The sequence below is a fragment of the Culex pipiens genome, chromosome 1 (assembly GCF_016801865.2).
Source record: "Culex pipiens pallens isolate TS chromosome 1, TS_CPP_V2, whole genome shotgun sequence".
NCBI lineage: Eukaryota > Metazoa > Arthropoda > Insecta > Diptera > Culicidae > Culex > Culex pipiens.
Genome location: NC_068937.1, coordinates 138635820 through 138779998, shown reverse-complemented (window position 1 = coordinate 138779998; position 144179 = coordinate 138635820). Strand labels below are relative to the sequence as shown.

Below are 144179 nucleotides of genomic sequence, written 5' to 3'. Positions count from 1 at the left end.
GTCGTTTCCATATCTCTTTCCCTTCGGCACAAGATGGCCGTTTGCGAAAAAAAAATCGAACACACTCACAAACTCACATTTATTCTCACAGCATGAAGAAGTGGAGCCTTATCTTGGCACTTTAATCTTCCCCACTGGCTGTGGTTGTGGCTGCGAGGCCTTAATTAACAAAGTTTTGTGTGCGGCTTTTGCTGTTAAAGGAAGAAGGCCTCGTCCAGTCTGGTTGGATCAAAATGGCGATCCAATTTATGGCCGGCGTTGAAGGCAACGCTGTGTGGCTTGACTTTAGCGATTTTAATTACAGAACTCTTCTAAGGTGACATTGAGTTTGCTTGTGACTCTTTGCAATGATTGCACATATTTTCATTATAATTAACAACATTAAACTTGAATGTTCATGATTTAAAAATGCAAAGATCGTGTAAAACAAAAATTTGTAAACAACTTAACAATTAAGCAGATTCCATAAAAAAAAAATCAGATTTTACATGTTTTCTTCTGAATTGATATCTTCTGAGCAAATGTCTATGTGTGTCTAATATGATCAAAGAAAAGATTAGTAAAATTGTACTTTTGTTTTGAACGTTTACCAAAATGATAAGATGTTATGAAATTTCATTTACTTGTTAAAGATTAGATTCAAAAATAACTAAATTAACTATTTTACTCTCTGTTTTCACTACATTACATTGATACTTAAAAATCAAATTACTAACCTTAAAACTGGACCGACGTATAAAACAGCTATCTTTAAACTAAAATCTATCACATAAAGTTCAGTTTTGTACGTCGAAATGACCTTGTTATAAAAAATCGTTTGTCAAGGAACAGCTTTTTTAACCTTACCTTCTTCACAAAATCCTAAAAAGAAACACTAATTGCACCTTCAGTGACCTGGCTCTTTTGGTCCTGTCACGAACGCAAGGTGTTTTACCAGGGGGTGACCTTTACGGTGCTCATAAAGTCCCATTAAAGTTATGATCAACTTGCAAAATAAAATATGAATTTGAAGGCCAACATCAGGACACATCGAAAGATTTTATTGCACTGCTATCTGTTTTTTTTTTTGTTTTCGACAGGTAGATCTGCAAGTGCAACGTGGAGGTCTTAAAAAAGTTGGGAGAAATGCCTTTTTATCGCTCAAGGTTGTTTTGTGACAGTTAAAAAACGTTCAAAACAGTTTTCCGAACTCGGTGACATTGAAGACTTGTTAAAATTAAAAACCGTTCAAGGTCTGCCAACTTGCCGTTATCGGGCCCTGTTTGCTTTATGCAAGAAACGGATCGTTGGTGACGATAAGCAAGTACCGAAACTAAAAAGTTTTCCACTTTAATTAAACCACTTCTCGAGGGCTGGGCCGGCACGCCGGCTCGATATCACCAGCGAGTAATTAATTAAGACAACGAATTGCTTTTGATTTAAGCCGTCGTCAAGACGGAAGCCGCCTTCTGGGCAAGTCTGTTTACACAGAGTGGTCCTGACAAGATAAGCCCACCGCCCGACAAAGGAATGGGGAATTAAATTGAACGCGTTAAATAAATTACCAATTATGATAATTGAAACTGCGTGGATAGTACTGTTTTTTGTAGGGATAAACGGTCTAAGCCGTGGGTTTAATGATTAAAATGGCAGTTTTTGGAGAGAGAAACTCCCCATGATCAATTAAAAAACTAAATTAATTAAAATTCGGTGTGAAGCATTACGGCCATATGCCACTTCAAAGAGAGCGGTTCCGTTAATTTCAATTGCGAGAAGAAAAAGGATTTTCTCCTCCGTTTGACGGAAGCGGACCCTTGACTTTTCAAGTACTTGAGATAAGAACCGATAAAAAGTATCATAATCGACGTCTTTTAAAATGCTTTCGCTCGGGGAAAATTGTCTCGAGGAAAAAATCGAGCAGCTGAAGGTCCAACCGAGTGCGCCTGAGCCAAACACTTCCCCTCCATGGAAAGGACAGACTTTTTTTTCAAAAATGGATTAGTGGAATGATAAAGACACCATAAATGGAACAATATAAACGATTCCAGAGTCTAAACAAGTTATTGTTGAAACTGGTCGTTATTGGTCGTTAGCAGTTTCAACGGCACGAAACATCTTCCGAGCTGTTGGAGAGGGGACCTGGCGAGGGAGGACCGTTGCTTCCTTCTTATCAAGAAAAAGGCAGAACTCGCGCCGAGGACGACTCTCTATATACACAATCGCAGCACCGCTCGTTTCGCGCAGTCCGCCAGAGAAAGAAGTTTTTGCATAATAAAACTGCTGCCATTTCGCTCTCGTTCACTGCGGAGGATGGTCTTTTTCTCACATCTTAAGGAGAGCCACCGCCGAAGAAGGGGAGCATCACGATCTGCATGCCGGGCCACGAAGTGTATATACGTCACTTTTATGTACCGAATTCCTTGGGAATGAAAAGCATTAAAAACGAAAAACGAGCTTTTCGAGGGATTTTTCTCTTTCCCTGGCTGCTGGGTGGTGGAGGGAGGGTTGTGTGGGAGGGATGGAAAAGAACCATTTCGCGAGAAAAGTTATACCGAGAAAGAAAAAGGAGAACCTTCTTATTTCCATATACACCAGGGCTGCTGACTCTAGAATCCTGAGGAGTGGGGGAAAAAGGGCCAGGCGGCGAATTCCCCCAGGGACAGATGCCACAATTTCTCTTTTTATGGGCTTTGGTTCTGAAAAATATCGCAATTTCAATTCCTCTGCTTTATTGATTGCAATAATTCAGGATTTTTCTTTTTCGGTTGGAATCGGGGATACGCATTGAATAATGCAAAAGTTTCGAGTTTCAATTGTATCGCGTTTTAAGGATATTGAATTCGATTTGCATTTTGAGTGAATTTGGTTTAAAGTTACGGCGATTTACTCTGCAACAGATGTTATTAATTTAATATGAATGATAAAGGTAATTGATACAGCCAAAATTGTTTCCAAAATTAAAAAAAAACAAACTTAGAAAAGATAATAAAAAAATCAAAAAAAAGTTTTCAAACAGCTATATTAACAAAAGTCTTATTCTGTGTTTAAGTTTAAAAAAATACAAATCTTTTTAACTTTTCCAAAGATAATTGTGTAACTTATTTGTTTCGCTGGTTTAACTTGTTTTTGTGAACAGAAACATATTTTCTAAGAAATTTTGAATACAGACATTGCGAAATTTTTCTATTGGAATTAAGAGAACTAAAAGGACGTGAAGTAATTCCAAGCATTTTTGGTGATGAATAATGATCAAAAATCACAAATTAGATTTGTTCAAATCAAGCTTGATTTTTTTCAAAACAAACTCTAGTTACAGTGGTGTACAGCTCCGAAGAAATATTTTTTCCCGAAAAACGAGTTTTTCCTAATCCTATGTTAGTTTTTCAATAGTTAACCAAATTGTATCCATGTGCAGGATGAGGATTGAAACCATAAAAAAATAAAAGAAGGACGATGATGGACACTTTTTACGAATTGGAAATTTACAAACGTTTTGATACAATAACCTGCAATTTTATAATACTCTGGAGAATTTTCTCAAAAATTTAATAAAATTGCTCTTTGATAACTTTAAAAAACTTTTAAAAATACTCTGTGATTAAAGCCTTCAAGTTTTTATTTGATTATGCCAGAATGCTTGCAAAAAAACATATGAATACATGTTTTAAAAATATAGTTTCTAAATATATCACAAGGATTGAAAGTCAAGATGATGATCTACGACTGGGAAATCAATTATTTAGGAGGAGAGGGGGTAATATGCACCCCCTAAGGGAAAACTGTGATTTCTCAACCATTACAGCATTACTGTGGAAGAATTTTGTTCTAAAACAACTATTATTCTTCGTCATCCTTGTAAAAAAAGTCTTAAAAAACCTCAAAATTGTTTGAAAATATCGAATTTTTAAAAACATTTTTGATTCATTTCAAACAACCATGCGGGCAATATGCACCGCAACATTGGGGCAAAATGCACTACAACAACGGGGCAAAATGCACCACAACATGGGGCAAAATGCACCGGGTAAAAGCAGTTTTCACTAGTCACCACTAGATGACACCGCTGTTTTTATAAAGGAGCTTCACAGCGGTGCATTTTACCCCGACCACGCTTTTTGCAGAAAATTTAATTAAAAATGTATTTTTTTATGTTTTTGGACTCATCTATCTACAGAATAGTGAAGATTATGGCAAAAACTATATATCTCAATACTTACAATAACAATAAATGCTTTTTATATTGTCCAAAAATCATAATGAAAGTTCAATGAAAATTAGATGAAAACATAACATTTTAAAGTTTTGCAAATAACTTAAGCTGTTTTTATACTACGATGCTGAAATTTTTCCAGCATGGTTTATTAATGTTAAGCTTCCAATTTCTATGAGTTTTTCCCCGGAAAATTCTTCCAAATACCGAGAAAAGCAGGGGGTGCATTTGGCCCCGGGGGTGCATATTACCCCCTCTCCCCTAATGGGGCCGCCGACTGAAAAACTATATAAAAATCAACAAAACAAATTAATGCATCCACCAAAATTGTACGATTGCAAAACTATTGAACAATTATACTAAACATTACCATATTCATTTCCAAGCCATTGGTCCCGAAACAGGACTGACTATAAAAAATCCGGACATTTGCCTAGAATTTGAATCTCTGTCGATATAATACAAACGTGAAGAAAAGTTTTAAAGAAATATATTAGGAGTTAATTTTTCACGTGATTACAAATCTGGATTATTTGGAAATTCTGAATTGGATATTTAGGGAGCAGCTGTGGCTGAATGGTTACAGTGTTTGCTTTGTAAGCGAATGGTTCTGGGTTCGATTCCCATCTGCTCTTATCGAGAAAGTTAAGGACATAGAAATACTTGAAATGCTGAATATAAACGAAAAATCAAAGTCGCCGAAGGCGGGGTTCGAACCCCCGTCCTTTGGATTGGTAAGCAAAAATGCTAACCACTAGGCCATGGCGACTTGGTGAGCCTAGACTGAAATTAGGAATACTGTTACAACCAACCCGCAACGCCTTTCGAGGTGTATCCTAGGGTTCTACCTCTCCTACTAACATTGAGTCCAAAACCTCCCTACAAACATCTATACCACTAAGGTGACGTAGGGGTCCTTGCGCACTTTAGATAGGTGTTTACTAACGATCCTTCATATCCCTGAGGATAGCTTGGACCCGGCCTGGACCCCCTTATGCCCTGGGCTGTATTACACACTCATCAAAAGATGAAGACATGGTATCTCCCGTGTTGGATTATTGTTCCGGATGAGGGTCTAACACAACCAGACCAAACAGAGGGATAAGCGTTGTGGAGCCTTCCGGTGGTGGGGCGTCCTCCAAATGCTAATGCTAATGCTAATGCTAATTCTGAATTGGATATTTAAAATACATTACAAAAAATACTTTAAAAAAATCATAATCTTGGCAAATCAAAAGTTGGCAAATCTAGCCATACAACTTTGCCAAAGGAACCAAGTTGATCAGAAAATTCCATTGTTAATATTTTCCAAATTATTTTTTGTATGAAGAATTGTACTAAGAAAATTATTAAATATCGTCTAACCAGTTTGAATAATTGAACAAAGTTTCAAAGAATAAAAAAAATGAAAATCAATTTGTGAAATCATAAGGAATTATTCAAACCCCACTTCCTCCTTCAGGGCCTCAAGCCTTTGCAAACTTTTATCTTTTAAAAAATAGTTTCGTTGAAAATTTGTAATTTAAAAAATAGATAAGTTTTTGTATTTTCACTAATTTCAGCTTAAATGAGAGCAAATTGCATTAATTACTTAAAATATACATAAGTATGGTTTTTGTAAAGTTACACTTGAAATTTTTACAATTAATCGTTTGTTCAGAAAAGTTAATTATTTTTTAACAAAATTTAATGTGAATTTGAGATTAGGTAAATGATAAGTTCCATATTTGATCAAAATAAATTGAATTTTGACCTTAAACTTTGTTATATTTTTGCTTACTCTCAATTTTCTTGTTAACCTTTTAACAATACTGCTCTGAAAATTTTTGTTCTGGAAATATTTCAATCTAAATTTCGTAATAATTTAGCTTAGCATTTGTGACTTTATAAAGTTAAGCATTTGAAATTTAACTTGAACTTATTGTACCCGGAGCGGGAAGTCATCTTTGAGTCAGTACAGGGCATCTTCCTGGTTGAATTCAGCTGGTTTTGTTCCAGTTGGTAAAAAGATACAAAATACACAATTTCGAGGTAATATTACACATTTTCTGACACAAAATCTGTTAACTTTCCCCGTTGCACAGCAAATAAAGTAGTAATCCAGCTGCATGTAAAAGGCCTGGGTGTATATATTTCATTATTTTATGCAATTTTATGTGATTTTACACTCTGAAATATGTAGCCCATCAGTATGGGAAACCTACTTGACTGAAATGTCAAGCGCATATATGTGTTTATCCTTTCCATTCTTCATCGGTCTAATGGCCGAGTGGTCTAAGGCGCCAGCCCTTACTGTTGGTGCTGGGTTTGAATCCCATCGGTTGCAACTTTTTTTTTGTGTTTGCAAAAATTGTACATGCAGTGTGTAACATTAAGTGTTTATTTTGACGAAGGTGATGTGCATGCTTTTGCATGCGATTTTACCATCGGATTTTTAGCTGTGTGTAATATAATGTAATCATTATTGTTTTTTATGTAAAGTTTTGCTGTTAATATTTGAAAAATAAAAAATAGAATTTGTTAAATCTTTTGCAGCGTACACAGAAAAAAATGATGGTAATATTCATCAGGAAATGGTGACAGATTTTGTGCCAAAAAAATGATTAATTTTACCCCAAAAAATGATGAATTTTCATCAGATTTTGATGAATATTCATCAGGTTCACATTTTTACACATTTTTTATGTAATATTACTCAAAAAAGAGGTAATATTCAACCTACCAAATTTCCAACATTCCAAAATTCAACTTTTTTTTCTGTGTAATGTAAGTTCTAATCGATAGAAAATACTTCTTTGGTAATTCAATCGTTGTTAATTCATATTGCGTTTTAATTAAATGGCACCGCAAACATTACGCACTGCAATGCTGTTAATAACGCATTCCAACCCACTCCCGCGGATACTTTCTTTCGAAAAATGCACCAATAATCGTAAATAAGACCGCATATGTGCGCCCAATACCGCACACATTACACACACCACTCCCTTCTTCTTCTAATATACTATACCTACTATCCCACTAATTAAACAGCCACAATATTGCCCATGCAAACGTGACTCATCTCCTTCGCTTCGCGGCAACGACAAACTCGGAATGTCGCACGCTCGCGCAAGTATGCTTAATTAACAACGCGCACCCCGCTCTTGGCACATTTTGGCCCTCCGCTTGATGACGTCATAAAAATTCCACAGTTTATCCGACAAGGATCAGCTTGGCGGTGGAATCTAATTCCAATAAGAGCCTTCCGTACTCCGCGAGGTTGGAATTTTTCGGACTGCCATTAGCAACATTCCTCGGCCACACCCCTTCCTTCCCTTCCATGGGGTGGTATGATGATCCATCCCCTAAGGACCCTCTGCTTTTGACCACCGGTCAGCAAAAGGTATGGAAATCATTTGGTCCCTTGTGGTGTGGTGTGCTGAACTGCACATATTCATACACTCGTTCAAGTGACTTTTATGGTCCTTTTGCAAATGTTATATTATCGTCCGCATTCCGTCCCTTTATCGCTTCGAAAGAGTGTGTGTCTGTGTCCTGTTTGTCCTTTTGGGTTGTGACCCAGAAGGGAGAGAGAGCAAAAAAAAGGACTCGACTCCACCTTTTTCCAATTGCTTTCTCTCTGTCTACCTCACACACACATAAGGTCCACAAGGTCCTCGTCGTTGCATCACCAGCAGAACATACTGACTGCACATTTTTGCCCGGTAGTTTTTGGGCAAACGTTGCAGTAATACCGTCACCATCATCATCGCTTCGCTCCGGGATGTGTTTGCCAGCCCGGAAGCGGACATCCAGCACACCGAAGTTTTGCTGCAGCGCAGTGCGAAAAATAAACACCCCCTTGCACTGCAGCCACTTTTACGATGATCCATGGACTCCAAGACCGCATCGTGGACGTCGTCTTTTTCCAGAGAGCTGCCCCATCGGAATGACAACTACGACTACGACGCCACAGTTGGCCACGGGAAAAGGCACGACAGTTAGAGAGGTAATTTATTTACAACATGCTATTATTACCTTTTAACAATTTTAATGATTTTAGTATTCATGGCGCGCGAGTGAATGAGTTGAGGTTGAGTTTGAGGATGGCCAGAAGCGCAACGCAAACTTCGAACGCAACGTGGAAATTCGTCGTCGTGGGAGGAATGAGCAGCAATGGGATTGCCGTTCATTCATATTCACATTTAGTGCGCATAGTTGTTTATGCAAATGGTTGTTTAGCCTGGACAGCACAGCTAAGCAGACAATGGCCGTTTAGAACCGTCGTCCCGACTTGGTTCTTACGCACGCACACACATGTGTGCGGATGGTCATTCAGTCACACTTGGCAAATGGTCTTAATAATTACTCAACAATTTGTTGATAGACTTTTATGGGCATAAAATGGCCACACACAACCCTCGGTCGCTGGTTTCGGTGGTCGTGGGAGGGCGAACGGTCAGAATTGGTCGTTAGATTTATTTTTATCATCGTCTTCTTTGAAATCCACATTCAATAGCTTGAGATTTTCATCTCAGCTTAGAGATACTGAGCAGGCGAAAAGTGTCTGCCTGGAGAAGAATACTTCATTCGGAAGTGCGATAAAATTGTTTTATATTTTTACAACCCCTCGTTTCTGAGGTCGTAACGGCTCGGTTGATTTTTTTACCCCCGGGCTCTTTCTTGAATGTATGGAAATTTTCTATAGCTGCCATGTTTGCATAGCATTGAAGGGACCGTAAAATTGTGTTATATTGAGACTGCTTCTTGACATGTTTGGTTAGTTAAGTCATTGTAAGAATCTAATAACTTGATGTACATTAGCAACATTTTACAAATTAGGAAAATTTTACCTGAAACTGTTTTTTTATTTCCACAAAATTAAATCCTTTTTTCGTGATTTTGATTTGACATTATTCCATAAAAAGAAAATAAATGTTTAAACCACTTGTTTTCTTGAAGAGAAAAAAAATACATTTTGTTTTTTGAGAAGGCTAAACCCAAATACAAAAACTTATGTGAGGAAATAAGAAGAAATGTTTAGAAAAATATGTTTTCTGTTACACAGTAAAAAAAATCATGAAAAAAATACATCTAAAAAGGGGTACATCTTTTAAGTAAATGTATGTAAGTTTACACTTTATTAGAGGTAAAATAAAAGCTTATTTAAATGTAATTTAACCATGATTTGATTTGATTGTTATTGCTATTCTTAGATATTTTTTCAGTAAACTGAAATAGTAAATTTTTAATATCCTGTGTATACACCATTTTTATTAAATCCTTTAAATATGTTCTTTAAATGTGTTTTTTATGGAAAATTGTCCACATGTGGGAACAGGGGGAGGCACCTTAAATGTCTAAAAAAGTGATCACGTGATTTAAGTCCCTAAACAAAATTAAAAAAAATCATTTTTAGATGCAAAACTAAGGCCGTTGCAAATATTTTTCGGAGTTTTCCTTCAAAATCGGTTCAAAAAATCAGGGACGAAAAATATGTTTTTCAAAAGACTTCAAAATTTTAATGGAAATAGAAATCTTATCAACTGAAAACAAATTGAGATGCAATTTCCTGCGTTTAAAATAATATTTGGCATGTCTGGTGGGTCTCGTGGCGCAGGGGTAGCGGCTTCGGCTGCCGATCCCGATGATGGTATGAGACGCGGGTTCGATTCCCGCCTTATCCACTGAGCTTCTATCGGATGGTGAAGTAAAACGTCGGTCCCGGTTTCTCCTGTCTCGTCAGAGGCGCTGGAGCAGAAATCCCACGTTAGAGGAAGGCCATGCCCCGGGGTGCGTAGTGCCAATAGTTTCGTTTTTCATGTCTGGGATCGATCAAAAATATTTTGATTTTTTTGCTGAAAAAGAAAACTTCGACAATACTTTAATATTTTGAATACTAATGATTGCAATGCAAAAACATGAAAAATGCATTTTAAAACTAATTTTTCATTAAAATGTTAATACCATGGCTTGTTGTTTCAATTTTTATATTTTTTTCTTTTTTGTCCACCCCCCTCTCGACCCCGCCCAGAGTCGAGGGACAAAAACTTCGAAAAATATTTGCATCGGCTTTAAATTATTTAAAAAAAATTGAATCAAGAAAACCTTTTGAGTGGACTAAAAAACTCTTATTTTTGAACAATTTCAAAAAGTGGGCCAGATTTCGAAAATTTCAAAACAGCAAAAAAAAAACATTAAAAAAATATTTTAATGTTGTTTGACAAGATGTTGGAATTTTTTTTACAAATTTCATTTTTTTTATCAAAAATGTTCAACTTGAGAACAAAATTTGCTCCAAGTTAAAAATCGAAAATATAAAAATATTTATTTTGGGAAATTGTGTTTTAATATTGAAAAGCTAAATATAAAAATCTGGATTTATTTTCCTCCATGTACCAATGTTTTCTAAAAAGCCCTAATCATAACCTAAAACATTGCCGAAAACATCAGCACGATCAGAAAATCTCTTCTCTATTATGTTTGCTAATGTGTAATGTTAAAAAGTCTGTTTCAATTCTTTATGGAAAGATGATCCTTCAACAAACCAACAAAGGGCATTTTGCTGGTAGATTTCTGCTGTCTTTGGCATTTATTTTGAAGTTTCATCAACATTTTGCACTGTGACTGGATCTTTTTTTTAATTTTTGCTGTTAAGCTATAAATTTACTGTTTTTTTGTGATAATCTCTGGTTGTGAAAAAACAGACTTCTTTTGGCAAACATCAGCTAGATTAATTTATTGAAAGTTTGAAGAGATACAATCTTTTCTATACAGTTCAATTTCCTCCATGGAAACTTGCAAGCAACTTATTTTTATTATGTCTCTTTTTGAACAAGCAACAATTTTGGAATGTTAAGATAATTTACTATAAGATGATGCTATTTTTAAGATTCGGTTTCTGATTCAAATTATCTCAAAATGCGAAAGTTTCTGTTGGTGAGTGAATAAGGTTTATTGAAAATTCGATTTTTAACACCTACTTTTAAGCTAAAGAAATGTATCTTTATTTCGATAAAGACTATTTTTTAGAACAAATGCAATAATAAACATCGGATAAAATTTGACTGGTTTAGAATGTTTTTAAGATTTATTTAGAAAAATGAGAGATTCCGGATTTGTAACCAGCATTTTTTATTGTTTTTCTGTGGAAATATAGAAAATAAAAATTTTGATTTAAGTTTTTATCAAAAAAGTAAAACTTAATGCAAAAGTTCTGCAGAAGAAATTTTATGTTACTAAAAACGGATTTCTACTGTAACAAACATCTATTCCAAATTGACTCCCTTGCACAGTGAATCCTAACTGTATTGGTTACAAAAGGGCAAAGTTTTCCACAAAGAAACAGTCGCCGATGGCGCTCTCTTTTCTTCCGCAGTGATTCCACCTCCAACGTGCATTGAATGAACTGGAAATGGACAGTTTTCCCGGGCTTCTAGGTTGATTTTTCTTGTTGCTTTTCTTACCAGCACAGGAAAGGAGGGCCATCCCGCACAAAGAAAGCAAATACATCCCGAAATCGCGCAAACGTAGCAGAAAACTAAGACCAAGAAGATGAACTTTTTGCGAGATAAGTTTTCCCGGCGTCGCAAAAACGAAGAGCAAAAAGACCGGAAAGAAAACTTTTTTTTTTCTTTTCAACCAACTGTTCCCTGCTGCTTTTTCCGGGGGAGTTTTTCTTTTGTGGCGAGCTGATCTCCCGGTGCTCGCGTAACTTCCTGCCGACGAGGGGTGGGTGGGATGAGTCACAATTTATGCTTGTAATCCTAGGGAGGGGTGGTTCGCTGCGCGCTGCGAGCGAACGAGTTTGTTTAGCATGGTGTCAGCCACCCACTGCCAAGCTGCCAAGAATCCAACAAAGACGCCTTCCCTTGGTCGGAATGTTTGTGTAACATAATGAAGCAGAATTCCTTCCTTCGACGGGGTTTTTTCGCCATGGCACGTCCTGAAGATGCTCATCCCTCCGGCCGGGGTGTGTGCACCCTGCTGAATAATAAAGTTTATTTTTGCTCCAAGGAAATTGCTATTATAAATCTTTTAAATGGAGAAGTCTTTTAATGAGGATAAATATTTCAGCTTCCATCGCCCGCGGGGGTGGTGTTTCAGCGTACGTGGCATGCCGATATGGTGCGTTAATGGGATTTCTGGAAGCTCCTTCGGTAGCTCTTCTGGAGGGGTAGGAGGAGGATGGAGATCACGTCCACGAGGAGTTGGAGCCAGGAAAGGTGGAGAAACGGGGCTGAGCACATATTGCGGCAATCCAATATTGGCGAAAGACAGATTCGTTTGCGGCTGCTGGGAAAATGGCTCGAGATAAGGCACATTTGGTTGATTTTAATCGTGTGATTGGGATTAGGGAAATGGCTGTAATAAATTACGACTAAGGATATGATTCAGAAGGATCTTGAGAGCAAGTAACTAACATCATACTATTTTTGTCAACCATTTGACCAAAAAAATCACTGACTTTCCTAAATTTAGCAATCAATTTATAAAATATCATTAAGCAATCAATGCGATGCGAAAACTCAATCAAATTGTTTTTTTTTTTTGTAAATTTATATATTAATATTATTTTTTAAATCTATGTTACGAAGTCATATAAGTAAAATACAATCTGAAAGGTTAGATTAGGTTAGGTAAAAACCGTGATGAAAAAGTAATATTCTTTAACCAAATAAGCAAAAAGTCAGATTTTAATTTATTTTCATGATTTTTCAACTTTATCATTGGCACTGATTGTCCACAATCCATTTCCATTTTGCACAACTACTTTTTCTATTAAATTTAAGGGGCTGCTTCTAATTCTGATCAATTTTGAGGCCAAATTTGAGCTATTTCTTAGGGATAGTTAAACGAAAGGTTACAATGTTAGAAAAAGAAACAAATTGTTGGAAATTCATATCTTTCCAGCTTACTTTTTCTCACAAAATATGTTTTGCTTCACACCACAGGGATACGATTTTTTGGGATAATAGTGTCTTTTCTGGTAAATATTGAAAATCAGGCCATTAATTCTAAAGTCAAAATTAAGAGGCAAAGTCAAATTCTTCTTAAAAACGTTACTTAATCCACCCTTAGGTGGTTGGCGCCTTCCTCACATTTGAAGGGTGCTATCTAAAAATGCAAAAAGTGCGTAAATAACACTTAATTAGGTTTTACAGCGTGACGTCACGAGCGCACACGCACACACATTTTTACTGAGACACACGTGCAAAAATGTAAACAGTGCAGCCAAGCTGTCAAATTTTTAACCTCCAAATCGAGTCGGCGTAAAACCTAATTGCATATAACTTTTGATAGGGTTGTCAGATCTTCAATGTTTTGGTCGCGTTGGAAAGGTTTTTTGAATTATAACTTTTGATAGGGTTGTCAGATCTTCAATGTTTTGGACGCGTTGGAAAGGTCTTTTGAATACCTATCCAACGATAGGTCGCATGAGAGATCCGGACAACGTTTTCATGAACATATCTGAGATCCGGCCTCCAAAAAGCGTATAAATAACACTTAAGTGCTTATAACTTTTGATAGATTTGCCAGATCTTCAATGTCTTGGACGCGTTGGAAAGGTCTTTTAAATACCTTTCTGAAAATGTATAGCATGACGGGTTTTCTTACAAAAACCACCCTTTTTACAATCTTCCGGACTTTTGTTAAAATCGTTTTTTAAGCATAACTTTTGAAGTACTTAACTAAACTGCATGATTTTTAATAGCGACTTATGGGACCCCAAGACGGATCGAATGACGCCAAAACGGATAAAATCGGTTCAGCCAATGTCGAGATAATCGAGTGACAATTTTTTGATCAACATCCCACCACACACACAGACATTTGCTCAGAATTTGATTCTGAGTCGATAGGTATACATGAAGGTGGGTCTAGGAGGTCTAATTGAGAAGTTCATTTTTCGAGTGATTTTATAGCCTTTCCTCAGTAACGTGAGGAAGGCAAAAAGGACTTTTTTAATACGGTACATAGTTTAGGGCGGTCTATTGTAAAAATGTTATTTATCAGAATGTATTTTTTTTTAAATAGAGCAATGATATTTTTGTGTTACATTATCTTACACCACCAGTAATTTGATAAATTTGAAAATAATTGCAATTAAAATGATTAAAATAATTAATTCATCTGGACATGGACATGATCATACCAAGCTCTTGCTTTCGCGTGGTAGAAAAAGAAGTCCTTTTTTACAAAATTATTAAATTATCTCTTTTATCATGGTTTCATTATTCAGCGCCATGTTAATTTCGCCTCAAAGCCTTGACTAGACAAATTACTGATCAAGGTATTATGACGACGATGACAAAGTGATATTATTATCCCCTAAAGCATGCAATAAAAGAAATCAATAAACGTGATGAAACTGATCTACCAATTATTTCCGATGACCAAACCTGTCAAAAACTGACCATAAACGCCGGAGGCGTGATTTCCAATAATTGCTCAATCTTATGTTGAATCTGATCAAAAGTGCCACTACACAAGCGTTTTATTACAGCTTGACGATGAGATTCCAAACAACCTGATAACTTTCCCATTGCTTCGGAAGCTACTGCCTCTACCTCAAACGAGACGACTTGGTTAGAACTGTGTGTGACCTTTGAAAGTCATAAAACGGGGCCATTAAATCAAACTTTATTACCCTTATACATCTTCTCAGTTCGTTTGCGACAGTGCGTACAGACGAAAAAAGTTCTATCGCACAAGAACCTACTTTGTGACAGTGTCACAATTTCGGTCTCTTCCCGAAAGGATCGCTGATTCATTCAGATATTTCTTTTTTTTCTGGGTGGACATCATTCGAGCAACTCAGTCTCAGAACCAACGTCGAAAAGCAGCAAAAAAACGACATTTGAACGACAATCAAATTAATTTTAACGACTGTTGTTGTACATATATTTGCCGACTTTATGGCTTTCGCTCTCCCATGCACCAAACGACGAGTAGTTTATTATGGCTTTATAAACGAAGCGCGGCTTTTCTGCTCGGGAGGACCGACTGAATTCCAATTACACGATGCAAGATTTTAATTAAATCTTAAGAAATGCCAACAGTTCGTACACTGCGCTGCATGTCCTTTCCACACTCCTTGTTTAGCAAAATGGAGTCACCGAAGTCATAACTCACGCTACTTTAGTGCCCTCTTGATTTCAACACGCAAAGCTGCTCCTTTTTACCCCACTGAAAGCTCCTTGCGTTGCAACATAAGAACGCAGAGCCACCAAGCGTATGTTGACGGTAAACACAACCGGGAAAAGCACTCTCGAAAGCATGGAAAAGCATCTTTTCTCCGCTCGCTCTCTTTCCAACTCTCTCACACAAAACAGGTCCATTCAAGAAAACAAACCCGGGGGAAAAAGGTGGCACGATCGTTAATTTTTCAAGTGTGTCATAAACAGCTCGTAAAACGAACCCCAATCGCCCTCGAATTGGTGGATTCGAAAATGCCCCGCGCGCGCAATCAAATCTTAAGCAGCTCAATAAAATGAGGTTTTACGAGGACTAGCCACTCTAATCTGGGCGATGTTTTCTTATGTTTTCTCTCACCCTCTCTCAATTGAGAGTTTGCTCTCCCATTCGCGTGGAACGCATTTTTCATTCATGGCTTTTCCGGAACATGGCTGCTACCAGCACAGAGAGAGAGGCTAGGAAAAGTGAGCGAAAAAGTTTTATAGCTTCCGCTAGTGACAAGCAGGTGGCTCGTAAAACGGCGAGGAGATTTATCTTCGCGGAGAGCTTTTTCTTTGATGGTGCAAGCTGGTTGGATGAGTTGCGATGATGAATTTGGATATTTGTTTCCGAAATGTAGTCATAATTGTTTTGCAAGTGACGTTTGGGCAATTTTGAAGAGAATATATTTTATACATTGTTGTCCAGTAGTGCATTTGAGCATTGAGACTCATACTTATCTTTTCCTTTAAATCCAAACAGTCACTTTCATCATAAAATTTGCTAGTTGCATGCAACACTTGATGTGTTTAAAGGGGTCGTTCATAAACTAAATAACACATTTGAATCGGCAAAAGTTTAAAACCAATTTCAAAATATAATTTTTAAAATACTTCTTCCAAAATCAGCTCAAAAAATGAATAACGAAATTAATAACATATTTTTTTGCGTAATTTATGAATGACTCATCATAATTAAAGTAAAACTTTTCCAAGAATGTTGCATGCAATGGTGATTATTAGACAGATTTTTAGCTACACCAAAGAGTCACTTTCTTCACTTTTCAATGTGATTTTTCATATGAAAGATTTAATTTTGAATGTGATTCAATAATTGCAATGTGCTTCAAATGCGTTTTCTTACCTCAAACGCCAAAATTTTTGACCAAATAAGGTCGGCATTGAATGGGAGAGGCGTTAAGCCTTGCTCACATTACAGAGGAAAAGCTATAAAATCACTCGAATTTTTTTTTATAATCTGCTCCGTCGTAGTCTCGTCACGAAAAGAAATGGTCATTACATGATTTAAAAGTTGAGAAATAAAATCAAGGAAATCTCAGTTTATTTGAACGTGACAAACAAGACTTTTTGCTGAAATTCGTACATAATAAGTATTTATTTTTATATGCTTAAATAATATTAATAATTATAATATTTTTCAGTTAGATTCAGATCCGTCAGGACAAAATACCCGGGAATTTTCCAAAACTGCAAATTCCCGAATTCCAGGGATTTTTTAAATATTTTTTTCAGGTTTTTCCCGAATTTGAATCATACTGATATTTTGATTTAAAAATTTAGATTAGATAAATTAAGAAAAAATAGCGAAACAATTGAATCACAATCGTTGATTACTTAGAAATCGATAATAATAAAAATTTTGACAAAAAAAAAATTGTGCCTCTATCAGCATACGCTTGATTTATAACAGACTTTTTTTTCCAAATTTTGGTGTAGATGACAATGTTATATTTTTTATTATTGAATAAAATCTCATATTCACTCATTTTCCCTTAGATACCAGCATGTTGATCCAATGAGAACAGAAGTAAGAAAGAAGTTAAAAGAAGGGGATTATTTGAGAATAAAATAAAATTAAAAATATTAGTTGTACAAAACATCAAATTCTAAAGTTATATGAAATATTACATCTAGCCTAATCTAGACCCCCTCCAAATTAGCCCGAAAAATCATCAAAAAACAAATATTTTTTCAAAAAACTTCGAAATTTCAATGGAACTTCAAGTGCAATCAGCTGAAATCAATTTAAAATGCATTCCACTGCGTTTAGAATCATTTTCAACATGTTTGGGTTTATTCAAACATTTTTTGATTTTTTTAAAATTTTCGAAGTGAAATACCACAAAAAAATTATTCGTTATATTTTTTGTTTTCCTCCAATTTTACATTTTTTGAATAATGATGATTGCAAAACAACTGAACTAGTGTAAAATGCATTTTAAAACACTTTTTTCATTCAAATGTTGAGATTATGGCTTGTAATTTAAATTTGTATTTTTTTATTTTTCATGAAAAAATAAAGTTAAAGTTCTGTAAATTTAAGTCAAAGAACATATCGAAGTTATATTGCCTAATTATTTCAAAAAAATATATTGAAATTTGGGAATCAGCTCTATTTTTCTGAACTCAAAAAACTCAAAAAAAAGTCACAAGATTCCTCACCTTCAGCAAAACAGCTCAGCCAAATCGCCGAAGCAATTGTTTCTGGCGTAAAAACAGTCATGTCAATCCCATTCAAGCTAGAAAACGGCCATGATAAGGGTCTCCCAGCCAAAACGCCAGAAGAAACACCTAATTTCGTATTTCGTCCCATGCCCACGATGTCCTCGTCCAGGTGAAAGTAGCCTCCCTTTCTTCAACCCAGCCCGGGAACGCAGAAGCAGAAGACGCGGCGGCGGCCAACGTTTCCAATAAAGGTAAGCTCCCTGCGGAGCTTCGAGAGGGATTAATGAAATTCCAATAAGATTATCGTAAAACTTTTTCGCACACTGGCGGAACCCCGAAATGGCCAAGGGGAAAATGCTTCTGCTGGCACAAGATGCGATGTTAACAGTCTGGACCCGAAGCCTTATTTTTCTGTTACATTCTTATTGGAATTCCATATAAACTGTAACGGGGATTGCAGGCTCCGGGTCCTGACTATTAAAATGGCACGTATACAGTTCCATTTTTATTCGCCTCTATTGCCAATAAAGGAGCGCTTTTCCTGCATCCTTATGTGCAGCTTTGCGAGGCAATCGTTGCTTTCCCAGCCCTCCCACCCAATGTACAATCCAATAAGAAACAGAACGAAAGCTTATGTACCCGGGAAAAAAGCTTACGCTCTCCAATTTCTCCTCTCATTCAAGAGTACATTTCGGATGCTGCGAGAGGTGTTGGATTTTTAGATGCTCTAGACGCAATATAGACTACGACTTGACATAAACATTTCGGACGGCGGCGCTTCATCGTATCTCTCTTTTTACGGCTCCCAGAATGTTTTGTTTTGGTGCTCTCTCCCTCGCTCACAGCGAAACTCTCTCTCTCTCGATGCACTTTACGCGCCGTTTAGCAGCGAAAGAAACGAGATGGGAAGCTATCGGAGAGCAGGAGAGAGCAAAAGTGCAATCGGTGAGAGAGGCCGTAAAACCGCCCTTTATGGGTGTGATAATAATACGGTTTTATGACGGCCATGTTTTTACGACTATGGTCGGCCATAAACGAGAGCGGGACGGGGCTAGTCGCAGAGTGGAATGCTAGCTGACTCGGTTGCACCGGTTTGGAATGGCAGAGAGGAAACGAAACCGGTCTGCTGCTGGAAAACCGGCTTTCGTCTGGTTTGTCTCATTTTGATTTTCGCTCTCGGTGGGGACAAGCTAAAGACAAGAAGAAGTTTGCTTTCGATGGTGACAATGCCGCCGGATGGGTGAGAGGTTCCGACGGAAAACGGTTTTTTTTTGCGATATCTTTCAAAATAAGGTGCTGTAAATAAGTTTGATATTTGAATAACAATCATTCAAATTATCAAAATTCATGTACAAAATACTCATATTAATTCAAATATTCAAATAATTCCTTGTTTATTAGTGGTATTAAGCATAAAGCATTTTTACATGAGAATAAGTGTAGTGTTATGGAAAGCCTTTCATGTACAACTTCAACATTTTTTGCCTTTCTTACTAAAGAAAGGTATAGGGTTTGCTTTTGGCTCCGACTCCAAATCTAGCTTTTGTTTTATTATGTAAATTGACTCAACTACAGGTTAACAAAAGCAGAACACAAAAAAAATTATGACGAATTATGACATTTTGGTTAAAGTCACCATTGCTTATACACAACAGATGGAAGATGGAAAACAGTCTTGTTAATCTTGATTATGGAAATTACACCAAAATTTTAGAGATGTGTATTTAAAAAAAATATTTGCAAATACAAGCTTAACTAATTCAGTATTTAGTTTGAAGCGCATGTAAAAAGAGGTTAAAAAATAGTTTTACAAAAATTTGAATATGTTAGTCTGCATTAAAATCCAACATTAAAATTTGGAAATTATCTTCAAAATACGCACAAAACTCGCACAGAGTGAAATCGGGATTTTTATGTTTCACGTCATAGTGACACACTGATTTGACTAATACGGATAAAATTCAAATGGCTGACAACATTCACGTGACGCAGTTCAAGTTCAATCATGTTGAAAAATTGCCTTGTTGTCGAGATATTTAATTTTGATGTTGAAAAATTTGTGGTACTCTGGAGTAACCATGGGTTTTAATTATCTGCATATTTTGATAAAAAAATTTTTTTTTATTTTTACTGTCAAATCTTCAAATAAATTCAAAGAATATTTAACCTTTAATTTGTTTCATTTAATCAATGAAAAAATGATCTACATCTGATCTGATTTGTTTTTGTTTTGGAAATTTAGAAACTTTAACATTTTTCAAAGATTTAACCTGATAAGTTTATTTCTGTTTTTTTTGTCCACAGAATTTTACCCTCCTGAAATTTAAATTTTAACAAACAAAGAACCAGAAAATATCTTTGAAAAAATTAATGGCTCCAAGAAAAATTTAATTTCCGTTTTTGTCCCTTAGCTCTGGTCGAGATCAAAGCAAGGTATTTTTTTCATATTCAGTCATATATTTTTTTAAACCATTGGTATCGGATTACATTCTGAAAGTCTTCTTAAAAAAAACAAAATACCGATAAATTAATTACAATATTGTTTTATTTCAAAATATTTTTCAAAGTTTTCGTCTTCAAACCACAGTAACTTTTTCCTCAAAAAATCCTTTAAAGCTTCACTGAAATAAAAAAAATGTACCAAATTCCTAAATTCTAGGAATTCGGTATTTTTTTCTATTTCAGTGTTAGAATTTATGAAAACTAATTATTGCTTTAATTTTTTGTTATTGCTGCAGATAAATTTTCTGAAATCACTAGGTACACTCGGTCAACTTTAAAGAAGTTATTTAACAAAAATAGAACATTTGGCCAGCCTGCCTCAGCTACCGTATGTACCAAAATTTAAAAATAAGCTTTTCATAGATATTTTTTCATTACATTGAATGATGATTTATTCTTGTTTGGTATTTTTTTTCAAACGATGTTTAAAAATTATTGTAAGTTTTTTTTACCAATATGTGGTTACCAAATGAGGAGGGGGCAAAAAAATGAAATTACAAGCCCAGGTTTCAACATTTGGATGAAAAAAATGTTTTAAAATGCATTTTACACGCGTTCAGTTACTTTCCAATAATAAGTTTTCAAAATATCGATGTACTGACGGAATTATTTTTTTTGCGAAAAAAAAAACTTTTCGTGGGACTGTACATTGGTATTTCATAAAAATTTAAAATGTTTTCAAGGGAGTTCAAACATGCTAAATATGATTATTAACGCAGGACAATGCATTTTAACTGGTTTTCGGTTGATTAATCTTTAATTTTTATTAAAATTTTAAAAAATTTTGGAAAAAAAATAATTTTTGCCCCCTGATTATTCTGGCCGATTCTGAAGGGGGGCGACATAAACTTTTAAAAATAACATTTTTGATATTTTTGATGTAAACATAAAACTTATACAGTTTATTACAAACCTATATCAGGTTATTGTTAAAATCAATGCCACCTTTGGATTAAAATAATTTGGTCAAATTTTAATTATTTTTCACAAAATATTGATTCCCGAACAAGTTAACATGTTTGGTTTACCATAACTCAAAAAATAATTCTGATTAGCTTTTGTAAAAATGTTATATACTCAAGTAAATTAAGAAAAATAATTAAGTTTTAGAACACTTTTCATTTGTTGTACCAAAACTAACGTTGCTGAAATCAGTTTAGCATAGCACAGCATAGCATGATGACCACACAATGCTGCTGCTCCGTTTGGTAACGAATCGCGTTGAAGTTGAATAAACAAGAGTAAGAGACAATTTTCGACAAGTTCAAATAAATATCATTTATGTTACTTACAAGCTTCAGAAATAAAAATCGGATGACATCTTCTTACCTGAAAAAAGAAACAGACAAAAAAGGCAACAGTTAGTTTCGCAAAATTTATTTGCTTCATGTCAACGTCCAAACATCAATTAATTTTCGCTTCCAAAAGTCGACAGTTAACCTTCAGGCGCGTCGTCTCCTTCCCAATAACCCATCAATTTCCGTTTCTCCCATTACGTCTAACGGCTTGTTTTGACGATTAACTGTCCTGTTCGCAGTAAAAAAAAAAGTTTCAAGGCAAGCCATGCAAAACCAATGAATATTCCCGCGTCATGCGAGGCGAGAATCCTTGGAACTGCCAAGTCAATAGAAAGTTGCTGGCCAGAAACAAATTACTCATCACGGTATGATGAGTTTTTTTTCCAGCTGAAAAAAGGATATCGTTTTGGCAAAAGTTGGGACGGAAAAGGGTGTAGTGCAGCGAGTGTGTGTGGAGAGAAATTGGCAAAAACAAGTCATAAAATCATAAAAGAGTAGAAAGTTTCATCATCCCTTGGCCGGTCGTTGCCGTTCGTTCTTCGGGGGTAATTTTTTTGAAGAATTTTTTCAGGGTTCGCTTTTTTACGACTTGAAGTTTCCTTCTTTTTATTGGAATCCCTTGAGCAGCGGCATTGAGTTGGAAAGGTTAAACCGAGGGAGGAAAATGTTAAAAACTTTCTAATAGCTGTTGAGGAGACTAGCTTTGGATAGATCGGTGTTTACCTTCTGGGTGTGATCGGTGATCGTCGATGTTTGCGCTTGCACTCAAACACATACACTTTGATATGATGGGCACTAATACAATTGCAACACCACTCATCACGTGGTGACGATTAGAACACTGCAGGGCACTAACACGCTCACACACACTATCACACTTTCAAGGGACTGGCACTTGCCAGTGGGAACACAAGGAACCGTCGAACTTTGGTATTGATTTTTCACCACCCCGTCGTTCCGGGACGCGGCTTCCGAGCAATGATGTTGAACCGGGTTTCACCATCGTGATGAATTTCACTCGCGACGAACCGCACTTTTCCTCGAGGACGATGGTCAGCTGAGTCGCAGTTTTCGTCGGGAACCAGAGGACTTTGGCAAACGCGACGCAGCCACGCGAAATCACCGCGACATCGCCGAGAAAACGCCCGAAGAACTGAAGGACCCGTCTGAACTGAAACGCGCTCTCGAAACTGTCAAAAAATGGCCTGGGAAAAAGGCAAAACAACCAAAGCAAGCAAAGGCTAAGCATGGAAACACAACACAACAGCAGCAGAAGAAACTCCGTTCGCTCGAGAGTTTGGTAGAAGAGAGCTTAGCGTCGTCGTCGTCGTTTTCGTCGTTGGCTGCGGCATCTCTGTGTGGCTCTGCAAAACCAAATGTAAACCACACGACTGCTGTCACGACCCTCACCACCACCACCTCTCACTCTTTACTCGTACTTCCAAGTTGGGCTCCGACCGACCGAGGACCGTGTGGAGAGAGAGCGACTTTACTTTAGAATCTGGCACCGCACACTGCCAACCGGCACACCAACCACCACGCGTCAGAAACCACCACCGGATCGGACAAGCAGGCTGTGCTGCTGCTGCAAGGACGCTGAACTGAGTCTTGACGACGTCGGAAGGGGTGGTGGGAGAGCCGAAAAGCATTAGCCCGGTACTCCTCTCCGCTCTTGGGCAACGCTGAATGTTGCTGGGCTAATGCTGGGTTCGCTTGCTTGCTTTTTTTCGTTTTTGATAAAAAGTCATAATCATTGATATAAATTACAACTTGACGGTGCGCCCCTCGCTCTATCTCTGGTTCTGGACCACCCCCTTTACCGCACCGGCACCTGATATGTACGGCAGGGCCAGGGGTTCGATGCACAGTGGGAGAGTTTCGTGGTCACGAGGCACGATTTTTGCTATAACACAAAGACCAAAATATGTTTTCACAGTAAAGTTTTTCCCGTTGAATCCTAGTCCGAACTTTAGTTTGTTCTAAAAGTTATCATTTCATGCTGAGACATTTTGAAATATTGATATAAAGTGATCGTGATGAAAGTGAATTTTGAACGCGTTCTCTGTGTTCTCTATTCGCACACGAACCTCGCGTTTCAAACCAAACCTTGCACCTCGGGTACAGAACGCCGTACGAGCGACGATGCACAAAAGAGACAAAAATTGTTCCTTCACGCTCTCTCTGCAGCAAAGTATTCCATCCTCTGATACACTCACGCAAGAGCCGTTGCGGCGGAGAGAGTGAGAAGCATTTTTTTCCTCTCTTTGCAGGCTCTTCGCTCGCACGGCGTTGCACCCGAGGTTTTGTACGCCGTGTTTAAACGACGTGTTCGGGAGAACTCGGCCATGTTTGGTTTGAGCCTTTGAGGTTCGCTTGCGTTGAAAACCTTGTACGATGAGTAAACGTGGTGCAAGTCGAGTTGGATCACAAACGCTCTTCGACGTCAACTGACAGCACCAAGAGAAAAAGTGGTGCAAGTTTTGGGAAGAAGAATATATTTTTTACAATATTAATTTAATAATTTCAGAATGTTTTTCTTCACAGCGACAGAAATTTTCTGTTCCTTTCAATTTTTTAAAATATTTAGACAGGGGCGAATGTCCAAAGTTTGTATTAAGTTTAGTTTACATTTTAATGAACTTAGCAATAGTAGTAATATTTTCAAAATTTTCTTCCATGAGCTAACGAAATTAAATAAGCAAAGCAAAAATTGAACATGTTCTAAAACCTTAGAAGCGCAAAAATGTCTAAATAATTTTCCAAATCACGAATAAATCTTATGTCTCAGGATTTACTGATGATATTAAAAATCATATAAATATTCCCAAATTTAAATAAGTTCATCAAACCACAATAGAACTATGAAAAATTATGTCATGGTTTTCATCCCAACATTTTTTCAAAGTATTTAAAAATATTCAACTGGCCGAAATTGGGTCGATACATAAAATTTCGCCTGGTCCAAACAAATCTCTGAAATTTTAACGAAGACGTTTTGTTGGTAACATTTTTAAAGAACAAAAAAATGTTTTTGTAAAAATCGGACACATATTTCCTGTAGCATCGACTATTTTCCAAAATTTTGGTCGCAATAAAAAATTATCCATCAAAACAATTTGTTGTGTTTTTACAGTCCCAATAAAATATTTTGAAGGAAAAATAAAGAATTCGAAAAATAACTAATAAAAGTACGGGTCTATGAAAAATTTTCTTAGTCGATGTAACCACAAACTTGCAGCCCCAGTAAATTATCCTTTCATACATTTTAAGATTCCAAAACATCATCGATTGTCGATTGAGGTAAAAATAAAATTTAAGAGCAGTTTTTTTCATAATGTTTATTCCTTGAGATTTTTTTTAACTTTTTGAAAGTATATTCCAAGGTATCGTGGATAACCTTGAATTTGACATAAGTTCTTAACGTAAGTATCGTACCATGAAATTTGAACACATTATTTGTGGTTCCCAATATCATGAACACTTGTTCTCGATTTTGGGAACTATGTTTTCTCCGAGTACTTTCCGTATAAAGTCTCTAGTTCTGATAGGCATTTGATGTAATTGACGATATTAAACTAGAATGATGTTTCTAGTCAACACATGAGTCAAACAATAAAAGTTTTTTTTTTTTATTTTTTGTCCCTTTTCCCACTTTCTCTCCCACTGTTCACCCTTCGCCCACGGGGCACCTGATCCCTTTCCAACACCCCGTTCCGCGTGCGCTCTCCGGCAATCGGCAAGTTTTGGAAACTTATTCGCCAGAAATTGGTATCGGTTCGTTTGGGGTGGAAATGGCTGTGACTGTCGATCCGGTTCAGTGCTAGAGTGAGTAGGATTACACCTTGCTGGCTTGCTGTCTGTTCCACACACACACACACACACACACTCATTCACCATGGTAACCAGAAGAGGCCCATGTTTCGGAGGGTTCGTCGCGCTTATGTACAGCGAGGCAGTCGTCCTCCCCCGGTTTTTCACCGAAAACGGCTTTTGCACGAAGGCTCACGAGATGTAAATAGCAATTTTCTAGATCAATTTATAGCGCAAACAAATTTCAGGGGATTTTACCGATTCCGATGGGGCGAATCCCTTACGTTCTGGAACAAGATAAATCGCAATCGAGGGGGAGTTTCGCAGGCGAAATTTAAAATTATGCGCCTTTTGTGAGCCTAGTCACACCACCCATCGAAGGAGGATGTTGCCACTGCTTCCGGGGCGCGTGTGAGGGTCGTGTGCTCCCGTGAGTGAAATATGTGACAGATTGTGGGGGTCTTTGTTGGCAAACGGTTAATCTTATCTGGGTGCGAATAAATCTGGCTTTAAACACCTTCGGGGCAAATTCAAATGAATGAATGAATGAATGTAAAAAACTTTGTGCCTCGAGATATCAGTGGGCATTATGACGCTGAGCAGTAGCTCCCCTGGCACCAGAAGTTGGAATGACACTGATTATCTCGGGTCATTTGTGCGCTTAATTAGAGGCGATTGCGTGCGATGGGTTGCAAAGGTCGTTGGAATGAAGTGGGGTAGCCGAGGGGAAATTCAAATGGGACATATTTTACTGGACTCGTAGGATTTGCAATTAATGGATCAATTTGAATTTAAAATGCTTTATTTTGACTCAACAAGGATAAGAGCGAGTAAACAATTAAGTAATTTTAATTTGGTATCTCATTAAAAATCTGTAAATTTAGGGGTTGCATTCATGTGCAATCGACCATACATTTATTTTTACGGATTCTTCTCACTTGCCTCTGAACAGGTGTTTCTACAAATATAAATTTTTCGAGAAGACTGCAGATATTTTATGATTTTAAGAAATTTATGGTATAACATTATGCCTCGTTTAAAGAGAACTAAATGTCTTGCTTACATCAACGGGTGCCACGATATCTCAAGACTAGATAGATCAAATTAACTGATATTTGAAGTGAAGACTTTGAAGATATATCCCGTGTGCAAATGACGTGTGGTTTCCATGACATTAAAATATACAAAATATATTTAAATAAATAACTAAAACAGTAGAATATGCAACAAGTTGCAAAAAGAAGATGTTTTCTGCACTTTTTTCAGTCGTACAACTAATTTTGAAGTTCCGAATTGGATTTTTTCAGTGAAAAGTTTGTTCTTCCGATTAAATTGAATTATCTGTCAAAATAATAATCAATCTCCAAAGCACCTTTTAAGACAAGTGCTTATTTTTTCTCCACTCAAATGGATGTTGAAATAAGATGTAAATTTTAGTATTTCTCATCTTATTTTTAGAAACATTCCTTTAAAATTTCCTCAAATAAATGGTTTTTTTATCTGTTAAAAAAATTGATATGAATTTGATATAATTAAATCAAAATTAAATTAGAATTTATAACATTTGTTTAAATTCATTCATGAGCTGAATAATGTTTTTAAAACAATTTAGCTTGGAAATTCAAATGAAATTTGGTCTTATTTTTATTTTGCATGTTTTGCCATTCGCCTCAATCGAGAATTACGGGACAAATTGGAACCGCGGATTAAGCCAACTTATTTCTTCAATATGGTTAAATGCAGAGGGCATTCACTAAAAAGAGCAAACGAACCATGGTTCAGAAAAATAGCCGCAGTTATTTTTTTAACTCCGATTTTTTTAAAGAACTGTTCCAGGAATAAATGATTTTTAAACCTTTAAAATAAAAAAAATAAAAACCTTTAAATTTTTAACAAGATGTTAAAAAAAAGCTATATTTGTCAAAATTGTCCCACGGTGTACTTTTTAAGTGCTTTAGGATAATGAAAAACGGCAGTTTTTTTAGAGCTGATTTGACATATTTCGTTGGGAGGTCTATTGCAACTTTCTCACCAATATAAATACATTGAAAGACTCTAATTAGCATTTATGCCAATAATTGAACATATCTTGGGTGAGTTTTCAAAAAGCCGTAAGAGCCAACGTGTCCTCTGACACTAATTTTTGTTTTTCTCCAAAATGAAACAACATTTCATTTATTTTTAGTTTGAGGCACTTGAAAGACGTGTGCATGAACAATAGCGTGGTTCACGTTTCTATGAAAAAGACAAAAGTTGTTATTTTGTCTTGCATCAACCGGAATTTCGTTCTTTTATGTCCCCAGAAGCACTCCTGAAAATTTGAGCCCATTTGGTAAGGTCTAGGAGCTCCAGTTTTAATTTGAAATTTATATGGGATTTTGATTTATTTTCCATGGGAAACTATCTTTTTTTACATTGTATTAGGATTTTTTTTTTATAAATCGATGAAATGACTTGATTCTTATAGTAGGAGATAGGTTTTGAACTGGGGAACAACTTTGTAGAACATACCAACATACTAGGAAGTGACCCTTTAAAGATACAGATACTTTTAGATGGTGGCTGGCCCCTTCAAAAGCCACCATCTAAAAGTATCTGTATTTTTAAAGGGTCACTTCCTAGCATGTTGGTATGTTCTACAAAGTTGTTCCCCAGTTCAAAAACTATCTCCTACTATAAGAATCAAGTCATTTCATCGATTTATAAAAAAAATCCTGATACAATGTAAAAAAAGATAGTTTCCCATGGAAAATAAATCAAAATCCCATATAAATTTCAAATTAAAACTGGAGCTCCTAGACCTTACCAAATGGGCTCAAATTTTCAGGAGTGCTTCTGGGGACATAAAAGAACGAAATTCCGGTTGATGCAAGACAAAATAACAACTTTTGTCTTTTTCATAGAAACGTGAACCACGCTAATGAACAAACTCAAGCATTTTTGATATTGGTTTTAAATAACTAGATCGAATACCGATGCAAAAAGGACTTTGTTTACCAATGGCTCTTACGGCTTTTTGAAAACTAATCCGAGATATGTATGAGTTTTAAAAGAGCGAAAGAGCCGTTCAAAAGAGCGGCTCATTATGGTGAGCGAGCGAAAATTAGCGGCTCCCAAAAAAGAGCGATTTTGCCCACCTCTAGTTAAATATGAAAACTTCTTTCCAAATTACAACCTTGCCAGTACTTTTTAAACTTTTGACATAATTCAAACTGTAGTCCTGGTTCGCTCTAGACGACAAAATTGTGTGAACTAAAAATAAGAATGTTCACTATTTATATTCATACAAAGTAAAATGATAAATTCCTCAAAAATATTAGTTCAAATACTAATACTTTTAGTATTTGGCTCATTTTGCCAGGATGGAGCCAAAAAAAAACAAATAGAGGGAAACAAGGTGCATAACGAGTTGCCTCTTGCATATCGAAAAGTTCAAAAACGTTTCGTATTTCAACAATTATGTATAGAAATGTGTTGTCGTATTATTTCTGACGACAGATAAGAATGGTTAGAAATCGATCATCATTTTTTACATCGTTGTATAGGTAATACCCTTCCATTAAGTCCACTTGAGAATCTGGCATCCCTGTCTCAAGTTTCTTTTGTACTTTTGTGAAATTAGATCACACTTTTCCGCATAAACATCATTCGACATATCGTTGATATGACCTTTCAAATAAGTATAAAAGTTTGATGATCTGACAAATTTGCTACTGACTTGTTTTCTAAACAGTTAAAAGTTCAATTAAAATTCTTGTACGTGACCCATTTTTGGTTAGGAGTGAGGAAGGCATCACCCACATAGGTGAATTAAGTTCTTTTTGAGTCATGATTTGTAGTGAAATAAATATAACTAGAGTTTTTTTTTTTATTAAGTCTTATAAACATATGAAAGACAATAGTTTATTGATCCTTTTCAAAAAAAAAAAACTCTGGATATGCAAATTGAAAAAGATTTCATACTTTATCAATAATATTTTTTTTTTTTACTTCTTTTTCTAGAAATAATCATAATTATTCTAATTATTATAATACTTTTCGAGTGATTTTTGTATCTGGAAATTTTAATTTCCGTTACAAAAGCTGCATAATAAATATTGTTTAAAATTAACCAAGTTGATCAGTCCGGTCAACATGGTCAATTGTATGCAAAACCCAACCGTTCGACAGGACAGTAAAACTTCAAAGATGTTTTATTCATTTTTTTTTTGTTTTATTTTCATAATTCATATCAATATGTCATTCTGATTTCACGGACACTATCCGTAGCATTATAATATATGCTTCTGTTTGCTTTTGTTGTGTGTGTGTGAGTGCTTCATTTCTGGTAGGAGTAGGTAATAAATAAATATAGAGTTCACTTCTTCTTTTGTTGTTTTTGCTGTTGTCCAATTTGCCCTTGCACCTATTTGCATATATTGCCCTTTCGCGCCGTTGTCAATTAGCAAGTTCACGTTCGCGGTGCATTTCGACTCGTTAAATAAAATTGTTTTATTTTCTGTTGTTAATTACGTCATTTCCATATGTTTTACACACATTAAATATGTAGGTTCTGGGTTTTCAGATCGGCTATGGCTGGTTTAGTTGTATGCACTCCACTTGCAGTTTCGATAAAAGGTTTTTCCACAACAACATGTACGGCATAATCTCTAGCATCAGGACTATTTAAATTAATATCATTAATATTTTTTGTTATAATTTACAACTTTTATATGAATTACTAGCTTTTTTAAAATGCATCTTTATTATTCACCGATAATTACGTATTTTATGGTTTTAGGTTTTTCTTAAACAACTCTTTCACATTTTGCATCCAAGAGAGGAGTAAAGAAGTGTAGTTTTGGATAATTCTTTTCTGCGGGTTGAGATCAGAACACCAATTCTTTTTTGATTCATTACTATGGCAAGATTTTCGAGTATCAAACAAACTTTTTTTAGACGATGGAATGAACTTTTTTTTTGTTTTATTTTAAATATTGTGTTTTTTTCTTTTCTTTGCTGTGATCTATTCTACCCTGACTATTATTACGTATTTCCTTTTCATTTCAGTGACATAATGGGGTTCAAGCGATATTTACATGTGGTGGTGTGTGTTCCTTGGGAAAAAATGTGACGAAACAAAGTTTTGTTTGTGGCAAAGAAAACTGTTTCGGTTGCTTGTTTTACTTCTTCTTTTTTTTGCATGGAGGTAATGGTATAGCTTATGATTCCTCGAACATGCCACGCGTTTCTCTCGGGAGAAACGCTGGCGGGGGTACGTACAGAGAGAGTAATGATAACACAAATAAACGAACAAAATTGATTTGAGGAACTGCAATCGGGGAAAGGACAACCGAGCAACGAAAGGGGGGAGGGTGATGAACCGAAAGGAGGTCGATTGATATGTGAAATAAAGTTTTTTGAAGTACAAATTTATTGGGGTTTCAATTTGAAGTGGAAGACAAAGGATTCAATTCATAACCGCATTCCTCAAATCGGTAAAAAGCTTAAATAATGAAAAACGAAAGATTTTTACTACAAATTAGAAATTTTATTTAAAGATTTGATCATCTTGCTAACTAAACTTACGCTTTTAGTTCCGTTAATATAAAATAGTAACAAATTTACAGAAGTGAAAATCAACAAAAGAAATAAAAACGCTTCTTCGAGGGGTGTCCGTCAAACGACGAACGCCCCCGGGCTTACTCTTGTGTTGTGTGTGTGTTTTGTATAGTACTTCTACTACGCCCTAGTATTAACTCTAACCACTGGACAGATTTGCGATTATTTCTGCTTTGTTGCTTTTGTTTGTTATTAATTTGATGATTTATTTATACTTTTAATTACGTATTTGATCTCTTCAGAGTCGGCAAAAAGCTGCACACTTTTGACCTTCTTTTTTCTTCCGTCGAATCCTTACAGAACGAAACGCTACTACAGTTGTAATGAGTACGATCATTTTACATAACTAAATTTTACCTAACACAGTTGTTTCTTTTTGTTGCGGTCGCACCTTGAACGAAGGGCGGCGCAGATTTTTTTCTTGCGTTTTTGTTTTTTGTTAAACGGAGGAGTTTAAGTTATCCCTTCTTTTCTTGTTACGTTAATTACGTTATATCATTTGCTCACGGGTTTTGCTTTTTTACTGTTAATGTAAAGTTTTTCTTTTTCTTCTTCAAATATGATTACAAATCATGTTTTTATGGTAGGTTCCATAGAAAAAAAAGGTTTCTCTTAGCACTAGTACGTATATTTGTTATTACTCTTACACTTTCCACTGATCATCATATCATCATCACTTAAAAATCTAGACCGTTGTATCTTAACCGAATTGGATCCACGCCCCCACGCCGTCGCTCCTCGAGAGTCGAGATGTCTTTGCGCCATTTCTGGATGTTACTGCCGCTGCTCCTCACTTCAGTCACGTTCTGCTGCTGCTTTTGTCGTTAATCATCTTGCTCTCGGGGGTTGCTCGCCGTGAGTGCGTTTGATTTTACGTACATCTATGTCTCTGAATCTGTTCTTTTTTTTCTGTTTGTTTGTGTTTCATTACGTATGTCGGTGTGTGTGTGTTGGGTTTGTTTGTGCTGCTTATTTACGTTCTTGGTTAAATTGAACCAACGATGTCTCTAGTACTCAGGTTTGCGCTGTTTTATTGGTGAATCGTCGGTCCAATCGGAAGAAAATAAAAATGGAGAAAAGAAGAAACATAAGAATTAATTGGAAACTTCGTGGGGGGAATCGGGACTGTTGAGGCGGAGGCGGGGTGGTAAATTGATCTTTTTTGTTCGTTTTCTATTTTCCGGAAAGGTGGTGGAGGGATGGTTCTAATCATTCTTTTGTTTTGCAATCCAGTTCAGTCTAAAAGCGTAGTTTTTCAAACAATCTCAACTCATTCCCACCTTTTGTTATGTTGCATCACCTGAAACGTTCATTTGATCGGAAATGGAGGGGAAGAAAAAGAGAACTGTTTAATTTTGAGCTATTTTGGAACTTTTTTGTTTTTCACTCTCAAGCGATCAACTCAATTAGAAAAGGAAAAAGTTTGTTTGTAAAATTATATCTGTTTTTGTGTAATGGACCGATTGTTTAACGAAGAAAGAACAACTTGAATCATGCAGAGCAGTAAATTCGTCAACCGCGCGATAGGGTAGAAGAAAGCAACGATAACACTCATTCTCTCTTGTCTCGTGATAAACACGCAACTGAACTGAACTGTAACGGTGACGACCCGGATAGACAATTGCCATTGGATGACCATATCAGATTATAGAATGAATTGTTTTGTAAACATTCGTGACGAAACGCAAATTTTGAGGTTCAAATTTACCTTTTTTTTTGTTAATTACCAAAATCAATGAGATAACAAATTAATTTATTATGTAAAAAGAAGGAATTTTTACAGGGATCTGAAGTAAAACCATTAATTCTATTGACAGAAAATCATTCAGACAGATTTTATTAACCAACCATAAAACAAACAGTTTTCATTACTGTTTAGAACTTTGATGAGAAGGTTCTAATTCGCCATTTCTCACTTAAAAGTCATCTACTGTTATAAATGGTATTAACGATATGATATAAAGAATGATAACCATACAGTGAATGGTACTCAAATAGTCGTTGTCTATCCGGGGAGAGAATTGAAACAGAAATGTACTCTAATCGCTCTACGAGAACGTCGGACCACGATAAGGTGGCTCGTAAAACGAGTTTCAAATAATGAAACCAAAACAGAAAGGGCAAGAACACGAGAGCGAGAAAGTTTATAATGAAAGTTGAGGGAATCCGAAAAAAATGCAAAAAACTATGCTTTAAGAATGAACGTTACTAACTGCTTTCAGTATATCCTGATTCGTTTTATTATCCAGACCTCCCATCATGCTGAGATTTCCGCCGACGCCGACGCCCATGCTGCCGAGCCCGAGCTTCAGATCGTTCTGGGCCACTATCGACGGGTGGTGCAGGTGGCTGCCGAGGCTGGTGCTGCCCCCACCGCCGCCGCCACTGGTCTGCTGGGAGCCCACGACGGTGTGCTCCTGCTGCTGCTGCTTCTGGCTCTGGTGGTGCTGCTGGGCGGATTTCAACGAGTCGTTCTTCATCTTGTCCTGCTCTTCGCGTTCGCGCCGTGCCTGGAATTAAAAAATCATCAGTTCTTCACGCTTCTCACTTCGGAGTTCGGGGTGAACCCTACCTGCTCGTTGATCTCCTTCACCGCCCGCAGCTCCTTCTTGAGCTTCATCCGGCGGTTCTGGAACCAGATCTTGATCTGCCGCTCCGTCAGACACAGGGCATGGGCGATTTCGATTCGTCGTCGGCGGGTCAGGTAGTGGTTAAAGTGGAACTCCTTCTCCAGCTCGAGCGTCTGGAAGCGGGTGTAAGTCTGTCGGCCTCGTCGGCGGGGACATCCGTTCGGTCCTGGTGGGAAGAAGCAATGAGAAAGTGTTAGGCAAGACAAGAAATGCGTCACTGTGCGTCAGCCAGGTTGAAAGGATCCACAGGACATCGAGAGAAAGTTTGGCGAACAAAGGAGGAGAAAGTTGACCCTTTTCAGAACACTTTCAAAAAGGGGTAATAAAGCAGAGTTGATTCAAGAGTACATTCAAAAGAAACACGTTTCTCTATTGTTACAAAAAATGAAACTTTCTAATGAACACAAAAATTAACAGCACGTAATCTCTCGCGCAAGTTCTCCTCACCCATCTAACGACCAGTTAATTGACTTAAGATGGCCGCTTTCACACCCTTTTTTCCCTCGTGGCCGTCGAAGGGCCGCACAGGGATCATACGTTAGGGGCCATTGATGATAAAATATGGCGCTCGTAAATTCCCGATTCCGCCTGCAGGAGAAAGGAGACTCTACTCGTCGTGTGTTAGATTGCCCTATCTCCTTCCCGGGGGTACGGAGAAATGGTCGTTGCAGGCAGAGCCAGGGAAGAGGGCGAGGGATGATTATTTATGGGCTTCGATATTAAATTCTAGAGCGACGTTTCAGGCTGCCGCGGGCGCGCGAGCAAGGATTCGTAATGAAGCTATTGTCTTGGGCGCGCTGTGTTATGAAACAAAGAATTCCTTGAGGGGGATGAAGTTCTTGGAGTTGGGTGGGGGGACCTCCGGTAATTGACGCCGACGCCGACGAAGAATGTCGTCCATCTTCCCAAACTTCTCCGAGAATCGTTTCAGCCAAGATGAAAATGTGCGTGCTTGAGTGATTTCATCGTTAAAATAATTAAACAAATTAGTAATTTAAGCCCGTGCATCAACAATACGGTGGGTGTTTATTTCCTTGGCTGTTGAATTTCTGTGACTGAGTGGTCGTCGTCGTCTTGGCAAGCAAAGCAGCACCGTGGACGTGGAGAAACTGCCAATGTGGCCACACTCCGATGCCAAGAGTGTATATTTATTATTTGTTGTTATTACGTTGTATGTGTACTTGTAATTAGAGTTACTTTCCTTCCCTCCCCTTCATCGCTTCAGCACAAATCTCCGAGAGGCGAATGCAAATACAAAGTTGTTGTAATAACGACGCTCGAAACGCACATTAAACGCAATAACAATACTAATATCGTGTATGTTAAGGCGGCAACAGTAATGTACCCATGGTCGGTGGGGCAGCAAAACGGCGCTGGCGACGCGCCATCGGCCACGGGTCGTCCCAGATATTAAAACTTGAGCCTGGTTGTGGACAGGACCGGAGGCGATCGGAGGACGACCACTTGGGTCTAATATTAGCTAAACGATGACGCTGATTAATCGTTGCAGAAATATGGTGATGATTCCGTTTTAAAAGTTTATTCGTGCTCAAAAAAAATAATAAAAAAAATCTGTGATTTTTTACACATTGTCTTTTTGAATATTCACAGCAAAAAAAAAGTTGAATTTTGGAATGTTGAAAATTTGTTAGGTTGAATATTACCTCTTTTTTGAGTAATATTACCTAAATAATGTGTAAAAATGTGAACCTGATGAATATTCACCAGAAACTCATGAAAATTCATCATTTTCTGATGTAATATTACACTTTTTTTTGACACAAAATCTGTCACCATTTCCTGATAAATATTACCATCATTTTTTTCTGTGTTCCTAACAGATTATTCCATCATATTTTCTAAAAAAAAGGCAAATGCCTTTCAAAAACGGTAAATTCGAATCACTTTCTGAAAAAAAATCCAAGAAACACTTTTGATTTGGATTTTTTGGTGAAACGTTGGTTTCCCCGCTCTAGGATGGCTTTCGTGTGTGCGGTCAACTAACAAACCAAAATAGTGTCGAAAAATATTACTTTTCGATACAAGATGAGGCCTTAAACTTTTTACAGTGATTTTTTAGAAGTGTTATTTTTTATAATAATAAGTAGGCTATTTCGTCACAATATAATTTTTGGAAACTTCCTTTTTTTCAAAACGGAAATACAAAACAATTGTTTTGTGGATTTTTTTCAGTAGTAAGCTTAGGCTTATGAACCTTTCCAGAAGTTATATAGAAAGTGATTTAAATAATTAAAAAAATGTACTGAAAAACAAAAATGTGCATTCTTTTTGAATCACAAAAACTTGAATCGAGATCCTAGATGAAATTTGTTTTATGCTGCTTGAAAAATTATCCTCAACTTGATTTTTAAAGAACAGTCATTAGAGCACGTGCCGTAATTACGTATCCAGATCGCATTGTATTCAAAAGAAGTATTGATTTAACTGAAATTTTATAATAAATCCTATCAGGTTTTTAGTTTTCCAAAAAAAATCGTCGAATTTTTTTTTTTTTTCTTAACTTATTTTTATTAGGTCCTTTTAGGTGCTGTGACCAGGTTGGGACCGAGGATCAGTAAAACAATATATTACAACAAAAAAAAACTTAAATTCCATACTTGGAGATCATGTAACTGACGAGGGTTACTTGGTCCAAGCGGGTCTTGCATGTCTTGAACCTGCCAATGTACTCGGAGAAAATCCCCCACAGCTCAGCCGAACTGTAGAGTACCTCCCCGGCTTCCTTCTCCGTGGCTCCACCGTCTCGGGGGCCACCTTGGCTGCTTCCTGCGAGTCGAGGGCGATCCTTCAATTTTCCGTCCGGAACTGCGCCCGGCAGCGGCGGGAACTCCGCCGGCGTGAACGCCGGAACTGCTGTACTCTGCTTCTCCGCCTTCCTTGCCGGCGGTTTTGGTTTCAACGCCTGCTGTCGCCGCTGGATGAAATTCGCACGCTTGGGGCAGCTGCGGTCCGTAGCTTCGTGGGCACCAGAGCAGTTGGCACACCGCTTTGGCTGGGCTTCCTGCACTTCGCACTCGTCCGTCTTGTGGGGACCCCCACAGTTGTTGCATCTCCCCTTGAGGTGACAGTTCCTGGTTCCATGACCCAGCTGCAAGCAGTTCCTGCACTGGGTCACGTTCGGTCGCTTGTTCCGGTAGGCCTCCCACCGGATGTGAAATCTTCTCAAGCGCTTGATTTCACTCAGCTGCTTGAGGCTGGTGTACCCCTTGGGGAACGTAACAATGTACGGGGTTTCCTCAGACGAGGCGAACTCTCCCTTTCTCTTGATGGCGTGCACCTCCACAGCATCCAAGTTTTGCGATTCCTTGAGGTTCTTTTTGACGAATTCAGGTGAAGCCGACGGAAGTCCTCGGACGACGACGCGGAGTTGCCGCTCGCTTCGTTTCTCGTAGGTGTAGAACTCCACTTTGTTCGCAATCAAGTGGGCCCGCGCGATCTCAAAACGCTCCTCGGAGGAACACAGCAATTTGATCCCAAACGGAGTTAGCTTGTAACTTGGCTTGGTTGTGCACGGCGACATTACACTCCTCAGCTTGGCGTAGCTCGTATTCTTTACCACCAGAGGTGGAGGTTTCTTGGCCACTGGAACCGGTGGGACGCTTCCTTTCCCGGCTGGGATACCATTGTTGTTGTTGTTCTCCGCCAGCGGGCTGAACTTGTTGTTGTTGAGAAGATTCTCCTCTGGGCCATTCCCGACAACGGCTCCGTCGCTGGTCTTCCTCCGCTTCCCCGTTCCATTTACGGAACGAAACTCGTCCCCGTCGGAGGATTCTTCCACCTCCATCCGTAAGCACTGTGCCGCGCCACGAAAACAGCAGAAAAAACAACCGCTGTCTCCGGCTGTCAGACGTAAACTCCCTGTTCCACCCGATTGCCGTAATGCCGTCGTTCACACGATCGTCGAATTTGATTGCAAAATTATTTTCATATTCCATTAGTTATCGAGACCATTTTAATAAAATTGAAAACAAGTTTAATCCAATTTTTTCACCAATTTCAAAAACAGTCCAATTATAGAAAACTCGAACGCTTCACCCTAGCCCGTCCAGACACCGTCTGGTTTATTTGTTCAACGATCCTCGCAACGATTTGTTAGCTGCTCGTGGCGCGGAAAACAAACTTCATTCACACTTTCCCAACAGGTGAGAAGAAAATTTCCACCCCAGCGGCAGCGCAACCTCTCGGAAGTCTCAGTTTTGGATATTTTCCATATGGTTTGGTAATTTATTGCCTCCTCCTCCCTGAAGAAGAAACCTGCCTTCGGTGAAGGAGATGTGCCCGGCATGCTGACCACCCCCAACGCGCGCTCCGGTTATACCAATTGACTCAAATTGAAACAATTTCTAATCGAGAGTTCGCTCGCTCGCGTGATATAAAAATTGATTGCGATTGCGAGTCAAACGAGGCTGGGTTCGAGTTAAAATGCACTTCTTGGCCACAGCCGCCCCAGCAGTGGCGATGCAATTCCGTGACACAGTCTTGCCAGCACATGTCCCCAAATGAACTAGCTGCGGCGACACCGCACGATATCGCACATGCTGGTTTGGCACACATACACCCACACACACAAACCTCGCTGGAGTGTGTCGTCGTCTATTCATATGGTAACGACGGCCTAGGCCGGCGGGCAGGCAAAATAACAGGGGAAATAATCGGTTTTATTAGCAGTTTTACTAGGCAAGCTGATAATAAAAATACATTGTGAACACACAGTTTTATAGTCGTTTTACCACTTTCTATTTATGGAGATAACTTTTTGCGGTCAGCACACCACACATCTCAATGGTGGTGGCGGCGGGCATTTGGCATGGCTCTGACCATGAATCGCGCGGATCGTCAACGGTACTGTCCCGTAGCTTGGGGAGGTTGTGTGCAACAGCAGCAGCAAGTGCATAATAAATAAAGCTCGTTACGACACATTCCAAGTTGCATCGCGCCAACGAAGAGAGCGTCGGGGAGGGGGTCAAATTTATCATTTTATTATAGCGCTACACTCAATTGAAATGATCGTCCCATGATCATCGCGTGGACCGCAACCACAACCGGCGAAACGGGGGGAATTTTGTTTTCGGTGAAGCGTTTTGTGTGAGCCCTGCATGGGGTAGGTCAGTGACGGAAATGTCGTCGACGCCATCGAGAGCAGAGTGTTATGCGCACAAATAAAAGCTGTCTTTATGAGTTGCCCATGAAGTCGGTAGAGGTACGGAAGAGTTGTGTGCGTAAACGATCGATTTGTTGCGTAATTTTGAGTTGCACCCCTGGTCGATAGACGACGCTAGCTTGCGGGCTAAACTGAAAGGATTAGTGGACTGCGATTTATATTATTTCTTGATTTTGCTTATTTTGCTAAACGGGTAATTAACTTGATCAATTTTATTAACTTTATGTACTAGATAGAGTAAACTCTGAATTATGAGCTTAAAGGGGACTGAACATGATTTCCAAAAGAAATTTGGGAAAACAAGTTTTAAAAATCGATGAAATAATGTTTTGAAAATGATGTTGAAGCAATCCAACTTCAAGTAGAAATTCGATGTCTTGAATAATTTAAATTCCATATCAACAGTGAATGTGTACCCAAAAAGGTTTAGATAAGTCATCGCCTACATTGTTTAGATATGGATTTTTTAGTGAACAAAGTTGATTCGTATCGTATAGTATTTCAAAATCCTGTGAATGAAGTTGCACCAATTTCCAATAATGTTAGGAAACAATTTTCGAGGAATCAGATTTTTTTTTCAAACGCAAGCTTTTTGGTCCAATGACCTCCAAAATAGAATTTTTAGTTTAAGTTTTTTTAGGGCCTCGTGACGCGTGGTTAGCAGCTTCGGCTGCCGATCCCTAAGTTGCTATGGGGCGCGGGTTCGATTCCCGCCTTATTCTCCTGAAGTTTTTCGTTCGATGTTTGTCCCGTTTAATATTAGCATTCAGTCTGCAAAGACGGAGTGATTGTCTTTTAAAAATCGGTTGAAATTTCGGAGAGTTCGTTCGATTTTGGAGCAATTCCAGCTCAAATCAGGAATTTTTCTGGTACTTTTGTACCCGACCCTCTCCGATTTCAATTAAACTTTGTAGACATGTTATCCTAGGCCTATATAAGCCATTTTTGTGTATATGGAGCCAATAGTACTCGAAAATAACATTTGAGGAGGGCGTAAGGTATTTAAATATTTTTGTATTTTGTAATTAAAAAAATACTGTATCTCGAAGCCGTTGCGTCGTATCAAAAAGTGGTCAAAGACAAACTTGTAGGAAATTATACTTGTACACGCCACATCTATGAGATTTTTTGATTTTTAAGACTTAAACTTAAATTTAAAGGTGATGCCACGATTTTTTTTCGTTCAAAATTTTTGAGGAAATAGCCTAAAATGTAAATAAAAGACTGACGAAAAATGCAAGATGATATGTCTCTCCTAAAAAAATACAAAAATCATTTACTAAAACTGTATTTTTTGAAAAGTGGTCTAAACGTCAAAATGTTTAAAAACCAGTAGTGGGAATCGATTCTCCAGACAATTTTACATAAAAGTCTCCATATTGACCATTGTCCTATGTCCAATCCTTGGGAAGATACAGCGGTTTTAAAAATAAAAATGTTGAAAAACGTTTTTTTTGTGGTTTTTGGCAATTTCTATATGAATTTCTATATCAATACAGTAATTTTTTAAATTACAAAATACAAAAATATTTAAATACCTTACGCCCTCCTCAAATGTTATTTTCGAGTACTATTGGCTCCATATACACAAAAATGGCTTATATAGGCCTAGGATAACATGTCTACAAAGTTTCATTGAAATCGGAGAGGGTCGGGTACAAAAGTACCAGAAAAATTCCTGATTTGAGCTGGAATTGCTCTTTGAAGAAAATGGTAATTTTTTAAAAGTTCACCGTCCAAACAAAAAAAAAATACGAGTCTAATAATTTTGAACAAGTAACTCCCAGAAAAAAATGGGCCCGATTTTTTTAATTTTGTCTTTTTCGTGGAAAATCGCTTCTTTGAAAAATACAGATTTGAAAATTAGGTCCAACGATACCTTATCATTATGCAAGAAAATTAGGGAAAAATTGAGATTATGACAAGAATTTTAAAACAAGCTTTTTCATATTAAAAAATTAAGAAATTATAATCGTTTGTTTTATTATTGAATCCTATGTTTGAAATGAAAATCGATAGCATAAATTTATTTTTTTATTTATTTAGAATCTAGTTACTCAGCGTAAAAACCTTCCCTCCAGACATCCATTCGAAAAATGTATTATGCCAATAATTTCACTATTTTACTGATTAAAATAGTGTATGATTGATTTTTTTTAAGATAGATTAGGAACATTTTTTTTATTGCGTTGAAATATTGAGCCAATGTTTAATGATCCTTTAATTACCAACATGCCTAAGTCTATCTTTAAAATGTCAATGAAATGTTAGGTAGGCTATTACATAAACTGAAAGTTACCGTTATTAATTTCATTTGTATTTTAATGATCCTTTAAACATCCCTAAGACTCTTCTGAACAGATTTTGTGGAAAAGGTTACCAGAAATGCCACGCTTATTTCCGCTTATTAGGCTGGCAAATACTAGCCAGTATTGGAAATTTATATTTTTAGGTAGAGCGAATCGAATCAGATGGAAATATTGCTGGAAAACATCCACTAAGATTACATAATTTGATCTTAGAGACAAAATCCTGTTAAACTGTGTTGTTCAAGTATTATAATTATAAATTTTAACTGTACTAGATTATACCTCACAAAATGATTTCAATGGTGATTTGGTACGAATATCCCAGAACTGCCACATTTGCAAATCCTCAACAAAGGAAAAATCCATCAACCAAACCACTTCCCGTCTATATCATGCGACAACCTTTAAGCTCACACCTGCTAACCCAGCAAAGCAAGAGGAGGCACTTTCAAGCATCATCCCCAACATTGCCATTCCGTCGTCACCACGTCGTCATAGTATTTCTCTTCCCCCTGTCAGCCTGCCCGGAACGACCGGAATGAAGTGAGTGGAATTTTATTTAATCGCATGCGCATAAAATGCAATCAATAAAACTCCATCCCCTCAGCCTTTGGGCTGGCAAAGTTTCTGCTCTGCTCCCGAGATTCCTTGCCTTGACGACGACGACGGCGATTTCTGCTCTCGTTGTGATTCTTCTTTTCCCGGAATCTTTGTAGTGTGTGTGTGTTGGTGTGATGACGGAGTAAACCAACACACAAAAACATACAGGTTCGAGGTCTATGTGGCAGAGCATAATCCCTCGCAGCATGGCAAGATAGATAGGGAGCATTTCTGTGTGTGTGCATGATGCCATCCGCACGCTATAATAATAACACATAAAACGAGAACGCAGCCATCGTAAATGGCACCATAAGGGGCTTCTCGTTCGTCTTTTTGCCTCCCAGATCTCAAGGGGGTGGAGGTGGGAGGAGGAGGTCGGAAAAGCCGGAGAATTCATCTTCAAGCCCCCCAGAGCCAGAGAGATTGAGGAATGCGTGGGGAATTGCCCATTCAGCCCAGAGTAATTATTCCCTCCGCACAATCCGATTGAACAATTTCTGCCTGGAACTTCTCCGGGGAACGAAAAAACTCATTTACTTTCGCCAGAGCCCGGGAACGCGCGCGGTCGCGTCGTAAAATTTCGCTATTGCGCATAAACGGCGTGGAAATGAATTTCTCCTCTGGCCCGTCGTCGTCGTCGTAGCTCTTTTTTCCGCGTGCTCGTAAAATCGATTTCTCTTCTCCGGGACCAGCTCCACGGCGTTGAATGCCAACATCCATCCAGGGCCACGCCCTGGCCCCGGAGGATGAGATAGCATCGTCGTCGTCGGTTCTTCTTTCCGGTGAGGTTGGGAAAATCGATGCCGTCTTTAAAGAGCTCGACGCGGCCATCTTTCCCCTGGCTCACGCCGTAAATCGCCGGGGATTGTCCGGGAAAAGTGCTGATATTAGCTGGATTTTCTTCAAGCTGTCTCCGCCGATTGAAACTCGTAAATTTCAATAAAGTATGAAGCCAGTCGAGATACGGGGCGAGCGCGATTCGCGCTCGAGGGCACCCAGAAAATACTTAGACAACAGTTTTCGTTCTTCTCCGGAACGATTTTTATTTTTTTGTTCCAAGCTCACATATATCGTGTCACACGACACATTCCACCAGAGAGACTCCACGCGTTCCGATAAAATTAATTTATTTATAACCCTATTTTTGTTTTATATACCGCTAGAGTGAAGGGAACACCCAGTTATTGAGTTCAGCGCTGCACACAATGTCTCGAGATCAGATTAAAGATTCGTAATTTGACTCGCATTTTTCGTTTTTGCTGTCGATTCGCAATTCCGAGGTCGTTGGATCAGCTGAGCGGTCGGCAAATCGTGATTAAACGATTCAATAAGACGAAAACATTTATTCTCTTAATTGCATTGTTTTACCGGTTTCTTCCATGGCATTTTTGATTACTTCTGGCGCGTTAACCCTCACCGCTCATTTTACAAAAATGTCGTTCATATTGAACTGAAGCTCAATTCAAACAAATAATTTAAAAAAACATAACTAATCAAGAAGAGAGATATGAGATTTGGCTACCTTATCGAAATCTAGAAGCTCTTAACCGAGAATAAAATGGGTTTGATCTTGATTTAGAGAATGGTTATTACTCCAATACAAAATCGTGCTCATTTTACTTGAACTTGTTTTAACTGATGCAGTTTTACTTTTTTAAGATTTGTTCATTATATTCTGAAAAAATCATAAACGGGAACAAATATTCGATATTTCTTTTTTTTTCAGTGTTTCAAACATTTTAGTTTTCAGAAAACCTTCTTAAATATTCTGTTTATGTTCAACAGAATGTACAATTGCACAAAAATTACATTAAAAAGCATTTTTTTAAGAAGGATTTTGCATAAAAAAAATCAAAAACACAAAAAAATCGATTAAACAAATTCTTTAGTTAGTTTGATTTGAAATCAAATCTGCTAATATCTGATTAAACATATTTAAAACTCACAGAATTTTTGTAAATGTAAAACTTGTTTAAGAGAATCAAAACATCACAGAAATTTTATTTTTAACAATCATTTTCATTTCCAAAAAACCCAAGAAAAATTTTTTTTGATGGAAATACTCGGGTCAACTGATACAAAAATCTACCAGAATATAAAAAATTCAAATCCAATAAATAAAAAAAATCCTAGGCCCATACACATTTTATTTCTTGCTTTTATCCCCTCCCCTATCACCCCATGCCCTTTAAAATTACCCTAAAAGATCAGGAAGCAAAAAAATGATTATTGCTTAAAATTATAATTATGATTGAAAAACTTGTATAATCGTATGTAAAATTTGTAAGATAACTTCATGGCTGAAATTTAAGGCATTAAACATATTTGGAATTTTTGTATGTAAACAGTAAAAATGGTGTAAATTTGGAAGGTTGAAAATTACCTCTTTTATACCTTAATTTTACCTCAATTTGAAAATGTGACAAAACACCAGAAAAGATTTACATTTTACATTTACATATTTACTCTGACATAAAAGATTTACCTTTCCCAGATGTAATATTACCATGATTTTTTTACTTGTAGTAGGGGAACTATACCCTTTCTCAGACTATTTCTTTTATCGGCCTATAAGCACTTTGATCATGAATTACAGCTTTCATTAAGTGTTTTTGAATGTTCCGAAGTTATAAATAGCTCAAATAAAAGTGAGCAAGCAACTCTCCATTGTTGATACACCTGAAAATGTTGATTTAATAGCGGAAAACGGCAAAAGTGATGAGAATTGGTGGAACGGCTTAGAGTGATTAAAATGGGTATATTTCCCCTATACAGGAAAAAACTTAACGAAAATGTATTGTCATAGATAAATTGAAATTTTGCTTGATTTTGGAATTGTTTCATGCAGTAGTGATAATAAATAAAGCATTTATTGATACTTTTTGCTTCAAATAATGTGAAAATTAGTCTTAAATATCTCGAACAAAGTCTAGAGACTAAAACTTTAAATTTTAGCAGTACTTGTCTAAAATAATGTAAATAATCATAGGTAATTAAACATAGTAGTTCATGCAGGAAGTTTTAAAAAGAATGTTTCTTGCAATTCCGTCGTGAAACTACTTACTTTTCCTGTCATTCTTGAACGACGAAATAGCCTACTTTTCTGTACCAAAAATAACAGAATCGAATAGCAACACTTTTCAAAATAATTGCTGAACAGTTTTTGATTTAAATTATTTATTGACAAAATATATGTAAATTTCACTCAATGGTTGCTTTTCGGAATTGGAAAAAATGCAAAACTTGATTTTTTTTAGCACTCTTCGTATTTATCCAACTCGGTGAACCTCGTTGGATAAATGTACGACTCGTGCTGAAAATATCTCCTTTTTGCAACTTGTTGCATAAACTACTATTTTATCACCACAATTCGTAAATTTACCTTGTTTTATTTTTCGATTATGTAATTTTGAGTTCAGAAAAGTAGGCATTTTCGTCGTTCGAGAATGACTGGAAAAGTAAGTAGTTTAACTATGGAATTGCGAAAATAATATTAAAAATTCTTCAATGATTTTACTGAATTTCTCATTTTCTGTAAATGGTAAAATCTTAAGAAAATAAAATCGCTTGACAAATCTTTTTTATGTTTTCAAGAACTGCTAATTTTGGATCGAATGTAAAAACTCAAAGAATTATTTTGTTGTAATTATTTTTTTTTTTTTGCAAAAAACACATAGAAATTTATAAAAAAATCTCTTCAAAACAGCAATGATCTTTGAATGTTAAGGGTATGCCAGAACTATTTTTTTACTTTGCAAAGTTGCTTAGCATCTGAATTTTTAGAATTTAGAAAATAAATGAAGTCGTGCAAGTTTGGAAAAAAGTTACATCCGAGCTCGTTCATTTATAAAATATTCATTTTTTGCAATCTTACCATTTTGAATCAAACAATCTTTTTTAAAATTGGGCTATAATTACATTGCTAGATTGAGTCGTCAAGGGTTAAACCATTCCGTGATCGGTAAGCCTTTCAGAAGCTTCAAAAGCCATTCCGTGCCGACCTGCGAAGAAAAACAGCGGAATTCCCTCGCTCGTCCCTTCCTCAAAACAGCCAGCCAGCCAGCACCCAGGTGAAACCCGGCCATCGCCTGGAACCGATGCCATGATTATTTATACAATTATATTGTTTTTTATTTCACTCGACTCGAACTAGCCTGCAGCTAGAGGCACCTAGGTCTAGGGAAAAAGTATGCGTTAAAAATAAAATGTACGACCACATTTTTCTTCCAGCTTTTCGTAAGTCGACAGACCGATTGTCTTTAGAACCCTCGTTTTCCAATGCTCGTTGCAGTTGATGAGAAAAAATAAATAAATACAACTCTTTTTTTTTGGGGAGCGCGAGGTGAGCATTCTTTGCATGGAAAACCTCACGTCGGCAGCTTGTCTGTGCTGGGCGCTATTTTTTTTTTTGGGTTTCCTGAAGGAAACCTCCAGTATGTGTTACAAGAGTAGGGGGTTTATAAATATTTAGATTTTTTTTCGGAGGGAGGCCGTCGATACACACGAGACTTGCTGGCTGCTGCTGCTGGGTCGGCATTTTTCCGGAGGACTTGGTTTTGCGTTTGATTTCGAGTCGAAAAAAAGCCAAAGACAATGGCCACGCGAGACCAAATTCCTTTGTATTTATCATAATTAATCAGGAATTAATTTTTCATTAAAGTGCCCCATTAAAGACACTTTTGGGCTGTCTTGCGAGCAGCGTCCGGCAAAGTTTGCGGAAATTTTACGAGCGCCTTAATTAATTTAATTTCTAGTGGCTTTGGGCCACATTTGGGCTAGGTTCGACCGGGTTTTGGTTGGAGCCGGCGAAATATATGTACGCCGGTATGCGTAAAAGTGTGGCCCAGGTCGCCCCCGTAATTAACGTCTAGTTAATGTGGTAATTTATCGTCGTACCTCCTCCTCGTACCGACCGACCTGCGCGACTAAACAGTGAAATTTTTTACTGGCACCCGGTGCCGTTTGATTGTGATTTACGAGGGCCCAGATTGGGTGGCAGATTTATGAATCGAAGAGATGTACATTGTGCCCCATTCAACAGTAGTAGCGCGAAATTTGAAAATCAAATAAGCGCCCATTAAGGTGACGGTGTGACTGCAAACAACGACATGGCTTTGGGGCATTAATTAAAAGTTTAACGACAAAGTGTCGTGCCTTCGCGTAACGAATGCAACATGTAATTATAAAATTAAAGCGAAATTAAAACCTCCCCCACCCAACAACGCTCCGGGTGACAACGGTGCACTGCACCGTTGTGCACTTGCGCGTTGTTTAAATTGCAGAACAGTTGAGCGAGTCACGTCATATCACGCGTTGATAGGGGACTGCACATTGGGATACTTGGAATTTTCGGGGGCCAAAATTCTAAAATTCATCATTTAAAAAAACTCAAGTTTAAAATTTAACTGACAAATTGGCAACCCTGTCAAAAATAAAAAAAAAAGAGTTTGAGAAATCCTCCCCGCATTCCGAAAATACGGAAATTTTAATTTGGCTCAAACTATTTGGAGGACTTCTCTATGACAAAAAAAGCCATTTTGTATCATTGGTTCACTTATACAAGTCTCCATCTAATTTTGGCAGCTGTCCGTTCAAAAATGATACGTAAATATTCGAAAATCTTAGTCTTTTCAAGAAATTTTCTGATAGATTTGGTGTCTTCGTCAGAATTGTAGGTTAATAATTAGGACCATTAAAAACATAAAACTTTTTTTTTACAAGTAAATAGAGTCCCAAATCCAATATTATTTAAAATTTTTGTCATTTTTTAAATGTTTTTTTTTACAAAACTAACTTTATGGCTCATAGAGAAAAATGAGCACAATTTATATAAAAAATGATTTTATTTTTATAAATAATTTCCCAAAATATCAAAAAACATGGCCACTTAAAGATTAATTTTTACTAAACATTTTCAGTTTTTCGTTTTTATACTTGTGTCCATTAGTGATCAGTTTTGAATTTTTCGTCGAAGTTCAGAAAATATCATGAAATTTTGTTCAAGAATCATTGAAGACTGGACCTCCTGCTTACTGAGCTACAGCGGATAAAATAAGTATTCCAATGATAATATCTCTCCAACTAACGATCCAATTATTAATGTAAAAAAAATAAACATTTGTGAAATTTTCTGATCTTAACGATAAAAATATTTTGAAAATTTTTGAATCAATTCTAACATTTAAGAAGGGCCAAATAATCAATATTTTCAAACCCACTGGATCTCGTCCAAAACTCAACAAGTTGAAAAGATTCTTTTTTTCAATCGATTTGTAGTGATGTCTAGAAGAAGTCAATTTGCTTAAACCTCTTGATACAGCAATTTAGATCTATTTTTTACAGAGATATCGTTCTTTACCTACTTTAATAGGGGAGGTCAGTTCAAAATTTCGATCGAATGTGTCACTTTTGGCGTGTGCAAAAACTTGATTTGGAACGCTTATATCTTCCATTAGACTAACTCAGTGTTTCTCAACCGGTGAGGAATTCCCTCCTGTGGGGGAATTTGGTCATTCTTGGGGGGGAATGAGGGTGCAATAGAATTTCAATGCATTTAAACGCGTTTGCTAAAAAATCCATATTTGATACTTTCTTTAAAAGTATCGAATTGCGAAAGATTTATCGATAATGTAAATGATATTTTGTGGATATTTTTAAGTTCTAAACAATTAAACAAAAAATTCTTGTAGTATTTATATCTCATTTTAAAAGCAGATTGTTTCAATGGTTTTTTGATTTACGGCATCCTTACTTTTTCAAATATTCATTTAATGTTTTCATCATATTGCATTGATTCAAACACAAGACCCTTGATTTTTTTCAAGGAGCAGTGGTTGTAATCAAATTGTTTAGTTTTAAAGAATTTAAATATTTTTTAAACTTTAACTGTAAAACTTTTATATGATTTTTTAAATGTGATCGGTTAATATTAAGGATTAATTCTAGTATAATTTTGTTCAATTAAGCATAGAATATTTATGTATAAAAAAATGGGGTTTCATTTAATAAAACCATGAGCATTAATTCAAATAGGAACAGTTCATTTCATTTTATTGTTCAGTTCATTTCACAAACTAAAAATTTAAGTTTATTTTAAATATATTTTTTTTAATTATAACTTCATTGCTTGAAAACTAAGATTATTTGATTTTTTTCTAAATTCAAGGGGGGGAATTAAGGTCTTTATAATTAGTCAAGGGGGGAATGGAACGCTAAAGGTTGAGAACCACTGGACTAACTAATAATGGCACAGTTTTGGGATCGCTAGAATCGAAAAATGTTCGCCAATTTCCTGATAAACTCTCAACATTGCCGCAATAGTTTTAAAAATTGCCTACTGCGATGCAAAATGTTTGTGCCAGAAAGAAAGCCTTTTGAAGAAATCCCAATCAAAATACATACACAGTATTTTTTTTGTAAGTTTGGAAGGTGTAATTTTGGAAGGTTGAATATTATCTCTTTTGTGATGTAATTTTATCTCAATTTAGACTGAAAAAGCGACGTTACACCAGAATAGTGGCAAAATTATACATTTTCAGAGGTAAAATTACACATTTTTTCTGACATAAAAGATGTACCCCTTCCCAGATGTAATATTACCATGATTTTTTTTTTCTGTGTAGCTCCTAACTGTCCTATGTCTTTTGGTTATGTCTCTGACATACCATCTTTATCATTTTTTTTACTTCGCAATTTTGCGTGAAGGCATGCACAAAAAAGATGTTTTTTTTTTTCGTTTTTAGAAAATTTAACAAATTGAGTCCTTCAAACCTCAAGGATCTTTAGACATCCGTAAAAACTGATGGAAATGGTCAACTTATCGACTAATTTCGTCCACAGTGCACCCCTCCCACTGTGCCACCAACGTGGGCTGGTGGTGGGCGTGAATAAATTCCCCTCCGCAATCGCATCTAAATGCAAATTGGAAGAGCAGCACTTGCAAGAATCTCCCCCGTCGTCGTTGAAGTAATTATGCGCACGCTAGAACAACGAGCCAGGGCGCTGCAAAATATCTTTCCAATTAACTTTTTGGTGAGCACTTTGTGTTTGCAGTTTCTGGCTTTGAAGCGTTCATTGCAACTGAAGGTGATTTCGGTAATTTTGAAGAGTTTCTAGAATATTGACGTACCATGAAAGTTGAAGAATGCTCGCGGGTGGAAAATTTGCACAATGACTTCATGTCTTGCAGATAAATGAACGACGACGAGAGGGTGCGATCATTCCAATATCTCGCACCGGAAATGGCACCGTTGCCGTCATTTTCTAGCCTCGGAGAAAATTGTACGTAATATCAGCGTTGTCGTAGTCGAGCAAGGCAAAAAGAGAGCGAGAATGATGGCAGCATAAAACAAATTGAAAATATGAAAGTTGGTTCCTGAACGACGATGTCTCGTGCCAGTTGTGTGTGGGGTGGGCGGTGTGGACAAGTTTGTGGTGCTCGCTCAAAACCCCAGGACGCGTTGAAAGGAAGCGTCAATGTCTGTTTCCGTATTCCTGACACGTTTCGACGACGACGACGACGCTGATGAAGGGAAACGAGAGCGATGGTTTATGTTTAATAAAATGAAAGGTTTTCCTTCCCCGGAGCTGTTGGCACATTTGCCTGTGTCGTCGGGACGGAGTCCGGGGGGAAAAACTGGTGAAAGTTGTTTCATAACGCCCCGGGGCACCACGTGCTGGCGACGTTTATTTATTGCGATGTTTCCGAACAAATTCTGCTGCGCGTTGCTCTCTCTCTCTGTCTCTCTGCTCAATGGGCTCATTAGGAAACACGTTCGAGATGACTTCTAGTGTCATTCTAAAGTCGTTTCCGAGGTTTTCATGGTCTTCCCCTGACGCCTCAATCAGTGCACGAGAAAGAAGCACGCGTAAGTGCGTACCTTAACGACGCTGCATGCTAGTTTTCCAAACATTCTGAACGATTCCATAAATTATGAAACTCGCGCTGTTTCTTGTTTTCTAAGCACTGATGCTGCTGCTGCCGATGCTTCTACGTCTACCTCAGCCAAATTTATGCTGCGAATGAAATATGAAAATTTACTGCCATGCTCGGCGCGCGTTGTCTCCCCTGAGATTTAGCTTTCCTCGTGACTCACATTCCTGGAAGATCGTCCGGCAGCACAAAATGGCACACAATGTAGATCTACCAAACATCTGCAGAGGATCCGAAAAACGCAGGATTTACGACTTGTTTGCCAATTCAACCCCCTTGGCTCGAAGAGCCAGCAGTGAAAAAAAAGGGGTGAAACAATGTTTAAAGTTTAATTTCTTAATCGACAGTTGAAAACTATGTTTATTTTCCAAACGGTCATTAAATCACTCATCGAACTGCGCGCCGAGATCTACGCGTTGATTGAACAGCTGTTTTGGGTTCCCTCGGCTTCAAGCGATTACATTGTATAATCCTCGTGACACACGCTGCTGCGCAGCGAAAATGGAGGTTTTATTTTAATTAGAATCTCCTCGCCTCGGCTTCGGCAGAGGTCGTAAATTGTTCGATGGATAAGCTCGCCTTTTTTTTTGCAGTACGTCCCTTTCTGCGTTGTTCTCGCCAACAGGAGAAATGATAGAGAGTTGCGGCTAAAAAGGGTTTTTATGTCATGTTAAATTAAATTTCTCCCCCCTCGCAAACATCATCCTCAACCATCCGACGATGTGGTGGAGATGCCATCTGCAAAGTATCCATCTTTCGCTCGTCAGAGGGCTTTTTTCCTGTTGTTGACTTGCTGGGATGTTTGATGGAATGAAAGTATAAATATTCAGCAGAGAGGATATTTATAAATATACGCCGGAGCGCGGCGGCGTTCCAGCCACGGGGTTGTTTAAAATTTTCCCACTTTCCGCACGTTACGAGTCCATCAACGGGGCGGATTTGGCCCGAGGGTTTCCCGGCATAAACTATTATTGATGGATTCCTGGCCGTGTTCTGCGGGGGGAGGAGGATGTTTACTTCTGTCAATTTGGGATATGGTTGTAACGAGCTTGAAAGTGTGAAAGTATTAACCATTTGCTCGTAAGCATTTCAAGTTAAGTCCATTTTCAACTAGGAAAATTGAGTTTGAAATTGTACCAATTTCAATCCGGAATCGATAATGCAAGCATCGATTATCCAAAATATCGATTATCCGATGTTTAGATTATCCAAACTTGCGATAATCCGAAGTTTCAATTATTTTTAGCCTTATCCAAATTCATGATTATCCGAATTTCTGATTATCCGAAATTATGATTATCAGCATAAATTGGATAACCAAAGCATTTTTTTAGAATCAATAACAAGGAGTTATTCTAAGACTGACTATGGTTAGTTTAGCAGTAATCTTGGATTGTAATTATAGCTTTAGGACAATCCATACATCCATTATCCAAAGTTTGGATAACCGAAGCTCGATTATCTGAAGGTTTGTATGGGACTTCGAATAAGCATATTTTTGTGCTTTTTTTTATAATTAATGTCTTGCTTCGAACATCAAATCCGAGTTTTAAGACCACATTTTAGTCCAATTTGAATTTTGGAATACCTATTAAGTTACAAAATGCAATTTTCAATATCTCATCACCGCCATTTTGGCCACCATCTTGGATTCGAAAATTCCTATAGTTAAGCTCGACAATGCAAAATAGGACAAAGTATTTTTTTTTGTGATTCGGTTATCCGAAATGAATTTTTTCCAAGGCCTTCGGATAATCGAGTCTGGACTGTAATTGTCCCAAAATGCTAATGAACCACTTTGTAGTGCAGTCCAAACTCAAAGCCCTCGAAAAATTTCACTTCGGATAGTTGAATCACGAAAAAAAACTTTGTTGTCTTGTTTTTGGAGTGACTTCAAAAGTGTTCTAAAGTGATTTGGATATTTAAATCGAAGATGACAGTCAAAACGGTGGTGAAAATTGGCAAATAATGGCGAAGGAGATGGCGAGCTATTGAATTTATTCTAAAGTTTGTAAAATTTGATGGTTTAATTAATTTTAGGTTTTAAAAAAGATAAATTCAACAATTATTTACTAAATTTTTCGATTTTCAATTAAACGCGTTCATTTCAATAAAAAAAATAATCAAAATTGACAGAAATAGTGCGTTCATTCCGGGAATTCCCGGGACAAAAATCCCGGGATTTTTCCAAAACCGGGATTTCCCGAATCCCGGGAATTTTCATAATTTGTCCCGGGAATTCCCGAAATTGAAAAAAAAAAACAAATTTTGGTCTGGAAATTCAGATTTGGTTGTATAAATACATGAACAGTTGAATACATAGTAATCGATACGAATTTTAAAGCATTAAAATTTGTATTCAGCCTATATCAGCTTTAATTTGGTTTCTAAGGGAAAATTGATTAAATTTTAGTTCACAGACCCGAAAAATGCCCGGCGCTTTAAATATTTTCAATTTTTTTAAAGACTGTATTGTATTTATATTTAGGATTTTAAATTTGAAAAAAAAATCATGTTAAATTACTTAACTTATCAAAAATTTGGAATTGACTGGTATCATTTTATTTCTAATTTTTTTTTAAGGGTCCTATAAACATATGAAAGACAATAGCTTAGAGAACTTTTTTTCTAATAAAAACTCTGGTTTTGTTGTAGCTTCTCGTTTTTGTAGACATTTTTAATGAAATTTGTCAAGCTTTTCTAGTTATGGCATATAAAAAAATATGTAAAAAATATATTTATAAAACACTTATTTAATTTGAATCACATTGAAATTTTATTTTTTTATAAAAAAAACAATTTTTAATTTCTTTTAATTTATTATGTTATTAAAAACTGTCGTCCTTGTTAATATTGCAGTGTAGATTGCCAACAATTATTATTATTGAGCTAATTATATGATGCTAAGCTTGAAAACATATCAAATACTATGAAAACATAGATTTTATGATTGCTTCAAAAATTTCCCGGGAATCCTGGGATTTCCAAATATTTTTCCCGTTTCCCGGGAAATTCATAACCCGGGAAAATTGGACGCCCTAGACAGAAAATGTAAAATTTATCGAGCAACCTGACAAACCTGAATGTAACAGGGGTCGCAAAACTCGAATTTTATCTGACTAAATTAATTTTATTGTGCGTTATTTGATTATCCGAAGTTACTAAAAAACCTTCGAATAATCTAAATTCGGATAATTAGATCTTTGGATAATCTTTAAAAACCATTGGATAATCTAAATTAGACTCTTTGCAACTTTGGATAATCCTAAGAAACCATTGGATAATCGAAATTCGCATTTTTGGAACATTGGATAATCCTGATAAATCTCCGGATAATCGTTATTAGACTATTTGGAACTTTGGATGATCCTGAGAAACCTTAATTGAAAAAAAAAACCTTTGGATAATCAAAATTTGGATATATTGGATAATCTTAAGAAACCGTTGGGTATACGTAATAAGCTTATTTGTAACTTCGGATAATCCTAAGAAATCATGGGAAATTCGGTTATTTGGAACTTTGGATAATCCCAATAAATTTCGGAATAATCGTAATTAGACAATTTCGAAGTTTGGATAATCCCAATAAACCTTTGGATAATTGAAACATTGGATAATCGAGGCTTCGGATAATCAAGGCTCCAGATAATCAAATCTGGACCGTACTTTAAAGGTCATTGTATTGAGTGACCTAATATCAAGATTCGTAATATTAAAGTCTGCTTGTACACGAGACAGACCCAACTCGTGACTTCCAATAAATTCCTCAAACAAACTCGGTCTGGCCATAACTCGCTCCAATCAAGAAGATAAAATATGCCCATAAAAATTAATTCTAAACAACACGTATCACATTTCCAGTCCACTCGAAACAGGCGAAATGATTTTCCTTACAAAACCCCACACAACACGCACCGATCATATCTCGTTTTGCGTGTAAGATTTTCCCCCCGAGCCATCATAGAGAGGAGAAAAGTGTCAAATGGACCAATAAAAGCCATAAATATATGTTCCGGCACCGGCACCACTCGCACTCCGTGATTTGGGGGTTGGAAAACAGACCATTAAAAATCGTGACGATGATCGCGCGGTGCTGACCAAAGAAAGGTCTCCGACAATAAATATTGAACCATTGACCAGGAGGTCGACGGAGATCGAGCTGTTTTTTTATTCTTCACGGTTCGGTGGAAATTTATCTTTTTCTTGTTTGCTTGATGTGGGGGAAAACAAAGCACTACTTTTTTCTTCTCTCGGTGAGAAGAAAGTTCCCAACGTCGTCGACGGCGGCGATTCGGACCAGATAAGGTTTTTGAAGAAGAAAGGTATATTGGAAAGTGTTTCGATGCGGTGGATAATTTATCGATTTCGTTTGCTTTCGATCGATGTTCTGGTTTTCTTCGTTTTTTGTTTCTGCTCTGGAAGATGGGCCGGGATTCACCATCTGTGACGCGTTCTCCATTTTATTTTCTTCTGTCCCAGCCCACGCTCGAAAGATAGTCAGAGAAATGTAACAGTTGTGAGACAGGTTCCCTTTCTGGTTCTCGCACACAAAGCGATACGAAAGGTAATAAATTCATGGAATCGAGATTAAAGAATACGTGTTTTTTCTTCTTCTCGGGGAGAGAAAAGTGAGAAAAAAGTTTTCTCTAAATCACAATTTATGGGATTTATGTTCTTGTTTTAGCTTTCCCCGCTCGGACGCCGAAACTTTAAATTTAGAATGGCTCATTTTCCTCCAAAAAAGTACATCGCGAGAGCTAAATCAAAATGATCGAGGTTCAACAACAAAGGCAACACCATCACCACCTGACACTCCATTATTCTTCTGCACAGCCACTCGACAGCTAGGGTCGACGTCGGCTGATTTTTAATCAAAAATCCTCTGCAATTTATGGCTCGGGAGGGCCCCCTCGGGGTGGACGACCATGTCGAGGGTCGACGGAAAATGTGTTCCTGATGGCTTTCCCTTTACGACCGTCAGCGAAAATTTCCCCTCTCTTTCACTCGTTCCGATAAGTTGCATATACGGAAAAGCAATTCCCCCTCGCCGGCTGGACTCGATATTGGCAAACGCTTATTTCTAATTCAGAAAGGATATTTCCCTGGAGGGATTCGTCAAATGGTGCAGGCCTCCCCCCTAATGCTTAAAGTTTTTTGTTTTGAACTTCTTGCTCTTTGTCGTCTGTAATTTCGACGAGATCTCTGACTTGAGCCAAACTCTTCAAGTCTGGGCACTAATCGGCAATTTGTTTGCTCGAAATGACGCAAAATGGTGGGAATCTGCTGTGAAGATGGGAGATAAAACTAATCTTCGATTATTTCCCTCAGGCCACGACCTGGTTTTACACTTGCCGCCCCTCGTAAGTAACCCGCAGCAATTGATTTACAGTATTTTACCATCCTGTCAAGTAGTGCTCAGCCTCGACCTCACCAGGCATAAATCTCGCTTTTACGACCAGCGTCTAAGCCAGCGAATCCGCACTAGCTAGTGTACCACCGCCTCTTAAAAGCCATAAAAATTGCAGAACTACATACAATGAGCCACACTGTTGTCACGTGGTGATCTGGCCCCCAAAGTGAAGATTCTTGCGTTTTTCACGCGACCTGCTCGAAACACAGAGAAAAAAGCAGCTCGTAAAAGTGAGCATAATTTTATGGCTTTTAAATAATATTCGAGACAGCGCGCGAGACTGCGACTTTACGACTTTTCCGCAAAAGTACGCGCGCCCAGCTCGAGAACAATAAATTTTCCAGACCGCGGCCGAGATCGCTCGTGACAGCGGCGGGAATTAGAATTTGAGGAGGCCTCGACTCGACAACACGTGATTTACGAGGCGCGCCAAAACTGCGAGGAAGCCAGAGTTGTGAATCGATTTCCGATTTAAGCGACGAACCCCCCTTCACCGACGCAGAAAAAAATGAATCGAAAATTGCGGCGAGCTCATAAAAATTGGAATAATGATTTGTTTGGCTATAAACTTTATCGTCGATTTGACATTTAAATGGTGGAATAATACGGCCAATAAAAGCGCTCTCGTTGCTCTATTCACCGGAACGAGCTCTTCAATTAATCGATTTAGTTTCGGCCGGCGTGACTCCCAACGCTCGCTAATGGGCTTTAATGGAATGAATGCGGACTTTGATTGCTGTTGACAGCGAGCAATTTGGCGAATTCCGGTGAGTCTATTTTTCGATTCCCGCCACCGCCGCAGCAAATGGGGCCATTAGCCACGCCTCGTTCGCGCCGAAGGTCAACGCCGCCGTTTTTTGGCGGCGGAGGAACTCGTCACCGGGATGATCTGGAAATTGAGCCATTCCGGTCTTGGTGTCCCTGACCACGGCCAGAATCTGCGCGCGAGCGCGCTCGCGCGCGTAGGTTTCACTTTAATTGACCAATAAAGTGTGTAACTCTGTGTAAGCAAGAAGAAAAGAAGTACACTGGATGCTGTGGCCATGAATCCTGGTCAACCTCCAAGAGATAATCAGAGCTCGCGGGCGCTCGCTCGCTCGTATGCGGTCATAAACTAGGAGAAATAATTGAATTGATTAGTGCCCCGGCTTGGAAGAGGGAAGGCGAAGGCGGAGGCGAAGCAGCTGCTGCTGGACCACGAAACAATTTCTTCAATCGAATTAATGAACCTCGCTTGGGTCGCGTCCAGAGTCCAGCTTGCGAGGTTGCTGCGAAACGACAATTTTGTCCGGTGGCGGTCGTCGTATGTGTGTTTTGTCGCATAAATCAGGGGGCCTTTAATTGAACGCTGGCTCAATTAGCCGGCGTCGATTGGAATCGGGGACAGTGAGCTTCTTGGGCGTTTGAGATTAGGCTTTCTAGTCTCAACGAAACATTTGCTAGCTGATCTTTGGAAAGTGTCTGAAGACCAGAAGGAATCATGGAAAAGTAGCATAAGATGATTTAAAACTTCTGGAAACCCCGTTGAATACATGCACTTTTTTTATAATTCTGAGTACACCATCAAATTGTGCGTCCAATTTTACATAAAAGTCCTTTTGAAACCAAATTACCAAACCATCAACGTTTCAGGCTGCAAATTATTGAAAACACCATTCTTTTCGAATGTTCGCAAATGGAAGAGGTCGTTCAGCCACTCCGTCGCGAGATATCGAAAAATGGAGCTCAAATTCGTGATCAGGCACAAAAGTTACCCCTTAGGACAAAGTTTCACGCAAATCGAAGAGGGGTTGGGGCAACTGCTGTATGAGTTCACGAAGAATTACCCATATAGAATCTCTTGGAACAATTGTTTTCAAAGGTATCCCCGTTCTCATGATACAACTTTGTTGGGTGACGTTTGATCGTTTTGAAATGTTCTACAAAGTTGTTCCTCATGCAAAAATCTATAAGAAACATGTGTTTGAAGTTGATTAGGAGCTTCTGCTTTGCTTATATTTTTGAAACGAGAAAAGTATCATTTTCCATATAAAATACATAACAGCTCATAATTGTGATGACTTCTGGGCCACTCAATCTTGATTCCATTTCGAAAACATTATCCAGAAGCCTTCTCAAAACCAGAACCACATTCAAATAAACAATTGCACGATAATAAAACTGCTTCACGACACTGATAAAGAAATTAATTCCCACGAAAGTGCAGCCATCGCTCGCGTATGACCGACCCTAAGAAAGACCTTAATTTATTCCACACGCGGCGGTTTCTTTGACGAAGAAAACCCTGCTCGCGCGATGCGTTGGAATTTAATGAAAATCAACTTTTTTCCCCGTGCCTTCTCGTATAAGTAAGCAACTGTGTCTGGTCCAACCGCAGGGACCATCATAACTCATGTCATGAGCGGTCCTGAAAGCAAAGAGATTCTCAACTCTGCATTCAAATGCAACAACCGCACACACACACACACTCGACCACCAAAACCTGAAATAGTCGTGTCAAGGTGTGTGCATTCGAAAGACCGCGCCGAGGTCGTAAAGTAGAAGATGCGACACAATCGCTCTCCGCGCGCAGCGCAAAGGTGTCTCAAGATCTGCGGCAAGCTGCTGCGTCGAGGAAAAGAATCCAGTTCTTCCATTTCATTTGGAATTCAAATCTTCCGACAACCGGGCCCCGGGATGCTGCTGCGTCAGATTCTTCCCCATCACAATCAGCATAAATTTTCCGGCCATAGCTGAACGAAAAGAAAAAAACTTTGAAGAGCCACACCACAAACGCCATATGTTGGCTTTTGCTGAATAAAGAGAGCACTTTTTTCCCTTTTTTTCATTCCATTATCGAATTAAGAGCCGTGGCCTTTTTTTCTCCCCCTAAGCGCTGACCGAGTCCGGACGCCATTGTACGGAGTGGCGTGCCAGCATAAATCAGTGCATATGTCAAAGCAAAAGGAGCCAGCCTCCTCTCTCACAATGTTGCGTTGTGAGTGTGCGAAACGAGTTTCGTTGTCCTGTGTTCGCGCCAACATCAACCAGTCGGTTGGGATTCAGGCCCAGCCAAAAAAAAATAAAGGTTCAAGTTGGTGGCCATGGCGGCAGATTCGCTTTTGTTTAATCATGCGTCCTCTTGACGTGAATTTATAGCAAGGTACGGTACGGGGCTCTTTGTTCGGTCACCGGCTTGGCGGGAATTCTCGGAACTCGTCGGATCGATGGCACAAAATGACCGCAGCGGGGAGTTTGAGTATGGACGGTTAAAAAGTGAGACTTACCAGAGAAATCACCGCACACCACACGATCGAAGGGGTTGCTCATCCAATCTGTAAGGTACGGAAAGATATTAGTATGTGTGTGGTACATTTGAGGTAAATAAGCTTGTTAAGTGACTAAATAATGTTAGAATAATCCCTTGGAGCAATTTGGTGCATAAGGTATCCCCTTACAGTAGATATATCTTTTCTGGTTGACTTCTAATCGCTTGACAATGTTCTACAAAGTTGTTCCCCGTCTTAAAATCTATAAGAAACTTGAATACAACATTGCTTGCTAGCACTGTTCTAGTTTTGGAAAACCAAATAAGAAAAGTCCCGTTTTCCATATAAATGATACCAGACTCTCAAAAATTAGCAAACAGCAATTGAAAATTGCCTCTTTTCGCTCTGCATAGTCCGTTATGCTCATTGTCCGTCCCCTTTTATGGCCATCCCTCGGAGAGGTTGCGATGATTTATTTGCATACACACCAACCTTTCTCAGCACAGGTCAGACAGCACAGCAAAGCTGTGCGGAAGCCATTTTGAGTTTTCAACTCTCCGTGCTCTACATTCCCTTCGTCGACTCCGAATTGGCTGCGAATGATTTATCTCTCATCTGGTTCTTCATCCTCTGCCTGCCCGGTTTGACTGGTTCAAGAACGAGACAAATCGCTCAACGACGACGACGACTAAGCCCAAGGCAGCTCTCGGCCGAATTAAAATTCCTCAACCACTTCTCTTACACACTTAAGTGGATTAAAGCTCGCGGGGTCGGCTTCTGCGGGGGCCCATTATCGTCAATGGCAATCGCCTTTAATCATTGCAATAACGATCAACGAAACGAAATAAGTTCGAATTCAATTTGAATTTTTCCTTTTTCTTGCGGGCGCTGCGCGCCCACCAAACTTAACGATGGTTGGAGAGGGGACTTGGGCAAAAAGGAAAAAATCACCCATAAAATTCAAGTTATTTCAATCAGCTAAATGAAACAGTGCCTGCTGCTGCTGCAGCAGCAGCGCAGTGTCTTCCCGAGAACTGAACGTCCAAAGTGAAATGTGGATTAAGATTAACTTGGGTTCAGTTAGAAAGTTTCGCAAATTGTTTCGCCAAGCAGCACATTTCCAGTCCAAACAAACATCGATTTCACCTTTTTTTCGGACGGGGCGCTTCCCTGCTGTGACAAATCCTTTCCTGGTGAGCTCCGCTCACCTGTACCGGAGAGTTCAAGTTGCGCGCCACGGTTAGTTACGCAACGAAGATATAACCCAGAGAGAGAGAAACTACGCACCGAGTCCGCACAGCTGGTTGTTGTTGTTCCCCGAAGGGTTGCGTCTGATTTTGGCAGATTTGTGCATTTCGTGTAAGCCTTTTTTCGACTCCTGGTGGGCGCTTTCTAATTTTTTGTGTGTGTCTTATGCTTTTTTTGTTGGGTACGGAAACGTTTCTTAGCCATGCAAGACATGGTTCATTTTTGGCTGATTGAAGCTCTGACCTTGGCCTCGGAGAAAGCTAGAAAGCGTGGAAAGGGTTTTTCGTTGCAGATCGTGCACAAATTTCAAGGTCTGCTGACTGGTTGGGCTGTGAAATCTATCGCTTAATGGCTTTTCCAACATTTTTCAACGTTACACAATAATGAGTTAATGGTCTGCTTGGAATTTGGCTTACCATGTGCTTGCCATAAGTCCCAGTCGGAATAAGTTTCATAGTAAGATCTTTAGATACAACTCGAAACTCAATCGCTTTCCAGGTTGATCGAGTTCATGAAGATACAGATATTTAGCAATTCCGAGCATAAAACAAGCGCTCTGTTTGAATCTCAAACCGCAAACTTTGTGTCTTGTTTTGAAAACACTCGGACTAAAATTATGATTTGAAACACGACCCGCCTCGATAAACATTACAACTCGCGCAGAGTTCTTTCGCCACGGTCGAGCGCTCCCAGGAACATTTATGCAAAATGGTACAAACAGTCAGTGTTGGATTTGTCGGCGGCGACGGCAATTGAGCAATTGTTACATAATTCAGGCGCGACCCAAAGTTCAACAAACAACAACCGACTGAGTGTTTAAAATAAACACGCAAGAAGAAAGCAGCCCGGAATGCGGTTTGAATGCGTAATTTAGCATTGTTCAAGAATGGTCAAGTGGATAATCCTCTGAATAACGAGAACAAACTCCCGCTGCGGTTGTGGCTTCTGGGGTTCGCCGGCCATAAACCCTTCACGACGACCTAACTGCGCGGGGTTTTAAAATATTTTTACGATGACCGTAATTGCACTACAATGCACTTGCACCGTGGTCATTAAACGATGAGCTTTATCTATTCAGCGACACCGACGCCGGCCACACCACAGCTCATCCTCGTTCACACCTTGGTCCCGTTTCGGTCGTCCGACCGGCAGTGCCGAATCGTGCCATAAACCATCATCAAGATAATTGTTATTGCACTCAGCCGACCGTTTGCTAAACACATTGTAAGCGTAATTATAACAAAATAAAGGCGATAACTTTAACGCGTTGTTTACGAAATTTTTCACCCCCTTCGCAGCTCCCTGTTCAGTTTCAGGGGGGCGTGAGATTTGAAATTTTGGGATCGATCATCGAGCGCCCAGAACAAACACACGCGCGCCCCAAAATTCACCATTAACGTTTCAGCTTTGTTGTGTCTTGTGTGTCGGCGATTAACATTTGTTCTCGGAGGAGGAGGCGGAGGCCGCCCCAGAAATTGCACCATTTTCGATGCTCAACGCGCGCGGAATGGCCACTTAAAGTGGTCGTTCCGAAATTTTTGAATGACCATAATCTAGCCCCGTCAACGACGCGGCGCGTCCTCCCGCGAAAACTTGCGGACTGTGTGTTTATTAAAATGTGTCATCGTCGAGTGTGACACGGCCCCGATCGAGGTTGGTTCGGTGGGAGTTGAGTGGATTTGGGTGAGAATGATGGGTGGTGAAATATGGGGGATCTTAATTTTTTTTGCGATGGAGTGGTTCGTTTTAAAAATTCTTACGAATTTTAATGATTACCAGATCACTGTAACAAAGCAAAGATTAGTGATTTAAACGTATCATTTCCAAATGATAAGATAAATTACTTTAAAAAAATTAAAATTAATCGTTTAAAAAAGAATATATCAGGTTAGATATAAATTACGGATTAGTTGATAATAATAAACGGTGCACGTCAACCAGAGCTTTTGCATCCCGATTTTTGTTACAGAAATTTTAGTATCTTCAAAACTACTGGAACTATCGATATAATTTTTGATTCATACCCTAAGCTACTATTTCCATAAAGATTTACAACATTTTTTTACAATTTTAATTATTTTTTTTTAGATATAAATTACGGATTAGTTGATAATAATAAACGGTGCACGTCAACCAGAGCTTTTGCATCCCGATTTTTGTTACAGAAATTTTAGTATCTTCAAAACTACTGGAACTATCGATATAATTTTTGATTCATACCCTAAGCTACTATTTCCATAAAGATTTACAACATTTTTTTACAATTTTAATTATAAAATTCCCATTCCCAGAAATATTTAGGACCTTGGAAAAATATGTTATTTTTCGCATTTGGAATAATGCCGGCGTTGTACTCTGTTTGGCATAATGGCCATATGGCATTATGATCAAATGGCATAATGATATAGAATTTCCATTTCAATATTAGATCTGCTTTTAAGAAGACCTTGCTGTGAGAACAAATGATACTAATTGATGTTTTCATTCATTATGAAGAGAAAACTTTCTTTACTAGTGATAACTGCTGAAGGAAAATTAAACTTTTGTCAGCAGTTATCACAAAGAGGAAAAATCTTAACACTTCACATTTAAAAATGGACCACTTTTTGAAATAAATGGTACATCATGTAATAAAAAAAAACTTTTTTTCGAAAATCTATCACTCAGGGAAATAGGTTTCTGATGAATGGAATAGAACCGAACATCTTTTGAAAAACTTCACATAGCTTAGCAATAGGAACTTATAGGAAATTCAGACGGATCGAATGGCTCTAATCCGTACACAATTGGTTCAGCCAGTTCCAAGAAATCGGAGTGACAATTTTCGTTACTACGAAAAGTCTCATTTTTCGAGTGATTGTACAGTCTTTCCCTAAATGGTAAATCTCTTCAATTTTTTTCAATATTCATTAATATTCACATCTTAAAACTGTTTTGTGCTGAGTGCGAAAATGATTTGATAAACAGAATTATAAATTTTCTGAAAAAAAAGTAATTGAGCTCGTACCATGTAGCGTATGTGGCCCAAAAGTCACCAATTTCAATCCATTCGTGAAAAACGTATTCCAAATCCAACTAGTTTACGGCTAATTTTTTGTTTCTACAGTAAATTTTGATGTCAAAATTGTTTTCTTCAGGGACCAAAGTTGTTTAAACCATTTTTTTTTTTTGACAAATTGGAAACAAATGTTTTTAGCTTTTGAAGAAAAAATCTTTTTTTAAAGAAATTTTATGGTTTCTTCCTACTTAAATTTAACGTAAAAAAACAATTTATGTGATTTTTATGTTAGCCTTTTTTGCATCCGTGTTTATTAAAACTATTTGTTTTAGACAGAAGCCAACAAAATACGGTTTTAAAAAATTTCTTACTTTGAGTTTAAGTTGATTATTTTTGTCACGGAATGAAAATCTGCGTTTATATGATTTTAAAGCTTTTTCTAGCAAATGCTAGTGATTTTTCACGGCAAAAAAAAGAAATTTCGCGGCATGTCAGTTACGAAATACTGGAATTACACGACGATTTCTCGGTGCTCTGAAATCTGCTTAAAATAAACGAAAAAATATGTAATTTAGAATGATTGTATACATGAAAGAAACTGGAAAAGTTAGCAGTTTTTCGAGTTACAAAATGACAAAAAATTTCAATGGTCAATTTTGTGAAAATTTGCAGAATTTTCATCAGTAGAATTTACGATTTAGCTATTCTTTTCTTGTTGAGATATAAAATTCAATTTGTAAAAAAAAAACACTTAATTTTTGCCAAAATATTTTATTTTCAATTTTCCTAACGATAAATGCAATTTGTTTATCGTTATTTTAGTAAATTTTTCAGAGATTTAAAAAAAGCACAAGCTGATTTACGTTTTGTATCATTCTTATCATTCCTTCAGATTGTTTTAGAAATTTCGTGTTAGGATTGAAGTTTTAATTTTTCGCTGGAAATATACAATCAATTATTTCGTAAAACATTACAGTGAACAAATTCTGCATTAATGAATTTGTTATTTAATTATTTTACTACTGCCTCAAAAATGCCTCATAAAATTCTTGTAAAATGGATGAATAATTGCATGTCTTCATGTTCAATGTCTGAATGCATATATCATCATTAAAAAATACTTCAAAATTGGAACAAGTAAATTCAAAAGTTCAACTCTCAAACTTTGGTACAGAAAATGCAACCAATGATCGTTCAATCATCATGGTTTTAGTTCACAGAATGATAAACTGAAATCAATTTCAGTTCATCATAAATTAGTTTGAATTGGAAGCACACAAATTTTTGATTAGGTTCATGAAAAATGCAATTTTACAATAGTTAAATAAGCGTATTACATTTTCTGTCATCCAGAAACCAAAATAAAACAAACATTAATCCTTTCAATTAAAATTTATCGTGCACAGCACTGATATTGAAATTTTAGGCCCATAAATAAACAACGAACCATGCGTCTTTCCAATTAAAAACTTATTGTAACTTATCATTTCAAATTGAGCATAAATGTAATTGTAATGCAATTTCGGCAAAAAAAAAATACTCAAACTCAGTTTAAACATATTTCTACGACAAGAAAATTATAAAAAGAACCACCCTTCAAAAATTTTCACTCCCAACCCACTCAAGCTGTGAAAAAAGTCTATGCTCCATGTGTCACAACCATTTCAATAATTTTGACTGACAGCCAGTCTGCTGCAAAGACGACTCATCTTTTACTCTAGATATGTGTGTGTAGGAGCGACGCATGTGTTTGTGTGTTTGCAAGCAACACCATCATCCGCCGGGGCACCCCATTCAATTTTTATTGTTCAATAAAATGGTCTATTTTTATGGTGCTTATTTAAAGCATTTCTACGACTAATTAAAATGATAAATATTGTAATTCTGTACCGCCGGCGGACGATCGCACTCCACTGACGACTGACTGATAGGCAAAACCAGCGACCATGTGTGTGCGTTTTATTGCCACGACAAAGACAGACAGTTTCGCATCAAAATCATTTTTACGGTGGGGGAAATAACTAAAAATTATGATAATTGTGTTATGAAAATCGCCATCAAAGTTGGACGCTCTCGCGACTGAACTCCCAGCTGCTGACCCCAAGTGAGAGAAGGAAGCTCCTGGGAGACGTGTACTCCTTTTTCAGCTGGTGTTATGATTATTTTTATGGAGTGTCTATATAGACGGCAATTCAGAACGACCCCCAAAAACAACCAGCCAAAACTGTGTGCGCCCGCACACAAACACACAGCAGTATACTCGTAGTACTCGTTACGGCGATGTCACAAGCACACACACACAGAGTCACCTCGACTTGGTCGAAAAAAAAGGGAAAATAAAAAAGCGTATAAATGCGGTTAGGAATTTGATACAGTCAAGGCCGATTGCGGGACCACTCATTTGAATATGGCACGGAACGGATCCTCGGATGTCAACCCGCCAGGACACGGAAAATCCGTCCGATTTGACCGCTTATCTTTTCTTCGAAAATAAAAAAAAAACGAAAGAGGTGACGTGCTATCTCCGATGGCGTTTGTTTTATTTCCACGAGAAGATTTTTATGGGGGTGATTCCGGCCATTCCGACAGTTGCCATGGAAACGTTTCCCAAATTTTTCGGTACGGATGCTGCGCAGGCCACCCTCTTCTCAAACCATCGCTGGTCAAAAAGGTTTCTTTGTTCAGTTCTGGCCAGCATCCAAACTGAGCTGGGGGAGGGTGACCCAACTGGGGGCGGAGGAGGAGACGGTTCGAAATTAATGAAATTTTAAGGAATGGCTCTTGGCTGCCCTTAAAATTAAGAAGGAAAACTTAGAGCAGAGAATGTTCAATTTCCTCAACTTGTGTCGCTCCTTATCTGGTTGCCCTTGTTTCAGCTCGCGTGTCGGGAATCCTTTTTCCAAGCGCCGCAAAGCTCTCTACCAATATTAAAATCAAAATCACCATAAATATGGGAATTAAAATTCTATTCTCCGAAGCGCTCTTGCAGCGGGCGAAATTTAGGAAATAAATTTGAATAAATTAAGCTTAACTTTCAATCTTCCAAGCGTGGCATCTTCCTGTCTTTGTGAGCGTTACGGATCAGCCAACCAAGTTTGGAATCTTGCTAGGGGACCCAACAGAAATACCAGATACCACGGGGTGAATCCGTTTGGTTTCGAGGATACGTGAACGGAATAAAACATGATCAAAGGTACACAGCACGAGAAGGAGCGCCATGTAATATTCAACACATCCCTCTCACAGCAAATCCACCGAATATGATAATGTCGGAAAAGCACCCTCCTCCTGCGCTTAAGGGGGCGACTGCGAACTGCTCTCACTTTGCAGTCGTTATCACCCCATCCTGGGCCGAAAACGGCCCTATGCCTTTCGTGTGCAGGACCAAAACCACCCTCAAACCGAGTCAGGACTCACCCCACTGGGAGCGCGCACTTGGCGCGTTTTCTGCTGGGCGATATGGAAAAATTAGAAATGCGCATAATTTATTGCTCCAACTCCCTCTCCGTGCCGGGAGACCAGGAAAAATCCACCATTTTGAGCAAAGCAATTTAGTTTAAAATTTTGCACCCCGTGTTAGAGCAAGCACCTTACCACCAATTGCCGGAGTTAGAAGGGAGGGAGGGGAGAAATTATAACCACCAGAAGACGAAAAGAAAAAGCGATTATTGTTTTGCAAAAAAAAACGTCCGGTAACACTAACCTGTGCTGGCAAATTTCTGTAGCGCGGATTGGGATGCTGTGACATGAGATGAGGAGCACAGGAGCGACACCAGGGGGTGGCATGTGTGATGGGAAGAGAAACAAAAAGGATCTTATTTAGAATCTGTCTTCTGGACTATTCTCACGCGAAAAAGTTCAAATTACAGCTGGCGATATTTGATAGAAATCAGACAAAGAACTTTCAAAATAAATACATGCAAAAAGAAATTGCAATTCAACAAAATTCAAAAATATTATATAAAAATTCATTTCTATCCATCTAAAACAAATAAATAAATAAGTATCTCAACTTATATGTATTCAACGCTTATCATGCATTTAAAATATAAATTCACTAAGAAAGATATAGAAAAAAATCATTGAGAAAGAGATAGATAATCACACGTTGAATCTCAAAACAAAAAGAATAAAATTATTTCAAAAACATTATTCAAACTATTTTACACAGAAAAAAAATCATGGTAATATTACATCTGGGAAGGTATGCATCTTTTATGTCAAAAAAAAAGTGTAATTTTACCCTTTGAAAATGTTTATTTTTACCACTTTTACGATGTAATGTCACTTTTTCTGTTTAAATTGAGGTAAAATTACATCATAAAAGAAGTAATATTCAACCTTCGAAAGTTAAATCTTCAAAATTTACACAATTTTTGTCTGTGTAGATGTTTAATTCGTTTCCAATAAATTACAGATTGTTTTATTTATTAAGAGAATATTTAATTTGTTTTTTTTGGCACAAACATTAAAAAAATTCTAACTAAAAATCGACATTTTAAAAACAAATATTCGTTATCTTTTGGATAGTTAAAATTTTAAATCAAGTTTTTGTCACCCTCACTCATCAAAGTTTCAACAACAAAATTAAGGTTAAAAACAAATATTTATTTCCAAAAAATAAAATTTTCATTGAAAAAAGTTGTACAATCAATTGTAAACTGTTTCGAACACATTTAACAATCTTTATTTACTGTATTTTCATCAATCATGACTCAGTTTTATTGATATTATCTATATTTTTACTTCCAAAAACTAATTTATTTTGTACCTTCCTTGATTCAGGAATAGCCTACAACAACTAGAAATAACTGTGGTGACCTACTAACAACTATTGATTAGATCGAGTTGCTTCAAAATTACTTAAAACTTCTGGTGTCTGGTAAACTTGTATTATGGAAATTAAACATTTCGGCGCTTAGACATTTATAGAAATGAAATGTTAAATTCAATATTATATCATATTTACGACAGAACAATTGATAACGAAATAGTAGTTTATGCAGCAAATTTCAAAAAGAGGATTTTTTCAGCACGAGTCGTACATTTATCCAACGAGGTTCACCGAGTTGAATGAATACAAAGAGGGCTGAAAAAATCAAGTTTTGCAACGAATTCCATACAACATTTTTTGCAATTCCAAAAAACACACACTGAGTGAAATTTTATGTCAAATTTTCATTTTTTTTGTCAATAAATCGTTTACATCAAAAATATGTTGAAAAGTGTTACTTTTCGAAACAAGTGCTGAAAAGTTCAACTTTTCAGCACCCATTTGACAACACTAAAAGGATTTCTGATTTGCTAACAGAATTTTTGCAATTCCGTCGTGAAACTACTTACTTTTCCTGTCATTCTTGAACGACGACATAGCCTACTTTTCTGTACCAAAAATAACAGAATCGAATAGCAACACTTTTCAAAATAAATGCTGAAAAGTTCTACTTTTCAGCACTCAAATGGGTGCTGAAAAGTTGAACTTTTCAGCACTTTTTTTTAAAAGTAACACTTTTCAACATTTTTTTGATTCAAACGATTTATTGACAAAATACATGAAAATTTGACATAAAATTTCACTCAGTGTGTGTTTTTTGGAATTGCAAAAAATGTTGTATGGAACTCGTTCCAAAACATGATTTTTTCAGCACTCTTCGTATTTATCCAACTCGGTGAACCTCGTTGGATAAATGTGCGACTCGTGCTGAAAAAATCCTCTTTTTGCAACTTGTTGCATAAACTACTATTTTGGATCAACTAGAATCGTTTTGCTGTCTTCGATAAAATTTTACTAAAGAATTTCACACCTGACATTTTTTCGTCATAATCAACATTTTTAAAATTTCGCTCATCTTTAGATACTCTTATAAGCTCAACATCGAACTTAAACCTAAACAGAATTGTCCAAACTTAGCACAGATACTTGATTTTTGCCCAAAAATAGTAACAAAGTAGCGAGCTCTTGGTTTTTTGATGGTTCTTATATGTTTTTTATGCTTATTTTTACCAAAAATAACATGTGCAATTTACACTTTGAAGTTGATTAATTTTTTTGAAAAACTGGGATCAAAATTCAGGAATGGACAATTAAATACATTTGTAAAATATTCTACTGCCGTCGGGAACAAAAACTTTCAATGCCATGAACAAACAGAACGAAATCAAATTTGTCTAAAAAGAGCACTGACGCATATTTTGAGATTGGTAATCGAAATTGATTGATGTGATTTTAACAAAATTAACACAAATGTTTCGAGAGATTAATATTGAATTATCTAGACATATAAACTCAAATTTCAAAGTGAAAAATTTTACAAGAGATTCACCAAAATATCACACTCAATGTGACAAGATTTTTCCGATGAAATACAAGTTTCATAAAGTTAGTCCAAAAATACCCCAATTAGCATAAGCCAGCATTAAAACGCTAATTCATTTGATGAGTCCAGTACGGTATGCTTCCACCGGCACGGTCCAGTAAAATGTGTTTAAATTTTACGTTATTAATTACTGCAAAAATACCACGCGACCGACGCTTATGCTTCATGCGTGTATTCCCATCGTAACCCAACCCAAACCATGCTTTATACTATACTATGTTGCTTCTTTATTTTTGGGACGACCCAGCCAGCGGTCAAACGTGGCCCACAGCGGTTCTGGTTCCGCTAGCTTGGTTGGCTCGCGCGTATTCATAAGCCGATGATAAGGGCTAATCTTAATCTTTTAAAAGCAAGAAAAGTTCAAGCGTCTAAAAAAGGTTGGAAAAATAAAATAAAAGAAGCAACAACACACAGGCAAGTCTCGTAAACACGTCGGAACTCAGGGGGAAGATAAGGCGAGAGTTGCTGCTCTACTTTAGTAACGGAACGGAACTTACCGGTCACTAGCCAGGGATGACGGGTGATGTCGGGCAGGCCGGACTGGCCTCCGCCGACGGAGGACGACAGCTGTGAGCAGGCGGATCCGAGCGAGTCAACGCCGACGCCGGCGGATGCTGCCGAAACGGCGGCCGCCTGCTGGTAGAACTGGGCAATGCTGGCACTTCCGGGGACTCCCATCGGTGGGTAGCTGTTCATGACGCTGTCCGTGTACCTACTACTGGAGTGGGAGTGCATCGGGAGATAAAGAGTACAGGAGAAGCGAAGAGAGACGAGTTTACGATAGTTAGTGATAGGGAAGCAGAGCGTGAATTGGGCGGGTATGTGTTTCCGGAGTTCAAGTTACCTGCACGATTTGTCGTCGAGACCGGAGAAGCCCGGCATCGTCGAGTAGCTGGTGTGTGTCGTGGGGTGGTTCGAGACGAACGGATACATTTTACTGGTCGGTGGTGAGTTGGGACTACCTTCACTACCCGTCGTTAATGGGCTACCTTCAGAGTTTGGGGTCTGTGACACTGTTGAATTCGAATTGGAAATGGACTGTGATGAGATCTGGGAGCTGATGAATGGCTGAAACTGTGCGTATTTCGGTAGCATACTATCGATTATGAATTTGGACATGGCCGCATTACTGATCTTAGTGTTCTACTCGGATGGGTTAGTACTAGCGTTAGTAGTGGGTTCAGGTCTCGGGAACTTGTTAGTACGGATCTCGCTGTTCTAGCCGGATGTTAGTTGGGATCTCTAAACGCACAGCTTCTTCTCTCAGACTTAGCAGTAGTAGAGTGTGTTAGTCGAAGTCTTTCGAAAGTGGAGGACACAGATAAGACTCGGTACTCACTTCAATGTTCAATGCCACAATGTCTCAAACCTTGCTGCTCGCTCGAACTCTCGAACTTTGAGCAGGCTCACGTAGAACAAAGAAAAGCTTCCGTTCTACCACTTCAACAGACCCATTCTGAGTATTTTGAACGATTTCTTATCACACTTTATTTGCAGCAATCACAATCACGCAAATCACCCAATCGGACTTTAATCGACGGATCCGACGATGTGTGCCCAGCGATTGTTTATTTTCACTCGCCACTTTAGTAGATCTTTAATGGCTCGGTAGCACTCAAAACAGGCGGTTGTTGGTTGATGATGATGATGACGATGATCACTTATCACCGTGTGCCAGCACGGGTCAGCTTCAGCAGCACTTATCACGTTTTTGTTGCAAAGTACGAAGACTTCTTCACGATTGACTTCACGACGGCCGTCGATTGTCACTCACTCAACGACACACCGCAAAAGCGGTTAAGATTTTTACTGTTTGTTGACTCTTTTTTTTACGGTGAACCTCTTCCAATTCTCTATCAAATAATTTTATTCTTTTTTTATCTTTGTAACTAATGTTGATTTTTATTACTGCTTTATGTTTATCGCTATTATTTTGAATTTTCTTCTCTTGGTTTCCTTTATTTTTACTGTTATTAATATTATAATAATAAAAATTCGATCGTAGAAGTCCGAAGTTGTTTACGTTATGACAAGTAGTTCGTTTATGACACAATACAAAAGTTTCGCATATAACAAGCAATACAAGAGGGAAAATGATATTCCTTGTGTGTTTATTTTATATTTTATATACATTAAAGCCCCGAAGCTCTCTTCTTTCTGCCGCACACCTAGCGCCGTCTCGCTCTGGCCAACATCGGGCTTTGTTTCTTTTCCGGGCTCTCTCACTCACTCGCGAATCTCCCGCTCGCGCGCGCGCTCTCTCTCCCCGCGAATAATCTCCCGTCGAGGAAATCAACGCGATGTTCAAGCCTTCACACGGATCGCTCCAAAGAAGAACGCGGGCCTGAGATTCCGGACTTTCCTTACGGGAAATTTCGAACTAATTCCGGATTTTTTCAAAATTACCGATTTGGACTACGTTCACACGTAATATGCGTTCCAATACGAACTCCCGACGACAGTTCCTCAAACGCGACTTTCTTCGTACCGGACAGATTTCGATTTCGGCGCAAAATATTTTCGTAAAAATCAAAAACTTTTGATCCGCGCCCGCGACGGTAACACGAGTGTCTCTGGTACCTCTTCTTCGCACACACTGCGACCGGTCGACGCGGAATACCGCCAGTAGACCCTGGGAGCGATGAAAAGCTCTCAAGAAAAAAAAAGTAACCCGCGCTCACCGCAAAACGCGCGCCCGATCGAATCGAACGTCGGAAAAACGCCCCTCTAGTCGTCTCACTTCCGCCTTCGAGCTAATCTATCGGGTCGAACTCGTCTCTCCCGAGCACGTTGCAGCGAGCAAAACGTGCGAAGGAATCCGAGCGGGACAAACGGCCTCTCTCCATCTCACACCTCGCACACACTCGAGCAATCTAGTAGTCGATGCATCGACCGCTCTCTCACCCGGTAGCAGTGTGGTGGCTTGAGGAGACGGAAATCAGCGGGGAGTGAGATTTGATTTTTCTCTCTTCTCGTGAGGTTGCTTTGATCTCGGTGTGTGCGAGTCGTTGCACAACGCACTGCCAGGGCAAGAGGCAAGGTATTCTCATAAGAACGCTTCTGGCGATGTCGACGTCGAAGACGTCGAGGAGGGTCAAGGAGACGTGAGCTCTCAGCATAGAAGACACACCGACGAAGAAGGAAACTGTGTTTTGTGGTGAGAGACGCTGGCTGGCAGATAAGAAGAAATTATCGGGCTTTCAATGCTTTGTTTTGCTGCTGTTGCCGGTGGATGGTCGGTTTTGTGTGTGCAAAAAATCTTATGCGAATTTGAAGCTTCCACCCGGAATGCATCCTTTATTGCACAATTTAAGTCAGGTTCGAGTTGGAATGGCGATTCGGTGTGTGGAATGAGAATAGTTCCTGGCTGGGGATGACAATATTTTTTGAAGTCCTCTTTCAACATCACTTTGACAACAATCATTTAATTTGCTTGATTGTTAAAATTACTGTTAGTTGCATAATATTTTTTTGAATAAATAGTTGGCAAATATTACCCAAACTAGTAAATTTATTTGCAAATAATCCAAATGAAACTATACATTCCTTACAATAATGATAAGATCTTTCTTCGCGAGTCAACATTAGTTAGTGTCTTTTTAAGTTGGAGATATTTTATTTTTTATGATGGCATATCAGCACTTTTTCGCTCAGCTCATAATATGCGGTGAAAATCAGCAAATTTGATACAGTAAGGAGCGAGTGCTTAACATGTCAAACATATGAGAATTTCTCCTATGAGAAGCTCAAAAATTTTAACAACTTTGCAAAGTTTTCTTAAATTTGTCACTTGTAAAATACCGTGCGTCTCCATATAAATGTATCAAATGAAGTCATTTCAGAGGAGACGCATGGTGATTCTATAGTAAGTATTGAGCAAGAGCAAAGTTTAAATTCAATCACATTTTTGATAATAGGATGTCCAGAATATGGGTCTTCTTTTCAAAACCTAGCTCCACAAGATGAATATTGTTCCTTGGTCTATTTTAAGCCTCTGAGCTAAATATAAGCAAAATTGTTAAATATTTACCCAACTGAGAAAAAATTAAAAAAAGTATGGAGAAACTATCCAAACTGTTTTTTGACAATGTTGTCTACCGATTGCGCTGTTTCCATTCCAATGTTCTCAAAAGTAAGATTCTTGTTGAAAACTAATTGCTCTAAAACTTTATCCAAGAGACCTGCACAACTTGTTCCTGAAAAGTTCATAGCGATTTTAAAGTCATTTTTGTATGAAAAACTTTTTTTCATCAACTTCAACCTCGTGCATCAATGATTTAATCGTTACCAATTTAAACATTAAATTTGCACAGATGCAACAGTTGAACAGTTTTTGGCTTGTGGAGCAGGTCATTTTTAACTGGGCACCCTATTGTGGAAAGGTTCTTCCCAACTTTAAGAAAAATCCTAGAATTTAAGCGGATTAAAAAAGTTAAAAATCAGAAATCAGAAAAAAGCATAAAAGTGTTTTTTTTTTCTTCTAAAAACAGGAACGAGATTTACGAGAGGCTCGATTCTGATTCCAAATTAATCGAAATTTAGACTGAAAAATCTCAAGTTGTATTCCATGCTCGTGTAGAAGGATTTTGAAACCTCGCATAAAATATCAGAAAAAGCTAATTAAATGAAAAATCAAAAGATTCTTGATCATAAGAAATTTTAATATTTCAACACTGATGTTTTACAAAAATTTTCATTGTATGCAAGTTTTATTTTAAAGTTATTTAAAAATGATAAATTTTTCAAAATATTGGTGTACTGATTTTTTAAGCTATAAGACTTGATAAAAAATATTGAGTAATACATAATTCAAAGAAATGTTCCAATCAATAATTAGTTATTTTACCTTAAGGGGTCATCCGTAATTGATGCAAACGCCATTTTCTCCTTTGCAAAATGTAAAATACAACACTGCTGGAAATTCTGTAAGCGAATCCGGTAGCTTTACGTGGTCTAATTCATAAACAATAAAATTGTTCCATAATCGAAAACTTTTTTTCCAATTTCAGAATAAAAGGTTGTCATTTTTGAAAACATTTACAACGAAATCGACAAAAATGTAAATTCTTTGAAAACATATCATTGTAAACAAATTTAACAACATAGGGTTACCGGATTTGATCACAGAATTTCTATCAGTGTATAAGGCGAATGAAAAATCTATTTGAAGTTACAGTTTCTTACAGAAAATTGCAAAACTCACAAATATTTTTTGTTGAATTCTACATTGGCTTTGAAAATAATAGGACATTAAATTGCAAACCATTTGGAGTTTATTGTACAACATATATTTTTTAGAATGTTATGTCAAAGGACTCTTCGAAGCTTCAAAATTAAAGTTTTTCGAAGTTTTTCGAATCAGATCATCAAGCCAAACACATAAAAGAGTCAAAAACTATTATAAAATTCAATCATACTTTTAAGATTCTTGATTGATATTACTGTAGAACGATGATTAAAGACAACTTTGTTGAAAGTATCGTTACCTTGTCCTTTTTCAAGTAATATTACGACCTTATCACCTTATTTTACCATTTTTCTAAGGAATGTTTGGTATGGACTGCCTCTTTCCTAAAGCTGGTTTGTTCTTAAAGTTAGTCTTAAACATCTTTGATTCAACAAAACTCTAAACGGTACTTTCCAAAGCAATACTGACAATATGAATGAATAATTCTTTTTATTATTTTAATTTTTTTAAAGATTTTGATATCATGTTTTAATGTTATAAAAAAATGCTGAAATCTTTCTGAAAATTACATTGTACACAATCTAACTCTCACGATCTAAACCTAAGTAAGCAACTCTGTTTGTTAGTTGTTTTTTCGCCATTCCAAAAAAAAGACTGCAGCTCGTTTCGCACACTTTTCGCCGACGTCGTCGCTTTCGGCAAAATCTATTAATATTTTGCCAATACAGCGATGCTCGCCGCAACGCAAGTTTGTTGATTACAATGTAGCAGCTTGAAATTCCGCTGAATTTTGTTTAGCAGAGTTTTTTTTTAAAATTTCACTGCATTTAGTGGATAGTGGATTTTGGCTGGAAGTTCGTTTCTGCTTACGCGTGCATTAGTTTCCTCTTCCTGAAACAATTTTTTTCTTTTTTTTTTGCTGGATGCGACTGACTCCTGATTTGTTTCCTCATCCCCATGAGAAGGGGAAACCTGAACCCGAATCGTCTCCGGTTTGTGGTGGTGAGAAAAGGAAAACAAACCGTTTCGTATCCTATTTTATCTGCGCTTATTTTTGGGGTGGAAAATGTGCTGCTTTCCAGACGCCACCAGGAAGTGCGAGTTGGGGGGGTGGGGGTGGAAATTCTCCCGGAATTTGGAGCTCTCCGAAATGACGACCACGACGCTGGTGCCGTCTATAGTGGTCTCTTTCGTCCTGGAAGTCGTCCTCGCCGCAGACTCCGCGATGTCTGGAACTCGTTTCGTCTGTATGGGTACTTCTTTTTATAGCGAAGATATAATCGTTTCATTCACACTTATTGCAGCTCGTAACGATTCCGCGCGCGCGGCGTTTATGTACTCTACGACGACGATGACGACGCAAGGTAAATGAGCGGGATGCAGTTTTTAAATGCCACTTGACTATGTACGCGAACGGGCGTCGGGATTCAAGAGAGCAGGGGGGCGAGCGAGTGAGGATTTCTGCGCAATCGAGGGAAGTGAGAGCAATTTCTGCAATTTTAATTGTGGACTATGAGGAAATTTGGTCTGTTCCGTTTTTTCGTTGCAGATAATTGCTTTATCTGCATTGGAAATTGTTGGAAGCAGCACTCTTTTAATGATATATTTTTTAATATTTATGAATACCCAGACAATACATAAATCTTAAGACTAGAATAATAATCACCCTCAAAGTGTACTCACGGTGTGTGGCAAATTGAATCTAAATTGACAAACTATCTGCCTTTAATTGCCCCTGATCACTATCAAACAACACGGCGTGTCCCACTGACCGAAAGGTGATAATGATGCCCCCCTTCGGTAGGAGTTTGTACCGGCGCGCGCGGACTTTACGATCATCACCAACTTACTAATAAATCATAACGAGATTATAAGCGATCCCACCATCACACGTCGTCGCTTGGCAGGAGAAGAGAAAAAAAAGTGCTGCTGCTGCTGCTGACGAGAAACTATTAATAGGCTCGTAAAACAATTTAAAAACTGTAAAAAAGTTTATTTCAGTCGTAAAAAAGGCTCACACCGAGGTCCGGAGGTGAATGGGAGAGGATTCGACAGCCTTAAAAACTAGTATCGTGCTTGTAAGAGTCGAGTCGAAAAGTGGGTAAAAGAAGGTAAATAGATAGTAATACAATTTAATAACAATAAAATATTAAGGTGGAGAAAAACTGTGAAAGAACTGGTGGAAATCCATATGGAGGAGCAATAAAGTAAGGGGACTACCTGCGGTCTGATCAGACGGGGGCCATAAAGGCACATTGGCCGTGAAATTTGACAAAACTTGTGCAATTTGTTAACTTTTTGAAATCTGCACTTTTGAATGATTTAATTTCCTTTTTTTTCCATACCTAAAAGAGAATAATTTGTTTTTGAAAAAAAAATCACACAAAAATGCTCCCAAATTATTTATTATTAATTTTTCTTTCATTTTTTAATACTTCAAATGCCATATATCGGTCAAATTTGTTAAAATATTTACTGAAAATTTTAAATCAGGTTTTTGAAAAATCACCGAAAGGTTCAAAATTAGTTATTTAAATGGTTCAAATGAATTTTGCCATTCTAATCTTTTTGTCAATGACAATGTTTTAATTTTAAAAAAAAAATCAAAATTCGGACAATAACTGTATCATTTTATAAAATTGGACAATATATTTTTGCTGTTCTTCCTAAAATAATGCCAAAATATTCTAAAATATGCATCTTGAAAACGAATTTTATGATTTATTTAGTGATTTAATGGACAATTTGTTGATATTATGTAAGACTACAGTACAGACTTGATTATCTGAAGTTCTCGGACAAATTTCATATCGTTTAATTAAACCATGATTTTGTTGTTGTTGTCTTTTTTAAGTTGAGCTCAAATATAGGACCAAAAATGCTCTAATGTGTTTTAAATCCATGATTTCGAGGCTTTGGAAAATCGAGTTAGGGCTGTTCTCAGAGAAATGGTAGAGTTTTTAAAATTCAAACATTTTTATTTAAAAAAGTATTGAATTATGAAATAAATACAAAATTTGCATTTAATTTAATTCTCAAAATCGGTAAAAATAGAGAAATTGTCTAAAATATGAGAATATGATGTTTAAAGAAAATCAGGATGAATATAAATTTCCAAAAGTATTCTGTAACATCAGACCATTCGTCAGTAATTTATCGTCATTTGAAAAATAGACGCAATTTTTTTTTGACCTCTTAAACAGATTAGATTGATTCATATTATTTTCAATCAATTGTCAATACTACGAAAAGAATTTAACTGTATTTTGCCATAGATCTAAACAAATTTGTAATGTTTTAGTTTAAAGCGAATTTAAAGAGCAATGCAATAAATACCTGTTCTGGGAAGCTCCTCTTAAAGGCTCATCCCGGTTCACGCCATGCATCCCGTTCAAGGTCTCGTCCTAATCCTTTAGTACTGCTAGCTGCATAAAATCCAAGGTCGTCTTCACCGCTTCCACAACACTGCTGGCCATCTGACCAAGCTTCTGCAGCTGATCGGCACCCATAAACTTGACGGCTCAACTCGTAAAAACACCAAGTGACATAATTCCGTCTAATTTCAATTCCATGCTTTGCTATAAAATATTTTATACTGTTCCGGCCACAATAAAACTTGTTGTGCCGGGGGTTTCTTCTTCAACTTTTCTTCTCAGGCATTCTTCTTAATTTTATTCTTTTTTCGCTACCACACTTTACTCCAGGATTAGGCTTTCGATGTGCACTTTTATGAGGACTTTTTCTTCTTCTTCTTTTTCTTCGGTTGACTTAAAATTGAAAAACCAATTATACACTTCAAATAACACACACACGCTCTTCACATTCTGATCTTGTGGCGCGCCGGCGATTTCACGAGTGGCCATAAATCTCGATAATGATCATAAACTTTGCCCATAAAACTACCACCAAATTGATTTTATAGTGACACTTCTCGGTTTCGAAACTGCTTCACCACTTTTTTTCTCTGCTTTTCCCATCAATATTTTCCTTTGCGGTGTTTCCTATCGTGAGTGATTGTGTGGAGAATCAGGCCATTCTTTGGATAATTTTAAAATTAAAAAAAATAAAGCAGTTGAAACGCAGGATACGATTGGTTTCCATATCGTACAAGTAATTTTAATGAACTCAATTATAAACAGCACAAAGTAAGGACAAACAAACGGTACTTTTTTGAAGGTAAATAAAATCAACGAATAAATAAACACAATCAAAATGGAATGGCTGAACTTTTCTCCTCCTGCTGCATCGATGGGTACCTGAAATTGGGAAATAAAGAGAAAAGAAAATGTAAGGAAATCATTCCGATAGGCTGTGTTTGGTAAATGAGGCGATAAATATAAACGTAAGTGCATAAATGATTCAATTTTGCCCAATCTCCTTTATCCCTGTGATCGGCCGAAAAGTTGTCCCCGAAAAAGTCAACCGTTCAAAAAGCTTCGATCATTAACATCGCTTTCCGATTAACTTCATTAAAGTGCAATTGTTTATTGGCCATTAAAATTATTATTTTATTGCACTCGATGATCTCGATTGTGTGTGCATCATCATCGGGGGGTGATTTTTCGGGATTATTCATTGCCATCTAGTTGCATCGTCGCCGTAGTCGTTACTTCCCCCGGTTACGGCGAGTGTGGAATCGAAGAGAGAGACCGCTCAAAGGGATGACGCTTTATTGCCATCTGGTGGTAGTTGGTGTGAACTAAGGCGTCGATAATGAAGCTTTTCCTCCTTCTCGTTGGCAAAAAGAGGGAAAGGGTGTCCCTTTTGATTCGCAGGGTTGCTTCCTAGCTGGAAACGGACATGCGTACTGTATTCCAATTGGAACTGGGACATCCGGGGTTACATTCGTGAGCTTTTCTTTTTTTTTTTTAATTTGTTTGTTTTTTTTCAAAAGAAGTTCTTAACATCGATTTTGTTGAAAATCATACTATGGAAATTATTAAAAAAAGGATATTTTTGAAAAACCTTGCTGGTGTCAACCCTGCTTCCAAGTGAAAAGAGCTTACTGGATTCCAGGGCCAAACTGAGTAATCATATTGAATTAGGATATTGTGTCAAAATGTAATGGAAAAAATGTCAATGTAAAGAACACCAATAAGAATAGCAAATAAGCCTTTTTTATAGTAGTGAATCGATATAAATCAGTTTGCATTTTTTTTTTATTTTGGTAAATTTAACTTATCTACTTTTCAAAAAATATTTAAAAAAAAGTTTTAAATAATCTTAATCGCTGTTTGAAATTACTGGAAAACGTTTCAAATCAAAAGTCATCCAAATATTAAAATTATCGCTTGTCAAAACATAGTGCGACTCTGTCGAAATTGAAACTTGATTCCATTTTATCATGGTTGCGGGTATTTTTTTTCACCGTCTTCAACTAGAGATTGATTGACACCTGCTCCGACAGAGATCTTCAAAAATACCCGAATCGAACGACTCCAAAAAACAGTATCCATACAAAATTATTAAAACAAAATGACTCTAACCCTGATTCCAGCTATTAAGAAATTGAAGATTGTGACTCCGAATCCAGAAATGAATTTTATGATAATTATTTTAAAAGAATTTTCATCGAAATTGTGGGAGGTGTGGACAATGTTGGAATCCAGACTAGCATTTCAAAAAAGCGTAATATTGAATATCTAATCTGGCCTTGATAACAAAATTTTCAAAAAAAAACTATAGGGTTCAGAAAATTTCACAAAAGTTTAAAATATTAATCATTGAAATTAAAAATTGATTTTATTTCATCTGCTGTATCTCAGAAATCAGAGGTCCAATCTTCTTAGACAAATTCATAAGAAATTTTCTGAACATTTCGAAAAAATATTTTCGGACATGAACATGGACTCTACATCTGGAGCAACATTTCAAAACGGCACATAAGCATTTTGACAGTTTGAACTATTCTGCCTTTTCTCAAGCTAATTTAAACTTTTTTCACAAAACTCTAAGTGTCAAACAATTGCTGGTCTCTCCAGCTACCTTTGAACACAACGGGTTTTTTTGTAAATAGTTACCTAGTGTGTCGGAATTTTCAAAATAGTTCCAGCTGTCATAATGCGTTTGCGCCCTTTTCAAATGTTGCTTCAGAATTTTATGGATACTGCTGTTTTTTAAATCGAAAAACATTTTTATTCAGTTAAAATCAATTTTTTTATGTATTTCTTTATGCTTTGAAAAATAAAATCGTTGATAATTATTATTTTAAAAACCATGGTGACAAGGTTCAGCTTAAAAGTGTGAAAATTTATTTTATGACGTCAAAGTGATCAAATAAAAAATTAAAAATTGAAATAAATTGTGCCAAGTTTATATATTTTTAATATATATATTTTTTAATTTAAGTTTATATAAATAAAAAATCTAACTTTGATCAATATTCATTAGCAATGGTTTTTTTCATGAAAATATAAATTTTTGTTGCCACCAAAACCAATTTTGTTGCATGACTCATATTTTTTTTTTTTCAAATTTAATTACAAAATTATTCTGCTTAAAATTCCTGTAAAACTGAAGATATTTTTGATTTCCGTTTCAATAACACTTAAAACTTGTTACCTAGAAATTGATTTAAGCTGTTTTAAGTGTAAAATTGTCTAAATAATTCGATTGTGCAGCCCCTTTCCTGATTCCAAGCCATTATCATTGAGAAAAACATGACACCAAGCTCAGAACGATTCCATACTATTCTGCTTGCTTCAAATTGGTATTTTTTCATTTTCGAAAAAAATCTTCAATTTAACAATGTCACCCAGGTTTACAGTACCAATTTAATTTTACAAAAAATCCGGAACCAAAAAAAAATGTCCAAAAAACACAATTTACAAAAAATAATAAACCAGCTCAAATGTTGCGACTTTTTGCTCCTAAAACAAAACATAAAATACGGTTTTTTGTAAATTGATTTTTTGTCAAAAAATAAGTTACGGCATTTTTATTCTTCCGCGTGCACATATTTTTTATTAGTTTCCATCAACACCTACAACTTAGCCAAAACAAAACACCAAATCGATCAGAAAATTCCTCCAAACGATACTGATTTTCTAATGTTTACGTACCATTTTGGTATGGACAGCTGGCAAATGACTTCTTTGGTCACAAAAAAAGCTCCTACAAAGTTTGAGTCAAAAAAAAAAAAAAATACAAGCAAAATCCAATTCTGGTTTTGGTGAAAAATTGCTCCTCTGCAAAAATATGTTATTTTTTAAGATTCTGATTTTGTGAAAATTGACAAGAAGTTCAACGCATTGATATTTTTGTGGTTCAATTTGTCACATTTTTTTTACCAAAAGAAAGTGAAATTAGTCACAGTTTGACATCTTGAAAAATAAACTTTCATGCATGTGTCAAAAAAGTACCACGCGAATTAATGCCAAGGTAACATTTAATGCCTCACCGAAAACAGAACAAAAAACAGTGACGACATTTTGGTATCCTTTTTCGCCCCTGACACTGCACTCAGGTATCGCATCTGCAAACCTTCGTTGTTTTTTTTTCGCAAAAACGGGGTGCTTAACGACTTTTCTGAGGCAATTTCTTTAGTTTTTCGTTTCTCCTGTCTGCCAGGAGTGGCTTTTCCCTCAAATGTCGCGCCGATTTTTCGTGTACGTTGCCATCCTTTCCCTTGCGAACCTTTTGGCGAAACTTTCTCGTCGTCGTCGTCGCGCGGGCCCCTTTAATGGGTAATTTTATTGCGCGACATATAATTTTTATGGGCGCCCGTCGTCGTCGTAAAACTTCTTGGGCCCCGAAGACCGTAAAAATTGAGAATAAATAAACACAATGGCTTACATCTGTTGAGGCCGTCCGCTGGCTTTTGTTTTGGTTTTTGCGCCCTCCAAGCTGTCTGGTTGGATTCAGTTTTCCGAGGGTTGCCCCGCGGGGTGATTATCTAGTCTTAGTCTTTAATTTCCATCTGATAGAAGGCAAACCGCGGTCGTAAATCAGTTTGCGTGAGGTGGCTTTTTCGTCCTGTCATCGACGACGGTTCAGGGAAATCATGATTAAATATATTTTCAATTTATTGAGCACTTTGGACTTGTAAATGCAATGCGTATGCTAATTGGATGCACATTCAGTAGCTGCCTAATGCTGCAGTCTCAACGGTTATACAAGCAATCCATCATAGTAGGGAGGATGCAGCAAGGTCAAAATAAGGAAGCAGACGGCAGTTCCAAGTTTTGCAACAATGTTGCATTCAGCTCTGAGGGATTGAGTAATTGTTAGGCGAAACTTGGAATTCCTGGGGAATATTTTAAAACTTGTTTTCATGGTAATTTCTTAAAATTATGAATTCACATAGAGTTCAATTGAGTTGGTCATATTTTATACTTAAAGCAATTTTTATTCCAATACTTTCCCAAACCGGTATCGAGAGGAAATGCTTTTCCTAGCTGCCTAGCATGGCAATCTAACACATGCGATCGCCCATCCCGGGCCCGAGCCATGTCACGTTGGGGGACCCATTACCATAAACTGCATTAGCTAATAACAATACTTTTAATCGATAATGTCGCCTATGAAAATGACTATTCCCCGGGCGCTCGACTGACCAGCGGCAGTCGAGACGACGGTAGCCCTCGACCACCAGAGAAACCGGAGACTCTGACCGCCACCAGGAAAGTCGCGCCAATCCTCTCGACGGGTGCATGCCGATTCGCATTTATTATTAAGGCGCGCAGACAACACGAGGCGTGAAGGCAATGCGTGATGACATGGCGAATAAATTATACAATTATTAAAATGAACGCCAGTTATATGCAATTTTTTCGATTGAATCATAAATCAATTAGCGGGAGTGTGTCTGCAGAGTGCAGAAAGCCCACTTTTCTTTGTGCAACTTGAATTATTTTGTACTTGAAAAGATTTTAAATTAAAATGAACTCGAACAACCTGAACTCACTAGGTGAAACATTTCACCGAAATATTTCAACAATCAACCCCAAAAAACGCAACGAATCGCGCCCATTGAGAGAGTTGCAACGCCCGGTTCGAAGCACCCAATAAAGGTTCCCCAATTCCCATTCTAATGATCCATTCGGATGCAGAGAAGCGATCCCCGAGCCCCGGGTAAAGTCTATAAATATTTATATTCGCTCATTAAAACCATTCTGCCACCAGGACGGCGGCAGCGGTGGCGGCACCACCACCGGGAATCTTTGAAATCGGTTGTTGTTGAGCTGTTTTTATTTTTCAGGAAAAAAGGCTGCACTAGGAATACTAAAACAGGACCGGGTTTTGTTCACTTTTTGGTGTGACACCCCCCTTCTTTGAAAAGAAAGCGAATGGAATTTTTATATTCTATTGGCTCGAGACGTTAAGAAAGCAATTTTGCCAACGTTTGATACGAACGTTAAGATAACGCCTCGAAATGGTGCTTGAGAGCAATATTAAACGGATTCGAATATGCATGTTGGTATAATATGGTCGTGCTGTAAATTTAAAAAAGAAATAACATGCTTTTATTAGAGTGTACGAATATTGATATTGACTATCTTAAAAAATGATTATTCTTCGTTTGAATTTTTCTATTCTTTGTACAGATTTAAAATTGACCTTGAATTCTAAAAGTTGTAGAAAATAAATTGAATTATGATGATCTTCACACCCTTCTTTTAACTTTGCTAATCGGTTTTATGAGTTTGTATAACAATTAGACCTTTCCGATGAACCGTACAATTGAAGATCTGTCAACCCTTTTAAAAGTTAACTGCTGAGAAGTTCTCGTAATTCTCTTCGCGATTTTTAAATTCTCATTTCTTAATTTGGATGAACATTGTCCATGCATGTCAAAAGAAGCAATTTGCATCATTAGTTATTCTATACAAGTCTCCACAAAATTTTGGGGGTTGGTTTGGTTGAAATGTTGTATCTTGTCAAGACATTTCTGATCGATTTGGTGTCTTCGGCAAAGTGGTAGGTTATGTTTAGGACATTTTTTAAAACATTTTATTTAACTTTTTATCACTTAAACTAAAAAAACACAAAATATGTATTTATTACTATCGATTTTATTTCATATTAAATCTTCTTAGCCATAGTGAAAAATCTGATTTAAAAGACATGATTTTTTTTTGAAAAAAATATGTTTTTTTGGAAATATCAAAAACGTGGACAAACAATATCATAATAAAATTTTTGAGGCAAATTCAAATTTGAATTGTAATATTCAAAATAATTTATTTTTAAAGGGCCTCGTGGCGCGGTGGTTAGCGGCTTCGGCTGCCGATCCCTAAGTTGCTATGGGGTGCGGGTTCGATTCCCGCCCTATCCTCCTGGCCTTCTATCCGATGGGGAAGTAAAACGTCGGTCCATTTGCGTAAAAGAGGTTTTGGGTGACTCACCACACATAATCTTCGGACGCCTAGAAATGAGCAGAAACTTGCAACAGATACCACAAAAGACCCGGGGGTCGTTAAAGTGTTTTGCTTTTTTTTGACAAAATTTACGGTTTTATGTTATAGCTACTCTTAGATTTTTTTATTTCGTTGTTTCAAAAAATATATAATTTGGTCTAAACTATAAAATTAGGAATATTTTTTGTTTGTAAACCTTTTCAAAAGTAAAGCTTGATTTAAAAAAAAATAATAATTTTTTTAAGAGGTGAAAAAATTTCATTTTTTTCATTTTTTAGTCAGTTGAAAATTACAGATTTATTAGGTGCCACTTAGCATAAATCATTATCATCGCTTCGAATTCTTTGCGAGGCTGCCTCTCAACAAACAATTGTCCTATTTTCAAAATTCAAGAGAGAAATCTTTCCGAAATATTCTCAACTTATCAAAAATATTTCTTTTCACTAGAATAATTTTGAAAATGCAAATAAACGAAGAAAATTGATAGTTTTTGATAACCTTGAAACGAAACATATATTTGTTGTCCAAATCTTTTTTTTTTCAAAACAAAAAAAAGACATTTTTTTTAAATCATAATATGTTTCTCTTAATCAGAGTTACCAGGTAAAAATTTGAAAAATCTGGCAAAGTATCGATTAAATATCTGGCAAAATCTGACAGACGAAAATCTAACAATTCTGATTGGTGAAGGGGAGGGCAAATGTAAATGAAGTTAAAAGTTTGTAGAATCCACATAGTTTAACTGATTTAATGGTCTCTAAAATGTTGAATTTGCATTTTTCAAAAGAAAAATATATTCTATTGGTTTTCATTTTTAATAAAATTTGTTCATTTTAATCGAATCTTTATTCTGGGATTCTGGCAGACACTAGAAAATTCTGGCATTCCCAGATTTATCTGGCAACCTGGCAACCTCCTAATCCAGATTTTGCACCATCACGCATTAAGAATTACATATTTTGGGAATTTAACTTTTAGTTATAATAAGTTTAATAGAAAAAACTTTTTTTTTCTATGATTGAAACATTTCGAAAAGTGTGTGCTATCTTGTCGCACGTCGTTTTTTTACCAGTGAATAAACAAAAATTAAATCAAGCAGTGTAAACAATAACAAATACGTTTTGTTTGAATGACCATTCTGTGCATTGTCCCGATGTTTGGTAGAATTTGGTTGCCGGAGTCTCGTGTTATAATTACAAATGTTTACGGATGTCGGGCATGCACGTGTGTCAAACGCGTTTTTTTGGTTTTTATTGGATATCTCAGGATTGAAATCAAATTTTGGAGATCTGTGAAATTGAAAAGTTGAGGAATTTAGAATTGCACAAAATGCCGTTTCAAAATCAATGTGGCCCTAAATGCACGTGCTACAAGATAGCATGACAACGACGAAATATAAACAAGGATACCATAACATCTAAAATTGATACAGTTGAAGCAATGTCTTTCTAATAATGACTCATCTGATTATATTTTTCTCAAAAAAAAAAAAAAAAACGGAGAAGATGTCGAAGGTAAACATTTGAACAACCCTCCCAACGACGGGTTGCCTGATGACTGCGAATATCATTCAAATTTCCTACACCGCACTGAGTCATGGATTGGACACCAAGCGAGCGAAAATCTTTGCTCTCATAAAAGAATAGCGAGAAAGAGTACAATGTACGTCTCCTATCACACCTACTAGCGATGCTCCTCCTTAATTACACACAAAAAAGACGTTATAACTGGTTTTCATTTAACTGATTCATTGGAAATGTTTGTGTGGTGGGGCAATTCGTCGGTTTTATTTTGGCCAGTCAGTAGTGATTCAATTTCGCGAACGAACGGATGACGTAATGGGTGTTCCTACAATATATAACTTGTAAGTAAACTTAATCACTTTGAGAATTGGACGCTTACAATGTTTTCATTATTTTTGTTTAATTCAATCGTGAAGGTCAATGAAAGCGGACATGGTAAGATTCGAATAGATTTAGGTTAAACTGGACTTTATAATCAAGTTTCTCTTTCATTTAAGGATTTGGTATTTTTAACAATCCCAAACAATAGAATGGGATTGGAAATTATCAATCGCCTTATCGGCGAAATACAGCAAAAAGGTGGCATCCGCCAAGCTTGGTTAGATCACGCGTTGCAGCAGTTACTAGTTATTAAAAGTAAGTTTGAATAGCTTACTGGAAAGCCAGAAGAAGTAGAAGCAGAAGCAGAATCTCCTTCTGTATTAGTATTGAAACGTAAAACGCATAACGTGAATAAGAACGATCTTTCCTAACTTTGCAAGTTGTCTGACTGCTTATTCTGATCCGAAAGTACAGGTGGGTTCCAACTCTATCAACATGGACAATATAACAATAGCCAAATCCTACTTCGATTTTCACGTAATTTTATCCTGAAAGGTTATATTTGCCATTGTTGACTTATTCAAAATACCGTTTTCTTTTTGATTCTGTGTGCGTGTGTGTGACGAATTTACGTGCAACAAAAATGAAGATGCTTATGGGACTCTTATACGACCACCAACAGCTCAGTCTAAGTTAATCAGTTTCAATTAGCGTGCCTCCTTGCTGTGCGATTGGTCGTAAATGCCATCCAGAACGGAAAACAATCCGGCATAATTTCATCCTGCTTTGTTTAATTTTCAATTTAAGTACAATTTTACGACCGCTGCTTCTGTGCGTTTGTAAATTTGAGAGAATAAAAAAAAACTAGGTGAAAAGAGTGTTGAAAACTGCTCGCCACTACCGCGTAGTGCGTAGCGTATTTTTTATTGCTTTCTAAACTATGTTGTAACTCTTGTTTTTATAGCTTTTAGAAGAACCTCTATAGATAAAAAAATTAGACCTGGCTTTTATGAGATTGCACCTCCACACACACCCCGATCGACCGACCGCACACGCGTGTGATTATTGTCGATGTCGGTGTTACAGCCATCAACCCTCTAACTGACACTCTGACTGACTGACGGCTGACTGTGTCCATCTGGACAGGTTCGTCTCAGCGCGTCTCGGCGCGGTCGAGGGGTGGTGTAATTAAAAAGTCATATAACGTTCAGTCTTTACGACTTTTTATTGTTATTGCCCCATATTATCACGCTTTTTCTAAGCGTATTGTTGGTGGCCTCTTTTTTTTTCTTTCAAGACGCGCCTTCGGGAAGGGGGTGCTGTCACATTTTTGACCAACATCCGACAACATTCCCCGGCGGCGCGGTTTATTGCCGTTTGATTACACGGTGGCGATAATTTGCATGTAATTAGCTGTATTTACCGCATTCTAAATTACGGTTATTTGTATCCGAACCCGAATGACCCCGTTCGCCTATTTGAAAAAGCTTAAAAATTAGAATAACATCAATTCAAACAACACTTGTAACGTTCCACGTCCGCTAATATGGCAGTCCAATCTCGACTTCCATCATCGAACGCGACCAGACCGGTTTTTGTCTTGTGCTTGTGTGTGTGTGTGTGTGTGTTGCCGACCCTCCTCACGAACACGGAACCCAGAACCAGAACAAACACTCTCTCAGCGGTGCGCATAACAACAGCATAAATTGCACCAGTAATGGCTGTCATCGTCGTCGTCGTTGGATTAAAAATATCGATAGAATGAAACAATGTTGCTGTCTCTTTCGTGTGAGTGTGTGTTTGCGTTCTCACTCACACGAACACGCGAACGCAGGTCGATTTTTAGCCCAGCTCAGCACACGCTGCTTCTGAAAGGGGAATGCCGAACGAGATACAGCTGGGATCGACCTGTGTGTAATAGCGAACGGTATGAAGTGTATTGAGATCAAGGTTTCGCTCACTTTTGATTGTATAATAAGAGTAATTTATTTGAAGTTTGGCTGTCAACAATCAGTGTTGATAGATCGATAAAAGAAGAAACATTATCACAATTGGTGTCATTCAAAACACAACATGATGAGTGATTCATTTATTCTAAGATAACTTTTCAAAAGGACGTAAATTTGCTTGAAAACGCTAAATATTTCCAATTTTAGAAAGGATACAGCAGTATTTTCAACTCCAGTTTGCTGTTAAGCAATTCTCAAATATATTTAGATAACGATTTTATTTTTGGATTTTTTTTTATTTCTCTGAAATTATGTCTGTACTTTTTCTAAGAGCAAAAAAATATTTTGGTGTCTTCCGCAAAGTTGCGTTAAACAACCAATTTTGTATATTTTTTGATCTTTTGATATTATTTAAGATGACAAAAATTTCATTTTATGAGCTAAGGCACAAGATGGTCAAAATTCATTTGGCAGCAGTTGCCAGTCATTATTTTTGAAAAAAGTTGAAAAAATGTTTTAGTAAATTTCGAAACAGTGCCCCTTTTTCATCACCAATATACGCTTCAAAGTCAAATTTTTAAGAAACGAGCCGAGCTTCCGTGGCCGTGAGGTTACGGGTTTCGCCTTGTAAGCGGAAGGTGATGGGTTCGACTCCTGTCTGGCTCGGCAAAGTCAGATCCCTTCAAAGAGTAAATCTGCTCACTGGGAATACTGACCGGTGGTAGGGGATGGGTTTCGACTAACGGCGTGCTGGATTTCCGATCCAGAGGTCGTGAGTTCGATTCTCGTACCGGGATGATGAAGTTAAAAAAAAAAATAAATAAATAAGACGCTTTAAATTTTCAATGTCACAAAATGAAATTATCGTTGAAATTTCGGATCTTTCGAATCAAAATATTTTCGAATAAAAACATTTCATATGGTCAAAAATAAATCTTTTTGGGCACTTTAAAAACAAATAAAAAAACCGCAATTCAATTTTGTGCGTGGAAAAACCAATTATAAAAATTTGCAATTATTTTTAGAGTGAAACTTTTTTTTCCTGAAGAGTTCAAAGTAATATCTACATTTTTGCCAAAGACACAAAATCGGTCAGAAAATTCGTTCTCAAAATTTTGTTTTTGACCTAATCTGACCCTCCAGACCCAATGAATGACACACAAAGATTTATTTAGACCAAAAAATAATAAAATAAATTTAAAAGAATACCTATTCAATTCCCTATTCAAATAAAAGTTTTATTAAATCATTGATGGTTCTAATTTTGTTTTTTTTATTAAACTTAAAAAAACAGCTAAATTGGAAGGAGTCTAAATAATTTGCACACATCTCGCATCATGTTCCGTATGGTTCTCAAAACTTAATTTTTTTTAATTTTTCAAACTAATTTTCATTGACAAATAAAGGATTTATTTGCACCAAATTATATGATGGTGAAACATCTGGTACCATAATTTTGATGAAAAATAAATGGAATTTTAGATAAAGTTTTTTTTTGCCCTTTGAACAAAACCAAGGGACAAAAACAGTAAAAAAAATCTCAAAGATGGTACCAAAGATGGAAAGAATCATATGAAATTATCCATAAATTTAAATTGTATTCAATAAATATCAATTTCTATTGTATTGCGTAACGTATTTCCTAAATTGAAATGTGTAACATTGAAAATCCTAATAATAAATTAGGTACAACTTACTATCAGTCACCTAGTACGGTTGTGTTTTCATTGACTGAAGTCAGCCAGTTGTGGACGGTTGGTTTGATCAATCTGGCAGTAGAACACCATAAAAAGAATGAGATTTTTCCTCCGCTCCTCTTCCTCCTACTAAATCACGGGCAGTGTGCTGGCGCGTTTGGGATGTTCCGCTCGGTCAAGTAACAACTTGAGCCAACATCAACTCCGGCAGCCCCGAGTAATAAACACGCGCTTTACGATATTTTTACTACAAATTGCATCGTAAAAAACTGAAAATAAAAATACTGAACTAGAATTTGATTAATTATTTGTTTGTTTCTCGGCCCCGTCGTCCAGTGTGCAAATTGACCCTCAAGTGTAGTTGTTGGTGGCCAGTTCGGTCAGTCAAGTGCGCTTTATGCCGATAGGACACGCTCTACAAGGCGGAGTACTCCGAGGGACTCGCCGCACCTCGGAGGACCAAGAGACCACGACAGCAACCAGCAACGACAACAATCCATCGTTCCGCGTACTTAAATTGTAGTAAACGCGCGCCAGCAGACCCGGCAGCGATATTTTGTTATGTTCATTGTTCAGATAAATGTGAAGTGGCCATTATTGTGGCGTTGCTTTTTTTTCACGATGTTGTCGCGTTGTTGAGCTGTCACAGGGGCCTGAATCGGCAACGAGTGCTCGCAATTGTTGCCCCAGGTCAGGGCAGGGCGTTCGGTGGTGCTGCCACTTGGCGTCAAGACGAATTGGGTGGAGAACTGGGGCACGTATGGAAGTTATTAAAAGCTGGGCGACAATCTGGTTCACGAGCTCGCGATTTCAATATCAAACTCCAGACAGTGCAGTGACAGAGCCGAGGTCGTCGAACCTCACGAAGGCAACAGTTTCGGTTCGAAAATGTACACACGGGCTGAAATGACACAAAGACTTCAATCACATGTAGGGTCTCTCGACTCGTCATCGTTGACGAGGCCGGGTTTTGAAGTGTGTGCTTCCTTCAGCAGTGTGCTCAAAAGTGTAGACGGACGGACGAGAACGGGACTGTTCACTGCGCAGTGTTTTTAGAACATTGAATACATATTTTTGCGCGTGTTTTTTTTTTAATTTTTTGACAAATTTCTTAACTTTTTTACCATTTTTTTTAAACCAGCGAGGCATGGCTAAATAAGGTTAAATTAAAGAATAATAACAAATATCTAGCAGAAATAAGAAAATTTGAAGTTTTCAAATTCTTACCCGAACAACCCCTAAACCGGTATGGAACAAGCTAAATATTATAAATCGAGAACACCCATGCGAGATTTTGATGTAGAAAGTTGTGTTTCACCTTCCACCTTCAATTATTCCGCATATTTCAGACAAAACGAGTTTTTATGCTGCTTTTTAGTACGCCTGGTACTTTTACTTTTCTCGATATTTTATGTTAATCAATGGAAAAAGAAATGTAAAACATTTTGAAACACAAAAAGTAATACGGCTTATTCACAAATTATTAGAATTTACTTGAGCCACCATGCGCCTCCTAGCATGGTACTTGATATGGGAAAACAAATTTTTTCTGAAAAACGACATTTTCACCGATAGAATATTTTGAATCGAACATATTCTTAATCAGGAAGGTGAAACACGACTTTCTACATGAAAAACTCCCATGGGTGTTCTCGATTTAAAATATTTTGCATTCTCCATACCGTGATCCATTTTCTGGTGCCAATATATCGAAACTTTTAGTTTTATTTACAATGTTAACAAATGAATTATTTTTTGAATTATCGAATCTCTTTTGAACATGTTAGTCTCGAATTTGAATCGAATCGAAAAACTAAATTAATAAAAATAACTAAAAATTAAAAAAAAACCTGATAAGAAGTTGTAAACCAGGGGTGCTCAAAGTTTTTCAATGCCGAGCCAAATTTGAAACTCAAATGAGCTTGTGGGCCAAATTTACAAAATAGGCCTTTAAAAAAATACGTTGAAGTTTTCTGAAATTTCTGTTATTTTTAAAACACTTTCGTTAATAATAATAAAAAAGGAAAAGACAAAATGTCACTCTTTTATCAGTAAAGTTGATTTTATTGTTGAGGGTTTAAACAAAATTAAGTTGTATGAACTTTCAACTTATATTTTCATTAAAATTTCATTTTTTTTATTTCGATAATTGTGACATGTAATTTCAATGAAAAAATGTTACAAAATTTGTTAAGCTCCCGTTAAATTAAATTTTTATTATTATTTTCAAAAAAATGAATTCTCGACGAAAACAAACATTTTGGCGAATAACACGTATTCATCGAAAACAAACAAAAATTCAAATTATTTTTGAATAAACCCGACCATGATCAAAATGATTCTGAACGCAGAGGAATGCATTTTTAATGGATTTCAGCAGCAAGTTGCACGTAAATTTCCGTGATATTTTGAAGTTTTTGAAAAAAAGTGTTTTTTCCTAGTTTTTCGATCCAATTATTAAAAGCTTTGTAAAATATTTCCATCAGCCTTATTCGTCCAATTTCAACATTTTGTCTGCCTGAATCAAATGGTAGTCAATTAGATTCGTTATCCACCTGTCATGAGTTTGAATCCCGAGGGAAGGTTTCTAAGTGCAAAGTAAATTTGATGGTCATTTCATGAAAAGGGTCATTATGACTTCTCATTAACACCTAAACTCCCTAGCTCGAGAAAAGGGGGAATTTTCATACAAATTCCCCCTTTTTCTCGAGCTTGGGAGTTTAGGTGTTAATAATGAAATAAATACTTTTTGCAATTAGCACAGATTTCTACCAAAATCAAATTCAAACGTGTTATAAATATTTCCAAAAATGTTTGATTAAAGTTTTGACTATATTAACTAGTTTACTCAAATTGAAACGTGTAAAATTGTTTGAATTATTGTGATTATTGGACAAAATATTTGTGTCGTAAAATGGGGATCAAAATATTAATCTTATTTTTATAAACAATAAAAAGATCAGCATAAAAATGTAATAATTCTAATTTTGAAAAAGTATAAAATCGCTTTACAAGTGTCAAACGGGCCATTTTACATGATGATTCAAAATGGGTCCGCGGGCCGAAAAAAATCACCTCGCGGCCACGTTTGGCCCTCGGCAATACTTTGGTCACTCCTGTTGTAAACTAACAGGTTATTGTTATAAATAAACGCACAAATTACAAATCACAAAAAAATGAGTGCAGTTTATGAAAATCTCTGTAATATATTTTGATTCTGAATCTAATTCTTCGTTCAAAACTAAAGTTACAAAAAGTAAAATTTCTGTTTGTTCCCAAAAAAAACAATTTTTTCTTTCAAAAATTCATGGCAAATTTTGGTCAGTATTTCTAATTTGTTTTCCTTCTCTATGACCAAAAAGGATTTTTTTATATATTTAGGGGACAACAAACAGCAACTTACAAGTCCATACAAAAGAATGGTTATAAATTTTGCCGCCAATTTATGATTTTTATTTAAATAACTGTTTTTTTGGAAAAAAGATTTTTTGGTACAAAAATACTTCAATTTTGATGAAAAATCAAATTTGCAATCATTAGAACTTTTTATATTTTATGATAAAATTAAAGCTTTTAAATTAAATTAAAATTAAATACTGTCCAGATTGTTCTTTTTAAAAATTCCACAGAAATAATTTATTTCTGTTTTATTATTTATTCAATTGTTTAAAATCTATTCTATGACCACCAATATATTATTATGTTGTTTTTAACATTGGCAAAGTCACAAAAATCATGTAAAATTACTAAAATAGAAACAATTTTTTTTAAATTATTCAAATTAGGCAAATGCTTTCTTAGATTTTTTAAAAGTTCTTTTTCGTAAGAATGGTAAAGGAATCTCAAGAATAACAGACGTGAAAGAGGTAAACGAAAAAAAAGCACGATGCCTGTCGCGACACTACCTCGAATCGTGACTACACCGAGGCCAAAAATACTGAAATTCTCGATTTGAATCAAACAGTCAGCACACATTAGACGTCTAAAATTACTTTGGGTCTGTAACATTCAATCTTTTTTCACATCAAAGGTGAAAAAATGTCAATCACAGTCGTGACCCCCGTGAATGGCCCGACTCACAGCAACCCTTTGGGAGACTCATTAAAAGCACACACACACAGAGTGAGCCCATCTAAATAACTCGACACTAATAACAACGATAATTACACCGCGTATATGTCTCATTATATGACCCCCAGCGCCATCAAAACCCGCGTGTCACTCGCAGTGTGTGGTGTGGCGGTGATAACGCACACATGTATGAGTTACGAAATCACTTCGAACAGTTCAGTGGTGTGACGTTTTTCGCGCCCCTCGGACCATCCAAGCTACGACCATCGTCACCACAGCTCGGGACGGTCGAACCAGAAGGAAGCTGAAGAGCTCATATGAATGAATCTTTCGACTCGAATCTCGGAGGAATTTTTCCTGACGATTATTAGGTGCCTGTGTTTGAGAAGTTAATGAGAGCTAAAACTGTGAAATGACAGCCGTACATTTGTAGCGCCTGTCAGCGGCCCAAACGCGCCAATCTGCGATGGTTGGGAAATTGAGGGGAGGGGAGGGGGGCGTCCATTAAAGTGGCACATAAAATCCATACGAGTGAGTGGGTCCATAAAAATCTTTATACGGCTCCTCCTCGTCGTGTGACACGATGGGCTGGCTGGCCGACCCTTCGGGGGCCTCACTCTGTGCGGAAATGCACCCATCTTGGGTGATGAATATGAGTCGCTCTGATGGGCCCGAAAATGGATGATTGAGTTAATAACAATGAAACAAGTCGTACGACGATTTTTAGCAAAGGATTCTTTACCCCCGCATTACGTATTCACTTGTTGTTCTTGAGGTTCTTCAGAAGATTGTTCAATAAAACTTCGATACACCGACTGCGTGACGATGACGATGACGACGACCACGTTGATGGAGGACGAAATGATGTGCGAAAACTCGTTTTCATCCTGATGAGCCGTTGTTCTTCATCACCATCGTACACCAGTTGAGCCGAGGCGGGGTTCCGGAGGGAGGACGAACGCTTTTGAAAACTTTATGAAAACTTGTTTTCCCCGATAGCAGCACCAGGACCATGGCCACTTTACGGCCATCGCTTAGCGGTCATATCTGGCACCGTTTGTTGACGGCGGCGAAGCGTCATTTCGGTGTGGTCTAGATGAGCGTTCACATGAGCTAGTTTTCATCTCTTATCCTGGGCTAAATTACCATCCCATGTTTGTCCTCATCGTCGTCGTCGCTCTATTGTTGGCCAAATCGATCGACCGTGAGAAAAGGAAGAAAGGATCCCTCGGTTTTCATCCGGTTCTATTAAAGCAAAGACATTTTTTGCTGCTCCTTTTGATATCGTAACGGAACGTCGTCGTAAAGTTGTACAGGATATCGCTCCCCCCCTGGTAGGGCACATTAAACTAGTGGAGCAAAAAGGTTCACCGTGGACATTTGCTGACGTAAAATCGAACATTTCCACTAATACATTTATGAAGCACACCAAAACACTAATTAACCCCTCTGGTGAGGCCAAAGTAAACCCTTCCGGCACGTTCCGACCTCCATGTTTGCGCACATAGTCGACAATGCTCGTTCACAGAATACTCCCAAAAAGCCATAAAAAGTACTAATATATTAGCGACGATAAGGCAGAAAGATACCGCAGAGCAATTCTGCGCAGCCATCGGCAAAGTTTAAGAAAAGGGCGGCTGAAAACATCTCCCCGACTTCTCTCCTTCCACGCCATTGGATGAAAGATAATGAGATTTTCGTGTAATATCAAAATCTTCCCGACCTCCCCTCCCTCCAGCAAGGAGCTCCGCTACGGAGGAAAAAGGAAATTCAGCCAAGCCTCGTACCAAGTTTCTAAGCGCATAAATACTGAATTTTATGGTAATTTAATTCCTTTGTTCGGAACATTTGGGTAACAGCCAAGAAGCCTTTGATGCAAAGCCGAACGCCGATGACCTTCGCTACCTCTCGGGCTAATGAATTAATCCGGCGAATTTAACCCCGCGCTGGACGGAATTAGCAAACGACGACGTCGCGACAAATTCACCAAGCTGGAACAAATCGGCTATCAATCATAACGCCCAGAAATCAAGCGCGATGGCTATCGCGGCGTCGCGCGGGCTTGATTACAGAGTTTTGGGGGGCGGCAATTTGGAAGGTGGTGGCAAAGAGTGCTGCTCTCCTACGGCTACGATCTAATGGTCCATTAAATTCACAAACTTATGACCACTTGATTTGGCAGTTCTTGTAAAGCCCTCACCCGGGTTTCTTAGACAGCCCAAAAAATGGTTTACAGTGCTGGGTGGAAGTTTGTGGAACTATTCAAGAAAGAATTGCTTCTTTTTAATCGAAAAGAGTAGAATTTACTAATGCTCACTGAGCCATAACAGTAATAATTCCTGGATATCCAGTCCGGACTCGATTATCCGAAGTCCTTGGAAAAATTTCAGTTCGGATAATCGAACCAAAAATAATATTTTTTTTCCTTCGTCTTATTTTTGATTGTTGAGCTTAAGTATGACCCTTAAACTACTCTAAAGCGATTTAGAAATTTTAAATCCAAAATGGCGTTGTTGAAATATTGAAAATTGCATTTGCCAATATTCTACTCAAATTTTACTAAAATGGAGTCGCAGAACCAAAATTTAAACTAAGAAGAAAAGAAAAAAAAATTCGTGATTCGATTATCAGAAGTTCTATACAAACCATCGGATAATCGAACTTTGGATTATCGAAACTTGGAATAATCGAGTCTGGACTGTATATGAAATTAGCTTTGAAAAGCTTATTTGCATAAAACGTTTTAAGTATTCATCCGAAGTATATTATTTGCTATTCCGTTGTGATTAACTTACTTTATTCTGTCATCTTCGAATGACGAAGTGGCATTTTTTTCATCGCCGAAAATAACAGTAGGGGAACTATACCCTTTCTCAGCCTATTTCTATTATCGGCCTATCAGCACTTTGATCATAAATTACAGCTTTCATAAAGTGTTTTTGACTGTTCCAAAGTTATAAATAGCTCAAAAAAAAAGTGAGCAAGCAACTCTCCATTGTTGATTTATCTGAAAATGATGATTTGATAGCGGAAAACTGCAAAAGTGATTAAAATTGGTCGAACGGCTTAGAGTGATTAAAATGGGCATATTTCCCCTAGGTACTGCAAAAAATCGTCAAATTGAGTTTTTCTCGGTGTAATCTAAATTGCCCTCATTTTTCAACTCGCGATATTCCGAAAACTATTATAATTTATTTTCATTGACAAGAAATGAATTTCTGTAAAATTATCTGTTTTTTTTTTCAAAATAAATATTTGAATTGAATAACGTCATGATTCGAAATCCGGACACTTAGTAGCATATCTTTTTTATCATAACTGGCAAAAAATCATGTAAAAAGTTGGAAATGTAGAAATATCATCAGGATGTAGTATAAACAGTTAGTTTTAAGAGAATGCATGCAAAATATGTCTTCTCTAACAATTTTTATCAGATTTTAAAAATTAAAATGACTTGTTGTGCTTCGAATCCCGGACATTGATAAAAGCTGTTTCAAAATCCGGACACTCGATTTTGCTTATGAATCGCACAAATTAGGACTGAAATGTTAGTTAAAGCCATTCTTTAGGTCTCAAATAACTTGTTACCATCAATTCAATCGGCATTTTATATGAAAATTTGTTAGAATTTAGGGAAATCAAAACCATAAATTTCTGCTTTGCCTTCCCGGTGCTTCAGATGCCTATGAAATATTTCAGTGAAATGTTTCACATTTTTGATAAACTTATATTTTTATTTTATTTTATTATTTTGGCATTAACTACAGTGTTCAAACAAACTTTAAATGAAAGTTGATGTTAGAATTCATCAAATAACACAGTTTTGACATACATAATTCGAAGTTATATCCAAATAATTGATATAACAAGATACGGTGTCCGGATTTCGAAGCGTCCGGGAATTCGAATCATGACGTTATAGAGATTATAGCCCAACATTTGAAAAAGTAAAAATAAATGTATTTATTCCATTCAACAGTTTTGTCTTAATTCTAAAAAAAATAATTATTTTTAATTTTTAATAAAATGAGCCGAAAAGATTCTTAAGTATAGTTTTAAAAATTTAATGTTTGAACTACTAAAATGTTTGAAATACTAATGTTTGAAATACTAAGCTTTATCTCAGTCTGCTGGTTCCGATGAGCAAAATCAAAAAAGGATTTTTTAAAGGAGAATGGGCAAATTTGGTCCAAGGATGTACACGAACGGGACCAACTTTTTTCGAAAGATCTCGCCGAGACATGAAAAAAAGTCTTCTGGACCAACTCTCTAAACCCCGGGGTTCAAAAGTTACATGCTGTTGAAGTTTGAGCATTTTGGGTTAAAATGTGCAAAAAATCGTATTTTTGCTATTTCTAAAATCATTAATAAAATCTTTGTTTCATTATGGATTTCGATTTTCTTGACTTCATTCGACGCGTATCAGCAAAAACTATGAGTTCTGATATGTCTTAGCATGATTGAAACATGATTTCTCTTGTTTTTATCCGTTTGAACCGTTTGTGCAAGAGGCATCCTATAGAAACAAGTCGAAACTTCAAGGTTTTGAAACCGGATCCGACCCAGACTGCTTCAGTGAGTATGGAAGGCTTCAGTGCAATGTTGTAACAACTTATTGGGATGGTCTGAGTCATCCGAGAACTCCTTGGAGTTAAGATCGGTGAGTCTACCGCCGTAACAAGCAAGATGTCGGCGGTTTTGCCAACGGAACATACCCGCATAGCTTCAGTGAGTGTGGTAGACTACTTTGCTAATGTGTTAGGATGTCTTGGGTCATCCAAGGACTCCCTGGAGTTATGATCTGTGGAGCTACAGCCGTAACAAGCAAGAGGTCGACGATTTTTGACCCCGGAACATACACGCATAGCTTCAGACAGTATGGTAGACTGCTTTGTTAATGTGTTGGGATGTCTTTGGTCATCCTAGGAATCCCTGGAGTTTAGATATTTGGGTCACTGTAACAAGAAAAAGGTCGATGATTTTTAACCGCGCATCATAACCGCAAAGATTCAGTGAGTATGGCAGACTGTATTGCTGTTATGTTGGGATGTTCTGGACCATTCCAGGGAGTCCTTGTGACAGCCGTAGACCTACTGATCATAACTCCAGGGAGTCCTTGGATGACCCAAGACATCCTAACACATTAGCAAAGTAGTCTACCACACTCACTGAAGCTATGCGGGTATGTTCCGTTGGCAAAACCGGTCGACATTTTGCTTGTTACGGTAGTAGACCCACAGATCTTAACTCCAGGGAGTCCTAGGAGAACCCAGGACACTCCAACACATCAGCATAGTAGTCTACCATACTCACTGAAGCCATGCGGGTATGATCCGTGGTCAAAAACCGCCGACATCTTGCTTGTTACGGCGGTAGACTCACCGGTCTTAACTCCAAGGAGTTCTCGGATGACTCAGATCATCCCAATAAGTTGTTACCACATGCACTGAAGCCTTCCATACTCACTGAAGCAATCTGGGTCGGATCCGGGTTCAAAACCTTGAAGTTTAGACTTGTTTCTATGGGATGCCTCTTGCACAAACGGTTCAAACGGATAAAAACAAGAGAAATCATGTTTCAATCATGCTAAGACATATCAGAACTCATAGTTTTTGCTGATACGCGTCGAATGAAGTCAAGAAAATCGAAATCCATAATGAAACAAAGATTTTATGAATGATTTTAGAAATAGCAAAAATACGATTTTTTGTACATTTTAACCCAAAATGCTCAAACTTCAACAGCATGTAACTTTTGAACCCCGGGGTTTAGAGAGTTGGTCCAGAAGACTTTTTTTCATGTCTCGGCGAGATCTTTCGAAAAAAGTTGGTCCCGTTCGTGTACATCCTTGGACCAGCTCCCATACAAATTTGCCCATTCTCCTTTTCTAAGCTTTTCGAACATAATTTTGCAGGGGTGCTTTTTCATCATGAAGTATATGTCCAGGATTAAAAAACATTTCTGAAAAAATTTACCTTGGAATTTCACTAACATGAATAAAGTTAGACTTTATTAAAACATGTTTAGAGTCATTTTTAAATGCAAATAAGATTTAACGTTTGATTTTTTTACATTTTTTTTCAAACTCTAGCGCAAATGATGTATTTTTAATCCCCTTAGCATATAAAAAATCTCAAAAATAAAAAAAAATATTTTGGAAATTCAACTTATAATAAACAGTAAAATTGGGATTTTTTTTGCATTTATCATTTTTTTTTTTTTCTAAAAGTCGTAGAAATAACAAACAACTTTGCCGAATACACCAAATCGACATGATGTCATATAGAAAGTTTTTCTTTATTGTTATAAATAGCTCAAGGTATGAATTGATCTTTACTATAAAATTCATCCATTTTCAGCATGAAATTTTTGCAAAACTTATCAATTCATACACTAATAGAGATTCAATAGAATTAGAATTTGAACACAACGATTTAGTAGTATAATCTAAAAGGTTATTGTAATTTTTGGCTTACTAAGCAAAGAACGTTTTCGATAATTGAGATAAGTTGACATTTATTTGCGTTTTTTACTCAATTTCAAATAGGAAATATTAAAATATTTATTAAAAAATGTCCAGGATTAAAAAAATGTCAGCTCAAGTCTGTAGCTTGAATAAGTCAACTAAATTATCTGTTAATTTTGTTCTATTCGAATATAAAATAATCTTTCTCAAACATGAACTCTTGATAAACTTATTTGACTCAATAATTTCATATTATTTTTCATTAGAATGTGTAACTATTTATATTTTTTGGGAATCATTGAACTCTGAATCAAAACTTTTTTCTTTACATTTTCGAATTATTGACAACAAAAAACTTTAGAAAATTACAAAAGCATCTTAAGATAGTAAAACTTTTGCCTGTAAGCAGACAAATGTCAAAATTTATTTAAAAACTAATAAAACTAAACAAAATTTTGAATGTTTTTTACTGTAAATGATATGAAACAATCCAGCAAATTTCCACCTGCACCGTGTATGTTTTCGCTTCTTTCGAACTTTACCCAAGAAGTCGACAGCACCAACGCAAAGACGAGAGGGTGGAATTAAACGCGCAGAAGAGGGCAAAACCCCCGCTCGGCTTTTCCCTTCCGCGTGTGTGTGTGTTTTGGTCTCGAAAAGTTTCTGGGGAGCAAAAAGGCACACGCTACCTACCTACCGACCTTCCTTTCCATTCCAAGAGCAGCGGCACCCGAAAAGGCACACAGCCAAATTGTATTCTATATTAATATCATAAATATTGAAAATTTATATCCTCCTGCAATGGCCTGAGCCGTACACACAGGGAGACACCACAACAATGGGCCTGATGTTCCGAAAATGTTTTGGCTCGGGCCCAACCCTCAAGATAGAACAGGCTGCGGGAAGGGCTGTCGAAGGGGGCAAAAATCGTTTCATAGCCATTTTGAAAATATGACAGGCCTGGCTGTCCCAGGCACGACGACTTTTCCGAAGGAAAACTTTGCTTTAATAACAGGCGGCTAGAGGGGGTGATTATCAAACTTTGGCCAGAGGAAAACTTTCACCTTCGCCCATGTGGTGCAAGAAAAGGCCTCACAGCAGTGTCTCCTCGAAGGTTGCGTCGTTGCTTTCCAATGGATATTAGATTATTTTTAATCGTGTCTGTAATGAAAGAAATGTGTTACACTTGCTACCGCAGCGGCGCACTTTCCCCGGTTCCCGGCATCAACTGTCGTTCCGATAACGAGATATCGTAATTACAAGTCCCCTTATGGCAGCTAAAACTATGACCATTAGCATAATGATTCTGGCCTGTCCAGTTTTTCGGGTTAGGGAGTTCGGGGCAAGAAACACGTTTTCCCTCTTTCGTCCATATGCATGAGGGCGGGACGGATCGAATCATGCCCACTAATTAATGAAATTTCAATCAAAAATGCCGTAAATGAGAACGCTTTGAATCGGTTTGATGGAGAAATAAATATCTCACCTCCCTCCCTCGAATCCAGCAATCCAATCTGTGTGCGATATGGGCGAAGAGCGATTCTCGAATGGAGACTTGAATGCATATTTATGAATTAAACTGGCCGGTGTGTTGGGCATCGTAAGGTTGACTAGGCCTACTTCTCCGGACCGGGGGTCCGGTCCATAAATATGTAACGAGCCACCGAACGGGCAGCGACACTTGCCGGAGTGGCTGTTGGGTGCGGCCGGTCCACGAAAAGGAGGCAAAACTCCAAAAATTAAGCACATTAAGAATGTAAAATTAAATCAAGAGATATATAATTAACAGCAACGCCCTGGAGCGGTCAGGTGGATACGTGTGGTAGCCCTTGGCAGCGGAAAAGGGAGGAAGATCGTAAATTTTCCTTCCGATGGCCGCACCTTTCAAACGGATATCGTGTTGTTTTGAAAGTGGGAAAACTTCCGCGTGTTTTTTGGCTTCTGAAGTAGGTTTTGTTTGCTTTAACACCTTTGACAGAAACTCTGACAACGGATTTCAGAAATCGATACTCTGATACGCAAAACAAGTGTTTACCAAGAGATTCAAACCGGAGCGCTATAGATGAGAGTCTAACTCTTTACCACTGCACTACGAGGTCATATTGATAGCAGAGAGGCAGAACGCAACTCTTCGTCGTAGCGCTCTTTTTCTACTTCCTTTGGTGGTGGCTAAAATGGCGAATGTTGTTCATCATTGTTTTGCAGTGCGACAACCGGCCAAAGGGAATATAGTCAGAACGTGTTTGACACACGTACATTCCCAACTTTTTTAATTATAACTCGGTACTTCGAGAACCAAGTTCAACCGAACTTTGCATTCAGAACATTCAGAACGGTCAGCCAAACTAAACTTGTTTGTTATTGTTTACATTGCGTGCTCTCGGAACGTCAAAAAGTGATGTGCGACAAGATAGCATGATTACATCAAGATTTTAATAGCTTTATCAACACCGAATGTCAGTGGAGTTTAATTTGGATGTTTTTAAATTGTGTTAAATTGATACTATTCTAACAGAACATATAGAAAATCATAACAATACTTCATTAGTTCGCAATCAACTTTCTTCAACTGTTGCTGAACAGTACTGTCTGCTGCAAGTAATTTATACCATCATTCGTTGTCAGACACATAAATTAGGCCCAAAAAGCACGCTGACGTGAGATCGTTGCGGCCATTTCTTCTATTTCCAAGTCTAACCTTAATCCCCACCAAACACGGGCATGCTCTCACGTTCCCATGGAATGGCAGCTCCATGTTTTGTTTTGTCTTTCCCCGGGGTTTGCGGAACACGGGGAGGAGGAGCAGCGGTCCGACCAAAAGCCATTCATTACAAGTTTTTCTCTGTCTTATTTTTAATTCCGAATGGCTACCTGAAGAAATTTCCACTCTCGCGTCCACTTTGTTCGCCGCTTCTCGAGGGGCTTCAATAAATATTCAATGCACTGCAATATTGCGTTGTTAAAGCAATTCTCCCGAGCAATTAACAGCCATAGCTTAACAACATTATTAAGCATTCTACATTTGTTTGACGAACTCTCGACGAAGTCGTGGATCGAAAACTTCTGCACTGAGAGCAAGAGCGTGTTCGGACCACTGCTAATGGTAACAATAACGGCGTTCATAAATAATCCAGTCAGCGTGGATTAATCCAACTGCGTCGCCTTAAAAGTTGAAAGAGGGGGGAGAGTTTCATCCCCCATGGCTGAAAAAAAAGGGAGTCTGAAAAAGAACGATTCGAAATTCAAATGGTAATTATTACATCACATTTTGTGCTTCGAAGAAGCACACGAAAACAAGCCTGTCAGTCAAAAGTCAGCATTTTTTTTTTGGTTTTCCACTGATCTGATTCATGCATTATTCAGCCACGACTCCACACACTTGAAACAGAAGTCAGCGTCAGAAGAGGGACGGAGAAGGGGAAGAAATGAAATATTTTAATTTTTCACTGTTTCGGAGGATGTCGGCTTCGACTTTTCGCGGTTACTCGAAATTTACAAAACAAAGTGGCAAAGAGTGCTGGCTTTTCGGTTCCTTGGAGGTTGAATCATTGACGGGTAGGGTGGTCCAAATCGTTTGAATTGCAGCGAAAAGAACATACGGAAAGCAGAAATCGCGAGTGAAGTGTGCAAATTGCTATGCTTACAGAACAGCAAAATTTTGCGAGTGAAAACTAAAAAAAAATGTTTGGACTTTTGACCACCCTAACCTACGCCGATTTCCATACTTGGACACAGAAACGCCTCGGACCTCATCCGTAGACGGCCCGAGCTGCTGGACTTTTGGAATGTAATTTTACGCTATTGTGTCGGATGAATTATTTATTTTGTGCAAAGTTATGGTATCGCGAGGACTTATTCAAATTCACAACGCAGCAGCGGTTCTCCAGTAACTGGCGAACCTCTTTTTAAATGTTACGTAGCTGCTAGATAAACACTTTCGTGGGTGTCGGGAATGGATTGAGACTATGAACCTGCTCGTTTCGGAAGGTTTCAGACTATTAAGCATAGTCGTAGAGGAATTAGACATGGAGGAAGGTTTAAACGAAGAGTTACCTCACCCACACAGACTGTGACATTGAAATCGTGTCCACAGAAGAATTGCATCGGCCCAAGGTCCATCTACCTGTACAATTCGCCTCTTTAGCTAAATTACCTCAAGGACATCGGGACAGTAAACGTGTGCAATAAAGCAATCCTTCTGGCAACCCCTTTCATTGCGTCACACACTGCCACTTCCAAGGCCACCGGAGCCATCAGCAGGACGCAACTTCCCAAATCAACCCTTTCGTGCGAAGAATTCCCGCAGACAGAGTGACATTCTTCGTGCAGACAAAGAACTACAACTAGGACCGGACCGAACTTCCTTGCATTGATTGATATATGACCCGTCACGATAGGGGTTGTCCTCAAACTACCCCCACACACGAAACCCTTTCACCAGGACTTCGTGTAACCCTCTTTTGCATTTCAACCGGCAGCACACGGTCCTACTCGGAACGAAATTCTTTCCGTTTTTTTTTTTGTCCAAAGGACCCCGAGAGGAACAAATATTCGTAACCAAACATAAATACATAAAGAAATACAATTTATTGCATCATAAAATATGCAATTTTGTTGTTATATTGTCGATTTCGGTCCTCCTCCCAGCAACGCCGTGGCGGCGCGGTCGGGGCCACTTCCAGGAGTCGAGTCTAGGCCAGCCGTCCAACGCTGGATTCCTCGGCGAACAGGTTTCATAGCTCGTTTCGTTTCGTTTCGTTCGCCTCTCACTGTGTTGACTCTGACTTTCCTCAACGACTTGTTTCGTCGTTACTCATTCTTAGCATGCAATAACAAACAATTACCCCAAATGACCTCGACAGATTGATTATTTTTTGCTGCCTCCTCGTCGGGGTCCCCGTAACCGGGGAAGATTCGGATTTATGCGTTTTTTCTCTCCCTCTCTGGTTTGCCCCTTTTCGGGTTGGCTGGAAAAGGTGCAATTTCGTGCAATCCTTGCATCGGCCTAATGGGCAAAAGAGGTAATTCCTCTAACAATCTGTGTGACCCTGAAAAAAAAGTTCCAACTCTTCAAACGAGATGCTTGGGTGGTTTCAGGATTTCCACCGTACAGTCCTCAGTTTTGTTCAAAGTTCAAAGTGAGTTGGGTGCGTGTTACACTGTTTCATTCCGAAGTCGAAACCGCGATCAGCTGGCCATCTGGTTCCAGCAATCCGGATTTGGTCCCCCCCCCCTCGCTCACCCCACCGCGTTGGCAGTGAATTAAGATAAGATGAATCGAGCCGAGAACCATTCTCAAGTGCCCAAGAAAGAAGAGAAAAAAAAGCCTGGTGGATTAATAATTTCAATTAGACGATGCAGGAGAAAGAAGGCCCCTCACAAAATGCGATGCAAATTGAGGCCTTCGATAAGGCCCGACCGCCCCGCGGGTAATAACATTGCCTAACTTATTTGGTCTTGATAAAAACGGTGGGGTCCAAGACCCCGAGAGGGGTCTCTAGATTCGTGAGTATCATCGAGTGCGCCGCGCGAGTAAGTGAGTGCGATCGGCAGTTAAAGTTTGGAAAATGGCTGGCTTAAAAGGACTATTGAACCCATTTGCGGTGGGGATCAGCGAGGCGAGTGGGAGGGAAGAGGGGAAATAGTGTCGTAAAGTGCAAATATTTATTCCACTGATGAGCTCGCTTATTGCCCATTTGCAGCACGTTTGGCCAGTTGTTCCGGTCGGGTTTGCGGGGGGGACAAATCGGTACAATGTTTCATGGGAACTAGACTTTGCAACTGTGTATTGAATCTTATTTTTGAGCTAAACTAATGTTGTAAGTGAAATTTATTTCAAGTGGAATTAGCTTCTTAAAAATCTTTCTTAATAAACCCATCTAATAGAAAACCTTCGTAAAAGAAAAATAACAACATCGTAGTGTTTAAAGAATTACGTTAAGTCGTTTTTCTTATCGCGCACTAAATTTTGTAATTCATTTTATTATTTAATAGAAAATAAACAGAAAATGAATATCGATGATTAAAACAAATGAAACGATTCAAATCATAAATATTTGTCAAAATAGTTTCTACGGTTCCAGGATTTCGGTCAATTTTTATAAATCTCAAACTAAATGCAATTTATTTTTTATAATTTTCAAACATATCAATCCGCCCAATTTAAAAATGCTTACTTAAATCACAACTTCTATAAAACAGAATATTTCAAATCTTAATTCTAAATTGCATTTTTACATTTCCATAAAAATTTTGAAATTTTTAATTTGTAATTTGTCGATTCTTGGCCGTGTTTCCGAAATATCAAGATTTTTATCTTAAAAAAAACAGTAAAAATAAATTTTGATCAATTTTTTACGGTTTTGGTTGAAAATTCCAAAATTGGCATTACGAAATTTTAAATATTTTCACGAAAGCTGCGTTGTTCAAACAGAAGTTGAATATTTCAAATAATTCTTGTGGGCGACCATTTAATGAAAAAAGGGTTTTAATTTTTTATGCATTGAATTTTTTTATTATTATTTTTTACGACTTTGAAAGTTTAGGTGAAGTTTTGCTGAACTCTGATTGGAATATCAAACAAGAGCATTTGCAAACATGTTAATAAACACTCAATTTTAGCATTATCTCGAACAGGAAAGTTCCTTTTTGTGAGGTATTTTTCTCCTTGAAGGGGGAATCGGAATACAAAAAAAAATCCATATCAAAATCACATAAATAGTATTTTTGTTCTGACTAAGTAGAAACACTTGGCTGTTAATCTTTTAGGTTTAAGCCAAAACAGTTAGAACAAATATTTCAAATTATTCAATATATTTTTTAAGGAATTCAACAACCAATTAGAAAGGTTAGTCATTTGTATCATTGTAACACTCCAATGCCCATTAATTTCGAAAATATTTTTTTTATTTTCATGACCACATGTTTTTGTTGATTTTGTAGGCTAAGTTTTTATTTTCCCATTTTGAGGTCATATCGAGGAATTTCAGGTGCTTACTTCGATGTATTGAAAAAACTCAATTTTTTTATTTTTTTTTCTAAAATCGCTTGGATTAAATAGAAAAACTCAAATATCTCGGGGTAGGGTCGAAATTGCATTTTCTCAGAGAGAAAAATGTTCGCCGTGAAATTTCCTACAAGCTGTATTGGTTTTATGGATTTTACCCAAAAGCATTTCTGAAAAAAGTTAAAAAAAATGCGATGTTTTCGACATATATCCACTGGGAGAGACCAAAAACTTCAATTTTGGTCTAATATCGATAATGCATCTATGGATAAAAACCTATCGTTTGAAAAAAATACACACCTGATTAAAACAGTTTTTGTATTGATTACAATTGATTTTAGAAAATTTGATAAAAAAGTGACTCTTTTCAATACATTGAAGAGGGGGTGCGAGAAAGTATTTTTTTTATTTTTTCTTGTCTAAAAAAACATTGTTTCTACACAGAAAAAAAATCATGATAATATTACATCTGGGAAGGGGTACATCTTTTGTGTCAGGAAAAGGTGTAATTTTACCTCAGGAAATGTGTAATTTTACCTTTTTTCTGGTGTAATGTCACTTTTTCAGTCTAAATTGAGGTAAAATTACATCATAGAAGAGGTAATATTCAACCTTCCAAAATTACAGCTTCCAAATTTACATTATTTTTTTCTGTGTACCAATTAAGAAGTGAGCACCCAAAATTCCTCGACATGACCTCAAAATAGGGCAGGCTAGTGTCAACTTTAAAACAGCACAATTCGTAAATAAAATTGTCGCAAAAATAGTTTGATCTACGCCGTGCTAGGGTGTTCCAAAATCTAGCCTAAACTTTGAAAAAGTCGTATGCAAATTTTGAATGCTGTTCTGGACATTTTGGAACCACAAAGCCTAAACTGAAAAAAGTATAAAATTCCTATATTCTAGAAATTTTACTTCCTTTATGGTCAATGGGTTTTGTGAATTACTAAATAAGGAAAGGAGAAATTCTAGACTACAGGAATATTAAACTTTTTTTTTATTTCAGTGTATATTTCAAAATATTTTTATCGGATTCTTTGGAAAATTTTACAAACCATTAAAAAATGTTGAAGTTTCATCTCCATTATTACAGATATGATTTTTTTAAAACAAATCCAGATTTCTCAATGCATTATGCGCATAAACGGAAGAATGACAAAAACGAGGAAACCGTAAAATATTATGAAAGTATATTATTTAAATACATTTTGAACACTGAAAATTGTTTGGAATATAAATTAATGTCGATTTTTCATTGAAGTCAATCTAGAAGCAACGGTTCACTAGGGTGCCCAAAATATGGGACTATTTTTGAAAACCTCGCTCCACAAGCTGATAATAGTTCCTTGTGTAATTTTATGACAGAGTCCAAATATTAACAAAATTGGTCAAAATTTACCCATTGATACTCTGGGGTGAATTTGTATGGAAAAAATTGAAAAAATGTCTGAAAACCCCAATTTTCTGCGCGGTGCGCTGCTTCCATCCGAATGTCCCAAAACTGAGATTCTCATTGAAAATTTAATGCTCTACAACTTTGTAGATCGTACCAAAACAGTAAAACTAGTTCTTGAAATGTTATTGGCGATTCAAAAATGTAATTTTTGCTTGAACAACTTTTTTTCACAAAATTCAGGCTCGGGTATAAATGGGTTAATCTCAACCAATTTCGCTCAAAATTGGCACAGATGCTTAAAATAACCCACAACAAAGCAGGTCTAAAAGAAAATTATTATAAACTGAATTTTGTGGATTGTAAATTTGTAGAAACCTTTTTTTCAAAAATATAGATTCTATCACTAAATATTCTCAAGATCATGTTTGTACGACACCATTTTCAATATATTCGAGACAAAACTGTTTGGTTATGTTTTTTCCAAGTTATTACTTGAAGATTACAAAAAACACTTGCTGAAGGTATCCCGTGTCCCACGCCCTTTAAATTACATTATTTATAATTTTAAAACCCCTAATCAACTCCAACACTTTAAACAACCAATCCCGCACACCGACATCCAACCGAGCCCAGTCTCATCATGTTGCACTTTTAATCTCGTAAAAATCTTATTTACGGCCCTCGACTAGTCCAAACGCGGGACGCGCTGAATCATCCACACCGGTTAATCCTCCAAGCTAGGTCTTTTTTTTCTCTCTAGTAGCTAGCTAAAACTTATCAATCGGCAACGCACGATTTGGTCAGCGCAGAGTGGGAGTTGAAAGAATCAAGACCTACACAGCATTTCCACCTCATACCTACAGTCCTACAGTCAAATTTATTCGAACCCGCTTCCGAAATAAAGTGTTACAATTTATATCCCAAAGTGGGTGTTAAAAACTAAGACTTTTCGTTTACCCAGCTCGCTCGCTCGCTCGCCCAGCATGGCTAGGCAAACAAAGCTAAGCTCCCCCCCCGGGGTTCGATTGGTGGTGCTTTTTTGCGGGATTAAAATTTTATCAGCGGCGAAACATAGGTCCATTAACGAATGTTTTGTTTACGTCCATTTTGAGTGGATGCGGAGTTACGAGGGGGTGGCGCGGCGGGGTGTCATTTCCACTCACAACAAACATTAGCAACGACGATTCCCCTCTGCCTCGGTTAGGCATGAACCCGAGGAAAATGCCTACCCAATCGATTTGCGGTAATTGGCGACTCAATCAGTTTTCAATTATGTTGAGTGGATGGCACTGCTGGTCGATCAAATCGTGTAAATATTTTGCCTTTTAAATTCAACATGGTTGAAGCTTCCTCAAATTCACCTGTCGTTTTAACAAGAAAACATACTCCATCAATCGTGTTCCAGCTGGTTGTAACGTTTTGCTATCGTTCACATTAAAAATTGAACCTGCTGCTGCTGGCCGATAGGCCGACCAGCTTTTTAAATGGGTGGTTCCAGCAGTGAACGGAACCCATAACTCATTGGGTTAGAGAACCCCGGGAGGGTTTAGAACGAAAGTGGGTGAAAATAATTATTGGTAGGGTGGTTCCAAGCAATTCAGGATGTTTGCTGAAGATGCTCGTTAGCACCACCCTCAACGGAATAAAAACCATGTTCTACGGCTTAAAATTTCTCCCGGTAAAAGCTTTCCAGAGTGAGCGAGAGGGGCGTAAAATAAAAGTTAGATTAAGGTATTAAACAATGATAATTTATATCCTTGCTGGAAGCCTATCGGGAGATTCGGGGCTTTTTCGATTCCCCGCAGCTCTCGTTCGGTGGCCAGGTTGGTCGGTTGCCCGGGATGGGTTTCAAACTTCAAAAGTATTTCGGTAATTTATGTGCCGAAAAAAGAGGCAAAACCTTCAATACCTGAGCCAGCTCAGAGCGACCTTCCCGTGGTGGGAGTGGGCTCTGCAGCCAACCAACTGAGACAAGATAAACGGCTTTAATCAAAGGCTGCTATTTATGTTCATAACTAGCAATTAGTTTACTAGTTTATTGATGTTAGTCCATTTGCGTGATGGCCTCGATGGGAATATGAGCGCTCGCGCCGAAAACAACAACAGAGCATCGGGGAAAGAAATGTACCCGCGGCGTGGCCATCTTTCCGAACAAAAACAACCAGCTGAAATGTGATCACATCAGCATCACCAGCAGACCTTAAGATGTGGTGGCCACAGCCTTCTGGAGCCACACATTGAATCCAACGAGACCAGAGCCCGGAGATAAAAGTTTCCAGATAACAGCCATCCGAGAGAAAATTATATGGAAATGATTATTTCTTTATCGAAAATTGTGTTTTTGTTTCCTCGCCAGAGTGCGGACTTCGTCGTTCGGTTTCGATTGGTTCGCCGCAAAATTCTGTGCTGCCCGGGGAGTGCTGGTTTAAAAAACCTGAAAACGCTCTTCGAACCGAAAGCCGGAATGTGTCGTAAAAACTACGCTTAATTGACAATGAAAATCGCATTTCGCAGACCTTTTTTTTGTTGAGAGTTAGATCTGCGGCTTGAATTCGCGCGCGCGCGGCCATTGATCCACTGGAGTTGCGACTCGAAGTGGGGGTTGGAAACTGGAGCCTTTTTAGAGTGTGCTGCTCGGAAGGATGTCAGATGTGGAATGCCCATTTTGCAGCACCAGCGAGAGGAACAATATCAAATCAACAATAAATATGGCATTTTTACAGTCACAATTTATCCGTGTACGTATGAAGTGTCGTAAAATAAGGAGCAAATGGAGTACGAACGGTGACATTTTTCCTTGAAGGTTGGGGTTCTGTGAAGGTGGTGTGCTTCGTGGTGGGAGAGCGAAAATGTTGCGCATTTCTTCATTCTTGTGACTCATTGTGGGGTGAAGCGGAAACAAATGGCACGAGAAACAATCGATTCAGTAATAGTGTCAAAAAATCGACTGCAGTGTCTGTTTTGTGCTGGAAATTAAAATGAATTAGGATTTTTAACTCTAGTTCTACATAGTCTTATTTTGAGATCAAATTTAACTATAAGAAATCATTAATACTTTCATTTTGATAAGTGCTATGAACATTTTTTTAAACAATTTCAGTATTTTCAATCATCAAATTGCATTTGATTTTGGCTCATAAAGCAATTACAAATTCTGTATTTGTTGTTCCTGGATCATGATCAAGGTTGAGGAAAAGGTAAGGAAGGTAAACATAATTTTAATAATACAGTTTTACCTCTTATTAAGTTTTTTTTTTATTAAATAAATGTTTTTATCGATATTTATTCTGTTTTGACATAATTCATTTTTTTTTTTTAAGAAAAGCCTGATCTCAGAAGGGTTCAGACCAAATTTTGCAAGTTTTTTGTTGAATTGTTTGAAAAAATCAGCTATCAACAAGATGTGAAATTAATATTTCAGTAGATGAATTGACATAAAAATTCCTTAATTTCGTAAAAGAGACATTTATTGAGTTTTACATCAGTTGTTTTGCAATCATTAGTTATCAAAATATGAAAGTATTGGCGAAAAAAAGATTCACGAAAAATATCTTGTTTGGGGTGTGTTCATCGCAATTTCACAAAAATTGTAAATATTTTAAAACGAAACAAAACATGCTAAATATGAGTAGCTACAAAATTTGAAAGTTATTTGAAACAAAAAATGATTTGCGCCCTGATTTTTCCAGCAGATTTTAAAAAGGTTGGGGCGACATAAGGCTGGTACAAATTTTATTTAAAGTTATTGTCCCCCACCCCCTTCAATGTTGGCCCGAACAATCAGGGGGCAATAAAATATTTTTTCAAAAAACTTCAATATTTTTATGAAAATTTAAGTGCAATCAGTTAAAATCAATTTAAAATGCATTCCCCTGCGTTTAGAATCATTTTTAGCATGTTTGGGTTGATTTAAAAATCTTTTGAATTTTTGAAAATTTTCGATGTCTACTATCGCTAAAATTTTTTTTTCGCTATTTACATTTTTTGAAAACTTTTATTGCAAAACAACTGAACTAGTGTAAAATACATTTTAAAACACTTTTTCCATGCAAATGTTGAAACTATGGCATTTTTTTTATTTTTTTTGCTTTAACTTAAACTTAAAACTTAAAAAAAATATTTTGACTTGAAAAATCGGAAGGAGATTTTTTTTTTCACAAAACTCACATTTTTTTCGAAAGACTTCTGTCTCATCTACTGAAAACAATTTGAAATGCATTTTACTGCGTTGCTATAAAAAGGTATTTAGCTTGTTTTGGATCGTTTAAGAATGTTATGATTTTTTGTAAAATTCCTACCACAAAATATTTTTTTCTTCAACATTATTTTGAAAACTAATGATTGCAAAATAACTAAATTGGTGTTAAAAAAATGCATTAGGCCAGCACATTTTTTTTTGTCTCTAGACTCTGATAGAGGAAGCAAATTTCAAGCCAAATTTTCAATTTTTCGATAAAAAAAATATCACAAAACGTTTGTACATTGTAATAGTCATTATTCGGTAAAAAATTAAAATTTCAATAAATTCAAGAAAATATTGTTTATTGTAAAGTATTGCATCTTTTTTAAAAAGCAAAATGCTCTTTTTAACTACAACTACATAAATAAAAGTTATTTAATGTAAATAAAATGTCTAACAATCAATGATAATTTAAATTTTTAACAAACACTTGAAATAAAATTTACATTGGACTGATTCGGTTGTGTAGAGATTTATTTCGAAAAATAGTCAAATTACAATAAAATCTAAAAATATATTTAAAAAACAAAAAAAATCAAATCATATCAAACAACTTTCAACAGCCTCCTGTTTAAGAACCAAAATATTATATTAAAATGTTTCACAAAAATCAAAACATGGGTTTGCGCACAAATAAGTAAGATAATGTAAATTCCTTACTTTATCTCACTTATTTATTGATTTTTTAACAGTAGTTGTTATCGATTTTTTCACGGGCGAATTTTCTTGATTTGAATTTTATTTAGCAGAATGTTTTTTGAAATTTGAAATAATGTGGGTAGCTGAGTAATTAATAAAATTATACTCAAATTTGTCCTGATTTTAATTCAATTTGGCTTAGTTAATGCATTACAAACCAAACCAAACTAGACGTCAAAATCCCGACGGTAGCGAACGCCAACTAATCAAACGCTACCATCAAGCTCAATCAAACTTCAACAATGCCGTCGCTACTTGCTCCAACTTAGCTTCCATACATTTACAGCAAAAATAAGCTTCGATGCATACATTTTTACTTTTTATTTGTTGACCAGCAATTTTTGCGATTTTCCCAGGATTGCCAAAAACGAACTAAATAGTTTTGTGATCACCCATTGTTTGCAACGGTAAAACCAATTAGCAATCCCAAAATTTGCTTTTGACTATTTTAGGCAGCCAATTTGGGGTCGTTTGCCGCGTTGAGTGTCACCCAAAATCACAAATTACTATAAATTGCTCTCGTGAGAAGCCATCGAAGCTCCACATGAAGCCATTTTGGTTCTCAAAATTAAATCTGAAAGAATCAGCTTATCGTAAAGTGAAACAATTTATTGCACCTGATGCCCATAAATTGCGCTATCAGATTCACATACATTCGCTCACTTAATTTTACCTTTTTCCGGGATTAATTCCAAACCAATCTTCACGACCGCGCGCGCTCCTCTCGACTATTCTAGAGAATCGATTACCGGGGGACCGTCAATTTTCGTCGTCAAACGGGGCGTTTTTCCTCTCGAGCGAACCGAAAAAAAACCATCCAAAGACCCCCAGAAAAGAACAGGAAGTTGAATTTAAAGGAGAAATGGCGGGGGACTCTCTCTCGCGCTTATCTCGAAATTCGATCACCTTTTCAAGGTGTGCTGGCCCCATTAAGGGGAAGGGGACTTCTTTTCGCAGCAGGTTCCATTCAAATCTACTTTAAAATTCGCCCAGGAAATTTAATTGAATTCTTATCTCGGAGCAAGACGGCGTCGTCGTCGCGTTGGAGAAAGGTCATTTTGCTGGGATTCTCGTTTTTTTTTTTTTTGTTTGGTGGGCTTCTAACTGGTGTGGCGAAATGTCACATATATGCGAGGTGGAGCGACATTTTTTTTCTGGTTGGAAAAGAGCGGAAGTTTTTGGCGCTGGTCTTTTGATAAGCGAAATGACATTTCCTTTATCGGTGGGAGTTTTTTAACAAGGAAATTTCCGCTTGCGCGATCTCGTTTTGTGGGATTGAATGGAAAGGTGATGATTGCTTTCTTGGAGATTTTGCGTTCAAAAACCGTTGAACTTAAATCGTAAAATTTAATCGCATTAAAAGTCGTTTGCAATTTTGTTCTATCCCAAAGCATGCAAAATTGCAAACTTGTTCCCGAAAGCCTGAGAAAATCATGCAAATACCATTCACCAAGTGTGCAAACAACTCATCGCCAACAATTCGTATTCCAAAGCTGATTTGCCGAGGGAGAAGAAAAAAAAATCACGTCTAAACATAGTGCCAGCAAAAATAACCGTTCAGCAAATTTGCCTCTCCTCACTTGAATGGGGCAAATGTACATTGGATTTATGTATAATTATTTGTTTACCTCGTTTACATACCTTAAAGCATCATAAATACATCCATCATCATTCATATTTAAATTTTTGCCTGTGCTAAGCAAGATTTATTCGGTAACGAGAGGAAGGGAGAAGGAAAAACACTTTCCCCGTCTTTTTCCAAGGATCACGCGAAAGGGTGCGATGCAGTCGGAGCATCAGCTGGAAAGGGACGCAACACTGGCAACCATGATGATGTGATGCTGCGTGCAAGCCAGCTGTCGTCCCACTTTCTCTCATTTCCATGGGTTGCACTTCTCGCTCTGGCCACCACGGAAGATACCCGCCACAAACATGGTTGAAGACTTGCGCAGCAGGAGTCCCGAAGAAAGGAGAAAGAACGATCGGACTTGTACTAAAACCCGGGTCGACACGCACCGGCAGTGCGAGGAGAAAGTCGAAGGTCGTAAAACACGCCCTGCCGTCCCAGAGGTTGTCCTTTTCCCCTAAAAGGGAAAGGAAAAGCACGTAAAAGGACCGCTTCCATGCTCAGAACCTCAAGTTTTAGTACAAGCCGACGTTCCATTCATCACGTCCGAGAGGAAAGCGCGACTTTCACGTGGTGGCGTTCTAGCGGTGATTGCTTGATTTAAACCAGCTTTGATTGAATTCGGGTTTGTGTCTCGGCTATCAAGAACGGGAAAAGCACGGGCACAATTTTCCAGCCAAAAAAGGGAACTTTTCCCCGGTGCGAATTTTCCATCCTGCTCACACTCGCACCGACTGAGGAGGAGGCTTGAGGTGGGAAATCTGTTGCCTACTAGATTGATTGACGAACGACAAATTCGCAGACGGAGACGAAGTTGAACGATGACGAAGTCGGCGACGTCACCGGCTGATGTTTTCGAAAACATGTGACGTCATGTCTGCCACGTGGTAGGCAGGCAGCTGAAATATGGGTGCGACGACGACGACGACGGCCTGGTGGGTGGTGGTAAGGAGCACGTGCTCGTCAAGTGCGACCAATTGAATGAACTGCGAACTGGTAATTTTATGTGATTTTATTCTTTTGGCTCCGAGCTAATTGGTGGCATTTGATTGGAATTTTTCTCGGGCTGTTTTTTTTCTTCTTTAATGCTCTAATTGGGCCTGAATTAGATCCCATCGAAGTTGAATTCAATGGTCCATAATTTTCGGGCGTCTAATTGAGCCACTGGAAAAGCTTTCATTTTCCCAGTTTCTCCGGTTCGTTCTTCTATCAAATTGAAAAATTCATGTCGTAAACTAGGTTGAACAATTAAACTCTCTCCAAGCCATCGAGTAATTTATTGTATCGCGTTTCGTTACTAATTGTGGTTTCTTCTGGAATTCGAACCCTTCGATCGCTTACTGCGTATCCATACTCGGCAAAGTGCTGAAACTCAATCTTTTGTCCAAAAAAAGTAAACGCCATTAACATCCACCAAAACGAGAAACGCCCCGACCCCGAGTAGTGCCCCCAGGTTTAATATCAAACCTTTTTATTTTCCACCCCATGTTTCGCCACTGATATTGATTTTTTCGGAATGTGTTATCCTCGACAAAGCTGTGTGGAAAATTTTTGCACTTTAGCCAGCCAAAGAGAGGGTGGTGGTCGAAAACTTTTGCTGTGTTTTGTGTGTAAAACTCGTTTCGCCGACGGAACATCCTTTCCGTGTGCCCGTGTGGTGTGTGTGAGTGTGTGTCCGGGAACGGGATTTGCAAGATTTTTTTGCTGCTCTTGTTGGAGGACCCCGGCGGAGGATGATGCCTTGGCAGCATCAGGCAACTTTCTCATCATAGTCGTAAACGTTACAATCGGTTTCGCCTCCTCTCTCCCCGGGAACGACTCAACGGCGACGGGATATGTGTGTATGGAAGCGCTTTCGGTGGGCAACACCAAAAACTACAACTAGTGCGGTCGAAGGACGTATTTTCAACCCAAAAACTAAGAAATCAAATACTCCAATCCCTATTTGGACGAAAACACCAGACGCTCCCCTCACTGGAGCTCATCCTGGTGTGTGCTTCCCGGGTTTGTGAGTTTCTGTGCTGGGATGATGATTCCAGCGCAACCAACTCGACTCGGGACTGCCGAGGAAAGCGACGGCACACGGGCTGTAATATTGGGGGTGACGGCGGCGACGAACGGAGTGGCATTGAAAAGAGCATCAATGTTGAAGCTGGTACATGACTCCATCACTTTGTATCTTCGAAAAGCTCGAAATTGTTGTTCAGAGTTTTTTTTAAGTTTTTAAAAGAAGTTGATTGAAATTTAAAGTTTTTATCTTCAGCTTTTTTTTGAAATTTTCCTGAAAAATCATGATACAAAAAATATCTTGCAAAAAAAACATAAACTTTCAAGGATATACGTGTTATATCGATTGCTAACTATATACTATTTACTATTAATTTTTCAGACCACAAATCGGAAAAAGACTTCAATTTTTTGGAAGAATGATACAATATGTATTCAATGATATTTAGCAATTTTTGTCAGATTTTTTTTTTAAATATAAAAAAAGCAAATTTTTGTTTACAATTCTTAAAGATTATCCTCGATTTTAAATTCATTATGACAAGTTTATTCACAAATATGACAGGTTGTTAAAATTAAACAAGAAATTGAATTGAAAAATTAATACAAAACGAATTGTCACCGTATTTAGCTTACTGAAATTGGCAAAAAAAAGCTTTCGAATACTACACAGTAGGCTAAATTTTGGAAGGTTGACAATTTTATTCCCTTTTTTTACCGAAAATCTTAATTAAAAAAATGCAATTCAACAGAAACTAATGTTTTTTTTTTTAATTTTCTGATGTGAAGTTAAACAGCTTATATCCACAAATCTTTCATGAATGATTTTTGATCAAAATATTTAAGGTAAGTCAAGGTGTAGGAGTCGTCTCCCTGGGTCCTGTCCCGGTGGAGTCGCTTGTAGGCAGTTGGACGCACAATCCAAAGGTCGTCAGTTCGAATCCCGGGATGGATGGAAGCTTAGGTGTAAAAAGAGGTTTGCAATTGCCTCAACAATCAAGCCTTCGGACACCTAGTTTCGAGAAGGAATCCCGTAATCGGGAACGCCAAGGCAATGCTGTAGAGCGAATAATTTGATTTGATTTTTGATTTAAGGAAAGTCATACAAAAAAGAGGGAATGTTTCACCTTCAAGCTTCCAAACTTTCAAAATTTACATTTACTATTCTGTATTAAAATGGACTTTTTGACAATTTCAGTTAGCTAGATTTGTTTTTGATCACAATATTTAAGGTAAGTCATACAAAAAAGAGGGAATGTTTCACCTTCAAGCTTCCAAACTTTCAAAATTTACATTTTACTATTCTGTATTAAAATGAACTTTTTGACAATTTCAGTTAGCTAGATTTGTTTTGTGTTTAGTTATTGAATAAATTTTCCACATTTGTTGTTTATATGAGCAACTTGTTATATTCATGAGCATGAAAGCAATCATACGATTAAAATTAGAAATGTATCATATAATTTTGAGTTTTGCTATATTTTTTTCAATAAAGCAATGATTTTAACTATTTGACGGACGGACGTACTATTTTACATACTTCTTCTACTTATAATTTTATAAATGGTAAATATTCATGCAAATTTTTATTATGAACTCATAATTTACAAGATTTTTATTGGAGGCAAACTATTTTGTACTGTAATGAACCTTCAACTCAAGTTATTCGGCAAATTAAAAACACAACAGTTAAAAAAATAAATAAAACCTTCGCTCCCTACGAAAACGATTGGTCTGAGGGTTCTTGGTCGAAATAATTTGACTTTTATTTTTTTTATTTGGCCATTATTGTGACCTACGCCATTTTAGGGTGGTCCGAAAATTTAACATTTTCATCGATTATTGCGTAATCACATTTTTCAAATCAGCCCGATTTCAACCGAATTTAGCTTTTTTGGACGCAAATAAATTAGTTTTAGTTAAGGTTTTAGGGAAATAAGCTTAAATTTAAAAAAAAATCTTGCCTTTCATTTGAAAAAGTCTTAAGAAAACTTAAAATGCTGTTTGATAGTATCCGGACCAAGGCAACCGAAAACACTTTTAAATGATTTTTCGGAAAATATTGCAAAAATATCACAAAATAGTTGAGTTTCATTTTAGAAATGATTTTCAAAAAAATAAAATCTATGTTTTGGCGCACAGGAATGGGAAAAAGGAGAAAAGGGGAAATTTACTATATTAAATAAAGCTGTGAAATTTAGGCGATTTTTTATTTCAGTACTATTTGTTGCGGCTTTTAATTAAATTAGTTCTTGATTTTTTCAAATCTAGCTTTTTCGTAGAGATTTTCTGTATGTTGAGATTTTCTTTATTTATATCATTACAGTTCCCAATTCAATCCAAATTTTTAAAATTTTTATTTTTTTTTTTTCATAAGCTGTACTTCAGTCAAGTTTTTCCCAATTACGATGAACTTTGCTGCAGTTGTTCTGGGATAACCTAAGCATATTTTCAACCATAGTAGACTCAAATTTTGTTTATAGGTTTCAAAATAACGGGTGATTTTCCATGGATTTCAGTTGATTAGACTTCTATTATTTTATATTTTGAGCCTATAAAAAAAAAATTAGCTCCTTAATTTTACGGATCAATTATGGATTTGATATCAAGAATTTGAAAAAAAAATCATTTTTTTATTCTTAGCAGAAACATGTCAAATAATTTCAACTTGATTGTAATTTAAATTTTCCTAATGTACAAATTATGAAAACAAGCAAAAAAAAATTCTTTCAAAAACCAATACTTTTCTCCACCGAGCCCGTTTAATCGCCTGCGAACGATATCAATAAAGTAAAACACCTCCACACCACTTTTTATCAGTCACTTCATCCCGGCCACTTTCGAGCTCCTAGCTCTATTCAAGTTGGTCTTCCTTCTGCGCTAGCTGCTTCGACTGGCTGGTGTCCCGTAAGGAAAGAGGGCGAGAGCAAGCAGGAGGGGGTGTAACAACACAACTAGCCACCTCCTCTTCCTCCTACCAACCCCAAACTGGCAAACGGTTGCTGCGATGCTGGGCAACTGGCAAGGATATGGTTTCTCATTTAATTTTATCTTGGCTAGCTGTTCTCGAACGTTTCCTTGGTGGCGATGGCGCACTTTAAACCCTATTGAAATCCTTGCCGAGGACGGACACACAAAGCGGTCCGCGAGCTAATCCTTGAAGGAAAACTGTTGCAAGGTGCGATGGGAAAATCTTTCGCTTTCGCAACGGAAAGGGGGAAAAAGTTTCTCGGAAAAAATTAATTAGAAAATATGAATATAAACAGTGTACAGCCAGGTTCCACCCTAGCGCAACACGCCCAACCCCCCTGGAGGGATTTGCACGGGGCCCGGACACTGAACACCGATTCTGGCTTTTCTGGCGGGGCAAAATCAAATTACCCTTATTTTAAATTTTTAATAATATCGGTACAATCTTTAGCCTTTTTGGGTGTGTGTCTGTGCCTCGTTGGGCGAGATTTTCAGTCGGTTTTTGGTTCCCAAAAATCGCTCTGCAGAAAGTGTAGTCTTTCCGATATTGATTTTTGTTTGGCGCATAAAAATTCACCACAGATTATGAACCTTCCCTAAAGCCCCACCCGCTGAAGCTGGTGAGGGCATGTTCAAAAAAATAAACTGTGCTTTTTATTTTTTACTTTCCAAATAAAAAAAATCCACACCAGAAAAGTCCTCTCATATAAAGCGAAAGACACACAGCGCAGCGCTTGACTTGGTTCTTATCCCTTGTCCCAGTTTTCGTCTAAAATAAACTCATAAAACGTGGTTTTCTATTGTTTTTCGCTTGGTCCCCCATTCCAGCAGCACTCGGTTTTCGTTTTCGTCCTTTTTTCCGAAAAGAACGAATGGGCCACACGCACAGCACACGAGGCGCGAAAAGTTATTTCGCATTTATTGTCCTTTTCCCCTCCTCAAGAAAACCAAAAAAAAAAAGAACAAAAACTTCCCTTCGAGGTCACCCGGGCCCCCGGAATTTCTTATTCAAATGATCATTTGCCGAAAGTAGATTCTCGACTGGACGGAATCAAAAAGTTGTTTTTAAAGCAGAGTGGCCAGGTCTTCCCCTCAGGGCCGAGCGAGGTGAGGGGGAGGGCACCGCATCACAAGAGTTTATTTCCCTTGAAACTATTCTCTCGCCTAACTGCCACACTTGTCCAATATCCGTTCCGGTGATTGTCCCAGATGGACGCTTGGCTAGCGCTTTTTCCTTGTTTGGTGGGTGGATGACGGTGGGTAGGGTGGTTCTAAGGTAGGCTTGAAGTTTGTTTTGAGCCAACTTTACATTTAAAAATGATCATTCCTAATAATTCAGTAACAACTTTTCAAAAGGGCGAATCCCTCAGATGTAAACAAACTGAGTTTTCGTCAGAATCATGTAAAGCGAACAAAACTGATTCTAAAACACCCTCCAACATCTCAAAATTCCGAAACTACGTAGTTTTACAAGCAAAAAACAAAAGGGCTAATCAACAACATCAATCAAAACAAACCAAATTGAGTTTCCGCCCTTGTGTTTTCACCCAATCACGAGGGGCGAATGTAGTATTTTCTGCAAGTTCCGACGTATATTTAGAAACACCAAATTTTCGTTATAATTTTGTAAATTTTAACCTGACAATCCTCAAAATGGATCAAAATGTATGTTTCTGATGTCTCTGACCACAATTCCACAACAAACACAGATTTGTATGATCCTAAATACATAAATTTTTAATTTCAATTATTGTAGTATCGGATCTGGTCTGGTTTCACAATCTAGATATGAAGGTCCATAAATTGCCGGTTCTGGGAACATCCGGGGATTCTGTTTCGAGCAGTTGCAGGACAAAAAGTTAGTGTAGGGAGGTTTAGGAGGAATGCCGTACAAAATCATCGCCTCCGTAACCATTGAAGCTATGCAAAGATTGAGAAGGCAGGATGGCGTCGCGGGGTGGCCTAGTCGTCAGGTGCCATGTCTCCCACTTCCGGCGGGGACACCCCAAGGAACGTCACTTCAATACAGACCACATCGTCAAACCAACTTGCTACTTACGGTGTATCCTGGCTCAACGAGAATTGGCCTGAATCGGACTCCTTATGAAGGCTTTCTAGACCAATTTTTTATCACTGAGGTTGCAAATATCACTGTATTATCACTGACTGTAACGTTTCACAATGATAAAATAGTTGTTTCACCACTTTTTTCTTTAAAAACCCGAAAAATGAACAAAAAACAAAAGGGCGAATCTGTTGTTTACTTCTGCTTTGTGGCGTAACCTGACGGGCTAAACCGTTGTTTTGGTTGAGTGGGTGGCGAATACGGTGGGGCGAAAATGTAGGCACGCTCTTCAAAAAGGCGTAATTTCTTTTTCTCAATTTTTAATAGCAAAAACACTTTAATTAATTCCAAATTGCTCTCTATGATGAAATTATTGCTATTTTCTATAACGTTTTGACAAAATTGATAGTTTTCATGCTTTTTTGTGGTAATAGGAATTGATCGAAATTGCAAAATTTTGAATGTTGATTTTCCCGAAACGGCAGGATCGTAGGTTTCGCCCTTTTGAAATGTTGTTACTGAATTCTTCAAATATTTAATGTTGAAATTTAAGGTATTACTTGTTATATCGATTTTATCAGCAAAAAATGTTATCAAATAGTTGGTCCTCCCAGTTATTATCAAATTACTATTTGGAAAAATATTGAGATTGCTAGAAAAAAAAATCTCTTCGCCCAACTTGAAAATAGTGATTTAAGCGGATTGCAGACTGGATTTCGTCATGTTTATGCGATGATTATTTAAGTCCAGGTTGCTTGGAATTATTAATTGAAAGTAGAACCAATTACACCTAAACCACATTTTCGACACCATAACAACCGTCCATTGTCATTCCCACCTCCACCGCACACCAGGGGATAAGGATAGAGGATTTAGAAGCCAGAAATTGTTGATGCTCTTCTTTTTTAATAGGATAAGGGAAAATCTCCACGATATCCTCAAGTAAGTTTCGCTTGAAGTTGGACGTTTTTTGGGAAGTTGAATGGTCTAAAGAGCCACTCAAGGCGAGTTGTCAGTTGTCTATTTGATAACTTCAAATCTATTATTCGAGCACGTTTTGATTTGTTGCGTTTGACAGTTGATCTACAATGCAATAAATCCGATGGTAAAATGGTTAAAAAGATTATTGCTTGAATTCTTCAAAGATTTCAAATTGTGTCAGTGTTAATTAGAAAAACATGATCAAACAACCACCCTAACCCCCCTCGTTGATCGGGATAAAGAGCGGGGGACACATGTTCCGGAATGGGCAGAAATTGCTGTTCCGGCGATAGCGACCCTGATGGTGGAGGACGCGCGAGGCAGCAGCAGCAAAAAAAAACCTTATAATTTGATTCCAAGCCCCAGCATCCTTGCGGGGCCGGACGAAAAAATTTCAAACGGAACGCAGCACAACCACTCAAGAGGCAACCAAAAATAAAAACAATAACAAAAGAAAAATGAGCCACCCCACACAAACTCGCTCTCACTCTCCTGTGCACGATGTTGAAATAATTTCAAAGCAAATAGCACACGCCAGGTTCATCGCTGTGTGGCCACGAGCGCGCGGCATTTTCTGTTGCTACCAACACCAACGCGCACACTTTTGAGGGGGGTTCACCAACACAGCCCCGATTTTTTTCACGCGCTTTTCCGGTTGCAATCAAAGTGTGCGTGCGGCTACCAACACACATGAGGCGACCACACGCACACAAAGCAAGCTAGACGCGATGGCACAACTACCAGCGTAGCTCACCCTCCCGCGGTCTAGGGTTGCTTGGATCGGCCGTACTTTAGTGCTGTGCGAAGCTTGTTGCCTTTGGGTGTGCGGCGCTCGGTCGAAAATGGCAACCCACGTCAGAGCCCCAACTGCTGCTGTGTGAGTGGGCCGCGGGTGCGGGTGTGCGTCACGGTGTGGTTGTGTTGGTGGATTTTCGGTGGAAAATATAAGATTTTGCATTTTCGACCGAAAGTGCCAAGGAGGTTGGCGATTTTCCATCAAAGCGTTGCCAAACGTTGTAAGGAAAGCATCGTTTTCCGAGTTTTTCCTCCTCGGAGCCTGGACCTGGAGAGAAGAGCAAGGAAGGAAGAGTCCTTCGGAAGATCTCAAGAAGAAGGACTCTGGTGGGTTTTCCGCTCGGCGCCCACGCACACGGACAATCATCGGGCGACCGCCAAACACCTTGCACGCGCCAAGGCCGTCAAATAGCTGGAGAGTTTGGAAACTGCTGTCAGTTCTTCCGAGGCAACGACTACATCTGGACCTATCGCACATCTGTTCCCGCTCTATAATTGGCTTAACAACACAAGAAGAGAACCGGTGATATTAAACAAGTTGTTAAAAGTGTGAAAAACTACGTTCAAAAACAAACGAAACTTTTATTGTATGATTTGGTTGCACACTTTTACGTTGAATTATTTTTATGTATTGGTTCTCTTCTTTCTCCATCGTTTGATGGTTTTCTTTTCTATAAATATTTTTCATTTCACTTTTCTTCTTTGTTCATTTACGTTTCAATCGTGACTTGGTTCAGATCTTTTCAACTGATCTATAATTTTTTAACCTTATTTCAATTTTTAAACTTTATTTTCAAAAAGTGAACAACAAGTGAAAAGTTTATCAAAAATACCAACTAACCACGTGAGTATAACCAAACCGGCAAAATCCCAAAAAACTTTTGTTTTTACGCACTCTCTCGCCCTCCCTTTGGCGTTCATCAATCAAAACAAAAGGAGCGCTTTCGTTTTCGTCGTTTTGTTTTCACCCTCGTTTCGCTCTCCCCCGCGCACACACCATCACTCACCACCACCAGCACGTTGTGCAAAAAACGCCGACGTGTTTACATCATACGCTCGTGTCAATCATCTGTCAGTCTGGCGCGCCGCACACCCAGAAAAACAGAGGAAGGCGGCCCACCCCTACGCAGTAGGCCGGCTCATTACTCACTCGTTGCGTACTCCGTTGTGTAGTTACAGGCGGTGCGTGTGGGTGTGTGCGGCGAGTTCCGTCAAAGGGTGGCCTTGAAATTAAGGTGCAACGTGGAGTTCGTGATTCACGAATTCGTTTCGATAATTGGTTTAACCTCACACAGGGTCTGCCCGTGCGGGTCGGTTTGGATCTTATCCAGACGAGATATTGCGATAGCCGTCTCAAGTTCTAGAAGTGGCCTGAGGGAACGAAATGAACGAGAACATCTTCATAAATTTTGTCTTAAATTAACAGGAAAAGTTATAGCAGAGCTGTTCTTTTCACTTCTCGTATACCTACTCGACGACTGAAAAGAGACTGCTTCTTGCTCAGTCTGGAGAATCGTCAGTCTTCTTACTTTGAGTCCGAGAGCAGACGGTTATAAAAATCAATTTGACGTCTGGTTTCTGGGGAGGCCTTTAATAAGAACGGATTTTTACGACTTTTTGATAATTTATAGTTTGGCCAGCTCAAATCCGGGCTGAGTGCTCCATCAGAGTCGCTTTGTGGAGTCTCTAGATTGGAGGTTATGTTATCATTCCTCTCTCCCCTTTTGAGCTCCGCCAATGGAGACTTCTGGTGCATGGGCGGCCGTACGTTGGGAGGGAGATTTGATTACTTGACGCAATAAAAATCAAACTTTAAATTAGCTGAAAGAGAGAGGGCCAAGGCGAAAGACAAACAAACTTGCATCCCCGCTCCCACCAACTTCCTCCCCAATTGAGGGTTAGTGTGGGAGGACACGAATCCAATTTTCGGCGCGCAATTGAAGCAACAACATTTTTTAAAACTTTGCTCGCTAAAGTCACACTCTGGGGGATTTCTGTGTGCCACTAGACACATTCGTATAGATTGCTTTCTTTCCGCTCTGCTTTCTAGCAGGTGTTGTTCTCGGCAACATTTGAATGGGGGTGGGGGTTGTTTTTTGGTACGATTTGCATAACAACCACGTTTTCGCATGTTTTTTGTTTGGGATGATGTTGGCAATACTTTTCATATCTCGATGTCTCTTCGGGCTCCTTTTTATTACGGGGGCCACGCGCAATCGAGTGTGAGCGCGGAGATTACCGCCAGAAACATCGGGTTTTATTCTAGATTTGGGGCACCCCCACCCTACTCTTGGGAGGCGGGGTGGTAAGGATTCGCCCGAGCGGTCTCTAATGGGATCGCTTGAAAGTGGGTGGCGAAATTGGAAAATTTTCTAAAGCGCAACGAGAAGATTATCGATTCACCTTATTAACATAGAACTCGGGGAGGCTAGGGTGGTCCTACGATATCAGAGACAAATTCTATTTGAAAGAGATCCAATCTGATATTTGAATGGTTATGTTCGCTAATTTGTATAACACATTGAAAACAATTTTAAAAATATCATTTCTTATAGTCGTAGGAAGATAGCTCTACCAATATTATCTACAAAATAGTGAGCAAGACAACAACTCTCTTCTCTCAATTTTTATCAGTTATCTCTGCTTTGTTCTCTTTCGCTCCACGTTGCTCTTGCAATGAACGCGGTGGAATTTGGAAGAAGAGAGTTGCTCTTTTGCTCACTGTCTTGTACAAAGTATTGTACCAAGACGTTCTTTGCTCTTAAACAACCCTTTGGATTTGCTTCAAAAAATACTTGAAATTTTGCCAGAACCACCCCAAATTCAACTCGAAATTTCATTGTAATCCACGCAGCTCCCCCCCTTTCTCGCTCTCGCACTTGAGCACAGAGAGTGTTGATTGGTAAAAATTGATAATTTAGTCATTTAGCTCCAAACGAGCGAGCATTTGTCGTTGCCCCCCGAGAGAGCGCGGTGGAGGATGCCACTGCTCGTGATGCTGTCGGTAATGTGACTTGGCACAACTTTGTCGGTGTGAGAGTGTCGCTAGAAATCTGTTGATAATGGACAAATCTCCAGCTGAGGAAACACTGAAAACAACATTATCATAATTATTCTCCTTGCCGATGATGATGTCGCTGCGAAGCTGCTCGGTTAAGACTCGGCTAAGCTCCAGGTCCAAATCTTGCTCGTTTGGACCGTTCTCGACTTTCAATGTAATTACATTAAAGATTCACCCTGGACGAGACACTTTCGATTGGGCTGAAGATTCGGGTTGGACCGAACCCGCCCCCGGTCTCCAAACACACAAGTGTCTGCCAGAGTCTGTTTCGAAAACTTTTCCCGGCGAGAATCTTCATGAAAATGGAAATTCTATTTTCCATATATTCAAATCGCACACATATCTATGATCGTATTCGGGCGGAGAGCACCAAAACTTGGCTCCGTCGAAAGAAAAGCGCAGCAGCGCAAAGGAGGCAAAAAAGGCAGAACGGTAGCATTTTCTTTGATTTTCCCATATATAAAATCTAATATTATTACACACATGAGAAGGGGAGGGCGCGAAAGGCACAGCAAAGAAGAACGATAAAAGTAGACGATCTAATAAAAAGAAATCTCTTCTGTGTCCACCCGCCACCCCCTCGGGGAAAATCCACGACGACTTGGTCAGTCTTGCTGGGGAGTGGGTGAAGGTTGATCAACCTCCCTTTCACCCACTCGTCACAGACAAGCAGACTTGTTAGTTGAATCAGTTGTGTAAATTTTAGAAATAATAACGTTAACTCAATTTGAAATCGTTGCTAAATTTTGAAGAAAAAAACATTGATAGGTGTTTAAAAAATGTTTAGTCTAGTTGTCTATGTCCCTCACTTTGGTAGCAACCCACTTCGCACTGAGTATGTTACCAAGCAAGGGATTCCCCACAAGAGCTCTCCCCCTCTCAACGAGAGAGCAAAGGAAGGTGAAACACATCTGGACAGCCGTTAAAGATAAGAAATTCTTTCTGTTCAACATAATCAACTTTTCCCCGTCTGTGTTCGGGGCGCTCCGCGAGGCGTGATCCCCGGACCCACCGAACGCTGACTGTTGTCAATTTTTGAAGTTTGCACACGTTTGAAATTTTACAACACAATAACAGCAAAAGGGATAACCGGCTGCTGCAAAACGGAAGAAGAAATGAACAGCACAAAAAAAATCCCTGACTATCACGAGTCTGCAACAAACATTTCCAATCGAAAATCAATATCCCATGTCACACCGAAAAAAAACGGAAAACCCTGGCCCTCTGATGAGCATAGAAAAACACACACACGCTAGCGGGATCGTAAAAAGTGGCAGCAGCGGCACGGTAGTGCCGGGAACGACATAAAAATTGTACATAAAAACGCTCAAACGGCGCGCGGATCCGAGGCCGTCCACAGAGCTCTGGTTTGTAGGGCGAAATAGATAGTTCGAAACAGTGCCGGTTGGAAGTTTTCGCTACTTTTAGTATTAAGGTTGACAAAAAATCAAGTTTATTGCTGAATTTAGGCAAATGCAACTTTAATTTGACGAAAAACGCAACTATTTGACGTTAGCGGCAATAGCTCAATTGGTAAGGTCGCGCAACCAGAAGCGCGAATAACGAGCGTTCAAATCTCGCCCAGTCAGGTTTTTATCATCTCCAGAGATCTCCAACTCTCAAATTGAGAGGCCGCTCGTTCTCACTCCTTCAACCCTCACTGTTTGCAGCCAATCTTTTCCGTCTCGAGAGCATAGTCTTTTCCGCAAAAACGCAGCCGACGAATCTAGACCACAACGACGACGTCGAGGGAGCGCACGCGACGCCACGAGCTGCGCTCTCCTGTGTGTGTGAGAGCGGAGCGCAGCATCGTGTGAGCGTGTGCGTGTGTGATGCACGGCTGGCAGCGGCTCCTTGCACAACAGAGAGACTCACTCCCCCTTGATGGCTGATGGTTTCGGGATTCGGTGGCCTCGCGAGGGCTCTGCGCACCACCACAAAACCGTTCACGAATTCTCGCTCTCTCCCTCTCGCTCACTCTCCCTCTCATGCGCGCTGATAAAAAGTTGTTTTTTCGGGGCTTCGCAGACACTTGGGACGCACCGCACTAGCACACTCACAGTTGGACCACGAGCAGACCGAGACCGCCACGGTCTTTCCCTCTGCTCAAGAAGGCAAGGTATTTGAATATCTGAAAAGTATAACATGATTTCACGACGTTAGTGGCTGCGGAGCAGACGTGTGCGGATTTCGCTGGTGTGTTATCCTTGTGCAACTCACACACGATGACCACCACTGAGGTCGTCTTTGGAGGTTAGGACATGAACAGTGATTCTGGCAATAAGTGGTTTGTGTGCGGGGAGAGTGTGCAAGGAGTCCGTAATTAGAAAGTAATGAGATTAGAGCAAAGATTAGACCAGTATCCCCGAATTGTGTTACTTTGTGGTGGGATGAAAGTGAGAGAAGGTGTTCATTAAAATCCTCATTTCCTTAAGTGTCTGCCCACGATGGGAGGAAATCTAATCAAGTTTTTGTGTGTCTTCTTGCTGCATTATACTTACAGACCTGGATCCATCGTTGAAGTGATTTCGTTGGTGTTTTCTCAAGTGGTGGTGATTCTCGTTGCTTACGTACTGCTTCATGAACGTATACTGAATGTATCCTGAGTGCTATCTATCCGGTATACCTTCAGTATACGTAACAGGAGGCGGTACATTCATCTTTAATCTGGCAACACTGCTCGGCGATCACTGGATTAACTGCTTCATCGTCCGAAGAATGCTTCAAATCACGAGCAGAGTCTTATCGCTCGAGTAGGTAATTAAGGTCCAATTCAATCCCTAATGAGCTTGTCTTCTTCCCTGTAGGTCAACGAGACTTCGTTATCAATCCGGGGCGACCCCCCGGAAAACGTTCTCATATTTCTTTCAGTACCCTGTCCCCCAACCCAGCGACGATCCATCACCCACCAAAACCTAGACCTTCGCAATAAGTTATGGATTTCCGGCCAATCTGAAAACCGGCCGCCACTCACACACATCCAGCACACACGTCAACCGCGTGGAGACGCTTGGAGCTGCATAACAAACAACCCCCAGACACATCAAACCGGCAACATGTGCCGGAGCGAGAGAGAGCGAGCGAGCTGTGCATCAATCAAAACATCAAAACATGCCGAAGCTGAAGACGAAGTCAACAGAGACGTCGATGACGCGACGATCAACGCCTGTAGTACATCATCGCCTCCCCCCTCGTACCAATACCATGCTGCGAGTGGAGAGCAGGTTGGAGCAGTCCAGAGGGGGAGAGGACCGACCAGGGCGCATGCTCGAACTTTGAATAGAAGAGGCATGTCGCCGGGTATTAACACTTCGGTTATTGGTCCCTCGGGGCAACTTCTCGACGAAACTCTCGATACTACTCTCAGATGTGTGAAAAATTAATAGAGAAAGCGTTCGCCGCAGAGCGTGAGGCGTGAAATGAATTTGTAATTTTTCTATTAATATTAAATTTTAATAAAAATATCTACGTGTTACAATCATATAAGGGTAGAAACAGATTTCTCTCACTATATAATATCAGCTTCCCTATGTGCGATTCCGTTCGCTGCGAGCAGCGCCACTTCAATGTAGCGGAATTCGACCGAACTACCTCTCAACATTCCTATAAGAATCCAACCTCTCACACGATCCAACAAGAACGCTCGAACGCAAGGTCGTTAGTCCCAGCTAATCCCCCGACCATCCGAATCGCTAGCTGCGTTCACTTCGACATCAATTATTTTCGGCGTGAAATAACAGCAATAAATTAATCCCACCAGCCGGAGGCATTAGCCGACTGACGTCAAATTCGTTAAACAGCCCCCCAAACACCTCTCTCTCGCTGGTATCCAAGCTCGCGTCAAGTGGTCGTAAATTTTGGCGCAAACTTGCTACTGACATGCACACCCGATAGAATTCCACGCTGACCTCGTCGAACAGAAGGTTCTGTTTGATTCCTCTCTAAGGAGCTGTGCGTGAGCGGATCTTAAAGTAGGCTTTGGGTTGAAGTTCAATTGTTAGGGAAAATGTCAATTTTGGTAGCTACATCGACAATACTTAGTGGTCACAGATCTGAGTTGATTAAAATGTAATCTTTGATGTCTACAATATGAATAAGTTTTGGTTCACCAGAATAACCAATTTCATCCAAAAAAAAAACTTCATTTGAGCAACAACATACTTGTTTCATTTTCTTTCAATACTAAATAAAGAACATCAATTTAACTGGCTTTTAATCCTTTAACATGATAATTCTGAAAATTATCATGCCTCTCCATTGCATGAAATTACATTTTTTTCTGAAAAACTTTGTTTCCAACAAAAGAATATTTTCTAATTATAAAATAGCTGTTTCGTCCGGTAAACAAAACCTTCTACGCAAAAAGTTAAGAAAATATCCTGACTACAAATATTGTGTCAAACTATTCAGGAATTGAGCTTCCAAAGCCATTCCAAACGACAGAATTAAAATCATTTTCAAAACCCAAGCGCCTCCATTGAATCTTCAAGTCTTCAAATAAGTCCATGGAGGCGCGTGGTAGCTTTGTTAACTATGACGTTTTGAATCATAACTTTACTTTCACAATATTAGTTAGTATTTATAAGGTTTTATCCTACATTTAAAAAAGCAAAAACCTAAAACGCATCATCTGGAGTCCCCCAAAACATCCGCAGAGCAAATGTCACAACCTCCTTAGAACCCATCTTTAAAAAGCAAACAAGTCCCACAAACCAAACACACGCGGATCGAAAGCCAGCTGTCAGCCAAGGTTGAATTAATCGAGCATGAAACTGGCGGTGAATTGCAACATGGTGCCACTGACAGACGATTGGTGGTGGGTCCTAGTCCTGCCAAAGTGCAGCATGTAATACATAGTACACAGCAGCTTGGGCCAAAAGAAAGGGTACGCACGATACGCACATTGCTGCACCATGTGCACTGTACATAACTGTACTTGGTCCTGCTTTTGGGGGGTGTGCAACGGATTTTACTGCATTTGACGCGACGCAGCCCAGACGAGGACGACGAATAATGATTACCTTTGGTGCTGGAAGCTTATAAAACGGTGAGTATGTGTGTTTGTATGAAGGTCGTAAATTTGAGGTCGAATGGGCTTTGTTTGAATTTTATTGGATTATTCTGGCAACCAAATGGTTTGTATTGATACTCTTTGCACTGGAGGTCAACGATTTGATAGACGTATTTTGAATGGCTTCTGATTAACTTGTTCAGAAAATCAACAATTAAAAAAGAAGATGAAAATATTCGGGCGAGGCAAAACAAACAAGCTTGAGACTTGATTGATAAAGCTACAAAGCCCAGGTGGCTAAGTCCAATTCAATCTCCATAAATGATGATAATTGAAAAATAAACACGAACCACCATGCGCCTCCTTCTATCTAACTTTACCAAACCAGACAAGAATCTAACCCGTCGCCTTCCAATTACAAGGCAACAGCTCACAGGCTCACAGCCTTACGGCCACACAAGCTCTGCGTCTATCGAAAATTTATTTGTTAAAAGTTGTGTTCCATCATTTGATTACAAAAAAAAACTTGATGTGAAAAACATTTTATCTAGAAAATAAAAGATGAATAAAGTATTCTCATATTGATGGATACGCATTGTGCCTCGTGATAATAATTAGAAACTAATCTGGAACTTTAAATAAATTAAAAATACTATTTGGTAAAAGCTTCTACAAAATAATGCATTCTGGTTCATAACCAAGCGTCTCCATAAAAAATAAAAAAAGCCAAATCAATTTTAAAGCTTGTTTCATGTATGTCTAAGTAACCCAAAAAAAAATCATACGGAGCTCACGCTGTACTGTAAACCGTGTTGACATGGATAGCTGGGGTGACATTGACCGGTTAAAATTAATTTGAAAAGATAAAAAAATACGAATTAAATACGAACGAAATGGTACACCCACAGTTGGGCAGCGCCATCCGAGAGAATAAAGAACACGTTCTGGTAGTATAAAGGTACTGTAAACGGACATAGAGGATAAATCCCGAGATTGACGAGAGCGTTATTCTCATGGGTTCATTTTCAAAACAGTTCATCAACCAAAAAAAAGTGCCGATATCGAGACTCGAACCCAAGACCTTTAACATATCGAACCTTTGCAGTATCGGCCACCGAAGTTCGTTGACTATGAGATGGTCATTTGGCAATATAAGCCACTCAATGGGATGAACTGTTTCAATGAACAAATGAACACAATTTCGTGGTGGATCTCCGACGAGACCTTTTTCTTCCATTTAATTTTGGTAGAGTTATTCTCTCGGCTTTCTACTGTGGGTGTATGAAGCTATAGAGGAGAAAATCGTGACGTCAGAAATGAACTCAAATCACTCAAAGTTCATTTTGTGAGTGACTTTAACATTTTGGCCTAGTTTGACAGCTGCCTCGTTCCCAGGTTTTTTGTGGGAGAGAAAAGGAGGCGAATACTTTATGAAAATCATACCTGTCAAAATTCCTAGCCTCAAAATTTTGTCGCGAGTTGCTTTTCTCCTCTATACTGAGGCTGGCAGAGAATTATTCAAAGAATCTCAAGAAGGTTTGAAAGTTTTAATAGTTGGTTAACTATGATTATGAAATCATTGTAAATAGGATTATTTCAATACTACCAATGTGTCATGATTTTCTCAAAGAAGATTTGTTCAAATTCGAAAAACGGGCTGCATTTGAGGATTCATTTGACAATTCTACACAAATTAATTTCTGAATTACGTTTTTTGGGACATGTGGAATTATTTGATTCAAGATACAAAAATGGTTTAGCTGGCAAAAAAATGATATTTTAATGAAAAGCATTTTCTAGTAAATGTTGATTAAGTGGAAAAATAAAACTGGCATATTGTTAAAGAAATCAAATAAATGATCAATTTTCTAAGGCTTCAGACAAGGGCTATTCTTTGTATTATAAAAAAAGATTTTCTGATGAATTTGATACCTTCTGCAAAGTTTTAGGTATATTTTAGAACTTTTTAGAAAAAAAGTTATACTCTAATCAAATTTACCCTTTTTCAATTGGACTTATCACAAAGAAATTACTGGGCAAAATTATTTCTGGATATTTTTTAGACGACAAAAAATTTGGATAAATGTACGACTCATGCTGAAAAAATCCTCTATTCGCAACTTGTTGCATAAACTACTATTAAACGTGCCCTTTTTGTACCTTGAGAAGTCATGACCAAGCTGGACCATTCCTGAAAATATGCTTTTCAAATAGATCGGAAATTTTCCTGTAGGCAAAAACGTTTTTCAATATTTGTACTAGCCAAAATTTTCTTTAAGACATTGGACAGATGCCTCTGAAATAAGCAAGCAGGAAAAGCAATTAGCTTTTTTTTCTACATCAAGTTTTTAGAAACGGTAATTAAGCCAATAGCGTCCAATTTCCAATGTCAAAAAAGATTTATTTTGTAGAACTTTCGATCTTTCCAACATAAATATTTATATAGTTTCAATTCAATCCTAACATTTTATAAGGCTGAAAATAAGTGTTTTCAGGCCTGACATTTGATAGTTTCAATCATATATTTAAAAAAAGCTCAAACAATAAATTATCAAAAATTACTCATTCTTGAGCTCAAATGCAAATTGAAACGCATGTACGTAATGTGGGATTTGACTGTTTAAGGTCTTTTATAATTATGATGAATACTAAAACCACAATAATTTTTTAAATCACATTTCGGGTCGTTGACTGAATACATATTCCAAAAATAACTGATTATGACAGAGGAAGAATATTAAAAATTGTAATTGAATTTTCTAGGAGGCAATCAACCAGTAAAAGCATTCTAATGAAGTGACGCTGAACTCAAATTTGACCTAAATCATTAGACAATCGAAAATGTTCCAGTTACATGAAATATACTTAACAACAGCATTTAAATCTGCCTTAATTCACACAAAAGCTTAAAACTAACCGTACAAAAACAACAACCTCTATTAGTCACCTAATTTGGAGCAAAAAAATCTCGGCTGCACCTTTCCTGTTTTTCCCTAATCGCAGAATAATAAACAAGTCATACAAATGCAACTCCCGAAACAAATAACAGTCAACAGCTGAAAGCGACTCAAAACCATTCCTAACGCAATTTATTCCTACTTCCTCCGTCCGTCAGTCAGTCAGTCAGTCTTTTCCTGCCAATTAGTTATCTTCAGCGGCGCTGGAAGTCAGTCTCCGGCAGTTCATCAACCATCAGTTGCGTTGCGTTTTTTCGCTTGCTTCCTCCCCTCAAGTCTGGCAAAAAATGTGGGGCACGGGGCGGAGAGTTGGTATGAGAGCGTTTATCATTCATCAAATTTATGGAATTCGTCTGACTACCAACCAGACACTTGTTTGCGCGGGGATTACTTGGGGGCATTTTCTGTTTGGTTCGGTGCGGCCCCCTTAAATCAGCGGCTAACCAGTTGGTGGCCTCTGCAGGCTTCTTGGGAATCGGCTCAAATTGTGGGTTGGTCTTTGGAGTTGTCTTCTAATGAAATTCAAATTTTCGAATGGGAATAACTTTATTCGAAACCAGAAAGCAGAGAAGAAAATTAAAGCGAGATAAGGCTCTTCAAATTATCACAAAATGTTTCGTTTCCAAAGCAGTTTTGGAGAGCAGCTATCGACGGGTTCTGCTGGTTCTCAAGCTTCCGAAATAAATTAAATAAATGGGTTTTGGAAAGAGTGCCGCCGTTTGAATTATTCCAAATTGTTTTCAAAATTAACGCACATTTTTCTCACTGTGACTTGTTGTTGTTTGTAATGGGAAACTTGTTTCCGTTAGACTCTAGGGGTAAAAGTTGTCTAATTAGATAACATCGCAAAATGGAACAGACTTAGCGAAACCAGATTTGCAATTCCTTACCAATTTCCTATTGGAAGTGGTGTGTTTCGGTAAGTGACTTAACTTACTAAAAGCAAAAATATAATTTATGAACTGACAAGATAAGACCAATAGAAACGCACTTAGCAATGGAAGAAAACTAATTACATAGACCACTGAACAGGAAATCAAACGATAAATGTAGCTGTAAGGTAACATACCCTACTTTGGCCAACTCCGAAAACGTATGATCTCTTCCACATAAACATACTAACAAAACTCGAATCAATAGAACCAATAATTCGCTCCTTTACCCTAACTTCAGCAAAAATAAAACAAAAGATAAGCGAACATTTTATGGGACTCAAAGTAAGCTGAAAGTGCGTTGTCGTACAACGCCATTAAATTGCGCGGCGGTTCGATTGAGGAAAAGATTGCAAGTTACGTTCGGAATGTCAAGTAGTGGGGCTATTTTTGGCCACCAATTGTGACGTGCCCAGGACCGTGAAGGTAACGATTCTCGAGTGCTCCCCCGAAGCCACTCCACAAATGCTCGCCGATTCACGCCCATGTGAAAATTTCGGCAATCTCTGACAGCACAACGCTAAGCGTTTTTATAAAAAATCAATTTTTATGGGACCATTTCGTACGTATATAAACCGAGAAGAAAAAAAGAAGATTTTTACCAACGTGAAAAAACCGCAGCAAGCTACGACGACCAAGAGATCGCACCGACGACGACGAGGAAGCTGAAAAAGACTATGGCCTGCTGCGAGCAAACATGGCCGTCGGAACTGAAAGAGGAGAGAGAGAGGGAGCGCGAGCAAACACAAGAAAGAGAGACTGCGCCGAAACAGTCAGCCATCGGGCAAAGGGGGCACAAATCGAAGCAGCAGCTGCGGAGCGGAGCAGAGCGTGTGCGTGTGTGAGCACAGCCCGGGGTTGGAAAAGTCATCCAAGTGAGCCGCAAAATGAGAAAACGGACCGACGGCGACGGCGAAGGGAAGCGAAAAAAAGATACAATCGCGCACACACACACACACACATAATGGGAACGGTGAATGTAGAGCAGAGAGCACGGGTCGTCATGGCAGCCAAAAGCGGACTACTGCGATGGGAAGAGACTTGGGATGGTTGCGCGTGCTGAAGGAACGACGGCAATTTTCGCGAATTTTGCGGTTTAGGTATCGTAGGTTTTGACACCTTTATGGTGAAGTTATCATCATTTTGCTTGAAAGATTCATTGGGATTTGAGAATATATTCACATTCAAGATATATTAAAGTTATGGAAACAACATAAAAAAAAACTTTTTTCACATCTCTATTCTGTGCAAAAAATACAATACAATCCATTTTTATATTCTTGTCAAAAATAACTTATTCTTTCTCAGTGGAGAATTTTTCTACAAAACCATTTTCATGAGTTGTTCAACATTAGAGCAAGGTTACAGTATTTCATCAATGCAAAATAAAGGTATCATGCTACTCAATTATTTCAAAAGATTTTTTTTTTTCATTTGATTCGTGTACCGAATGGATTTTCACTCAACACTCAGAGAGAATCATCGGTGAGAAAAAAATCGCTAATGAAAATGAAATTTGCGACAATAATTTATTTTTCCATGTTTATGAAGTTTTTTGATCATCTGTTGTTCTACAAAACTCAAAACATTTCTTTAATTCTAATTTTATATATTCAATAAAAGCATCACTCGAGGCATTTGACATGATGACTTTTAACTATTTTTTACCAGAGGCTTCCAACATTGTGTCAGACTGGTCACTTATCCTGAATTACATAAAGTTTTAAGAAGGAATTCAGACATTCTGGAGTAATTTTAGTAATACCTAATGATTATAGAAAAAAAATAAATTTCTGTGATTTTTTGGGAAATGAAACTACAAGGAAAGATTACGCAAAAAAATCATTTTAAATCATTTTGTCTATTTATTATAATATAAATAGTTTCCAGCACTGTGCCAGAGTGATAATTCGAATTAGTTTAATTTAGTTATTCCACAATTACTCTGTGATTTCGCAGTAATTCAAGTATTTCCCAACAATATTAGAAATTACTAGTTATCTGGCACATAATTCAAAACGACGAAAGAAATGAATAATCTTTTCAAACTTTATAAAATAGAATCTGAAAAAACATAAAAAAAATCGTACCTGATTTTGAAACAAACAGGAAAAATCAAAAAGAATATAGAATATAGGAATTTGGTACTTTTTTTAAATTTCAGTGTTAACAGACTAGTTGAAATATATGCTGGCAGATAGGCAGTAATCCTAAGTAATTTCAAGTAATTCATATTTATTGTGTCATTCCAAGTTGTTTCTAAGAATTTCTAGTAATTCTGAGAAATTGAAAGTAATCGGTGACATATTTCCAGTAATCCTGGGGATTCCACTCAGACCGGTAAGTAATCCTTGATGCTGTAATCCCCTTTTTTGTGGCACACATTTGCTTGTTTTCACATTTTGTGAAATAATGTTAACTTTTAGCTTCTAATATGTTTTCTTTTTGTTAAAACAAAGTCCACGGCAAAACATAATGCATACGAATTTTGTAATGAAGAAGAAATAGGTGAGATTTTAAAATTAATGTGTGAAGTCATATAAAAAAAGGTCAAAGAAAGAAACCCGTTATATTCTAGAAATAAGAGACTTCCTTTCTGATACCATTGAATTTAGAAGTTTACAGCACTCATGTATGCTAAAAAGTACTTTTTGCAATTCCATAATAGACTACTTACTTTTCCTGTCATTCTCGAGCGACGAAACAGCCTACTTTTCTTTACCAAAAATAGCAGAATGGAAAATTAATTCATTTCAATACCAGTGCCGAAAAGTTCAACTTTTCAGCACTGAAATGGGCACTAGTATCGAAAAGTAATATTTTTCAATATTTTTTTATGTTTTAATCGGTGAATTTACTTAGCATATGAATATTTGGCATACAATTTCATTCAAAAAGCGTTTTTTGGAATTGCAATAAATTTTGTATGCAACTCGTTGCAAAACTTGTTTTTTTTTCAGCACTCGTAGTATTTATGTACGAGTCGTGCTTGAAAAATATTCTTTTTTGCAATTCCGTCGTGAAACTACTTACTTTTCCTGTCATTCTTGAACGACGAAATAGCCTTCTTTTCTGTACCAAAAATAACAGAATCGAATAGCAACACTTTTCAAAATAAATGCTGAAAAGTTCTACTTTTCAGCACTGAAATGGGTGCTGAAAAGTTGAACTTTTCAGCACTTGTTTTGAAAAGTAATACTTTTTATTTTTTTTTTTTATTTAAACGATTTATTGACAAAATACATGAAAATTTGACTTAAAATTTCACTCAAAGGGTGTTTTTCGGAAAGGCAAAAAATGTTGTATGGAACTGGTTGCAAAACTTGATTTTTTCAGCACTCTTCATTGGATAAATGTACGACTCGTGCTGAAAAAATCCTCTTTTTGCAACTTGTTGCATAAACTACTATTTGTAACTTTTAACTAACTACCATTAAACAATAGCTTTTTACCTTGAATTCCATTTTACATCATTTATAAAGATTCTCCATTTTCAATCTCCCATTATTTCCCCCAAGACTTTTTCGTTTATTCAGTGCGAAATTGGATTTCGTCCTACCACGTTCCAACGCTCATCTCGAAGCAGCAGCTTCTCTCGAGCTGCTGCTGCTTCTCCAACAATCGATTATCTTGCCCTGGTCGTCGTTGCCGTATTTACCCTCGGCACAAAAGTCAGGCGTTTGCTCCTGTTGTGGTCTTCCCCAGAGCCCGGTACCTCCCCCGCCGCCGTGGCGTGTGGCCTTGATATCCGAGACCTGCCAGGGACGAATTTCAGGGCTTGGGTTCTGTTTGGGAACGAATTCCTTGAGTTCCACCCTGACTTTGGGAGGACCTTTCTCCCTGCGTGCTCACCATAATCTTTTTACGTAATACCAACCCAAGTGTGGGCAACTACTTTTGTTATTTTGTTCTACTTTTTTCCACCGGCAAACATGGCCTTTTAACTCCCGCACTTTTTGCGTGCCGCGGCAGCGGCTTCGTCCCGGGTTTCTTTTCCCCCTCGAATATTCCACGGACTCTCGTTTCCATATCAGTTATTATTATTTTATAAATTTAATAACGGCTGCCAGTCCTTTTGCTACCTTATCCCGCTCTGCGGGGAAAAAAGTTAATCCGAGCTTGAAAGACCAAATTTCAGCAGAGGGATGGAAATTTAGGTTTTTTTTTTTGCTCAAGCAAAACGCCTCAATTTGGGATTGAAAAAGTTTTAAAATGGTTTCCATGGATATTCTGGTGCGCAAATGTGGTGGTCGTTTTCCATTGTGAACCCTGAAAGCATGTATTTTATTACCCAATTTTGAACGAAGTTCAACAAAAGTGAGCTCGCCCGTTTTTCGATATCGTGTAACGAACTTTAAACCATGGGAATTTTTCCCAGCAACTTCAAACTGTTTTTACCAAATGAATTATATTTTCCCAACAAAACAGAAAAGAAAAGCAGACGTCTTTCAGAAAACATGTTTCACACCCCTTTTCGGGAGAAAACAAAATTGTTTTCCATTCCGTAAACATTACCCACAGCAAAGACGCTGTGTGGCCTTTTGGCTCTCCGGTTTCTGTTTCGAGGAGGGATGCTGCGTTGCATCTTGGCAACAGACAACTTCCAGACCCACACCGCACCCTTGTCGGTTTGGCAAAATGAGCGAAGCCGCGCCACCGCGGTACAATTTTTCCTCAATTTAGAAACTGTCACACCGTACTTTCGGCGGTCGTAAAAATGTTGTTTTTATTTTGCATACTTTGCCTTTCCCAGATCTCTTTCTCTCGTTGGTCCCTGAAATTTTTCCTTGAGCAGAGACGACGGATATTCAGGGAATGGCGTCGAAAAATGAATGTTTATGAAAATCACAGCTATTTGTCATTTATTAGTGCCAAACGCTAATCACTGCTGCGCCCCGGGGTTCGAGATGCAACAGAGTGAGAGAAAGGAGCCCCGAAGGCGATGTTTATGTTATGTGATTCAAATTACAGCTGACACTAATGGGACATTTTTTATAATTCTTTAGTAGCTGGCCCGTTGTTTTCGGAAGACGCCGGTTTCCAAAAAGGAGTGGCTGGTTAACCCAAAACGATCGATTATGGCGATTGTTGTAAGTTTACAGCGATTTCGGTTCATATTTGTCAACAGCTTTGGGTGATTTACCGCGAGGAAAGGTTTGTACAGGCCACCAGCTGCGGGTCGGGTTGTCTGCTCACAGTCCATCTATTTTGGACGCCAAGCGCCATGGACTGTGTTATTGAACGTTCCATTAAATTACTATTCAATAATGTCAGATGCCTCGGATTACACCCGTGAGAGCAATCCCGGTCTCGTATTATTTTCCTTCGCTTTTGCCACGTTTCATTATCGTTAGGAGCCATCGCTTTTCACATCCCAGAAGGAGGGGGTGGCACCACATGGACGTGATGTCCTGACTTTTCCGAACTATTCGAGAAAATGGAGAAAAAGTCACGTAACTTCGATGATGTGTACGTCCCACCATGTCGGTGAGGTGGAACCGCTGCGCTGGCCAAACTCAATTTATTTTAATCGAATTTGTTATAAGTGCTGATTGCCATCAGCATAATGCTAGTTGGAAAAATCCACTTTTCAAGTCAAATTATGAATCACACCAGCTCAAACTCCAACGAAAGATTTGGCATTTTCAAAGTTCACCACTTCAGACACTCTATTTCCAGTGAAAAACAGTGGATCTAGAACTATTTGGGTACACCCAAGTGAGAAAACTTGAGAAATCGATCAAAGTTGCTTGAATTTGGTCAATAACGGCGCTAGCATTGCCCAACTGTAGATGTTTAAAAGTGCTTAAAGGAATCTCAGTGTCATTGACAGATTTTTTTTATGAAACTCACAATTTTCGAGTGCACCAGTTGAAAATTGAAATGAGCTGCTAACCCCGCACCACAACGCTCCGGAGGAGCCGGAAAATGCCCTTCAAACTCCACCAGTCCGTGAAATGAATTCCAGGCGGAGTGGCAAGTCTGCTTACCAAGACTTTCATTATCAGAACCAAATCCCAGACCGCGCAGGAAAGCGCTGAAAAATATTTATGAATTCGCGCTGCTTCATTTTGAAGAACCCAAGAAAAAAGGGATGAAAAAAAACCTACAAATGAGTTTATTAATATTTTCAAGAGCGCCACCGAAAAAGGCCAAACTTGGCGCGAAGTGGCATATTTGAATAATGGCACATTAACATATTTCATGTTGGTGGGCAATCAGCTGGATTTTTGTTTTTTTCGACGATTCGTTCTTTTCTCTCGCTTCTTTCATAAATGTTAGCTCATTAGACCCATCCATCATCATTATCAACGACAGACTGAACACAAGAAAAACACACACTCTCGGAACGTTTCACCTCGTTGGCTCGTGGAACAAATTTGAGGCAAGCTTAAAGCGTCAAAATTGGCTTCGCCGCGCAATTTGGCCTCCAGAAAAGGTTCCGGAAAAATTTAAAGTCGGCTCAGCCGCTCCACCTCCTCCATCGAAGTTTCCCATTTTGGGACGGAGCTCCCGGGTGCGATTATCCAATTGTCTATCCACCCCCGAAAACACACGAGACCAATCCCAGGGAATCGATGCCCAAAACGAGAGTGCTCCGACTCTCGGCTCAAAATTAGAATTACAAATTTGATGTTTTCTATTTCTTTGTTTGTTTTCCATTTGGTCCCTGCCTGTAAGGGGGGTTTTTTAACCCTGGGAAAGGGGTTGAATATGTTATCATCCCCCAATCATTATGATTACTGCTGCCGATGTCGATGCTGCTGCTGCTGGAGAGTTTTCCCTGTCTCGGTTTTGATGGGGAAAATTTCCAACGACCCATGGAAAGGAAAGGACACACCAGCCCAACCAACCAACCAACCAACCAAAACAGCCAAACCGAAAAAATGGCAACAAAAA

The 144179-nt window shown here is 38.0% G+C and overlaps 1 protein-coding gene and 2 long non-coding RNA genes across 10 annotated transcripts; 1 reads left to right on the top strand and 2 right to left on the bottom strand.

Annotated features, from left to right (window-relative positions):
* Positions 1-29925: 29925 nt before the first annotated feature.
* Positions 29926-79154, bottom strand: LOC120417082 (homeobox protein abdominal-A homolog). 8 transcript variants are annotated; one of them, XM_052706636.1, is made up of 9 exons: positions 78484-79154; positions 70804-70972; positions 70457-70677; positions 67286-67321; positions 59355-59402; positions 33598-33821; positions 33239-33535; positions 32306-32325; positions 29926-32050 (listed from the first exon to the last, which is right to left on the bottom strand). In XM_052706636.1, the coding sequence occupies exons 2-9, from the start codon at positions 70890-70892 to the stop codon at positions 32011-32013; spliced, it is 975 nt and encodes a 324-aa protein (XP_052562596.1). In that variant the 5' UTR covers positions 70893-70972; positions 78484-79154; the 3' UTR covers positions 29926-32010. The 8 variants fall into 8 exon arrangements, with proteins under 8 accessions (XP_052562596.1, XP_039434987.2, XP_039434985.2 ...); XM_039579053.2 differs by lacking the exon at positions 78484-79154 and adding an exon at positions 71299-72783 and having other exon boundaries at positions 70457-70674; XM_039579051.2 differs by lacking the exon at positions 78484-79154 and adding an exon at positions 71299-72765.
* Positions 79155-79235: 81 nt separating this feature from the next.
* LOC120417087 (uncharacterized) lies at positions 79236-91107 on the bottom strand. Its single transcript, XR_008212435.1, has 2 exons — positions 90996-91107; positions 79236-79403 (listed from the first exon to the last, which is right to left on the bottom strand). It is a non-coding gene; the product is annotated as an uncharacterized LOC120417087 (long non-coding RNA).
* Positions 86943-87822, top strand: LOC128093350 (uncharacterized). Its single transcript, XR_008212436.1, has 3 exons — positions 86943-87369; positions 87445-87463; positions 87526-87822. It is a non-coding gene; the product is annotated as an uncharacterized LOC128093350 (long non-coding RNA).
* Positions 91108-144179: the final 53072 nt, after the last annotated feature.

Coding starts and splice junctions, on each gene's coding strand:
- LOC120417082 (XM_039579051.2), bottom strand. Junction 59,403..67,285: donor ACAGAAATTTGCCAGCACAG/GTTAGTGTTACC, acceptor CGTACCTTACAG/ATTGGATGAGCAACCCCTTC. Junction 33,536..33,597: donor TGAAGGAGATCAACGAGCAG/GTAGGGTTCACC, acceptor TTTTAATTCCAG/GCACGGCGCGAACGCGAAGA.